Here is a 131,135-nt window from a genome sequence, read left to right as displayed (position 1 = left end):
AACTTAGAAGTAAAAGAAAACACATATGTCTCCACTACACAAGCAGCATTTCTAAAAACATTCGCACAACAAAAGTAAATTTATTGACCTTTTAGGTAAAAAAGACCACCTTCTTTTTACGCATGCTGTAACTGGTTGCGACACTACGTCAGCCCTGTATGGAAAGGGCAAGAAATCGGCTTTAAAAGTACTTGAAGCCAACAAAGATTTGCGAAATTTAGTGTCGGTTTTTAATTCTTATAATCAGTCGCACGACGATATAGCCACAGCTGGAGAAAAGTTTCTAGTTTCATTGTACGGCGGTCAAAAGACAGAAACCCTAGACTTCTGTAGATATTACTCATATAATCGGTCTGTGTCACGATTGGCTCTAAAATTGGCATTCGAACTGGCAAAATTACCCCCAACAAGTGCAGCGACAAGGCAACATTCCTATAGGGTTTATCTCCCTTACTCCAAGTACAAAAATGGAAAGGTGTTGGCTTAAACGCGGAAGAATGGAGATGGCAACGGAATTCAAACGGTGATTTAAGCCCATTACTAACTACACTCCCACCAGCACCAGATAACCTTTTAGAGCTTGTTAGCTGCGCTTGCAAAGTTTCATGCAAATGGAAATGCGAGTGCGAAAAAGCTGGACTCGTATGCACTGCCATGTGTGCGCGCTGTCGAGGAAACAGCTGTGATAATGCGAGCTCAATTTCCTTAAATGCCGAAGATGAAGATAATTTTTAAAACTTGTGTTCGAACCCTTAAATTAATTATGTTAAATGTTCAAAAAAGTGTTTAATCAAATTTTTAACCTACGTTTTGTAAACATGTCTTAAATAAAAAAATGGCTTCATTATGTATTAGGTAAAATTTGGTTATCAATATATTTATTAGTCGGCGGCCATCTTGGAAAATGGTGACGATAGGTGCGCGTTATTGTTTTCTTAAGACAGTTCCTCATAAGAATATATTTGTCGCCAGTTCTTTTATTTTATCGATTTCCGTTGCAAAGATATGATTTTTTGAAAATTTGTAGCAAACGGCTGCCATCTTGGAAAATGGCGGTGATAGGTGACAGCTTTATTCTTTTCTTGATAGAGTTCTTTATAAGAATATATTTTCCGTTTGAATTTTTATTTTATCGATTTCCGTTACAGATATATAATTTTTTTTTTAAAGTATAGTAAACGGCGTCCATCTTGGAAAATGGCGGCGATAGGCGCGCGTATTTTTTTTTTTTGACAGAGTTTCTTATAGGAATATATTGGCCGTTTGAATTTTTATTTTATCGGTTTCCGTTACAGAGATATAATTTTTATTAAGTTTATGGTATACAGCGGCCATCTTGGAAAATGGCGACGACGCAAGCGTCCTAGACTTCGGGACTTTAGTATATTTTTTTCACGTTAAAAACTACCTATGGACCCATTTTCAGCTTGTCTCTCAAATGTTCGGTATTCAAACCTAAAGTGCCTGTACTACTGATTAATCAGGTGGACGAGCGGACTGAATTTGTCCATCCTTGGTCTGCAATAATACGCAAAAACTAATAATTTTAATAAACTATATTTTCACAGAAACCTTTACAAAATTTGCACGCAATAGTACACTCTATGTTAGTACAGTCGATCTACGAAAAAATACATTGGTACCTCAAACACATTGCAAGATAATTTTATTTTTTTATTCTAAATGGAAAAAAATGCCCTGATTTCATAAAAAAAGAGTTTACACCTCTACCCCATTTCTTTCTCCCTGCTCCCCGCCCCCTTTCGTTTATTTTCATCGTTATTTAGAAATCATTCCTTTGAAATTACTACATGTACTTTCATTTTTAAATCGAACGAAACTGGAATACCTGGAGCTCTTATTTTTCGTTGTTCGTGAACTTGATCTTTCGTTGTTGGTCCAAAGTCGTAACCGTCAAAAACCACAATACACGAGCTGTTTGGTTTTTTTTTTTCAAATAGGCAACGTGCAATAATATTCAGTGGCGTAGCTAGACCATTTGCCGCTCGGGGCGGTCCCTTAGTTAGAGAATGACAAGAGTTTTCTAAATTACCATATATGTGACATATAATCTAAGCTACGAGCATGGCCAACTTCGATCGCGCTTTAGCCGCCCCGTCAATCGCCTGAATTTAACGTGTATATATTTTCCCGCCAGGATTCCGCTAAGACCAAAATTTAACGTTAGTCACATTTAATTAAACCGAATGTTGGTTTAATATTTAAGTAATAGTATAATTTTTACCTATCCGAGGGGACTTTGTCTGTGGGTGGGTCTGTATGTCTGTGGGTCTGTCTGTCAGGCCTGCGAACGCGTTCGCATTTTCGGGGCAAAAGGTAATCACTGCGTACCCAGTTTCTTAGAATCAGGGACGACAGGTGAGCGTTCTACCGCAGAACCACGGATACAGTTACGCTTCACTGAAAATTAAAAACTCTTCCGAGGAGAGGTATATTTTGGCTTGCCAACTTGTTTTTTTAAAGATTCTAATTTTTTAACGGTGTTTATAAATTATAAAAGAGTTAAACAGAAACCAAGGACTTCCTCTAGATGCTGCCAGCCACATAGTATTATTGCGTAATACTTGAAACACAAGTAAATAAATAAAACAAAAAGTGAAAAGAAGATTCACTGTAACTTCAGGGTAAATATATTATTTTAACATTTTAAATTAAATAATATTAAGCTAAACTATATTATAAGCGCAATAAATTATAATTTTAGGTTTAAACAAGTTTTAAGCTTTCGTCTTTTTAAACCTAGAATAATATTGTCTATTTAGTAAGGGCCGGTTTGTAATTTTATCTGACTGAAAATGTTTTCCATAATAAAAATTGAATCATTATCCTCGAAGTGCAGGCTGCAGACCTGTGTATCTTTTGGTACAAAATCATCACGACCAATGGTTTTTTAACCATAAACTTCTAAGGCTTTCTTCGCTAGGAATCTCGTGAAAAGATATGTCTTTCCTATGTACATGGTTTGATGTACACTGTTTAAAAAGTTTTCGACAGGTGAAATTTTTGCCCTCTTTTTAATTCTGCTAGAAAACTATAATAGATAGATCGATGAAACCAATTGCAACTATTATTTATTTTCCAACATCTTTCGTTGTTTATCGGTTTCGTCCACCAAAAATTAATAGTTTTGGCAGCTACCGTCAAAACTCATTTTTGACCACTTTTTAAATATTGGTTCTACGGCACACAATGGTTGGTTCATATTTAGAAAGTGGAAAAATTATCCCTCTAAAACCAACGGTTGAGAAGTTATCGCGTTTGCAAACTTTCGTCGAAACTAGGAAACACCTAAAATACATCAAGTGATTATTAAAACGCAACTTCGACAGCGATCCAACAATATATATTTACTTAAAGGCTGGTTTAAAATTGTGGTAACAATTATTATAAACAATTTATAACGCAAATAGCTTTTTAAAAGCTTTAGCGTATAAAAAAAGGATATTCTTAAAACCACTTGCCAAGTTGTCCTAGGAATTTGGTTTTTTTTTAAACCGGCCTTTAATTAAATATATTTTCAATGTTGTTGGATCAGGTGTTTCCTAGTTTTGACGAAAGTTTTCAAACGCGATAACTTCTCAATCGTTGGTTGTAGAAGTAAAACTGTGAAGTATAGGCAGTGTCACACTTATGTCACAACATTATATACTTATGCTAATAATGTATTTTACCAGCGTATCGCCCCTCCCCCCCCCCCCATTTACAATCTGCCATGTGGCAGCCACCACGGCCGTACTACCTATGCCTCCATTATTGAATTTTTTTTGCCCTAATGGGTCCCCTCGGACCCCTTCCGTTAAAGAATCTATACGTACGACGTTAGATTAAGCTTGGGAGCCTGGGAGGGCCTTGTGTTACTGCGTAAGCAAATTTTTCCAATATTGGAACAAGTAACATGATTAAGCTAGTAAAAAAATAAAAGAGCGGGGGTCACTGGTCCCAAGGACCACTTAAATAATTGTGAATTTAGGAGTCCGAAGGTCACAAGGGCCAGTTTTAAAAAAAAACTTATTTCCAAGCGTGGTCACTGCGCACGACTCGTAACCATGGCGACAATGTTTAATGTGATTGTCAGATGGCGCGGATAGCCCGATTCCACCCTAATGGCAGCCTTCTAGCTTACCCGTTTCCTTTACCAAGGAGGATAGGAAGGGAGGCGAAGTAGGAGGGATGAACGCGCCAGCATCCTTGTAAGAAGCTTAGCGCTAAGCGCGCGCTCGGCGGGAAAATTTCGGAAAAATGGCGGCCAGATTGCGGCCGCTACGCTACGTGTTGCCGCCATTTTTTCGATATTTTCGCACCGAGCGCGCGCTTAACTTCTTACAAGGATGCTGGCGCGTTCATCCCTCCTACTTCGCCTCCCTTCCTATCCTCCTTGCCTTTACAATTGGCGGTAAGAGCAGTGGTTCTAGCAAGGAGGATAGGAAGGGAGGCGAAGTAGGAGGGATGAACTTTTAAGAAGTTAGGGCACGCTCGGCGGGAAAATTTCGGCAAAATGGCGGCAGGATTGTGGCCGCTACGCTACGTGTTGCCGCCATTTTCCCGAAATTTTATAGCCAAGTTCGCGCTAAACTTCTTACAAGGATGCTTTCGGAGGCCCGGACCCGGGGTTCTTTTGACCCGCTTAACCCCCCCTAACACCGGCCCTGGGTATAAGTTTTGTTATGACCATTGAGATGGGAATAAATAGAGGTACACTCAGTTTCAAAAGTCTTGACCTGTTATAATTTCAAAATTAAAGTTGGTCTTACTCAATTTCTGCAAGAGCTAGAATTAAGCGATGTTGTAGGCTTATCATACATTTCAATTTCGCATCAGATTCACGAAAAAATTCAATTTCAATATAGTTGCCACCACTAGAGACAGATGCCGCCACGGTAGAACGATAAAGTTGATAAAGTCTCCTCATTGAACAAAATTGGTCCCGCGCCAGCCAGATTTAGTTGTACACTCAGTTTCAAAAGTCTTGACCTGTTATAATTTCAAAATTAAAGTTGGTCTTACTCAATTTCTGCAAGAGCTAGAAGCGATGTTGTAGGCTTATCAGAAAGATAAGAGTAAGCCCCACAATATGCACCTATCAATTTCTCGAAATAATAAAGGTCTGATCTCTAATTCACCAAAAACCTTCATTTCTGATTTAGTAAACTTCTTTGAAAATGGGTTAATCAATATTTTTATTGGATTTTCGTAATCTGTGGGGTCGATTTAAATAGAAAATCTGTAACCATATTTAAATTCCGACCAATAGTTAAAATGTTACAACCGTTTAAAGAATTGGTCGAAACACGGCTTCAACTAGATCCATAAATAAGAGAGTCTAGCATAATTAGTTGTAGGGTCTAAATGTGCGACACCTTAATTAGTTAGTTTATTATAACGCATAAATCATACCGTATAAGACTAAACAAATATAAAACGAAAAGTCATAAATCTAATGTGGCGTTTTGAACTGGTTAACTCATTTTCTATGGAATAGGAATTTGATCAGAGGAGCTCCGGGAAGAAACAATGGCCATTCCACCGTGTAAGAAGAAAGCTTTTTCTTTCAAATTACGAAAAAGGTAATTTCGCGCTTAGTTAACGTAAAATGGACATTTGCGGTATGGCGAGGTGTTGCAAACCGAAGGTTTTCAAAAGATCGATGTAGGGGCGAACTGCATTGCCTTATAAAGTGAAAGTTCCCTTCCTCGTCGTCTGCTATATCGTCTTCTCTACTACTTTCTTAGTATTAATGAAACCCGACGGAACTGAGACGTGAAGATGGAATTTCGAAACATTACTTGTTTGGAATCGACCTTAAGTATTCAGAGGAAATATAAACCGCGCAGCGCTGCACCGTATACCGCGGTCAATTAGCAGCTCTCAAATATGTAAAAGGGATACATCTAAACGAAATGAAATTGCATGAAGTAATTGGAAACTAACGTTGTTTTCGTTTCCTCAGCCCTTATATAACTAGAGTAGCGGCGTCCGTTACTTCTGGAAAAAAAGTATTGGCCTCACTTTCGCAATTTTCCCATTTATATGTGCTATATGGAATTATTCAATGGCTACAAACAGACGAAATTAACCAATTACTATTGACTTTCGGAATTGACCTATTGGTTATTCTGTCTACAGCTTTGCGATTTGTACAAAATGATTATACGTGAAGGCAAAAATTACGCATTTTTGCTTTGAAGGACCACTGCCATTATTGTTTAACTGTCTTAAAGGATCTTTAAACCTTTGAACTTCTGTTTTATGTGATAGCTAATCCACTCTTATTAAACAAAAATTAAGATAATTTAAAAATTACGGAATACAGTAAGGCGTACGGCGACTGTCGCGCAGCCCGAAGCTCTCCCTTTCCATTCCCGCAACCAAAATGCTATTACGATAGTCACTCCTTAATAAAGTTTTGAAATAATTATAATTGTTTTAATTAGTATTTTGGCGTAGAATTTTGAAAACACTATTATTAGCTTCAAAAGCAGACGCTGTTGTTCTAATGAAGTTATTAACGGCGGCTTAAAATAGACGTAGGAATAAGCTATTTTACTCTAAATAAGTATTTTACAAGAAAGTCATAATTTTATGTATTGTTTAAAAATTTATTTAAGTAATTTTTTCAAATTTAATAGTTAGTCGCATCACCTCTCCTTCGAACACATTCCAGTAATCTTCGTCGAAATGAATTTGTTAGTTTTCTCACGTAGTCTACAGGAATTTGTTGATGAGCCCGACGCACCATATCTGCGAGATCGTCTTGCGACTGGGGGATACGTTTTTCCATTAATTTTGTCATTAGCGCCCAGTAGTTTTCCATGGGATTTAAATCGGGAGAGATTGCCGCCCAATCTAGCACTTCTATGCCTTCATTTTCTAAATGCGCCGTTACGATTCTAGCTTTATGACTGGGACAATTGTCGAGCATAAAAATGAATCTGAAATTTTCAATCAAACGGTTAATTAAAAATGATTCATTTAAAATTTTTTATATCATTTATTAACCTTCCCCCGTTCAGAACTCCATATATAGCGGCAGCGGATGGGATCATTGCTTCGTCAAGGATCCTTATATAATTTCGGACCGTCAGTCTTCTCTCGATGCGGTGTAGAATTCCAGATTTACCATCGCCAATGCACCCCCAAACATTCACCGAAAAGCGACCACTAGTCTTTGTGCGATGAATCATTTCGGATGCCGATCTAGTTACTGTCCTTCTGGTTACCCACACAGTCGGCGAACTAGAAGAACTCTGAAAGGTCTTTATGTATTGATATTAATGTAATGCCGAGATAAAAACCACTTGCAAAATGTCCTTACTTTCTCATCTGAGAATAGTATGAAGCGAGCAAGATTTTCCCTGGGCCAACGAAGAAGGTCCTGACACATATCAAGGCGCATCTGTCGGTGTTGCCTTGTGAGAATCGGTTTGCACAAAGAGCGATACCTTCTTAATCCAGCAGTTTTTAATCGTCTCCACACGGATGTCGTGGAAATTCCTATACCATAATTGGCTCTCCAACGTTGTTTTAAAGTTCTTAGAGGCAAGTATTTGTTAGTTACCGCGTCTCTACCAATAACACGATTATCTCGATCGTTAGTTAACCTGAGTCGACCACTCCGTGGTAGATCCTATAAAAACATTAATTTTCTAAGCTATGCGTAAAGTTAAATAAAGTAAACCTCTTGTTTAAAAGGCAAATTTAAACCTGAAAGGCAATACCTTTAGAGTTCCATGAGTTCGCAACCTTTTTACTGTTCTCATCGCTCCTCTAACAGAACAACCGACTTCATTACCAATATTGGCCCATGTTTCACCTTGATCTCTAAGCGCAATCACCCGTATTCTTTGTTGTTCGGTTATACGGCCAGGCATCCTAGAGTACTGTAAAACTCGCGAATGACGGCAAATCCATAACCGTTACATATATTTATAGAGATCCCGAGAGTGTTCTATAGTATCAACGTCATCGCTCTAAAATGTCCCGTTACTCCGTCGACATAGGTGATAAACAAACGAATATTGGGAAGCGGAAAAAGTGCAACCGTGCAATGTGAAACGCAGCACGGTCTATAATTACACTAAATGTAGAGAGAAAGCACAACTATTACCCCGATTTGGCTGTCCCTGACCTTCACAACGTATATAAATTATTTTAAGAAACGTGTTGTCCCATTTTAAAATAAAAATTGACGTTCTTGACCTTAATTTAAAGAAAGGCAATGTTATGATGACCTAAGGAAAATGTATCGCCAATTCATAGAATATCAAAAATTATATTCCCTGACTTCAGTAATTTACCAATTTGTTTAATTTATCTCTTACTTTTAAAGTTCAATTGCAACCACATTGCCTTGATTTTTCCAGACATAATTTAAATTTACTGTTTCAGTGTTTAATTTATAATGACCAAATAATACATATCAAAGTATAAAACAATACTTTTTTGCGTAATTGGTTACTTTCGTCTGTTTGTGGCCATTGAATAATTCCATATAGCACATATAAATGGGAAGATTGCGAAAGTGAGGCCAATACTTTTTTTCCAGAAGTAACGGACGCCGCTAATCTAGTTATATATGGGCTGAGGAAACGAAAACAACGTTAGTTTCCAATTGCTTCATGCAATTTCATTTCGTTTAGATGTATCCCTTTTACATATTTGAGAGCTGCTAATTGACCGCGGTATACGGTGCAGCGCTGCGCGGTTTATATTTCCTCTGAATACTTAAGGTCGATTCCAAACAAGTAATGTTTCGAAATTCCATCTTCACGTCTCAGTTCCGTCGGGTTTCATTAATACTAAGAAAGTAGTAGAGAAGACGATGGAGCAGACGACGAGGAAGGGAACTTTCACTTTATAAGGCAATGCAATTCGCCCCTACATGTAACCAATTGTGGAATCGATCTTTTGAAAACCTTCGGTTTGCAACACCTCGCCATACCGCAAATGTCCATTTTACGTTAACTAAGCGCGAAATTACCTTTTTCGTAATTTGAAAGAAAAAGCTTTCTTCTTACACGGTGGAATGGCCATTGTTTCTTCCCGGAGCTCCTCTGATCAAATTCCTATTCCATAGAAAATGAGTTAACCAGTTCAAAACGCCACATTATATTTATGACTTTTCGTTTTATATTTGTTTAGTCTTATACGGTATGATTTATGCGTTATAATAAACTAACTAATTAAGGTGTCGCACATTTAGACCCTACAACTAATTATGCTAGACTCTCTTATTTATGGATCTAGTTGAAGCCGTGTTTCGACCAATTCTTTAAACGGTTGTAACATTTTAACTATTGGTCGGAATTTAAATATGGTTACAGATTTTCTATTTAAATTGACCCCACAGATTACGAAAATCCAATAAAAATATTGATTAACCCATTTTCAAAGAAGTTTACTAAATCAGAAATGAAGGTTTTTGGTGAATTAGAGATCAGACCTTTATTATTTCGAGAAATTGATATGTGCATATTGTGGGGCTTACTCTTATCTTTCTGATAAGCCTACAACATCGCTTCTAGCTCTTGCAGAAATTGAGTAAGACCAACTTTAATTTTGAAATTATAACAGGTCAAGACTTTTGAAACTGAGTGTACAACTAAATCTGGCTGGCGCGGGACCAATTTTGTTCAATGAGGAGACTTTATCAACTTTATCGTTCTACCGTGCCGGCATCTGTCTCTAGTGGTGGCAACTATATTGAAATTGAATTTTTTCGCGAATCTGATGCGAAATTGAAATGTATGATTATTCGTAAGAAACAAACCTTTGAAGTTGTTTAAAAATAATTTTATTCTGTCAACACGATCCTTTTTAACTCAAGTTACGGTGATTTAGCTAATAATTATTTATTTTTATCCATATAACTTTACAAAATATAGATGGTGCTACAGCCTAATTATAAAGATGAATTTCGTACAGTCTTATCAGAACAGGTTCCGCGTAACCATGGCAACCGAAATCGTAATTGTAATTCTAGCAGTATTAAACCCAATTCAATGGTTATGACAATGAACCGTTATAAAATGTTATTAAATTCACTTTAATTAAATTTTTTCTATCCTGCTCTTTTTTATAAGATTTTCTTCATAATACGTCGTCATTTTAAATTTCGCGGTTTTCCCACGCATGCTTGTCACCCACTGCATGCGCCCACTCATTTGCATGTTTTGAACGCGTTTGAAATAACAGTCGGAGTTCATTTTTGTCGGTTGTAAAAGTTTCGCGCCTTAAAAAGAAACAGCATACACTTTAATTAGGGAATTATATATTTAATATATATATCGTATTACTAATAATTTAATTATATAAATCCATAATTATATCTACATTAGGTTATAATAAATTTTGTGGGTAATGGCTAACCAGTCGACAGAAATTGAAGAAACCTCTGGCTTGGGCTGTGCCTATGATAACTTTCAAGAATATGAAGAAGTAACCACTTTGATTGAGAATCTGAGGAGTATTTATGACAATGAACGTCTTAGTGAGAAAGCGTACGAGAGATTTAACTATCTCCTCAGTTTGTATCAAGAACAACCTCATCTAATCGATCCTTATTTGGAAAGAATTTTGAACCAACTACTGGCGTACATCAGAAATACATCCAACCCCAAGAAATTGCAAAATAAGGCTTTTAAGTTCATGCATCTTATCACAAAAACAAGAGGTCCCAAAGTGGTTGTTCGACATATGCCTCATGAAGTTGGAGATTTGCAACTTATATTAATCCTTATTGCTGAACAAAATCCGATGGATATTGAAACATGGGAGACGTGTTACATGCTGCTTATTTGGTTGTCTATCGTTGTCATGATTCCGATAGACCTTAATAGATTAGATGGAGGAATGAGTGAAGAAACTGGAACTTCAACACCAGAAAGAATCACACATATTATCAAAACCTATCTAGTTGTGAAAGATAGATCAGCCGCTGCTGCTCCGTTACTAGCTGGAAGGTTCTTAACCAGGCCTGATGCAAAAGCTACCCAGCTACCAGTTTTCATTGACTGGTGTCTCAATGTAAGCCAATTCTAGGTTTTTCTAGCGACCCGTTTGCTAAAGCTAATGAATATCAGTTGCATCAGTTGTGAGATTTCTTGGTTAAAGAAACTTTTTTTAATTGCATCAGTTATTTTCACATGATGCGACTGATATTAAAAATTAAGTACTTAAATCAGTAAACATTAAATATTTACTTTTAAATATGAAAGCTATGTATATATTCCACACATACTAATTGACGTACTTAATTTTTTTTCAAGCTAATGTAAGTTCCCATAGTATTCCCCCGAATATCTCGGACCACAGAAATTTTAATCCAAAATTTGAATTTGGTATTTGTCAGTTAATATTTACTATGCCTAGATTGATGAAAACCTTTCATTATTTGAGTCTGTGATTATATTACCAGTAACAACTATTTATTTTTGACTTGACAGTGTTTTTTCTTCTAGATGCTGGCCACTGAACATGCGTTTGTTGATGCAGTAAATATCAAACTAATGATACTAACATCTCTGGTACAGCTTTTGAAGTTGGGAAAAAGAGAGGACATGATTATGTACGCTCCAAAAATTCTTCAACATCTTTTACGGCTGAAATGTGTGGAAGATTGTCATTCCACCGTTAGAAAGTTATCTTTAAAGGTCATCCAGAGGATAGGCCTTACTTTCCTTAAAGTAAAAGTGGCTCCCTGGAGATATCAGAGAGGAAGCAGGACCCTAGTTACAAATTTAGACACAGTCACCAATATTGCGAATAGACCTTCAGAATCATTGGTCGATGATGTTGAGGAATATGATATCCCTGATGAAATTGAAGAAATAATTGAAGTGTTACTGAAAGGGCTTCAAGATGAAAATGGCCTGATGAGGTGGAGTGCCGCTAAAGGAATTGGCCGGATTACAGAGCGTTTACCTAAAGAGCTAGCAGATGATGTCATATCGTCCCTAATTGATATTTTTTACGTTAAAGAAGGAGATGAAGGGTGGCACGGTGGTTGTTTGGCATTAGCAGAAATGGGTAAGAAAACGTATCTTCAAGTAGTATAATTAATTTTAAATAATTTTACTATAATTACATTTTTTTCTTTTAGGACGAAGAGGTTTATTGTTACCTGTTCATCTTACCACCATAGTTCCTCTCATTATGAAAGGGCTAATATACGACAAATTGAAAGGAAACTGCTCAGTTGGTTCAGCAGTCCGAGATGCAGCCTGCTACGTGTGTTGGGCTTTTGCTAGAGCTTATAACCCAGATATTTTGAAACCATTTGTTCAAAAAATAGCGGAAGGTTTACTGATAACTGCAGTATTTGATAGGGAAGTAAACTGCAGAAGAGCTGCTGCGGCTGCTTTTCAAGAGAATGTAGGAAGGCAAGGAACTTACCCTTACGGAATAGAAATTTTGACAACAGTTGACTTCTTTACAGTCAGCTTAAGATCTCATTCATATCTTGAACTTAGTGTATTTGTTGCCCAGTACCAAGAATATACCATACCGTTAATAGACCATCTTGTGGAATGTAAAGTCAACCATTGGGATATTGATGTTAGAAAGTTAGCTTCTCAGGCCCTGTACAATCTCACACCAAAAGCTAGCGGCTACATGATTGAGAAAGTATTACCGATATTAATACCTTTAGCTACAGGATATGACATGAATGCGAGACACGGAGCTATTCTTTCTATCTCGGAAATTGTAGAAGCATTGGCCAAAATCAAGGAAGGGCAAAGTCCAATGGAATACGCTGGAAAAGACAATGTTGAAGGGATTAAAAACATCGCCATTATGCTGCACAAAAAGAAAGCTTTCCGTGGATTAGGAGAAGAAATGCTAAGGAATGCTATTTGCTCTTTCATCTATAAACTGGCTAAATCTAAACTTCTTTCAAGCAACGAATGGGCTCTCCTTGGTAAGCTTTTACTATTTTTAGGTATAAATTGCAATTTTGTGATTATTTTTTAAAATTTCAGAAATTTTGAAAGAAATTTTGTACGAATGTTTGGGAAAAAGATATGAAAATCTCCAAGACCAAGCTGCATTGGCTTTTTCAGAAGTCTCGAAATGTTATTATTCTGCAGATCAAAATCGCTATTTAGGCATTGTTAAATTTTGTTTGGAGAATTTATCAAGCACGAAACAAGAAACCAGATGTGGTTTTGCAAAAGCATTGGGTGCCTTACCAAAAGCAATTGTAGAGTCGAGTTTCAATGATATTATCCTGAAGCTCATCGAACAAACTAAGATGGACAAGAAGCTGGAAATAACTTGGGTCGAGTCGCGTAGTTCTTCAATCGAAGCCTTAACCAAAATAACGCAAACTGTTGGAATTAAATCTATGTCTAATAACATTGTTGCTGATCTCTTCACGTGCTTTTTGGAATCAACCAATGACTATACGACTGATAGAAGGGGTGATATTGGCTCCTTCGTACGTAAAGCCTCTCTAATTGCCCTTAGGTCCTTCACGCTTTTAGTTTCTCAGTTCAATGCCTCCCTTTTGGAGAAAGAAATAGTTCGGAAGATTATTTGCATTTGTATAAGAGAAGCACTGGGGAAAATTGAGAAAGTTAGAGAAGTGGCCAACCAAACCTTGTTGGAGCTGTTAAATAGGTAATAGCTGAAGCGCACTAAATATCTCTTATGAGAGAAGTATTGATATAGATGAAAAAATGAAGCGTGTACATTCGCAGGCTTGAATCAATACGGGATATTTTCTGGCCAAACTGAAAAAGTGTACACCATCATCAGGGGGTTAAAATTTACCTTGTGAATTACTCCATTATCTATAATGTAAAAATGTTACTCCAAGATGTATTTGTTTATTTATAAACTATACTTCATCTGTAAAATAATTTTACCAAATCAGTATAATTATGTTATAAATTTCTCCTACACAATTTTTTCTTCTGAAACAATTATTTGAAAAATTAGTGACAGCCTGCAAAATGTACACGTTACATTAGTATTATAGGAAGATCCATACTACTCCTTAAGAGAGATATTTTGCTGTTTTGTTAATTTATGAAACATTTTCATACGTATGGAACAAATGTCATTACAGCAAGCCCGAAGTTCCTTTTCTACCACACAAAGAAAGATTGTGTGAAGTTTTTAATGCTGAGAATTGCGCAGATGTCATTTGGAAAAATTATGAAGAAACATTCCCTTTTTACGTTAATTTACTTAACGAAGAAATATTTACTTATGATTTGTTACTTGGATTTAGTATTTCAATTGGAAGTCATATTGTTTATTTGGTACGAATATTTTGGGAATTTTATATTTATAATGGCTAATGCTTTGTCATAATTTATTGCAGATGAAATACTCCCAATCTTGTGTATTAGGATATTTAACTTCAATTAAAACCAACAGAGAGAAATTGTCAAAAATTGAAAATTCGTTCCTGAAAATTTTGCAAGATAATCTTCAAAATGTTCGCACTATTGAGCCTTTGTTGTTGACGGCGGATTTTCTGCTTAATTCTGGAATATTTGATCAAACAGAACCTGACAAATTTCCTTTGCAATTATTGGAACTTTCTTGGAATGCTGGAGGCTTGTCTAAGACTCTCAGTAAAGTTTTAGCGGTGATTGAAGTGCTCTCGAGTCTTATTAATTTTGAAGGGAAATGTCGGAATATGGCTTTGACATATTTGTCTATGCTATTATGTCACCATTACCCGAGAGTGCGAAACACAGCTGCCCAGAAAATGTATGAAGCCATTGTAGGAGGAGTTGACATAGTTCCTGATGAGAATTTGGAAGATGTATTGGCTATTTTAAGTGATACAGAATGGACAGAAGTGAAGGATAAAACGGAGTTTAGGCCTTTAAGAAATAAAGTATGCCAGCTAATTGGAATTCCCCCAATGAAGAAAATTAATTAAGAAAGAACTCGCTTGGCAATTATTAACCCATGGGCTAAATGAACTATACTAATAATGCTTATGCAACAAATCTGTGTGCCTAAATGAAATTTATTTGTTATAAACTGCGATACTAATTTATTAAGGTTATGTTTATAGTTTTTGTGTATTGTGTATAACGCAAGCTTTAATTTCTTTTTAAATAAATATGTATTATCTATCTTTTTATAAATTTTAATTTTGTAGTAAGAATAAAAAATCATTTAATTTACTAGTGTTAGTTTCCTATACTGTACCTAGATGTCGCCATTTAAGTAGCATAAGGGGTTAGTCAACTGGATTACAGCGGTATTTTTGAAAGCAGCGTTGGATAGCTAGATCAGAAGTATATAAATATCTTAAAGATATAAGGATCGATTTTACACTACATTTGGCTCGCCCAAATAGTGCAAGAAAATATCGTTACTAAAGTGAGTTTCTAATTCGGCGTGAGTATTTCGCTCGCATTGGTACTTCTTTTTAAATTGCCCAGATGGGTGCTTTTCTCTTAAAACGTACTACTGTACAGTTCAAAACTTGTAAACATGAAATAAATTGTGTGAACTCTTCGAATGTTATTATGCAAATTGTGATTTAAAGGGGACATATTACGGTTTCTTTTTACTAGGATTATCCCAAAAAAAATCCTGTTGGTTGAGATCATTTTAGTTTCATTATAGTAACAAGAATTGATTTATTTATAGAATGTTTATATTCCGTCAGTCGCGACCCATCATGAACCAGGGGAGTCACCTAAAGGGGGGCGAAAATGTAAAAGGAGGCGTTCTTATTTAACGCGTCACTCACATTACGTCAATCGCGTCAAGAGGACGTAATATTTAGGGAGCCAATAATGAGCCCCCTGGAATTGATTGAATTGCAAGGGGAGGGGCCAGGTTCTTATCCTAGAGCTGCAACGGGTGCGAAGGTAGAAATCGACGGAATATTAACATTCTCTCTATATATAAATAGATCAATTCTTGTAGTAACTATATAGTGCCTCATTGTATTCGTAAAAGAAACGCGTTTTTAGCAATCTGAGGTACTGTCAGCTATATCATTTCCACCTTTATTATGATAAGTCCCTTGCAATTAAAGATGGCTATGAATCTAACCGATTCTGCGAAAAAAACGACTTTAATGCAGCGTGGTGCCATCTATTAATAGAAAAAGAAGCTAAACTTCACAATAGCTAAGCGATATCGTCGTCAGAGTATTAAAATTAAACAACTTAGCTATACTCTACTTAGTGGACTAGAACCTAAATTATATATCCCATATAAAATATATATTTTTAAAAATTACTTTACTAATTAATTTAAGTTTATGTCAAATTTACAAACGAGCCAATGAAGGCGAGAGGTACTTTTATGTCCCGCCTTTTGGATCAAATTGTATCTGAAATATTTTGTTTTGATATCATGTTTTGATTTCGATGCTAGCGACATATGTTGAAAAAAGAGCTACTTCACGTCGAGCCAACACTTGCTTTAAATATTAATCTCTAACAAGGGGTCGGCAAAATTATTTTCCACAATTGGGAACTGCTTTATTAAAAAAAACATCTAATTTAAAATCATTTACTATGCCTAATGCATAGAGATTTAAGTTATACCACAATATTTTAAAATGCAACTACTAGTTATATCATAAATAATAATATCAAAAGTCAATAAAAAATATTTCTGCCATTTTTAGGTGTTGGACAACTTTCGGGTCAAATACTTAATAAAGGAATGAATAGATTTCCGTTGATAAGTAAGCAAAAGGTGTGTTGGTTACTAGCCGACTAATATGATTTCGAACGTTCGCGCTGTTATTTTGTAAGTTTTTTTTTAAACAATGTTATTACACCTCTCACAATCTATCGATTGGTGTCTGAGAGTTTCGTCTTTTCCTCTCCTTAGATTTGTATTTTCTATGGCTAGAAAAATCCATTTAAAATGAAAAAGACACAAAAACCAAATAGATTTTTTGGCCCCCGATTCTAACACGATCGGCTCGTAAGAGAAAACCTTCGATTGAAAACCAAGGAAATAAAAACCGTTTTATTTTATTAAACAGTCAGAATCTGTTGCTGGAAGGAGAGACAAATCCCAACAATAGGGGTTAAAACTCGCTGTCACGACGCGTGCGCGGAACCACCGAGTTCGTACGTATTCCGCAGGTGACTGTAATATAACTGCCTAATAAAGCGCGGATCCGCGAGCGCGCAGCCGCCCACTAGTCCGCACTATCACCATGTCGGTTTCATCCTTTTTGGGATGAAGCCGTAGTTAAGGGGAGGGGCGGAAGAGAGTGGGACGACGTATTATTCACCCCCCGGCCTGTCCGCCCCCCCGCTCATCTCGCTCCCATCACCTCGAAGGAGGAAAGCCAGCTCTCAGCATCTCTCGATCCGCAAAATCGCGAGCCGGCCGCCTGCAATCGGCGCCGTTTCCGAAACAAATCGACGCGGAATTTCTTCTTTTTTTATTAATATTTTCTATCCGCTTTTTCTCTCTCTTTCTATTTCACTTTCGCGTCGACCGGATTTTCGGCTTTAGGTCGTAGAAAGATGTCGGGGGTCAACGGGATCCGTCGTAGAGGACTCTTTAATCTGACGACGGGAATAATCCGTTCGTAGAGTATATTCTCACTATAGACGTAGGAACTCGACGTAGTTGTTTTCGGTGAAGTAAATCGGGAGGAAAGCTAGAACGAGGAGGAGTTGTAGTAGCGACGTTCGTTGTCTCGGAATCGGCGCTCGCTCGTCGGTAGAGGCGACCGGCCTTCTTCGCGCTATAAATGCAGTCCGTAGTATGGTCGCAGCCCATCGCTCGTCGCAAACTTCGCCGATGTCACTCTCGGCCAGAGACCCCCAGCACTTTCGCCGGAAAGACTGTCTTAGGCGTCGGAATCTCGCTGACCATGACCGGCGGTTTACTGGCCGTTCTCGGGTTGACCGGCTACTTCGTTCGAGGCGGTAACAAGTACTTTCTCGGGTTCGGCGTGGTAGTGGGAGTGGCTAGTTTACTGACCGGTCTGACCGGAACGCGCTCGGTCAGCCGTCGCACCAAGACGAAAAAGTACATTTACACGTTCATCTTCTTCGGAGTGCTGTGTCTGGGCACGGCCATCGCCATGATCGTCATGGGCATCTTAGTCCTCTACAGCCAACCGACCGTCTTGTTGACCTCGGTCATCGCGGCTTCGGAAACCACAATCGCCGTGCTGGTCACGCTGTTGGCCTCGTGCGGCTCGACGGTGGCTTGCAAAGCCAGGGACGAACTGACCAATCCTTCGATAAGCCACGGGTCCGGCGAACACGGTCGGGAAGGCGCCCCGGCGGCGGCGACGGCGGCGTCGGCCACCGACAGGTACCGACTGACTCTGCCATCGTCCGACCATAACTCCCCGGAAACAGCTATTGCCCTCGTCTCCGACGGAGAACAGGTCTGAGGACGCACCACCGTCATCTTGTTACCAGAGGTACCGTGCCACCCTCCGTTCAATATACCCTCCGCATTACTACCCAATCAATCAGAATCACTCCCTTACTCCTCTTTGTTGAATGTTATTGCAAATACCGCCCGTGACTTATCGATTCCAACCAGCACGGAATAAATATCACTATAAATAACAATTCGCGTGTACTGCAAATAAAGACTACTTTCGCGTAAAGTGCTTAAGCGTATTAACCTCCATTGTATATATCATGTGTACATTGATGTATTAAGTATGTACTATAGTTTCCCAATATTAAGTCGCTCTGTAATATAAAAGGGGAATTCCTAGACAATCCGATTTTAACACTGTTGACCCACCTGTACCGTAATTGGCGTTCTTTTTTATGGCGGTTTTATACTAGTTTTTTTCGACCCGCGGTAAAAAAGAAAGTCCATTTCGCGTGAGGCTTTTGCAGCTTTTTTATTTTCATTCTGCCCTTTATTCATCGTTCGTTTTTTTCCGCGGCGCGTGTGTTGCTTTCATCCATCGGGAGGAGGAGAGGAAGAAAAAAGGATGGAAACTGCGACTTGGGTTTCTTTAGGCCTCTTTTATATCAATTTCCTGTGCCACCGAATTTCCCGAAAAAGGCTATTTTTCTACGTGAACAGAATCGGTATTCGTACGAGGCTTAGCCATTCTACGAACGTATAAGCTTCAACATTTACCACCATCCTATTCTATTAATTTGCGCATCTTCCCCAACCTTAGAGTTTCCTAGGTAACGATTTATTCGTCCCCCTCACTATGCTATATTTCGGAATCTGTCCTAAATTTGATTAAATTTAAATGTAGGAAAGGCTTAGTGCTGTGTGGAATAGCAATCAATATTATCAAACTTATTGTATTCATTTTAGTCCATTACATTCACTCTTTCTTAGGTTACCACATTTATATATATATATATATATATATATATATATATATACATATATATATATATATATATATATATATATATATATATATATATATATATACAGGGAGTATATTTTTGTAGGTTACGATTAACTCATTTTGATCAAATCGAAAAAAAATTTCGAAGGAAGGTTGAAAATAAAGACATTTTGTACAACAATTAGAATTAATTTGAATGGTAAGTTAGAGTTTACCACAGTGGCGTAATATAAAATTCTGGGCCCGCCTGCAGCCTGAGACAATGGACCCCCTTCAGTGTTTTTTATTAAGAGCCTTAGAGACGGCCAAGTAAATAGTAAAATTAAAAATTTAAAAGACCATCTTTTAGGACGGGCCCGTCATTATACCACTGATTTACCAAGTTCGCCCAGGGAACTTTGTTCTAGACTATTCTGTATTCGGTTTAATATTTTACTATTTTTAAGTAAAACGAACAGTGATTTCAATTACTTTTTTTGACAAATATGCAAACTATTTGGCTATTTGAAAACCAAATACGTCGAATAATTTGATATTCGAAATACTATTTGGTATTTGATCAGTTAACTGGTCTAAATTTTTGCCCTAAAAATATTCGACCAAATTATTTGACGTTATAAATATTCGTTTTGGTATTTGCCGTGCTTTGAAAAAAATATTTGATATTCGATTCGATCCCCAAAAAATGGTATTTGCACACCTCTAACAATTTCAGAAAAATCGTGAAATTGTTCACGATTTTAGAAGTGTTAGGTTTTGAACGCTACGTGGTAGTACCAGCTTGTTTGTTTTTCATGACCAATTATTTCCGTGAAGAAATGTCCGATTTCCACCATACCAACTCTATTAAAGGTTTTCGAGTATGCTCTACAACTTACTCATTGAAACTTTTCGTCTACCACCTAGCGTCCAAAAACTGCAATTTCTAAAACCGTGAAAATTTTCACGATTTTTCTGAAATTTTCAAATAGGAACTATCTCCCCTAAGAGAGTATATACTGAAAATTTCAAATTTCTAGAAAGTCTAGTTTTTGAGAACAATGCCTGGGCCGATCAAATGAAGACACCGTGTATATATATATATATATATATTTCTAAAGGTCTCTAATTGAGGTAATTGATTTTATTTGATAGAATTATGAAGTAAAATTACACTGCACTCCTACCTTTGACATTGATATCAAATTGGTTCACTGGATAAACTTAAATTTGATTTATATTTAAATCAATAATATCAAACTTTTTTATTTTACTAAATTTAGTTAATTCCACCCACTTTGTTTCTTAGATGCTTTTAAATTTGAATTATTGTGGAAGGCGTCATTTTGTTTCAAACTTTGTCAAGGTCAGCCGCGAGGGGCTAACCACTTCCTTAAATTCTGTACACCGATTACAGCGAGTACAGCCTTTGGTAGCGCTAAATCTGTAATTGATGACGTAATCACTTAAGTACAGTCAAAGCTACGCGCTTGTACACCAATTACGGATAGTGGTCAGCCCCTCGGTTAGCCGATTTTTGTCATCGACATAAGAAAAAGTCCAATAAAATGTATAGATATAAAATCCGAAAATTTATTGGAGAATTTTAAACAATAAAGACATAATGCTTTAGAAAGAAGATTTTCTATATATAATCATAATAATAAAGATGCGGAAGGAGGCTAGAGCCGTATTTTAAGTGGCATTAGTTACGGTGGAGGGTCATCGATTTTTTGAATGGTGCGTCGCCGCGAATGTCTTGGATAGCTACAATTTCTCATTCCGATAATGTTTCAAAATCAATAGCTCGCAGCTGCTGGGCCTTCTCAGATTCCCAGCCGACCGTTCCAGTCAAAATGTTCCGGCATTCTCATCCTTCTTCCACTCCTCGCGACGGGCCATCAAATTGCCGCTTATATTATAGCTTTGGTTTTTGATGGCTTCATACCCCTAATACAATATCAGGACCGACGTATTTCCATAATAACCCGCGAGATGCCTCAGATACAGGGAGTGATAGGGTCAGGTAGATGATGATGTCTCGTCAAATCCGTCTATATCTGTTAAATTAGGGTCCATGGAGGTAAGTGTTATTAAAATAATTTTGTTGGGAGTTTACTTGAAATTACTCCTAAACTAAAATTAGCACCCTCTTAAAGGGGAACGGCCAAGCTTTTCCAAATATGGCCTTATTTCCGTATCAAAAGATTAACAAGACGTTCAATATACTAACATATACTTTTTTTTGTCTTGAAAAAATAGCTTTTGGCCCAAAAAGTTGAAACGAAAAATAACGCCAGGTGTTTGGGTTTGAATTTTCACCGCCATCTTAGGGGCTGCTGCCAGCGCCCCTAACCCCGTACGAGCGATTTGCGAACTAGCGTAACTTTTGAAATCGCTCAATTTAGGCTTAGGTCTCTTATAACTGGAAAGCGCCGCGCGTGCAAATTAAAAAAATCTTTCGCATCTACAGCAGCGCGAGCTTTTTTTTTAATCAATTTTAATCGAGCCGGAAGTGTCTCACCGGTTTCCAACCAGGTGTCGCGGCGGACGCGCGCTTTTAGATTTCCCGAAATTTCTTTATTTTATTAAAAATTAACCACTCAATATTTTTGGATGCGGTTTTCGCCATAAATTTCAGTTTTTAATGGGCTATAGGGCTATCTAACTGGTTAAAGCTTGACCGTTCCACTTTAAGTGCGATCAAAATATTTTTGTTTTGGAGTTTACTTGAAATTACTGCTAAATTAAAAATAGCACCCTCTTAAGAATTGGTACTATTAATATGACCACTTTATCCCACACAACTACGCAATCAAATTTAATATCAAATAAATAGTTATTTAAATATTAATTATTTAATTTAACTCTGTTACTGATCACACTTACCCGAAAAATGCGGGGCAAGTGTGATAGGGGGGTGGGGTAATTATGATCACGTTAAATCCTTGACCAATCACAATGAAATTACATACAGAGGTTAAATATGTTGTCCCAATAAAGATATATTTTTTTCGTAGCTATAAAGTAATATCTTTTTAAACTCATGTACCCATATGCTTATATAGCTAGTTAAAGGCCTAGTATTTCTTCTGCCTGTTTTCCTTTAAGTTTTCTTCCCGCCGCGCAAATATCCTGGTGGTAGGCCAACCGCAGAACACTTTGGCCTACCACCAGGATATTTGCGCGGCGGGAAGAAAACTTAAAGGAAAACCGGCAGAAGAAATACTAGGCCTTTAAAGCTTAACGTTTCCTTTTTTAGTAAGTTTACGTCAAGAAAATTATAAAATTATAACCATAAATTATTTTACCAAAATTTAACATTGATTAACTGATCACACTTACCCCACACTGCATATTTAGAAAGAGTTTTTCTAGATTAAATTTTAAAAAACCTCAAATTATTAGCAAAAATTCAAAATTTTCCCAGCAGGTAAAAAGATAAGCAGACTACAAAATACCAAAATATGAATCCGGTTTGCCAGTTAGGAAAAAAGTTACAGAACCTTTTTTTTGGGCATAAAATATCTAAACACAAGTAGAAGAACATAACGTTTTTTCAACTAAAAGATTTAAAAACTAAATTTAATTTAAATTAATATTGAAAATATACAAAATATGTTATGATTATGTTGCGACAATCGCCGGGCAGGTTGAACGCCTTTCCCCCATCTCGCGCGGGGGGAAAGACAAAACGTCACCGGCGTTTGATTACCATCGCGTTAGGTGACGTAAATTTTAAGTAGCCAATGAAATACCGGGACTATTCGTTTTATTTTAAGCGGAGGAGCGTACTGGGGGGACCAACGGGTGGATTGAGAGAAAGGCTAAAAACCGTCTCGACATAGACATTCTCCCTAGGTATAAATAAATACATTCTTGGTATAATTAAGTATATTTCAATATCCATTCATCAAATATTTTACTATATTAGGGAAATAATAGGGGGTGATCATACTTACCCCCTTATCAAACTTACCTCCATTGACCATATATATATATTAATAAAATTGCAGTCGGTAAAAGTAGGCTTACCCCTGTAGAAATGTTCCAACCGCCGCACGCCGGTGATCAGGGAGAAGTCACCCACACTTATATACTCACAAAGGAGACTACCCGAGGTGGTTATCTCCGATTTTGTTGAAACTCAGGGGTTAGGTTGACCTTATGTTAATATGAAAATTGCCAAAGGGAAAAGTTGCAATGGGCTTTAGTTTTCCCATGGCAACCGAAAATGTTTTTGACCTCTAAAAACAAAAAAATCTCCATTCAAAAAGCATTTTAAAAACTTACCAAAAAAGATGAATTTGACCTATTTTGGGTAAAATTGATCAAGGATTTTGGGTAAAATTGATCAAGGATTTTGGGTAAAATTGATCAAGGATTTTGGGTAAAATTTATCAATTTTGGTTAAATTTTAACAAGATTTGGATAACCGAGAAAATCCCATGCTTTTTTAAATGGAGAGATCAAAAACATTTTCGGTTGCCATAGGAAAACTAAAGCCCATTGCAACTTTTCCCTTTGGCAATTTTCATACTACCATAAGGTCTACCTAACCCCCGAGTTTCAACAAAATCGGTGATAACCACCTCGGGTAGTCTCCTTGTCAGTTGGGCAATTTTGAAACGCCATTTCTGAATAAATAATTCTTCCTAACGATAATGTTCTTTAATAAAAAACCGGTGAAAAAATATTTACCAACTGCATTACCAAGTTACCAATATAATGTCAAAGTATATATAAAAAATACCGAAAAACGAATTAAACCAAAATTTAAAAATAATATGGCGGAAAGTTCAAAAATCACGAAAATAAAATTACCTCTTAAAAGGGGAAGCGGTACTCGCGAAGTGTATCACCAGACTCTTCAGTCAGAGGTGGGAATGGGGTACATTTTATAGGAACTCGCGTTTGCCTGAATTATCGAGTGAAAAAGCATCTAGTCAGCGAGCTTAGCGCTCGCCTTTTGAACTAGGCGCTTTGCAGGTTGTAAGCCAAAACGGAAAAGCAATAGGTAGCTTAATGTTCTTATCGTTAACACGGGGGGGGGGGGTTGGCAATGAGAGGGGGAGAACGAGCAGGAGGAGGACCTCTGTATAGCATTTTTCTCTCCGTAATCGCGGTACAGTGGTTCCAGATTCTTGAACCTCTTTCATCTCTTCTGACTTCCTCCCCTCTTCCCCCCTCGGAATTTCTCCTCTTCGGGTTGTCCCTGATAACTTAAAGGCTTTAGCAGCGTTGCCAACTTTGGATGTCTTTTACAGGCGTTAGAAACGTCATTAGATTTAACAACTGTTCTCCCAGTCCGATTATCCTGGCGCAGATGGAATGGTTTAAGAGGAAGGCCACTCTAATATCTCCGCAAGATGCGACTGCTGTTCATACTTATAGAAAACCTCGATGGCCACTTTTATTAGTTTAAGATATTTAATTTGTAACTGTGGATTTATGGAATAGTTGCTAAATGTGGATTAATATAAGATAAGATTTAAATTGGATTATATGAAACAGATATTTACAGAACGTATTACAACAATATCAGTGGGTACAGAATTATCGGTAAGGGGGAACGTAACTCGATAAGATTCCGTCAAGAACATCCACCGCGCAGTTCAATTCTGATATCTCAGAGACATTTACAGTATCAGAGCTTGTCGCAACTGAATCCAAGACAACTGGAAGTGGAACAAAAATGTGTTGGAAAGGTCTTCTGGGTGTGCAATTTTGAGCCGAAGAGGTGCCAGAAGTGGAAGAGTTACTGCCTGGTGTCGAAGAGGTGCCGGAACTTGAAGAGGTACTGTCTGGTGTCGAAGAGGTGCCGGAACTTGAAGAGGTACTGTCTGGTGTCGAAGAGGTGCCGGAACTTGAAGAGGTACTGTCTGGTGTCGAAGAGGTGCCGGAAGTGGAAGAGTCTCGGGAAGAGTTACTGTCTAGTATCGAATAGGTACGGGAAGTGAAAGAGTTACTGTCTGATGTAGAAGAGGCGTTGGAAGTAGAAGAAGCAGAAGGTAGCTGATCTGAGGATGATGGGTCTGAAATGGAAGAGAGATCTGAAATGGAAGAGGTGTTTGAAGTTGAAGTGGTAGAGCTACTAATATGCTTACTAGGAATTTGATGTAAAGATGAGCTGGATTCTGCAAGCGCTGTCTTCGCATCTTCATGATTTATAGTAGTAGCGTTTTCAGAGTGGTTTGCCTGGAAGATTTCCCTTAAATTATTGCCACTCCCGTCTTCGTTTACAAACGTTCTCCAACCGACACAATCTACAGCCGACCTGAAGCTGTTTGAAAAAGAACCGCATCTCGGATGATCATTTACCGAAGGGTGGTCCTGATCAGTCAATTCTTTCCTCAATGTTTCTAGTTCTGTATTGAGTATCGCAATACGGCGTTTCAACTCCTCGATGCAATTGTGATCTTTCAGTTTGTATTCAGGAATTAAAATATTGCAGTCTTTCGTGCATATGATCATTTTCAATTCGGGTTTCTCCTGAGCTTCTAGTAGAGGTACTTTTTCGCGAGCCGCAATTTCAAATAGACATTGTTTTACGTGATTGGTATAGCCACTCAAAATGAACTTTTCCTTACATCCGTGGTCTTTATTTGGGCATTTTAAGGTTAATCTAGAAACCATGTTGCTAATTACCATTACTCTCTCCAATTCGAAGGAATAAGATCGTTTTCTGCAAATTGGGCAACTTTTCCCCCTTTTTAACCACGTGACGATGCAGTGCCGGCAAAAAACGTGTCTGCATTGACATTCAACCTATACAAATATAATAAAGACCAGGCTGAGAAATAAGGAATTTTTCTAAATTGGACCTGTGGCCAGTAGAGCCTAGGTCAGGGTTCATACAATATTTCCAAAACCATTTTCCCTGATATTTCCAGGTTTTCCAGAGTAGTTTTGAATATTTTCCAGGTGTACTTTTTAAAACAATAGGGGTCTCTAAAATGTAAAAGCTTTACTGTTACACTTTCTAATATAATATAGTCAAGATTGAACGTATGAATTCAATACTAAGAAATAATTTCAGTAATACTAAAACAAATTGCACATAATTTGGAGTTCTCATAATTATTTTCCCTGATTTCCCGGATTTTTCAGGAAAATTTTCATTTTCCCTGATATTTCCCTGACTTTTTTGCTTTAAATAAATTTCACTGATATTTCCAGGTTTTCACTGATTTCCATGTTTGTATGAACCCTGCTAGGTAGTTTAATTAAAAAACTGGCCACTGGCCACTTACCATTTTTAACCTTCAAAATCACGCTTTCATAATTTATGGTCAAATTATCTACTCTTGACAATATGTGCTAGGGCATAGGCTTAGTAGGTTAGAGAGAATGTTAATATTTCTTTTTGCTAACTGCTAAATTTGCTTCTTCAATACTGTGTGTGGAGTGTAGAGTAGACCGACTCACGTAACACAGTCACCCACCCTAACACACAATTGACACAAGGTCAAGCACACAGCATAGAAGCAAGGACCAAACAATTTTAGTGGATTAATATAGGATTTTTTAATGAACTAAAATCTTGAAGGGAAAAAACTTTCAATTAATTAAGTGGTCACCAGGGCCACTAACACCCCAAGTATTTAATTTTTAAACTGGCGATTGGCCTGTGATAGTGCCTTATTTCTCACACTGATAAAGACTCTTTAATGGCAAGAAAAGAATGCGTAGGAGGGAGGTGGAAAGCGAGCCAACACTAACTAACCTCAACAATCGTTTTTATCTTATTTCGTTTTCGGGGTCTATGAAAATCGATAATTAAGGGTTAGATCTAGTTTTTGGGCCGTTTTGATTAATTTAGGTTGGGTTGGGTTAGTTTAGGTTAAGATTAGGTTTGATTTAAGTTAAGTAAAGGTTAGTTTTAAGTTACGTTAGGGTTAGTTTTAAGTGACGTTAGGGTTAGGGTTAAGTTAAGTTAGGGTTAAGTTAAGTTAGGATTAGGGTTAAGTTAGGTTAAGGTTAGATTTAAGTTAAGTGAAGGTTAGATTTAAGTTAAGGTTAAGTTAAGATAAAGTTTGATTAAGATAAATTAATGTTACGTGAATATTAGATTTGCTTTAAGTTAACATTAGGTAAGGTTCGGTTACGACTAGACTAGGTTAGGTTAGGTTAGAGATAGGTTAAATTACGTTTCTGTATGAATACCAAGGTCTTGATTACCAAATTACTTTAGGGTGCTAGAGGATTTTTAACTAATTAAATTTGGGAACCATTTCTACGGTTAGTCACACGTTAATTCATCATTTTCTTACTGGATCATTGAAGACGCATTTACATACTCCGCAAATCAATTCTTCGTCGGGTTTAGGGTCGAAATTTTCAATATTGTACATATCATTTAGTTTTTCTGACATTTTCTAAGCGATAACTTTGTAACGACCAGAAAAAAAACGCTTTTTAAATTCAAAACACGTGACACGCGCACGCGAATTTAAACACAATTTTTGTGTAATCACCGCCAACTTTGATCTTTCGCGCTACAGCGGCCATCTCATTCGTTGACGTTTCTGTGTTAACCTATGAGCAAAAGATGTGTATGACGTGAGCGCCCCTAGCGGATTATTATTTTTAGAATAGTTTTTACATTGAAGTCAATACAACAACCGAGCGTGGCGCTGAACTCCTACACGTTATAGTACAGTTTATAGGGGGAAAATCCTTGCTCGCGGAATTTCGACGAATGTGTTGGCCGCTGTAGCGCGAACAGCGCGTGATCAAAGTTGGCCGTGGTGTAATGGAGCGTAGAAAATAAAGAAGAGGAATAGAAAATGTTGCTTTGATAATGATTTTAAACAGGGTTACCCAAATTTGGCAATCTGGAATAATAGTGATCTGAAAAATATACTAAAATATAATAATAAAAAATAAAGATCATTTCGACATTCAAAATGGCGGTCTTTCAAATTTTATATTTAGGCAACCGTGCTTTAAAATGTCCTAGTGCATTGCACGGGGTACTTCCGGTTAGTATATTATTTACATTACCGGAAATTGATAGGCAAAATGTACCCCGAGACGATAAATAGACGTTAGATGGATTTTGTATTATCTTCGTTTATCTTGTTTTAATATAAAGAATATGATTGATATAAAATGTGGGTTTAAATATAGGTTTTTTAGATGAAATCAAAGCAACAGCAAAGTTTATTATTTTTACTAAAGTACCATTTCCTTTTTACTATATAATTTAGACCTAAAATTGCGTACAAGTTAATTAATTTCAACGAGATCGTGTCTTATATTAATTCTGACTACCTCAATTTATCTTCAAAATTAAGTTCCCTTGAGGTTTTAATATCTCTTCATTTATGAACCAAATACGCAGATTAAATCTTTGCTATATATTATACCGTGTTCGCCAAATACGCAGATTAAATCTTTGCTATATTAAATCTATATTAAATCTATATTAAATCTATATTAAATCTATATTAAATCTATATTAAATCTATATTAAATCTATATTAAATCTATATTAAATCTATATTAAATCTATATTAAATCTATATTAAATCTATATTAAATCTATATTAAATCTATATTAAATCTATATTAAATCTATATTAAATCTATATTAAATCTATATTAAATCTATATTAAATCTATATTAAATCTATATTAAATCTATATTAAATCTATATTAAATCTATATTAAATCTATATTAAATCTATATTAAATCTATATTAAATCTATATTAAATCTATATTAAATCTATATTAAATCTATATTAAATCTATATTAAATCTATATTAAATCTTTGCTCACACGTACTCTTGGAAAAGTTTTGCCTCGTTTCGATCTCGCTGCGGTTCGTAGCGTTTGGAAATCGTTTTGTTCACACGTTTGATTTCCAGTGAGTTTTGAAGAACATTGGGCACGCGTAGTATAGAAATATAATTAGAAGTTCGTCCACTCACGCATTTGAGGGACGTTTCAAAACATTCGAATTAAAAAATGAATGCACCCAGAAGAAATTAGTTGTATTTTTTAAAGAAATAGACAAAAAGTTGCGAGACATTTTCTTCTAAAAAAGGCATACAAAGCGGTCTAAAACGCTGGCACGCGCAACGCACAGTGTTTCGAAATCGACTTTTTAGTGACAAAATTAAAAATCAACTTAATATAATAAAAGTATATATATTTTAAAATTTTGTTTTAAGTTGTATCCGAAAATATAAATTATATTTCGCTACCTGCCACCAGAGGGCCAAACGTTCCCTACATGGAATTCCATAGAATTTGTTTTTGCAAAGCGTGTATAGAATTGTGTTATACATAAAATTAAAATTTGGTAAAATTCGGTTGAACAGATCTTCAGTAAAATGCAATCAAAGGGCCAATTTTGACCAAAATACGGCTTTTTCTAAAGGCTTTTGGTTGCATTTTACAGAAGATCTGTTCAACCGAATTTTACCAAATTTTAAATTTATGTATAACACAATTCTATACACGCTTTGCAAAAACAAATTCTATGGAATTCCATGTAGGGAACGTTTAGCCCTCTGGTTTCAGGTAGCGAAATATAATTTATATTTTCGGATACATCTTAAAACAAAATTTTAAAATATATATACTTTTATTATATTAAGTTGATTTTTAATTTTGTCACTAAAAAGTCGATTTCGAAACACTGTGCAACGGTCACTGTTCACACGGCGGGATACAAACGTTGCGGGACCACTCGCAACGTTTGTGAACGCGGCTTGAGATGTCACAAAAAATTTAAATTCTTTAATCGAAAGTTTATTTATTTAATGTCCGAAAATATCCTTTCTTGGTGATGTACGACCGTATACGGCTATAGCGGGTTACTTTTTGGTTACTTTTTGTTGATGGGTCTGTTTAAAAAATAAATAAAAAGTGAGTTCGCTATATCATTCCTGACCCCGAGGTGGAAATTTCCAATGCTCGTAAAAAGCATTGATTGAAAAGGCAAAGCCGGGCTAGCCAGCCTCGGGGTCCTGCTTTTACGTTACTTAAACAGTGTAAGCCCTCCTACCTTTTCATCAGAGGTCAAAGAGAAATCTAATCAATATCCGCGAAGGCTTAAGACTCCGCTGCCAGTTTACCTAGGAATGGGCCGCTAACCTGGCGTTTAATCTTCGAGAAAGGAGGCAGCCTTTACTTTTGATCTATACCGCTAACACTCTTTTCCATAAATAGGTTCTCCCTGAAAGAACGGCTTTCCACCTACCGCCTTTAGAGCCACGTTCACACTTACCCCTAGAATCGCTTCGTTTAGATAACTAGTTTTCAAAACCAGCGTGAGAAATCGCTTCGTGTTGGTTCGGGAAGCAACTCGTCCAAGTCGGTTCGCTTAGAATCGCTTTCAGAACGATAAAGCGGTCAAGTAAAATTGCTCGTAATTTCCGAAATAATGGGGATAAAATTCTAAATAATGTCAAATAATATTACAGTATGTATAGTAAACATGATTAACTAATTGGTTTGGGATACATTTTAGTATTTTCAAAATTCTAGTCATAATTTGAAATGGCGTTAAGCCTTGGCTATAAGCGAACCGGGGCGAAGCGATTTTGCACGTGTGAACCAAGAATTATCGTAGGCGGTCAAAACTGGCATTCAAACTGACCTAAACTGGGTTTTAGTCTCTAGTGTGAACGTGGCTTAGTTCTCCTCTGACCAGCTCGAGATGTAAATAAACAGGGTAAAGGAGTTCTTTTCCCCAAAAATCGATACGCCCTGAACTTCATTACAATATACGAATATCTAAGGGCTTGATTAAGTCGACTGACTTGATTCTGAATAAAAAAACCTTTGTACACTTTCAAATAAATTAACATGGTGTTGTTCGGGTTTGTAGTTGCCATCTTAAAAAAAAACATTGGAAATCATCGAATAATTGTGATACAGCACCGAATATTTGTGAGAAATAATCGGAAAGCACAAAAAAATTGCGATAATTTCCCGGAAAAGCACCTAAAATTTAAAGAAATTACTGGAAAAGCACTGAATATTTATGATAAATCATCGGAAAAGGACAAATTCGAGAAATTTACCGACGGAACCGAAAATTTGTTATAAGTAACTCCAAAATCACCGAAAACTCTTGCTAAATTTTCGCTTAGTTACCGTAACTTAAAGGGTAGGGTGGCGGAGTGGTTAGCACTTTCGCCTCGCAGCAAGAAGAGCAGGACTCAATCCCAACTTGTGTGAAAACTCGGAACAAGTCCTTCCGCATTGAGTTTTCAAGTTCTCGCCCCGAGCTCTTCGGTTATCTCCCCATTGTTATGAGGGATTTCCATAAAACCTTGTAAAGTCTAACGGTAATAGTTAGTGTGGGGAGCTGTTGGCTCGCGTGGCATCAATAGCTTGCCACCATTACCACCACTCACCCTCCTACGCATTGTAACCCGGCCACCGGAGTTAATGGCTTTAAAAGTCGCTTGATGTCTTAGGCCTAAGGTGGTGCCTTGGGTATTAGCCTAGCCATAAGTCTATAATATTATTATATAAGTTTGTCACTTTGGGGAATATTCTACTGAGAGCTAGCAATGGAGTGACGTCATCGCAAGAAGAAAATCTCCCCCTGCCGAGGCGCTGTCAAAGACTACGTGTGACGCGTTAGCAAGCGGACGCAAAACGGCGACGAAGCCCGTAATGCAGTCTGTCTCGTGAATAGCTCTCAGTAAAACTTTTGCATGAGAGGAATAGGAAGTGTCACACTTATGTAACAATATTATACACTTACGGCCTAGCTGATTATGATTAGTTTTCGTTCATTGAACGGTAATAGTTAGTGTTGGGAGCTGTTGGCTCGCGTGGCATGAAGGGCTTGCCACCACCCTCCTACGCATTGTAACCCGGCCACCTGTTTAAAGGCATTATAAGTCGCTAGATGACTTGGGCCTAAGGTGGTGCCTTGGGTATTAGCCTAGCTGATTATTATTTATGTATTTATTTTATTTAATATCTAATACTATTTTCCAGTGGCTAAAATATTTTATCTACCAGCGTACGTATTGCAAATATTTACTTGTAACACCGCGAGTAAATGAATAGATCAACGTTAGTACGAATGATTTGAACGTAAATATAACGCCACGTGTGTGTTCGGAAAGGGACTCTTTTGATGGAAAAGTTGTAAAAGGCCGAAAAGATCTCGCAGCTTCTTTCGAAACTGAGATTTTATTTCGTCCATATTGGCATTTTACGTCCGTTTTTTACCCTCGCCACATTTTTGCAGAGTAAACGATATCCGGATGGCAGTTTTTATACCCTATCCGACAACTTGGGCATGCTTTTTAAGGGTCGTAGCTCCTCAGCTTTTCACCCGATTTTTCCCTTCTCCATAGTGTCCGTCTGGCTTTTTTTTTCAGTTTTGTAGCAACGTGATCGTTTCGTGATCGTTTCGTGATCGTTTCGTGATCGTTTCGTGATCGTTCAGATATCGATTGGCCATGGCCTCCTTATCACGGCTCATTGACTTTTCAAGAGTCGTTTCGATTCGTGTATCGATGTATCGAGCACCCGTTAATTTCGCCCCATTTAATCCAGAGCGATTGTTAAATTTTTAATACTTCGTAAATATATTGAGTTTGAAGCGGACCAAAAATAACAAATATTTGGATCAATACGGCTTTAAAGTCGTAGGCGGATGTATCGTAGGACGGATGGTAAATCAGAGTGTTTGAAAAACAAATGAGGCGCCGGTAACACGATCCATCAGGATTCAAAGCTTTTCAATAGGACACGAACTAGCGCCGCTACGGAGATAGCCCGTTCTCTAAATGGTCAAAGCCAAAAATGTCACCCATGCCGTGGGCCACTGTAACGAGGAAGAATGGCAAAAAGAATGGGCGAGTAAAGGCTTGAGGATGAAAAATATGGCCTTTTAGTGGTTGCTTTATGAAGAGGAAAAAAAGCCGGCTCTGAAATGTAGCCCAACAGTCAATCGATAGATCCAAGTTTCCTACGCTTCCATCTTCCCAGCGTTTCTCCATCCTCCAATGTTGTCTTTTCTTCTCGAGACTGCGATGGGGACTACGCCGTTTGCCCTTGAAGATGGAAAGCGAATTCTCTCTCGTCTTTCGCGATTCCTTCAAAGTTATTTTTACCTTCGTAAGAAATACTTCGACCGTAAATTGTTCGTAAATTTTATAAGCTAGTCAAATACCACTAAATAATTCATATTCAAAATTTATTTCGCTAATATCGAATACCCAATAGTCAATAATTTCCATCGTTACCGTAAAATATTTTTTCCTCGCGTTCTGTTTCCACCCACGACCTTTTTCTTTTACTATCAGAAGTAAATCATATATTTCTTACGAGAGAAGTATACTTGTGGTTCGTAAAAGTGAAACGTTGTAATTGGTTTTATAACGTATCACGGCTGAAAATGTAATTGGCTGTTGATTACGTCATCTTGTTTCTTTTTTAGTGTCTATGAAAACCGTTAATTGATAGTTTTTTTTGCTGTTTTCATATATTTAGGTTAGGTTTAGATTAAAGTCAGGTTAAATTAGTGTACTATATGAATAATTACTATGTGTTGTTAGAGAAAATTTGGAGAATTTCGTACCAATTGATACAGGCGCCATCTAACTCGTTCGCTTTTCTCTACCTTATTTCCAAAACCAGGTAACTCTAAAAATTCGGTTTGTCTAAAAACTAATTTTAATCTAAGACAACGTGTTCGCGTTTCGCTACCATATTTCCAAAACCAGGTACCTCGAAAAATTATTTTTCGATAAAATTCCTCTATAGAGTGCTAGCAGTTGATGCGTTTTTAAAAGTTAGTGACGTCACAGCCGTAGCTTCCGTAGTGGTTGTCATGAAAACTCGCGTTTTTTCTCAATAGACGTTTAACATTGATCAGTGGCGTAGCTAAGACTCGCGAGGCCCCCCCGCAAAACAATATTCGGAATTTTATCCGGTATCTAGTATATACTTTGATATGAAATTAGGGGGCCCCTAAAGCTCCGGGGCCCCCCCGCACTGCGGGGTCTGCGGGGGGCCTTATCTACGCCACTGACATTGATGACGTCGCAGGGTTTCAAGCTGCTGGTTAAGTTAATGTACAAGATGATTGAAAATATATTCAAATTTAAAATTAAAATATAGTTAATACATCGGGGGGATTGTGTATACTTTCAGGAGGCGCGTGTGAAATTGAACGATTACTTCTATAATTCGCGACAGAAAACTATCGCCACGCCCCCTTTGGTTCGCCATTGAAAGCTAGATACGTAGCGGCTAAAGCAGACACTATTAGTTTTTCCTCATCACTATTGGTCAATTTGACTTTATGAATAATGATACTGGGATTTTAATATAATTTTTTTCATCGTTTACTTATATTTTGATAAGTTTATTTAAGAAAAAAACGTTCTTATGACTTTTTAATTTGTCTGTAGCAGACGCTAGATCATAGGAGCTATCTCGGACAAGCTAGCGCCGTTACGCCACCTAGGTTCGTTTCGGTCGCGAATTAAACTATAACGCTTTTACAAGTATGTCCTGGCTCTCTGTAATACTACTTCTAGGCAAATCGCTGAACAGGTTTTATTTAGGCGTCTATTTAACGTTTTTATCAACGCGAAGAACCGTTCAAATCTTAAGCTTGTTTTAAACTAGCGCGCGTCATAATGTTATTTTCTTTACGTTTGAACGTTTCAAAGCTGAGAAACGCGTCGTTACGCGCGCCAGTGGAAAACAAGCTTTAGGCGCGTTTTCCGGAACAATACAAATTAGGTCGTTAAATTATTTGAAATAAACTGTCTGGCATTAACCCAGTTAAGATTTCTTGATTATTCAAATTAGTCTCTATCCGCGGAGTGCTAGTGAAACACCCCTTACCGTTAATTACGTAGTCAAAAATACGCCCGAAGTCGTAATTTATTTGTTGTAAATCGCGTTAGCTTTCTCTACGACCATATGAAACGCTTAAATTGTTCTCTATTTGAGCCGTATTGTGCTTGTGGACCATTAAAATGGGATGTCTGCGTTTTTGGGAGCGTAACTTTGTATCGAAAGGCGTGATATAATAGTGGAACACGCGATCTTGGGACGCTGCCCACCGTTGAAACTTTAAACATTTCATTTTGACATACGATCCTAGTGGATTTGTGTGTATAAGTTTCTTGAACTGTGTCCGCCGCCGCCGCCGCCGCCGCCGGTGTTCGCGCGATTTCTCGCGGTACGTTAAAGGTACAAAGGCATATGATACGTCAATCGATTGGAAATGTCATACCATCGCCGGCATTGCTAATATTTGTGAGATCGGGACCCCGGAAGTGGGGCATTAGTCCATTTTAGTAGTTGTTTTGGAAATTTTTGCCTTAAAATCTCCATCCCTTTTTATAGTAAGACCGACTTGGTTGAATATTATATTTTTAGTTAGTACTGAGCATTTCTGAACTACGTTTTCGGTTGTATGAGGAAATATTAATTTTAAGTGAGATTTCTGGCCAATTCGTGGGACCCCACAACCCACGTACGCACTATTCGCGACCGAAAACTATCGCTACGCTCCTTGGGTTTGCCATCGAAACCTAGATAGGTAGGGGCTAAAGCTATTAGTTTATTACTCGAAGATCTATTTGATCCGAGTTTCGCGTTTTTTGCTCGAAGACCTATTGGTACGAGTTATTAGTAAGTTTTTTTTAATTTCTTCAAATTTGTTTAGGATTTAGCTATATTATCCCTTTTAATTATGGACTAATCTACTTTTTCGCGTATTTTATCAGGGGCTAAAGCAAATTCGCTATTAGTTTTTCCTCATGGTATTTCGTAAATTTGACTTTTAAATAATTATAATTGCGTTTCAATTTAATTTTTTCATCCTTTGCTTATATTTTGATAAGTTTATTTAAGAAAAAACGTTCTTATGACTTTTTAATTTGTCTGTAGCAGACGCTAGATCATAGGTACAAGTTTTTGCAACAACGGAGAAGCTACTAGCTAGCGCCGTTACGTCACCTAGAGTCGTTTCAGTCGAGAATTTTCATACATTTCGTGCCAATTGTTACAGGCGCCATCTAACTCGTTCGCGTTTCGCTACCTTATTTCCAAAAGTAGGTAACTCGAAATATTCGTTTTATTTAAAAACTAATTAAAATTAAGGTATTCGCGTTTCGCTACCATATTTCCAAAACTAAGTAACTCGAAAAATTCGATAAAATATCTTTTTGATTTGTTAAAGGGGAACGGTCAAGCTTTAACCAGTTAGATAGCCGTATAGCCCAGTAAAAACTAAAATTTATGGCGGAAACCGCGTAAAAAAATATTGAGTGGTTAATTTTTAGTAAAATAAAGAAATTTCGGGAAATCGAAAAGCGCGCGTCCGCCGTGACACCTGGTGAGAAGTCGGTGAGACGGAAAAACAACGTAAAAGCGCGCGCTGCCGAAGACGCGAAAAATTTGTTTCGCACGCGCGGCGCGTTCCAGTTTTAAAAGACCTAAGCCTAAATTGCGTGATTTTAAAAGTTAGGATAGTTCGCAAATCGCTCATACGGGGTTAGGGGCGCTGGCGGCAGCCCCTAAGATGGCGGCGAAAATTCAAACCCAAACACCTGGCGTAATTTTTCGTTTCAACTTTTTTGGCCAAAAGCTATTTTTTCAAGACAAAAAAAGGTACGTGTTAGTATATTGAACGTCTTGTTAATCTTTTGATACGGAAATAAGGCCATATTTGAAAAAGCTTGGCCGTTCCCCTTTAAGTTAGATGATTATAAATTTGTTCAAATTTAAATTTAATATTTTAAATATAGGTAATACATCGGGGGGGGGGGGGGGATTGTGTGTACTTAAATGTCCGTGACATCTTGTTATATTTGCTTTAAGTTCGTTCTCTACAAAACTATGTCATTCTGAAAACTATAAAAAATGATGTATTTATTCATACTTACTATGGAGAATGACTTTGTTGGTCGAATTTTTATCTGCCACTAGAGGGAGCCAGGAAAAACGTCATCGGCGTTGGCTCGAATCCCCCGTCTCAAGATGTCAGTTTTAGGGAACCAATGAGGTACCGGTTCTGATGTGAGTTGTTTAAGGGAATGGAGAGGGATTGGAACCAACGCCAAAAATCGGCTCTGTATAATCATTATCCCTTAAAGGTCGAAGTTTTCTTCTGCCTGTCACCCTTTAAATTTACTTTCCTTCCAAACAAATACCCTAGTGGTAGGCCAACGTGTTCTGCTGTTGGCCTACCACTAGGGTATTTGTTTGGAAGGAAAGTAAATTTAAAGGGTGACAGGCAGAAGAAAACCTAGGCCTTTAAGGCTGGTTCACACCGGCAGTGTTTTCCTGGTTTTCTCTATTTTCGCGTTTTACCGCCTTTTCCCGTTGTTTTGTCGCACTGGAAAACGACTGTACACACGGACAAAATTTGCCGGATTTTACCGCTGCCGGTAAACGAGAAAACGGAGGAAAGAATTCTAAAATATCTCTACTTTTTTCCCCTTTTTTTTAAGCACTTTGAGCTCGACCAATCAGCGAGCGTTACGCTGTCACGTGATATAAGGAGCGATTTTGAAAGTCTTTAAAAGTAGGCTTACGAATTTTTGCGTCCATCGGTCGTTACCTGTAAGCATCGTTTGAGGTTTTACTACTTCCAATTCGCGTTCTACTCTGATGTTAGGTAAATTTTGTGTATATAAATCTTAAGAAAGGAAATAAAGAATGAACTCATTTTGAATTTTCCATATACATATGTTAGAAATAATTTTTTTTTAAGATTTTCAAACCTCACTTCTATTAGCGCAATGTTTGGTGTTCTAGATAGTTCGCTTTTACATAACTTGTAATTTATAATTATAAAAAAATTCGATTATAAATTGTCTTTTAAAAAGTAGGTGTTTTCTGTATAGCTAATTCTATTTTATATCAATATTACTTGATTTTGCTCGTATGATTTGCACGTGACGACATAACGCTTGCTGATTTGTTGAGCCACGGCCAACTTTGACACTCGCGCAATAGCGTCCAACCCATTCGTAGAAGTTTCTATATTAGAATAGTTTTTGCATTGAAGCCAATATAAAAACGAGCGTGGTGCTGAACGCCGATAGTTTATAGCATGGTTTATAGCGGGAAAATCCTTGTTCATGGTATTTCGGCGAATGGGTTGGCCGCTATTGCGCGAGTGTCAAAGGTGGCCGTGGTTGAGCCCAACGTACCTCAAAAAAAGGTCCGCCATTTTCTCGTTTACGGCAGCGCTCGCGGCGGTAAAATCCGGCAAATTATGTCCGTCTGTACCGCGTTTTACCGTGTGCAAGAACAACGGGAAAAGTTGGTAAAACTAGAAAAAAGAGAAAACTAGGAAAACACTGCCCCTGTAGCAAATTAGAGTCGGGCCGACGTCGGCAAAAGGTACTAAATACAAAAGTCGCCCAACGGTCGCCCGACCTTTGGATTTAGAGTCGAAATGTCCTAGGGGACTCTTTACCGCCTTTTAATAGACCTAAGAGCCAACTCCGAATCGACGTCGGGCCGACTTTATATTAATGCTTATTTCCGACCCAAAACTGATCTAATTATTAGATGCCGCGTTTTTCGAGTACAAATAAGTTAGAATAAAAAATAAAAGTGAATAAAAAATTATCTCAGAAAATCATCAAATAGTCAGAAAATAATTGAAATATCCCCTTTTCCTAAATAAATATGGTCTGTTTCATAAAGTTAATGTCGAATCCAATAATTAAATGTAAGGTCTATTTTAAGGCAGATAATGGTCGGCATACCGACCAAAAATAGTCCCAAAAAGGATTTACGGTTTTAGTGTGGAAAAACGTTCGGACGTTTTTAGGTCGGCATTTGGTCGTCGACTATAAAGCGACTTTTCGACCGTACCCCGACCCTAAAACGAGTACATGTGCTACACGAGTGCTCGTGTGAGCCAGTCTTAAGTATAAATAAATATCTTCTTTTGAGAAACTGTCTTAGAAAGGAAGACGTTAGAGAAATTCCTTTGCTGGAATGGCTTTGGAAAGGGCTGTTGTAGGTGACAGACGTAACAATGGAAAGACGGGGTGTGGCGTAACCGCGAGTAATGAAGCCTCCTCCTCTTTGTCTTCTCGTCTGTGTTTCAATGCCAACTAATTTGTACGGCCAAGGGCACGAGAAAGGCTATCGTTTCTTGTACATTATTATATCAAGCTAACGACGTCTTAACCGAGGGTTTCTAATTAATAACCTTCATTGTGAAGCCGGAAGTGTATTTATAATTAATGATCCTTAATTAATAGGCTTTATTCCAATTATCACGGACGTAAATGTGAGCGGTTGACATTTTAAATACGTTGTCCTCCCATTTGCGGACTCGTCAATTTTCGTGGCATTTGAGAATTGTATGTTATTGGTAAATTTTAAAATAATTTTTAATTTAAAATTTTAAAACTTTAATCAAAAGGTGTTAAAATTGTACAGGTTAGGTAGGGTTTGGTTAGGTTGGGTTTGGTTGTGTTAGGTTGAGTTGGATAGGTTGGGTTAGGTTGAGTTGAGTTAGGTTCGGCTGGGTTAGGTTAGGTTCGGTTAGCTTAGGTTAGGTTAGGTTATGTTTGGTTAGGTTAGGTTAGGTTATGTTTGGTTAGGTTAGGTTAGGTAAGGTTGGCATGAGTTAAGTTGGGTTAGGTTAGGTAAGGTTGGCTTGAGTTAAGTTGGGTTGGGTTAGGTTAGATTCGTTTAGGTTAGGTTGAGTTGGATAGGTCAGGTTAGGTTTGCATTGGCTTGAGTTGGTTAGGTCAGGTTAGGTTTGCATTGGCTTGGGTTAGGTTCGTTTTGGTTAGGTTAGGTTAATTTGCAAAAAAAAACTATCAAAAAGGGCAAAAAAATTTAAAAAAACAATTTTTATTTAACAATTCGTTTATTTACAAAAGTATTTGTCAGCTAATGGGACGAAAATTGACGTGTCCGCACTAGCTCGTAATTTCGTAAATACTATCCGATTTGTTGGCAATTTTAAGAGACCTTGAACTATACTAGAACTACACTTTTAATATTTGATTTTTGACCTGGGATTATTGAGGTAACAGATTATACTGAATAAGACTACCAGCTTTTAAAAAATAATGGTACTTCACACTTAGAGAAATTTAATACAAGTTTGTTATTCACGACCGAAAACTATCGCAACTCCCCCTTCGGTTCGCCCTTGAAACCTAGATAGGTAGAGGCTAATGCAGACGCTATTAGTTTCTCCGAAACTTTATTCGTAAATTTGACTTTATAAATAATCATACTTGCATTTTAATATAATTTTGGCACTGTTTACTTATATTTCGATAAGTTTAATTAAGAAAAATCGTTCTTATGACTTTAAAAGTGGTCTGTAGCAGCTAGGAGCAACAAACACAAGCAGAACGCAGCTAGCCTTTAAACACGCTAACGCAGTGTTGTGTACAAATTTCATTGGACGAACCTTTATGCTGAGCATTTTACGGAAAGGGGGAAGACAATTTCCGAATTTTCCCCTTCCGACGGCAGTGGGTGCTAAAGCGTCTAACCAATGAAAAATGTACGCAAGAAAATGCATGGCTTTTGACGGGTTGCGTTCTCCGTGGGGTGCTGTGTTGGTTGCTCCTGGTAGCAGACACTAGATCTTAGGCGCAACCTCGGAGAAGCTAGACTCGTTTCGGTCGCGATAATTTAGTTATTGGTGGCAGATAAGGTTTGAAAAAGCAACGAAAATAATCAACTGTTTATATTTTTTCATAATTGGGATCGGTTGCCATTAGTTTCGTTTTTGTTGCTAAGATAGCGCCATGGTTATTGGTTGTTTTTTTACCCTACACGACCAACTGATTTAAATTGCAACGCTTCAATTTGGGATGTTAATGTCAAATATAGAAAAATTTCTAAGCAGATTAAACAACCAACAGTAAATATATTTATTTCAATTTTTTAGTTTTATTGTTGCGAAGCAGATGTCTTTTCACTGGAGAAAAGCATGAACACTGGATTTTCCAAGCATAAATATATTAAATCTTTATGTTTTAAATATATTCCAGTATATATATTTCGATATTTTGGTTCTACAATTATCCAATAATATTGGAATTTTAGTACTATTATTATCCTATAATTTTGGAATTTTTGTCCTATAGTTATCCAATAATATTGGAATTTTAGTACTATTGTTATCCTATAATTTTGGAATTTTTGTCCTATAGTTATCCAATAATATTGGAATTTTAGTACTATTGTTATCCTATAATTTTGGAATTTTTGTCCTATAGTTATCCAATAATATTGGAATTTTAGTACTATTGTTATCCTATAATTTTGGAATTTTTGTCCTATAGTTATCGAATAATATTGGAATTTTAGTACTATTATTATCCTATAATTTTGGAATTTTTGTCCTATAGTTATCCAATAATATTGGAATTTTAGTACTATTGTTATCCTATAATTTTGGAATTTTTGTCCTATAGTTATCCAATAATATTGGAATTTTAGTACTATTGTTATCCTATAATTTTGGAATTTTTGTCCTATAGTTATCGAATAATATTGGAATTTTAGTACTATTATTATCCTATAATTTTGGAATTTTTGTCCTATAGTTATCCAATAATATTGGAATTTTAGTACTATTGTTATCCTATAATTTTGGAATTTTTGTCCTATAGTTATCGAATAATATTGGAATTTTAGTACTATTATTATCCTATAATTTTGGAATTTTTGTCCTATAGTTATCCAATAATATTGGAATTTTAGTACTATTGTTATCCTATAATTTTTGAATTTTTGACCTATAGTTATCGAATAATATTGGAATTTTAGTACTATTATTATCCTATAATTTTGGAATTTTTGTCCTATAGTTATCCAATAATATTGGAATTTTAGTACTATTGTTATCCTATAATTTTGGAATTTTTGTCCTATAGTTATCCAATAATATTGGAATTTTAGTACTATTGTTATCCTATATTTTTTGAATTTTTGTCCTATAGTTATCTAATTAGTACTATTATTATCCAATAATATTGGAATTTTTGTCCTATAATTATCGAAAAATATTGTAATTTTTGTCATATAATTGCCCTATAATTTTGGAATTTTGTTCCTGTAATTATCCTATAATATTGGAATTTTTGTCCCATAATTATCCAATAACATTGTCATTTTTGTCCTATAATTTTGAAATTTGGTCCTATAACTATCATATAATATAGTCCTATATTATATGATAGTTATATGCAAATCTATAATATTGGAATTTTTGTCCTATCCTTGCCTAGATCGGTGCATTAGGTATTAGCCTAGCTGATTATTATTATTATTATTAATTATCCTATAGTTTTGGGATTTTTGTCGTGTAATTTTCCTTTAATATAGGAATAATTGTCCTATCATTGGGACGTTTTTATCCAATCATTGGGACGTTTTTATCCAATCATTGCTACATATCTTATCTGACTATCAATCGCGAGCTCTGCAGCAAGTGGCTAATGACTCCCCTTAATCGGTGTACAACCCTGTATTGAGTAGTTTCAGTTCGTAGCTTTGGCTATGGCTGCCATTTTGTGCGGGATTTTTTCTCTATGGGAAAAAGCATAGGTGACGTCGTGTCACGTGATACTGAAATCACTGTATACTATACTAAAGTGCTTACGTTACGTAATTTACGTAACAGACAACAAATTTGCCATTACCAATTATTCTTCAAGAAAATAGTTAATGGAACCGATCCTGATAGTTTGCTTCACTTCAGTATCCCTCCACTAGAACTATAGTTTTCGTTAATCGTAAATTATCCCCTGGCATCGTCGAAATTTGTATATTGCGTTTTCCAATATTACTGACAGATGGCGGTAGTGTTTCTATATTAGTTCATTTCCCTATACTGTTCGTCACGCTTTCCAATTTCAATATATTACATTTTTAAATAAAAACTACGTGACGTCACCCAGACTTTTTTCTGTAGAGAATCCACTTAAAAAATGCGCGATTAATGACATTGCTATTGAATCAGCGATATTTAAACTTTTCGTAACCGAAAGTTACGCTTATTTCCGAAATTTTTTAGAAGTTAAAAAAAATTAGTCAGAAAATATTGAATAAAACCGTTTTAAGTTATTAAGAGAAGAAGGTATTTATACTTAGGAAGCATATTTAGCAAGGTGTTCCCAATCCAAATCGTGCTCTAACCGTAAGCCCCTCCCCCTAAAGGAAATAAATCAGCCCTGTTTTCCATAAAACTGACGAGCTTGAAGTGACGTCCCCCCCCTCTCATGGTGGGGTAAATTAATTTAAAATATGCGAAAAGGTAGAAACGTCCATAGTAAAAAGGGGGCAAAAAGGCTAATCTCTAACAAATTTAAAGTAATAATAAAACTTACGAAATACACGACCAATAAGTCTTCGAGGATAAAATTAAAACGCGAAACTTGGACCAAATATGTCTTCGACTCAAAATTAAATTAAACCAACATAATCATTCTACCTAAGTATAATTATTGCTTTTAGTCAAGTGGTCAAACATTCAGAAACAAAGTACAGGATTTACCAATCCAGTGAATTTTTACGTGCATTAAATTCACGGATTTGTAATTTTTTGCTTAATTTTTGGATTTTGTAGTAAATATTATGGATTTTTCGCCGGATTTTGGAGATTTGTTAAAAAATCTAAATTATTTTAAAAAATGCAAAATCATTTCCGGATTTTTTTTTGTAGATTTTGGATTTTTCGGTGAATGTACGAGATTTTGATAAATTTCCGACTCCACGTTTTTAGCAAAATAATTTGAATTGAATTAAACGAGTTTTAGCACCCTTTTTCCGCTATTGCATAAATTTTTACGTTTTCATAACTTAAGTTGTATAACTCCATCACACCCGGAAAAAAAGACCAACCGGTATTTCCAAAAAATTGCGAAGATAATTTCTAACAATAGAAAGTAATTTGAGCAGCACCCTTTTTTATCGTAATACGGAGTCACGTTTGCTCAGATTCGACCCAATTTGCCAAAATTAGGATCTTTATTTTTGCGTGGAAACTAACGGCGGAGATAACGCCCTGACATCCCCACCCCGGGGCTAATCTTGGATATCAGTTAGCTTATCAAAACAATACGAAAAAGTGGATAAATATTCGAGTATTAAAATAACATTTTTCTCTCGAGGTTTTTTGGCAAAAGGAAGTTTTTCCGGAAATTCATTGGACCACCATTTTTAACCGCGTGTTTTAACTAACAAAGGCTTAGCAATGAAATCATCATCGTGATTACAGAGTAAGAAACGATGCGATTTTGCGTATAAAAGTCGTAACACGAAGTTCACTAGGTTTCCAAAGAATTTATTTCGTTATCTTAAAAGTTGATGGTTTACAGGCCGAAATTCTGCGTTGAAAAAAAGTAAAGGCATTGTGCGTTAGGTTCTCTTTTTCTTAATGATGATGTCGGCTCTTTCTTTCGGCCGGGTAATTGACTCCCCAGTACAAGTACTTGAACCGTTACGAGCTACTGTTCAATTTATAATGTAGGCTATCTAACGAAAACCCTCGCATTAACAATATAATAAAGGCATCTTTATGTCAGAGTTGCCGCCTGTATTGTCTATCGTATATGAACAGTCTACCTTTTTTATGATTTATTTTAGATTTCTCTAGTAAAGGATCTTCTAAGGGAACAGCAATTTATAACCTACGTTAAAATTAAAACGACTTACTTGTACAAGTTTTTTTGAAATTTGTATTAGTATCCAAAGTTCAGGGCAGGTGATATATTTTTTTAATATTATTTTATTATATTTTCTATTCCCCTCACCCAGCAATGTTATTTCGAACTGTCATTATTCCAAGTAACCGATTTGATATGATCTGCTAAAAGTCAGGGAATTTGAAAGTAGACCTAAAATACCAGGGAATTTTAAGAATTTTTGGAAAAATCCACGAATTTGAACTATAACGTAGACTAAAATAAAAGCTTTAAAATCTAATAAAATTAAAATATAAAGTTCCAAAATAACCAATTTTGACCTTAAAAAAGGTCAGGGAAAAGTCAAGGAATTTGAACTAAAATTTTTGTGGCAACCCCGTGAACAGTTATCTGACTTAAAGGTTTAGTATATAATCTTTTGAAAAGCAAATCAAATTAAACATTAATTAAAATTTCGACCGATATGTAAAATGTATATCTGTAATCTGCTCACTTTCTGTCGGTTTACGATTAATTTAGATTAATAATGGATAGATAGATTCGTTTCGAGTTTTAATTATCACTAATATCTGTGCGTAAATGCGGATAATATGATACTAATCTAATCAGCTAGGCTAATACCCTTGGCACCACCTTAGGCCCAAGTCATCTAGCGACTTTTAATGCCTTTAAATAGGTGACCGGGTTACAATGCGTAGGAGGGTGGTGGCAAGCCCTTCTGATCGGTAGTAATTATTTCCACGGTTTAGATAACGCCACTGTCATTTGAGAATCGGTTGAAAGCACTAGCAAAAGATAAGTCTATCAATTTATATATTAAGATAAAAAAGAGTAAAACTACTTTAGTTACACAGTAAAAACTTTTAATAAAATTTTAAAAATTTTAACGCTACAAAGAGCGAACGACTAGTTTCGCCATCGCATACGGAGAGAGACCTGATGATGCCTCCGTATGCGATGGCGAAACTAGTCGTTCGCTCTTTGTAGCGTTAAAATTTTTAAAATTTTATTAAAAGTTTTTACTGTGTAACTAAAGTAGTTTTACTCTTTTTTATCTTACATCATACACAGGTGTCGTTTGTTAATTTTAAACTTTCTTTAGTTTAATTAACCCTCTTATATAATTTATATATTACTAAAATTTCAACCTTTTACAAACACATAAACAAGGTTCATATAGACCTGAATCAGGGAAATATATTGTAGACGGAAAAGTAAAGGAAAAATCAAGGCCTTGGCCCATTCCCATTTTTTTGGAAATTATATTCTGAAAGTTTGCTCTAGAGAGTACAAATTTACACCAATAGCTTATTCTGGTTAAAGATTTGACTTTATTATGTGTAATATCAATTAGTAAATGAGTAACCCTAAGGATATACTTCATGAAAAGATTGGTTTGAGCTTGTACCTCGAAAAATCCGGGAAATATTACTAAGAAAACCTGGAAATATTAGGGAAATCGGTTCGCCAACAGCTGTATGAACCCTGCAGTGTGAACAGGCTGCGAATTAAAAATAGTTTTCGTTTATACTTGTAATTGTTAATTTTGCAGAAAACCGTATCTTTATTTTGTTCAAATTCTTTCATTTCGTCAGTAGAATGGATAATTTGATAAATGGATTCCTTTTATCTTGGTTTGGAATAATTTATCGGTGTTTGGGAAAAATCTATAATTTTAACTGCAATAAAATGTTTAAATTAAATATAACTTATGCGCGACTGTCGTTTTATAATAAGTTTTTGGTTTTAGGTTTAAGAAACGTACTATTTAAAGCCGGCACTTTCTTGGAGGGGCAAATCACTTCGAACAAAATGTACATAAGTTTTCTGATTACCAAATAATTCTGATATTTCTACTGTATTTCTCTAATTTTTAAATTTCCAATATTTCCTGAGATTTCTTAAAATATCTCCAATATTTCCTGAGATTTCTTAGAATATTTCCATTATTTCCCGAGATTTATAATATTTCCGTTATTTCCCGAGATTTAGAATATCTCCAATATTTCCTGAGATTTCTTAAAATATCTCCAATATTTCCTGAGATTTCTTAGAATATTTCCATTATTTCCCGAGATTTATAATATTTCCGTTATTTCCCGAGATTTAGAATATCTCCAATATTTCCTGAGATTTCTTAAAATATCTCCAATATTTCCTGAGATTTCTTAGAATATTTCCAATATTTCCCGAGATTTATAATATTTCCGTTATTTCCCGTGATTTAGAATATCTCCAATATTTCCTGAGATTTCCTAAAATATCTCCAATATTTCCTGAGATTTCCTAAAATATCTCCAATATTTCCTGAGATTTCTTAGAATATTTCCATTATTTCCTGAGATTTATAATATTTCCGTTATTTCCCGAGATTTAGAATATCTCCAATATTTCCTGAGATTTCTTAAAATATCTCCAATATTTCCTGAGATTTCTTAGAATATTTCCATTATTTCCCGAGATTTATAATATTTCCGTTATTTCCCGAGATTTAGAATATCTCCAATATTTCCTGAGATTTCTTAAAATATCCCCAATATTTCATGAGATTTCTAAGAATATTTCCATTATATCCTGAGATTTATAATATTTCCGTTATTTCCCGAGATTTAGAATATCTCCAATATTTCCTGAGACTTCTTAAAATATCTCCAATATTTCCTGAGATTTCTTAAAATATCTCCAATATTTCCTGAGATTTCTTAGAATATTTCCGTTATTTCCCGAGATTTATAATATTTCCGTTATTTCCCGAGATTTAGAATATCTCCAATATTTCCTGAGATTTCTTAAAATATTTCCTGAGATTTCTTAGAATATTTCCATTATTTCCTGAGATTAATAATATTTCCGTTATTTCCCGAGATTTAGAATATCTCCAATATTTCCTGAGATTTCTTAAAATATCTCCAATATTTCCTGAGATTTCTTAGAATATTTCAATTTTTTCCTGAGATTTATAATATTTCCGTTATTTCCCGAGATTTAGAATATCTCCAATATTTCCTGAGATTTCTTAAAATATCTCCAATATTTCCTGAGATTTCTTAGAATATTTCCATTATTTCCCGAGATTTATAATATTTCCGTTATTTCCCGAGATTTAGAATATCTCCAATATTTCCTGAGATTTCTTAAAATATCTCCAATATTTCCTGAGATTTCTTAGAATATTTCCAATATTTCCCGAGATTTATAATATTTCCGTTATTTCCCGTGATTTAGAATATCTCCAATATTTCCTGAGATTTCCTAAAATATCTCCAATATTTCCTGAGATTTCCTAAAATATCTCCAATATTTCCTGAGATTTCTTAGAATATTTCCATTATTTCCTGAGATTTATAATATTTCCGTTATTTCCCGAGATTTAGAATATCTCCAATATTTCCTGAGATTTATTAAAATATCTCCAATATTTCCTGAGATTTCTTAGAATATTTCCATTATTTCCCGAGATTTATAATATTTCCGTTATTTCCCGAGATTTAGAATATCTCCAATATTTCCTGAGATTTCTTAAAATATCCCCAATATTTCATGAGATTTCTTAGAATATTTCCATTATATCCTGAGATTTATAATATTTCCGTTATTTCCCGAGATTTAGAATATCTCCAATATTTCCTGAGACTTCTTAAAATATCTCCAATATTTCCTGAGATTTCTTAAAATATCTCCAATATTTCCTGAGATTTCTTAGAATATTTCCGTTATTTCCCGAGATTTATAATATTTCCGTTATTTCCCGAGATTTAGAATATCTCCAATATTTCCTGAGATTTCTTAAAATATTTCCTGAGATTTCTTAGAATATTTCCATTATTTCCTGAGATTAATAATATTTCCGTTATTTCCCGAGATTTAGAATATCTCCAATATTTCCTGAGATTTCTTAAAATATCTCCAATATTTCCTGAGATTTCTTAGAATATTTCCATTTTTTCCTGAGATTTATAATATTTCCGTTATTTCCCGAGATTTAGAATATCTCCAATATTTCCTGAGATTTCTTAAAATATCTCCAATATTTCCTGAGATTTCTTAGAATATTTCCATTATTTCCCGAGATTTATAATATTTCCGTTATTTCCCGAGATTTAGAATATCTCCAATATTTCCTGAGATTTCTTAAAATATCTCCAATATTTCCTGAGATTTCTTAGAATATTTCCAATATTTCCCGAGATTTATAATATTTCCGTTATTTCCCGTGATTTAGAATATCTCCAATATTTCCTGAGATTTCCTAAAATATCTCCAATATTTCCTGAGATTTCCTAAAATATCTCCAATATTTCCTGAGATTTCTTAGAATATTTCCATTATTTCCTGAGATTTATAATATTTCCGTTATTTCCCGAGATTTAGAATATCTCCAATATTTCCTGAGATTTCTTAAAATATCTCCAATATTTCCTGAGATTTCTTAGAATATTTCCATTATTTCCCGAGATTTATAATATTTCCGTTATTTCCCGAGATTTAGAATATCTCCAATATTTCCTGAGATTTCTTAAAATATCCCCAATATTTCATGAGATTTCTTAGAATATTTCCATTATATCCTGTGATTTATAATATTTCCGTTATTTCCCGAGATTTAGAATATCTCCAATATTTCCTGAGACTTCTTAAAATATCTCCAATATTTCCTGAGATTTCTTAAAATATCTCCAATATTTCCTGAGATTTCTTAGAATATTTCCGTTATTTCCCGAGATTTATAATATTTCCGTTATTTCCCGAGATTTAGAATATCTCCAATATTTCCTGAGATTTCTTAAAATATTTCCTGAGATTTCTTAGAATATTTCCATTATTTCCCGAGATTTATAATATTTCCGTTATTTCCCGAGATTTAGAATATCTCCAATATTTCCTGAGATTTCTTAAAATATCTCCAATATTTCCTGAGATTTCTTAGAATATTTCCATTATTTCCCGAGATTTATAATATTTCCGTTATTTCCCGAGATTTAGAATATCTCCAATATTTCCTGAGATTTCTTAAAATATCTCCAATATTTCCTGAGATTTCTTAGAATATTTCCATTATTTCCCGAGATTTATAATATTTCCGTTATTTCCCGAGATTTAGAATATCTCCAATATTTCCTGAGATTTCTTAAAATATCTCCAATATTTCCTGAGATTTCTTAGAATATTTCCAATATTTCCCGAGATTTATAATATTTCCGTTATTTCCCGTGATTTAGAATATCTCCAATATTTCCTGAGATTTCCTAAAATATCTCCAATATTTCCTGAGATTTCCTAAAATATCTCCAATATTTCCTGAGATTTCTTAGAATATTTCCATTATTTCCTGAGATTTATAATATTTCCGTTATTTCCCGAGATTTAGAATATCTCCAATATTTCCTGAGATTTCTTAAAATATCTCCAATATTTCCTGAGATTTCTTAGAATATTTCCATTATTTCCCGAGATTTATAATATTTCCGTTATTTCCCGAGATTTAGAATATCTCCAATATTTCCTGAGATTTCTTAAAATATCCCCAATATTTCATGAGATTTCTTAGAATATTTCCATTATATCCTGAGATTTATAATATTTCCGTTATTTCCCGAGATTTAGAATATCTCCAATATTTCCTGAGATTTCTTAAAATATCTCCAATATTTCCTGAGATTTCTTAAAATATCTCCAATATTTCCTGAGATTTCTTAGAATATTTCCATTATTTCCCGAGATTTATAATATTTCCGTTATTTCCCGAGATTTAGAATATCTCCAATATTTCCTGAGATTTCTTAAAATATCTCCAATATTTCCTGAGATTTCTTAGAATATTTCCATTATTTCCCGAGATTTATAATATTTCCGTTATTTCCCGAGATTTAGAATATCTCCAATATTTCCTGAGATTTCTTAAAATATCTCCAATATTTCCTGAGATTTCTTAGAATATTTCCAATATTTCCCGAGATTTATAATATTTCCGTTATTTCCCGTGATTTAGAATATCTCCAATATTTCCTGAGATTTCCTAAAATATCTCCAATATTTCCTGAGATTTCCTAAAATATCTCCAATATTTCCTGAGATTTCTTAGAATATTTCCATTATTTCCTGAGATTTATAATATTTCCGTTATTTCCCGAGATTTAGAATATCTCCAATATTTCCTGAGATTTCTTAAAATATCTCCAATATTTCCTGAGATTTCTTAAAATATCTCCAATATTTCCTGAGATTTCTTAGAATATTTCCATTATTTCCCGAGATTTATAATATTTCCGTTATTTCCCGAGATTTAGAATATCTCCAATATTTCCTGAGATTTCTTAAAATATCCCCAATATTTCATGAGATTTCTTAGAATATTTCCATTATATCCTGTGATTTATAATATTTCCGTTATTTCCCGAGATTTAGAATATCTCCAATATTTCCTGAGACTTCTTAAAATATCTCCAATATTTCCTGAGATTTCTTAAAATATCTCCAATATTTCCTGAGATTTCTTAGAATATTTCCGTTATTTCCCGAGATTTATAATATTTCCGTTATTTCCCGAGATTTAGAATATCTCCAATATTTCCTGAGATTTCTTAAAATATTTCCTGAGATTTCTTAGAATATTTCCATTATTTCCTGAGATTTATAATATTTCCGTTATTTCCCGAGATTTAGAATATCTCCAATATTTCCTGAGATTTCTTAAAATATCTCCAATATTTCCTGAGATTTCTTAGAATATTTCCATTATTTCCCGAGATTTATAATATTTCCGTTATTTCCCGAGATTTAGAATATCTCCAATATTTCCTGAGATTTCTTAAAATATCTCCAATATTTCCTGAGATTTCTTAGAATATTTCCATTATTTCCCGAGATTTATAATATTTCCGTTATTTCCCGAGATTTAGAATATCTCCAATATTTCCTGAGATTTCTTAAAATATCTCCAATATTTCCTGAGATTTCTTAGAATATTTCCAATATTTCCCGAGATTTATAATATTTCCGTTATTTCCCGTGATTTAGAATATCTCCAATATTTCCTGAGATTTCCTAAAATATCTCCAATATTTCCTGAGATTTCCTAAAATATCTCCAATATTTCCTGAGATTTCTTAGAATATTTCCATTATTTCCTGAGATTTATAATATTTCCGTTATTTCCCGAGATTTAGAATATCTCCAATATTTCCTGAGATTTCTTAAAATATCTCCAATATTTCCTGAGATTTCTTAGAATATTTCCATTATTTCCCGAGATTTATAATATTTCCGTTATTTCCCGAGATTTAGAATATCTCCAATATTTCCTGAGATTTCTTAAAATATCCCCAATATTTCATGAGATTTCTTAGAATATTTCCATTATATCCTGAGATTTATAATATTTCCGTTATTTCCCGAGATTTAGAATATCTCCAATATTTCCTGAGACTTCTTAAAATATCTCCAATATTTCCTGAGATTTCTTAAAATATCTCCAATATTTCCTGAGATTTCTTAGAATATTTCCGTTATTTCCCGAGATTTATAATATTTCCGTTATTTCCCGAGATTTAGAATATCTCCAATATTTCCTGAGATTTCTTAAAATATTTCCTGAGATTTCTTAGAATATTTCCGTTATTTCCCGAGATTTATAATATTTCCGTTATTTCCCGAGATTTAGAATATCTCCAATATTTCCTGAGATTTCTTAAAATATTTCCTGAGATTTCTTAGAATATTTCCATTATTTCCTGAGATTAATAATATTTCCGTTATTTCCCGAGATTTAGAATATCTCCAATATTTCCTGAGATTTCTTAAAATATCTCCAATATTTCCTGAGATTTCTTAGAATATTTCCATTTTTTCCTGAGATTTATAATATTTCCGTTATTTCCCGAGATTTAGAATATCTCCAATATTTCCTGAGATTTCTTAAAATATCTCCAATATTTCCTGAGATTTCTTAGAATATTTCCATTATTTCCCGAGATTTATAATATTTCCGTTATTTCCCGAGATTTAGAATATCTCCAATATTTCCTGAGATTTCTTAAAATATCTCCAATATTTCCTGAGATTTCTTAGAATATTTCCAATATTTCCCGAGATTTATAATATTTCCGTTATTTCCCGTGATTTAGAATATCTCCAATATTTCCTGAGATTTCCTAAAATATCTCCAATATTTCCTGAGATTTCCTAAAATATCTCCAATATTTCCTGAGGTTTCTTAGAATATTTCCATTATTTCCTGAGATTTATAATATTTCCGTTATTTCCCGAGATTTAGAATATCTCCAATATTTCCTGAGATTTCTTAAAATATCTCCAATATTTCCTGAGATTTCTTAGAATATTTCCATTATTTCCCGAGATTTATAATATTTCCGTTATTTCCCGAGATTTAGAATATCTCCAATATTTCCTGAGATTTCTTAAAATATCCCCAATATTTCATGAGATTTCTTAGAATATTTCCATTATATCCTGAGATTTATAATATTTCCGTTATTTCCCGAGATTTAGAATATCTCCAATATTTCCTGAGACTTCTTAAAATATCTCCAATATTTCCTGAGATTTCTTAAAATATCTCCAATATTTCCTGAGATTTCTTAGAATATTTCCGTTATTTCCCGAGATTTATAATATTTCCGTTATTTCCCGAGATTTAGAATATCTCCAATATTTCCTGAGATTTCTTAAAATATTTCCTGAGATTTCTTAGAATATTTCCATTATTTCCTGAGATTAATAATATTTCCGTTATTTCCCGAGATTTAGAATATCTCCAATATTTCCTGAGATTTCTTAAAATATCTCCAATATTTCCTGAGATTTCTTAGAATATTTCCATTTTTTCCTGAGATTTATAATATTTCCGTTATTTCCCGAGATTTAGAATATCTCCAATATTTCCTGAGATTTCTTAAAATATCTCCAATATTTCCTGAGATTTCTTAGAATATTTCCATTATTTCCCGAGATTTATAATATTTCCGTTATTTCCCGAGATTTAGAATATCTCCAATATTTCCTGAGATTTCTTAAAATATCTCCAATATTTCCTGAGATTTCTTAGAATATTTCCAATATTTCCCGAGATTTATAATATTTCCGTTATTTCCCGTGATTTAGAATATCTCCAATATTTCCTGAGATTTCCTAAAATATCTCCAATATTTCCTGAGATTTCCTAAAATATCTCCAATATTTCCTGAGATTTCTTAGAATATTTCCATTATTTCCTGAGATTTATAATATTTCCGTTATTTCCCGAGATTTAGAATATCTCCAATATTTCCTGAGATTTCTTAGAATATTTCCATTATATCCTGTGATTTATAATATTTCCGTTATTTCCCGAGATTTAGAATATCTCCAATATTTCCTGAGACTTCTTAAAATATCTCCAATATTTCCTGAGATTTCTTAAAATATCTCCAATATTTCCTGAGATTTCTTAGAATATTTCCGTTATTTCCCGAGATTTATAATATTTCCGTTATTTCCCGAGATTTAGAATATCTCCAATATTTCCTGAGATTTCTTAAAATATTTCCTGAGATTTCTTAGAATATTTCCATTATTTCCTGAGATTTATAATATTTCCGTTATTTCCCGAGATTTAGAATATCTCCAATATTTCCTGAGATTTCTTAAAATATCTCCAATATTTCCTGAGATTTCTTAGAATATTTCCATTATTTCCCGAGATTTATAATATTTCCGTTATTTCCCGAGATTTAGAATATCTCCAATATTTCCTGAGATTTCTTAAAATATCTCCAATATTTCCTGAGATTTCTTAGAATATTTCCATTATTTCCCGAGATTTATAATATTTCCGTTATTTCCCGAGATTTAGAATATCTCCAATATTTCCTGAGATTTCTTAAAATATCTCCAATATTTCCTGAGATTTCTTAGAATATTTCCATTATTTCCGATGTTTCGTAATATTTAAAATATTTCTTCTTTTTCTCTATATTTCCAACATAAAATTTCTCGAGATTTTAAATATTTCGAAAATATTCAAGTTTTTAAACTTCCAGAAATAATCATTTCAAATTATCTCTCTCTCTCTCTCTGTAGCTTAAGTGGTGCAGAACTTAAACTATATTAGCCATAAGTATTAAAATATTTAAAGGGCTCCCTCACTCACAACAGGGGAAGGCATAGGGGTCACAAAAAACTGGTTTTGAAGCACACTGCAAGTCTGGATTTTATGTTAACCCTCTGCCTCCCCCTGTTGTGAGTGATGGACCCCTTTAAGGTCTATGGCAGTGAGATAATTAAACTATTTAAAAGTAGAAGCGCATGGATTGTTAAATTAAAATTGATATTAGAATCCCGAGTGGAATCAGATCGACCAAGACCTTACAATGCCGAAAGCTCTTACCAACCCGGAAATATACACTTTTTCTTTCAAAGTACTGAATTAACTCTATTGGTCGCGAACTAACTTCGCCTTTGATTTAATTATTTGTAAGGTCAAAAATGTGCAGCTCAGATCGCGAAGGAAGTCGTAAATTTCGTGTAATGGTCTATTTTTGTAAGAGCGGCGAGGCTAAGATTTATCCACCTTGATAAACTGACACGGTTATTATAACAGAGGACGCGGCAGGCGCGCTATGGCAACAGTTGTTGAAAGATGATTTCCTGTACATCTAGTATACAGCACCTCACTACATCTTGGCAAGGTTTACAAGTTGCGTCCAAAAACCGTAATACTTCTTCGCGTGCAATTTCATTCAACACGTGGCTGCTATCCAAGTGTTCTTATAATTTTCATTGTGCCGGGAGTCTTTTTTTTTCTTTAACAAATTCATGGTATAGACCTCTAAATTGGCAAGCACTTCACTTCTGTTCTCCGTGTGACACTGATGATTTAGCGTTCCTTTGTAGATTAGTTACAGCGCGTCTTTTTTGACTCGAAATACCGGAGGAAAAGGTCTATTCTGTATTTTTTTCGACCCAAGACCTATTTTAGAGTCATCCCAAAATTAGAAAGAATATCTTGATGATAAATCTCTTCTAATTAAATTAGCAGGTTAATAAGGGTAGCCTTCGTGGCTCAATGACAAAGCGTTCTGCCTTTAGACCAGATTCGCAAATTGTGTCCGGGAAAATCAAGATTTAGTGGGAAGTCTTTTGAGGTTTGTGGTTCGTGGTTTTATTATACCAATTTAAACTTTTTTGAAGGGTAGATGGGTAAATAATCAACTTCTAGCACTATTTAAAGCAACGTTTTATGTTACAACTGTACAATATTGCCATTCAAAGAAACAAACTAGTGTTGTTAATTTTCCGGAAAAATAAATCGCGGAAAATTTTCCGCAAATAGGAAAAATAAAAAATTGAAACATAAATTACTTTTTAAGGGTTTTTAATGTTTTTAACTTTTAATCGATATAAAATGTCTAATATCAGTAAACATACTACAAAAGTAACAAAACATTAATAGTGTTAAGTTAGTAGAAACCACCTATGGACTGTGAGAAGGATGATAAAATACGCGAAAAAGTAGATTAGTCCATAATTAAAAGGGATAATATAGCTAAATCCTAAACAAATTTGAAGAAATTAAAAAAACTTACTAATAACTCGTACCAATAGGTTATTAGTAAGTTTTTTTAATTTCTTCAAATTTGTTTAGGATTTAGCTATATTATCCCTTTTAATTATGGACTAATCTACTTTTTCGCGTATTTTATTAATAGTGTTACATTGTTAATCAGTTTAAACTAGGCCAGAGGTTAAGTTTTACTTTTAGATTTTAAAAAATGAGGAGAAAATGCCGCTTTAGTTCAATTTGCAAACAATATATTAGACTAACCATGGAATGAAAACATATTTTATTTTTTGCGGAAAAATACGGAAAATTTTCCGGAAAAAGGCCTCGGTCATTTTCCGACTTACAACACTAAAACAAAAACTTAATTTTTTTTGTAGTTTTTAGTTAATTTGAAATTTCTACCTTTCAGACTGTTGGCGCAATCTCATAGAAATCTCATCGAAATTCACCTATTCTAAATTCAACCCTTAATGTCTTTACCCCAGTTAAAAAATCTTCGCACTTATCATGATTGTTACCTAGACTTAGAGGCATTAATAATACTTAAAAACTCATTAATTCTTCGTATTTTTCTATTGGTAAATTTCGACTTTTATTATTATTTATCGCGAAATAAAACATTTTTCATAGACGTTTAAATTCTTTCTGATCGCCCTCTCTCGAATATAAATTGAATTGAATGCGACGGAATTTGACACTTCGTATTCGACACTGATTTGGTTGCGATCTAGAACATTCTACGTATATAAGACGACATTTTTAGCGCTGAAGATTTTTAACGGTGATTTGAGAAACTCAATGAAAAAATGTCGTTATACTTTCTAAAAACGCAGACTGCGAACACGAATTAGTGGCCAGTGGACCTTTACTCATTACGCACTTTTATGTTTATTTTAAACAGTTATTGAAATAAATTTGTACCCGGTACTGAACAACCGCGCGTCGATTTCCTCATATAATTATGTGAAGCAATCGTAATGTCCTTGGAACGCGTCATCCTTGACTTTGACTCGTTATCTACTTTCGTATCCCGTTTATTATTCAACGCAGATACTCCCATCCCTTTAACATTTCACAACATTTTACCAAGAATTTATTTATTCTTATCGAGAATTTGTTGAGACGATTTTTTGCCCCAATCCATGATTGTCTCAATCCACCTCATGGTAGCAATAAACCTCATTATCCCAATCCTCCTCATAGTCCCAATCCACCTCATTGTCCCGATCCTCCTCATGGTCCCAATCCACCTCATTGTCCCGATCCTCCTCATGGTCCCAATCCACCTCATTATCCCGATCCTCCTCATGGTCCCAATCCACCTCATTGTCCCAACCCACTTCGTTGACCCCATCCACATCATTGTCCCAACCCACCTCATTGACCCCATCCACCTCATTCTCCCAATCCACCTCATTTTCCCAATCCACCTCATTCTCCCAATCCACCTCATTGTCCCAATCCTCCTAATTTCCCCAATCCTCCTAATTTCCCCAATCCTCCTCATTTTCCCAATACAACTCATTATTCCAACCCACCTCATTGACCCCATCCACATCATTGTCCCAATCCACCTCATTGTCCCAACCCACCTCATTGTCCCAATCCACCTCATTCTCCCAATCCACCTCATTGTCCTAATCCTCCTAATTTCCCCAATCCTCCTCATTTTCCCAATACAACTCATTCTCCCAATCCACCTCATTGTCCCAATCCTCCTAATTTCCCCAATCCTCCTCATTTTCCCAATACAACTCATTATTCCAACCCACCTCATTGACCCCATCCACATCATTGTCCCAATCCACCTCATTGTCCCAACCCACCTCATTGTCCCAATCCACCTCATTCTCCCAATCCACCTCATTGTCCTAATCCTCCTAATTTCCCCAATCCTCCTCATTTTCCCAATACAACTCATTCTCCCAATCCACCTCATTGTCCCAATCCACCTCATTCTCCCAATCCAGCTCATTGTCCCAATCCACCTCATTGTCCCAATCCTCCTACTTTCCCCAATCCTCCTCATTTTCCCAATACAACTCATTATCCCAACCCACCTCATTGACCCCATCCACATCATTGTCCCAATCCACCTCATTGTCCCAACCCACCTTATTGTCCCAATCCACCTCATTCTCCCAATCCACCTCATTCTCCCAATCCACCTCATTGTCCCAATCCACCTCATTCTCCCAATCCAGCTCATTGTCCCAATCCACCTCATTGTCCCAATCCTCCTACTTTCCCCAATCCTCCTCATTTTCCCAATACAACTCATTATCCCAACCCACCTCATTGACCCCATCCACCTCATGGTCCCAATCCACCTCATTTTCCCAATCCACCTCATTCTCCCAATCCACCTCATTTTCCAAATCCACCTCATTGTCCCAATCCACCTCATTGTCCCAATCCACCTCATTGTCCCAATCCACCTCATTGTCCCAATCCACCGCATTATCAAAATCCACCTCATTGTCCAAATCCACCTCCTTTTCCCAATACAACTCATTCTCAAAAGCCACCTCATTGTTACAAACCACATCATTGTCCCAATCTACCTCATTATCTCAATCCACCTCATTATCCCAATCCACCTCATAGTCCCAAACCACCGCATTGTCGCAATCCACCGCATTGTCCCAATCCACCTCATTATCCCAATCCACCTCATTATCCCAATCCACCTCATTGTCCCAATCCACCTCATTGTTCCAATCCACCTCAGGATCAAAATCGTCGAGGTTTCTCATTGGTTCCTTAAAACTCACGTCTTCCGACGCGATTGTATCACACGCCTATGACGTTGTTTCTTGAAACTGAACCACGGTGCCTATCTGAACGTAGTTATTCTCCCCAATTATAAATACATTCTGGATTCTATTTAATTATGAAAGAAAGCTTAAATAGTTTTTTGTTGCTCTTGGGCCTTGGTCATGGAGAAGAAGTAAGGAGTCGTGCTGTTAAACAATTATAGCCCTTTACCGTTAGGCTAGTGGTAAACTGCGTAAAAAGGTGTTAAGCACCGGGGTTTTTGGGCGAGGGTGTGAGCGTTATCAGGGCCATACAGAGACATTTCGGGTCCCGTGTAAGTTATGTACCGACCCACTAAAAACCACGCTTCTGAGCCCTTTTCCACCCATCCCTGGGGATTTGGCTCCCTCTGCACGGCCCTGAGCGTCATGACGTCAAAGAGAAAGCTCTAGTAGGAGAATCTGTGTCTTTGACGTCAGCGCGACGCTTCACAGACCTCTGTCAACCCATTTTGTCAGTCCATATTCTTTTTATGGTATCATGATGACGCTTAAAAATTGTCTAACAGTACGACTCCTTAGCTTTTCTCCGTGGCTTTGAGGACCTTTTACCACTAGATAAATCTAGTTTTTAATAAATCTTTAAGCATATTAGAAACGTTTCAGTTGTAATAACTTTTTGACATTTTTCTTAATGAGTTTATTTAGTCGTTAATGCAAACTGCGCTAAAGTTCGAAAGCAATTAAGCCCAATGCAGAAAGCATCTCTTAAACACTTACGTTTACATTAACATAATTTTTTTAAGGTTAATTAATTTCTACCCTCGACAAGTAGAACTGCAAATAGCAAATATTTCCCCGAAATTAAATCCTTTCTAGACGTTTTCCCACTACTACGCGTCTGGTTTTCAATTAGATGCTTTTTACCATATTAAGATGGAACGTAGCGTTTCTAAAAGACAAAATCCTGCGAGAAACGGTCTTATTTAATAGCGGGGGATGGTAAAATCATTCCCGAGGGGGAGTTAAAATGTACTTAAGTGTTTCCGGTGCCCGAGAACTGCCATGACTCGTATAAAGCCACAGTTTGACGCTGTGTATAAAAACTGAAAACGCTCGAAAAGCTGAGGGGGGTCTATTCAGCGGCACCAGACCGAGGCGTTTTTTTTTCTTTTACTGGTTTTGATATTCGCGTGTCCTCAAAAGCAGGTGAAACTTTGTATAGTCACGGAATTTATCGTAAGGTTTTTGGCTTGATTTTCCACGTTGATGACTATATGCCAACCCGCATCTCATCCGCAGTCCGTGTTTGAATCCTTCAATGGTATTATATTCCAGTTCGGGACATTTTCCGAAACAATAATAGAAACACACCCCCCTTAAGGGTGACCCACACGTACGCCCGCTAAATTTATACAATTTAATTCCCTCCCCGTGATATCGCCATATTTTTGATATGGAAAAAAATTTTCGTGCCCCCCCAATTCCTTTTCTGACGTATGTTAGTCGGCCGACTGGATTTTTCGGGTAGCAGAGGTAAAAGGAAAAAACGCACCAGTTCGTCGAAGTGTCTCTATGTTGGTGGTCGTTGGTGCAGCGCGTTGGTCGCTCCCGCGATGATGCCGCTGATGATAAAACAATTGGTCGACTAAAATGCGAGCGTTTTTAGGCCGTGGTTCTCATCCAACCTTTCAGTGATTATGGTTTCGTGAATTTTAAAGATTACAGTAAGTGTTGACGCGCCGGAAATGTGATATTTTATACCGCGTTGTTGCGTATCTACTGCCGTGATTTTATCATGGATAGGAACTTAATGTTGGATTAATTCTTGTTGCCAAAAGGTTTGATTTGACGTTTAATTGGTTTTAAGAAACTTTGATGGTTGTGATGGTATTTAAATTGTTACCAAGCTACGTAGGTTCGTTTCCTAATTTCACTTTTCGGTCACCAGGTTGAACAGAAGCTTAGATTAATTTGCATTAGTTACGTTAACTAAAAGTCGAAGCGCGTGTTTAGCACATTTTTCGATTTAGTTAATTATTTCTTTAATTATACCTAAAATAAAACTGGTTTGTCATTTTCGCCTATATTATTTGTAAGCTTGTCACTATAATTTAAATACTATTTCATATGTTAAAAATATAATCATAAACCATCAAAGTTATTCCAGTTCTAGCATAAGTAACATAATATCAATAAGAATGACACTTCGTATTGTTTTAATGCTAATCTCCTGACCGAACCTTTTTTCGACACTGACATTCTCGAACTAAGTAGCATGATATCGTCTTTTTAGACACCTGGGTTTTCTGTGCTGAAAACTATACTTAGATAGCGCGATAGCTCTGAAAATTAGTTCGGTGATCATGTTTCCTAATTGGAATACTTATTGTTATTATGTTACCTATGGTTTTAGTTGTAAAAATTCCAACCAGTTACTAAAAATGATGACATAAAGATGTTGATTTTAAAAATTAACTTGAATACGATTGTGATAAAATGCTAGTTTAGAAGTGAAATGGTTGTTTAGTTTTTAATAATAATCATCATCATCAGCTAGGCTAATACCCAAGGTGGTGCCATCTAGGGACTAATTAATTCAGGTGGCCGGGTTACAATACGCTATGACAGTAGCGACGGTAATTTCCATTGGTAGTGTAGTTCAGTACCTTTATATTAAAAAAACTAAGATGTTGATGAAACACGAACTTTAAAAAGACAATTTTCGTTTAAAGGGAATATAACATCTAGCATTTTGGTCATCACCAAAAAGGATTCCAATATTGGCCTCTCCCTTCTATGACTTTTGACCTTTTGGGTCCTGCTTAGCGCTTTGTTGCGTGGGTAATCACCAAAATGGTTTGGGTCATCCTTAAAGAAGGCCTGGAGGTTATATTCCCTTTAAAGTGGGCTTCGAAGATCTCGAGATGAACTATATGTACGTAAGCATAATGTAAACGCCAATTAACGTAATGAAAAACCAATCTAAAGTCCATTAAATTTAATTGGTGGAAGACCGTTTTCGGAAATTTTCTTTTGGGAATAAAAACGTCGAAATTTAATATTGTTTGACAATCCATTAAGAGCGCTTCCTTATAAACGAGATACTTAACTGTAATTTTGATCAGCATACATGTACGAATTCTATAGCCCCATTTCTTTGCAATATTTACTTAAACCGGGCTACCACGTGTAAGTTTAACCTGTCAACTTCATCCTTATTGGAACCCGCAGACTTGACCCCTTTACTCTCTTTGATTTCTATTTCCAAAGTAAGCTACGATTTATTTTGCCTCCTTAACGAAGTATAGCTGATTGATCTGGGAATCCTTTTAACTTTATTAGATTACTATCCCCGATTGCCCAATAGAGAGGTTAAGAGCGCAAAGTACGTCTAGGAGAACGTCGAGAATATCAGTTTTTGGCCTAGCTTACCGACTTATAAATCTACACGTGATAGGCTATATATTTTCCACGTACTGTCTAGACGTATTTTATATTCTTAACCTTTTATTTCCCTTTTCGGATCAAAGTTTTTTCCCAAATTTTATTTTTTTCCTTTTAGATTGAGAATCTGGTATTCCTTACCTGTTTGACCCACAGATAAAAAATAAAAAAGGCATATAATTTATGAGACTAAACACTTGTATCCCGAACTCTGAGAAAAATTTCGATTCGAATAAATGTGGGTTAATAAAACTTAGCCTCGAGCTCGAAGTTGTTAATTTATAATGTCAAAAAGCTCTAGGTTTGAAATTTAATATTTATTGTTCTAAATGAAATAACTTCTTGGTACGCGAAACAGCCATAAAATAATATTGCCTTGAAATACTTCATAGTTCCCACTCCCTTTAAAAACGTCCATCACTTTGAAGATACGGGCCACTGGTAAAAAGGATTGTTTTGTGTATTATAAACGCAAATTTTGTAGGCTGTATTTACTTGGAAACGGTAAAATGGTTTTTGAGTACCGTAACTTCGACCCGAATAATCTTCCGATGGAGAGTTCGTACATAAACTTAAATTTTAGATAATAAAAACACTTTTATATCCGTCTCACGATTCAATAGTAAAAGTGAATTTAGCACAAATTTGTAAGTGTAGCGACCCCTGTGTTATAAAAGGCGTTATCCTTGATAATTTATTTTTAATTTTAAGGACTTAACTGACGTTGAACGATTTAAATCCACGTGAGAGATTTGCGGTTATTGGCAGTAAAATATGACCTTTGATTTATTATATTTAAAAAACTTGTAAATCGTTACGCGGTATTTTTAATCTCATGGTAAAATACTTTTAAGTCGTCGATCATATTTTATAAATTAATTTAACCCTGATAAAAGAGTCGATTTAAAAATATTTCGTGATACAGTTATAGATAAACTTTTAAAAATGTACAATATATTTTTAATTATTTATATTGTCAAGATGTGGTCGGTTGAAAATAGCATGTTAATTAAATATTAACATATTGTCTTCATTCATGATTACTTTTTCAATTAAAATATTTAAAAATTTTTTAATTTATAGGTCAATAACAAAATTAATAATAATGAGGCAAATAAAATTTCAATATATTTTTAATTATTTATATTGTCAAGATATCGTAGGTTAAAAATACCATTATAATTAAATATTGGAAATCTCCTTCTTTCATGACTAATTTTTTGTTTAAATTATATAAACATAATTAATTTATACGAAAATAATAGAATTAGTAAGTTTAAATAATGAGGCAAATAAAATTTCAACATTTTCAAGAGATAGTATTTTGAAATTTATATTAAATATTATAATATTTCATTCATCCATGATTACCTTTCCAATTAAATTATATAAATAATCAATATTAATAATTTTAAATAATTAACCGAATAAAATTTCAATAAATTTTTAAATCAGGAAATACCATTTTAATTAAATATAAAATGTTTCTTTTATTCGTGATTATTTTTAATTAAACTATTTAACAATAATAGTAAGGCAATATTAAAATTAAGAATTTCAAATCACTAGCCGAATTAAATTTCAAAATATTTAATAGTTTAGGTTTAAAATACCAATTTAATTAAATATTGAAATATTTCAATCATTGTTGATTATTTTTTAAGAAATTATAATATAATAATATAATTGTAATAAAATAATATAATTGTAATAAAATAATATAATTGTAATAAAATAATATAATTGTTATAAACTAATATAATTGTAATAAAATAATATAATTGTTATAAAATAATATAATTGTAATAAACTAATATAATTGTAATAAAATAATATAATTGTAATAAAATAATATAATTATAATATAATATAATACAATTAATAAGTTCAAATAACGACCCGAATAAAATTTCGATACATTTTTATTTTTAAGTTAAAGGAAAAATGTATTCAACAGATATAGTCATACCTAACAAATGATAATATTTAAAACTTTTTCCCTAATCACGCGTTATCGGTCGCTTAATTGCTTCGCAGTTGCGCGATTTAGACAAAAATTAACGAAATAATACGCTAGTGACCCACTTCATCCTTTCTTCTTTCGACAAGAGCATCATCTGTTTTTCAACTCACCATAGTTTTATCGAAAAAATCCAGTTCTTTTCCTACTTTATAAAATAATAATCTACGACTCGCGCGTCAAAGAGTTGAAGCAAACTTCTGTACGTCCGCGAAGCCCCGTGAAACCCTAGACGATCGCGTTCGTAACGTCAGACGCTTAAGCCCCTTTAATAAATGTATAAAAAAGGTAACATTTTCGTTCCCCTTTATTCCATTTTTTTCCGTGTATCGCGATAAAGCTTTCTTAAAAATGTCTTCGTTCTTATTTCTCGGGTTTCACTATCGAACCGATAAATCTCGTGTCATTTCCTTGGATTTTCAATGATGACTCGCCGAGAAAAATAATGATATAAAACAGTAGAAAAAATAAATGGTCTTCTCGAGGCTCAAGACCCAGTTGTTCTAATTCGGACCGTTGACGGACAATGGGCACGCTGGGGAATTGGGTAATTAGCGCCTACTTTATTCAGAAAACATTGACCCATTTCGCCGTTGCATCCATTTCTTAATTTGGCCCCCTCCCGTCGAGACCAAATTACATTCTGTGTTTACGTTCGATGGTCACGTTATCTTGGATCATCTACGGAATGGTTTTCAACTTTTTAATGTATTTCGGCGTTTTAAAACAATGCGTATCGGTTATATCGATGTATGTTATTGGGTTATTATTGCATTTTATTATTTTTATTAACATATAAGACGTAACGTCATGTAATTGCAAATTATACCATGACAACTTAATTTGAAATTTATTAGGGTTAGCATCATTGGTTCTTTTTTTATTGAAAATCAAATCAATCATTTTTAATTATGTATTTTTTTATATAAATCGATTTTATTCTATTTTATTGAATATGCTATGCTATGCTATACTATACTATAATATAGTATAATGTAGAGGTCGGGGATGGTTAACTTTTATTCAATAGATAAATCTCTTAAAATTATTCGTAAAATGTTATGATCGAGTAATTTATATTTATGTATTATCCGATTAATTTTTTGATAAATTTGTAAAATTAATCGGAAAAACGACGTTTTTTTCGATAAAAAGCTCAAATTTTCCGAATCATACATGTTTTTTATTCATTTTCCAAAATATTAACCGGTAAATTTCTTTGTTTACATTTTTTCCCCAAAAAAATCAATTTAAACATGGATAATGATTAACCGTCCCCGACCTTACTATAATGTAATATACAGTTATTTCAGTATCACATGACACGACGTCACCTATGCTTTTTCCCATAGAGAAAAAATCCCGCACAAAATGGCGGTCATAGCCAAAGCTACAAACTGAAACTAATCTCTAATATTAATATATAATTAGAGATAAGTTTTCACTTGAAATATTTAACTTCGTGGTCTCCAGATAATTTTTTGAAATATGTTTCTAATAGGAATACGAATTTACCGTAATTTTAGAAATCGGTAAATTACGCGGTAATTTAAAATTTATTTCCAAATGTTTATAATCTCGTTTTGTCACAAGCTTTTGTGGCAAGGTCGAAATATTTCAAAAGATAAAAAAAGGATAATGAAGCTGATATTTTTATTAGGAAACCAAAAGAAATACAAAAAATACATTTATTTTTATCTTTTTAAATGAAATCACCGATTTAATCTGGTTTTCAACGTAGATTTTATCATATTTTAGGCTTTTATTCAGTTCATTTTCTTTACAACAGGAAAAAATTTATGTATCAGTATTCAGTAAATTACTCCGGTAAAATACCCTGTTAATTACTGTGGTAATTACCATTTTCGTATTTGTTTACAAAAAAAATCGTAATTTACCGTTACCCTGGTAAATTACCAATTCGTATCCCTAGTTTCTAAGAATATGCTTGTCAGTTTTTGGGAATCACTGGGGTACTGAATTGATTTTATTTAAATTCACGTAAGTTTAACAATGCTAAAAATTGTCTCACGATATTAATTCTACCGACAGTATCAATAAACACATTGCATTGCAATATACCTACTAAGATACATGTTTAATTTTTGTAGCTAAGATATCCAGATATTTTATGTCTGAACTAGCGCTCGGCATTCGATTAATTTTTATCCATGAATAAAATAAGCTCAGCGATATTTAAATAATATTTATTTAAATAACCAATAGTTGAATAAAAATGGTAAAATGTTTCAATAATCGAAAGTGAATAAGCCTATTATTTAAATAAAACAAACAATTATTTAAATAAATACCACTTTTATTCAAATAAATGCTTGGTTGCGTAAAAACATAATTAAATAAGTTAAAATTATATTCTTTTTACCAACGTCTTTTAAATAAATCGGAAAATTTGTGGATAATGAATAAACAATTCCGAGCACTAGTCTGAACGTTAAAGTGTCCGTTTTCACCAGAACTTTTTTTTTACGAATTTACCCTAACACGTATAAAAAGCATTCTGGAAGCCTAATTAATAGCAAATGCGCTGGTCGAACCGTTGGAAAATTGCTCGATTGTGTTGAACAGCTGCGCTTGGTCATGTGGGCAGCTGTAAGCAGCCGTATAACATTCCAGTTGAACGCATGGCTTATTGCCGGTTGCATAGTTGTCATGGCGATAAGCAGTGGGCCATCCCATTCTATTCGCTAGCGAAACGGGTATAGGTGGCGCTGCCGTCGCTACCCCTGCAGCTTGGTTTTCCAGCGTATAGTGGTGATCCAAATCAAAACAAATCCAAGAAATATGGCGGTTCACATTAACGCTAGAGGTGGGAGAAGTTGTGCGGTCCCTTTTTGCAATAATACTGCGCTTAAAAAACGTAAAACTGAAGAAAATAGTTAAGAACCAAAGCCAGGATTATCATTTCATAAATTCCCAAGTTGTAAGAAACTTTTAAATGTATGGTTAACAAAGATAAAGTCGGGGAAAAGGCCTAGTAAGTGGGCTCAGATTTGTAGCGCCCATTTTACAGCTGATGACTTCTTGGAAAGAAATGGTGAGATGCAAATAATATTAATTTTTTTAAAATAAATTAATCGAAAAACTCGTAGATCTGTAAGAAGACGTTTGAAATGTAACGCCATTCCCTCCCAAAAATTGCCATGTAAGCCAATTAAAGAATCAACCGAAGTTAGATTAAAAGAACGAGCTCAACGTTACGTAAAGCGTTCTAAAGGTATTCTTATTTTATGGTAAACTTTTGTGAAATAATAAATAGAATAATAACACAAATTTAATTTTAAATCAAGCAGTTCTATGTTCAACATCACCAATAACAGATTCCATTGCTCCAAAAGTTGTTGAAAGCGCAAGTGAACCAGCTCCGGATGATAAAGTTTTTGTCATTATCAAACTTAGCTATGCTATCTGAAGTAACAACTGAAGCTCAAGGAAAGGACCAATCTCACAAACCATCTAGAGTAATAAATGCGTCTATTGGTGTTCAAGTTTATTTGGACCATGGAAAGTATTTTGCTGGGTCAAGAGTTGGAATTTCAAGCAATGGAATGAAAAATGCTGATTTTGTGTCTCTTACTGGCATTGGGAAAGAACTATTTGAAAGCCTTTCAAGTGAGGTTTTAGGGCTTGAAAACCAGAGCAAGCTCTAATTTTCTAATGCTTGTAAAATATAGGGTGCTGTTAACCCTAATGAAACTTAAGTCAAATTTGACATTTGACGCTGTGGCTTCATTATTTGTCATTTCGAATCGAACAGTTTCAACATATTTCAAAAGAACCCTTTGTGCCCTTGCTGAAGTTTTGAAGAAATTTATCTTTTGGCCGGATATGGAAAATATCAGAAGTAACTTTCCTAAATGTTTTAAAGAGTTTAATAATACTCGCATTGTGTTGGACTGCTCAGAAGTACCTATGATGAAGCCCAACACATTTCACGACAGAGTGGCAACCTACATCCATTATAAAGGAACTCACACAATAAAAATTCTCATTGGAATTTCACCTTCTGGCATGATCACGCTCGTTAGCGACCCCTGGGGTGGAAAAGTAAGCGACAAGGAAGTCACCATTGAGAGTGGGGTCATAAATCTTTGTGAACAATTTATTGATGGAATTATGGTTGACAAAGGTATGCATAAAAGTGTAATATGCTAAAAAAATATTTTAAAACTCATTCAACTTAAATTTAGGCTTCCTTATTGAAGATGAATGTGCGGCCAATGGCATAGCTCTACACATCCCTCCATTTTTGAGAAAAATAACAGTTTAGTAAGGAAGAAAGTGTAAAAAATCAAAAATTGCATCAGCTCGTGTTCACGTGGAGATAGCCATTCAAAGAATCAAATTATTTAAAATTTTAAATGATAAATTTGACCTTGATTTAGTTCCCTACTGTGACGAAATTCTGAAGGTCATATGTGGATTAGTAAATTTACTAAAACCAATTCTAGCAGATGATAAATTTGATGACTAAGTTTAAATCTTATTTAATGACGATGATGATTATTTTATTAATTTTTATCAAATAAGTTTAAAAATCTTTTATTATAAATAAGACCAAGTAAAAATTCATTTATAACATTAATTGATCAAATTCATTTTACTTTTCTTATATAATACTAATTGGCACAGTACAAAATAGGAACTTTTTTGTTTTAAAAATCACTTACTCTTGACTAGTAATGGTAAATATAATTTGAAATAAAAATTGCACAATTTGACTATGTTTTGTTTCAAATAATCTTCGTCTCTTTGAATATCAATTAAAAGATAGCCCTTGGGAGAATACAAGAAAAATGAGCATGTTTTTATGTTTAACACAAAGGCCAAGCTGAATTTGTGCATAGTAGCTTCTACAATCGTTAGTTGGTAAATAAATTCCGTCTTTTCCAATTTTCAAGAAGTTAAATTTGTTTTGAGCGACAGCATCTTCAATTGATATTTTCTTCTTAATCTCGAGTAATTTTATCTCTCCATTTTCCATGTATAATCCATCTGAACTAAAAGCTAGAAATGGATTATTTAAGTTAATTAAGAGGCCATATTCCAATACTTGTACTTTTTTAAGCCACGGAAATTTGGCCCGAGCAACTTTCTCCATTTTGTTCCCATTTTGATCCTTTTGGGCTTTCTCTAAACATCCGTTCTCCTTCTTCTAAGGCTCTTGGCTTTTCCCCAATGTATTTCCAAATTTCAACCATGGTGAGATTCATTATTATGGAATAAATAAAGGTTAAAATAGGATAATATAATAGAATACCAATTAAATGTTAGCATACCTTTTTGAGATGTCATCTTTTATTTGAACAATATTGCTCCAAGGCCTATTCTAACAATGTTTTAAGTAAATCCAAAAGGACTTCAAATCTTAATGACAGTATATAATTAGAACCAAACATTATGTCTTTAAACTTGACATTCAATCCTACTTACCAAGAAAACACTAATTCGCTGTTAAAACGTATATAATACCATCTCATCAGTAGCACACCACTATTTGCTGAATGCTGATCACCACTATACAGTTACACGCAGTGTGGATAGGGGGCGCTGCCGGAGTTTTCGTTAGCGAATTGCAAGGGTTGTTTGATTTAAATACATTTCATTTAAAGGACTTTTTTTAAATATTGATTTTAAACCATGCTCGTTTACGAAAATGACAAAAAATATAAATTCTAATTCAAAGGAAATCAAATTACGGGTAGTATATAAATGTTTTAAAGATTTATTGGAAACAAGGTATAAGTTACAATTTCAATTTATAACCATGGACAGTAAATTAAGAGGACAGGTTTTCGATACCCTTCCACAGTGCATTTTATTTCTCCCCTCGTATCAATCAGCTCGAGAGACTCCGAGGGAGTCTTGCAAGGTCGTTTGTACCACGTGATCTTAAAATTTCAAAATGTCAATCTAATGCGGTTGATATTGTTACGTAATTTTTTGCGCTTTATATTTTATTAATTTTTAATTTTGGTTTTTTAATTCAATAGAAACTATCAACTGATATTTAGTATATCATATTTAATCTATAAAAACGTGAAAAAATACCTTTTGGCGTAAAAATGTACTTCGTGTTTATCTTTTTTATTTTTTCGAACAGTATCGTCCACTCTTAGCGATACTTGTTTTTTTCAAATAACCTTGGCCGACTCCCTTAGTGTGAATGGTTTACGGGGGCTAAAAACCAGGCTTTTTACCGATCCTCTAAAATCTACTATCCATGTTATAACTCACACAAATACATGCGTAACGGATACATTATGTTTTTTAAATGAGTTAAATAAAATATATAATACATAACTTGGAAAAACTAATAATATTATAATAAAAATATTATTATTATTATTAATACTAATATAATTCGCTTGAAACTTATAATTGTTTAGTTATTTATAGAAAGATACAACATGCCATTGAAATATTTATATTCTTTAAATTATTAATCGATTAATAATGAAGTATATTATTATTTCAATGCCATGTTGTAGCTGTAATTTAATAACTAGACAATTATACCATGAGCACTATTTTTTCAATTTATCAGGGTTAGCATCTTTGGTTTTTATAATAAAAACCAAATTATTCTTTTTATTTTTCTCTAGATCTATGACAAATTCTGTAATTATTATTTAGTTCCTAGAAAGTTTTCCTATTTTATTAAACGTTGCAATAACTTCTGTACTGAAATATAAGTTGATTTAAATTTATTAACTTCTGATAAAAGTGAAGTATAAAGTTAAAAATTGTCTAATATTGGCCTTAAAAAGTCAGGGAAATTTCTTAAAATATCCGTGGAAAACAGAGAATTTGAAACTGAAAATATTATGGCAATTCTGTAAAAGGTACTTATAGTTAGGGTCCCCCCATCCCTTGATCTATTTCCGAAAGGGCTGAGGTTAGAACCCCTAAGACCCTACCTAAATTCGCCCTTGCCGATATGAATTCTTCCCTCTTAAGAGATATAATGTTTACTTCTGGTAAAATCAATGAATATAAAAATTATCAATTTACTAAATCACCAATATTGATACCTTATCTATAATACGGTAAGTCAAATAGCCGGTAAGTTAAATAGTTTAAACCAGGAATTATAATGTAATATCTTTAAGAAGAATACAATACGTGGAAAAAATAAATGTTATCTTAATTTATAGATTGAACCCACTAATTTTGAATTAGAGGTCGGCGATGGTTAACTTTTATTCAATAGATAAAGCTGTCAAAATTATTCGTAAAACGTTTTGATCAAGTAATTTATATTTCTGTATTATCCGATTAATTTTTTGATAAATTTGTAAAATTAATCGGAAAAACGACGTTCTTTTCGATAAAAAGATCTAATTTTCCGAATAATACATGTTTTTTAATCATTTTCCGAAATATTAAGCGGTAAATTTCTTTGTTTACATTTTTTTCCCGAAAAAAATCAATTTAATCATGGATAATGATTAACCGTCCCCGACCTCTATTTTGAATTATGTCTATCATAGGCACTTGTGTTTCATAATAAAAAGGAAGGTCCAACCCTATAATTGGTAATAAACTTTAAAACAATACGGTTATAAAATAATAATATCAACGTCAATAATGGCGTAGAGTGTTTGAAATGGTGGTGGGCGTTTGTAGAAAATGATCGTTAACATCTGGCATCGTTTAACGCCATTAACCGAGCTGCTTATATAAAAATAATTCGTAACAGTCACCGAAACCGAGAAAGATTCGATCGAAAGTTATCCGTATCAAATGTCGTTTTACACTTAATTTAGATCACGAACGGAGAGCTTGAGACACTCTAAAAATAGTTCTCGCGGAATCGACTTGAAAAAGATTTCTCCATCAAGCGAAAGGCGGACACTTATTCGCGCATCATTTGTTGAAAATTTTACTCTCTATAAAATGATATTTTAGAGGGTACTTTCGGAGACTCGTACAATCGAAATAAATTTGGCGCTAATGCGTTTATTTTAATCCATTAGTCCGCAGCATTTTCTCCGTAAAATCCACCCACGTTGAATGGCTATAAATAGTTTATATTAAACCCACGTTAGATGGCTATAAATCGAGTTATAAATAGTTTATTTTATTCCCAGAAATTGAGGGTTTACGAAAATCGTTCTAATTAAGATGATTATTTTATGACCTTAAATCGTATCGTTAATTTAAACAGATTGGTATATCTGGAATAACAATGTCGATTTTATTTTCATTTTTTCTCTCCGTGTCAAAAATTATCACAAGGACTAAATTTAAAAAGGGGTCGGTGTCACGAAACAATAAAATTGGGAGAGGGGCAAAAATCTGTATATTGACCTTCGTTTTTTTTACCACTCAACTGTATCTTCTTTATTATCATTACCGGTTTTCTTCAAAGTATACCACTTCATTTCAGTTATTGCCTCGCAACCATCCCCGAAATTGTCATAAGCGACTTAATTAGCCGTAACTAATTAGAATAATTTAACAATTTGCGAAATATCGATATGATATTTTTCCCCGATACTCTCGGTTCGAGGAATGTCAAGAAACTCGAATTTCCACTCAGTTCTTGTGTCATGTATTTGCTAAATTACCAAAAAATAATTTATTTTAAGCGAGTTAAGGAAATGTGTACCCTGTTCTGTTATAGATACACCTTTATCTTCAAATATACGCGTTAAGGCTCGTGACGCTCGTCCAATGAAATTCGTACACAACCCTTCGTTAGCGTGTTTAAAGGCTAGCTGCCTTCTCCTTGTGTTTGTTGCTCCTATGTTAAAGAATGTCACTAGCTTGTATAAATGCTAATAAAACCGGTTTAAAGAAATAGATTTTTAATATTCACTTTTTATAATAATAATATTAATTCTACGAAATAAATTTGACAGTTTGCGGTCTGCAGGATTTAAGGTATAGCTATTCAGATCAACGGTTTTTTGGCGTGAAAGTTTTTAGCCCATGGTGATATATCCGACTGGGAAATTTTAATAAGCATACGTCACGATGTAGGACACCAAATGAGTGTCAACTTGTCGCGGGGCGTATTTACACCTTTAATTCTATATTATTTACAATGATATAAGGATCGCGAAAGGACTATAATGTTATAGAAACAGACGGATATTTCATTATCGAAATCAGTTCATCTCTAGTTTTCGAAATCACGACAGCCTCGATTCTTAATTGCGTTTAAAATTATTTTCCATTTCCTCTTATTCATTTAAACAGCCGAGCCTCGTTTTACGAAAGCCGGTACAACGACTTTCCAAAAACCTTTGAAGTGTACCTATCCGTACAATTTTTCGAAAAAAATTTATCATTACGGTCAAAGGCGGGGTTAAGGTAAAGTCTGCCCGGGCTGAATCCTATTCAATCGCGATTCGATGACCCATTAAATTATAACGTTCACCTTTTTGGGGGCGTCGAGCCGCGCGGAAGTTATTTGCGGGATTACATTATAACAGGCGGACTGTTTCGCGGGTGGCACCTCAATAAATTTTCGTTCATTTTTCAAAACACTATAAAGCGGTCCTTTTACGAAGTGCGCGGGTTAGATGTTTCGGGGTGCTTGGCCTTTTCGGCCAATGTGTTTTAGGCCCATCTTTTATGGGAAGTTATCGGACTGGATCGTCTTGGGTTATGCCCTGTTGGCGTTTCAGGCGACTTCAAAGACTCGACTGTATTTCACATTCGCGGGTTTTTTTTGCAAGAAACACGCTTGACCAAGTAAACTCGGACCCAGAGGCCCCGTAAATACTAGTATCAATGGGTCAAACTTGTAAGAACTCAAAACCGGCCACCTTATGAAACATTTAGTTAAAGATTATATAGAAAATAAAACTAGAATGTAGTAAAATTTTCTATTGGAACGAGCTAGTATGTATGGTCCAATTAATATTAATTATCTAGACTAATACCCTACGCAATACCTTAGGCCCAAGTTATTCAGCGACTTTTAATTGAAGTAGCCGGGTTAGGATGCGTAGGCGGGTGGTGGCAAGCCCTTCATTCCACGCGAGCAAACAACTACCTACACTAACTTTTACCGTTAAGGGGGAAGACTACAGTGCACATTGTCTACTTTCGCGCTATTCAAGCTGAACTCTTTTAATTTTCTATTTTAAATAATAAAGTTAATATTTCAGTGTAGAACAACCTCTTGTTTAGTGCCTAAAATAATTTTGACAATTTTAAATTTAAAAGTAATTAAGTTATTACGTTTTAATTCGGACCCCCAGAGCTAAACAAGTTGGGCAAGTGCCCAAACTACCCTCTAGTTAGGACCTTATATCTCGTTAACTATTAATATTAGAATTATCAAAATTATTTTAAGCACTAGAAGAAGATTCAGCCTAATAATAAAAATATAATTCAATTATGTAATTGTTAAAACAGAAACGTCCAGCTTGAACGAAAAAGAGGCTTTTACTGTATTCTTCCCCCTTAACCTCTACATTTTTTTATTAATATAGGATACGAAAAGATATTATAAAAACTATAAAGAAGCCAATTAGTAGATTAACAAAAATTATTTGAACAAAATTAAATATTTTAGAAGTGGTTTTCTACACATTTATGTTCTATTTCAGTTTTCCAAAAAGTATGTTACAGAATAACACAAAAAAAACCCATACAGCAAAGATAATGCTTCCAGCGGCCAACGGATCAGGTTATTCAGCTCGTTTTTTCAGATATCTGATTTTAATCAGTTAGTCATACTAGGTTATTTATTACATTCCCCTCAGCCATCAATATTTTTCAAATTGGATCCGATTCATTATCTCAAGTAACCGATCTCAACTGATCTACCGTTCAAGATTTGGAACTGATTTTCTATCGTATTTCGGATTTTCAAGTCGATTTCACGATTTCTAAAATCATTTTCTCTAGAGTGTACAGAAAATTTACGAATGTCAATCCCCTCGGGTTATTCAGGTCATAATTCCAGATGCGTGAAGGTAATCAGTTAGTCACATTACGTTAATATGTTCTATTATACTTACAAGGAGAGTACCCGAGCTGTTTATTGCCGATTTAGTTCAAAGTCGGCCGTAATGTAGACCTATATGAGATACGAAATTTCCCAAAAGGAGACGTTGCACTACCCATTCGATTTGCCATGGCAACCGATAATGTTTTTGACCACTTGCAACCAAAATAAGATTTTTTGCTTATTTTAACCAAAATTTGTTACAAATTTACACTAAAAATGTTTCAATTTACCCAAACTTGATGAAATTTACCTAAATGTGGTCCAAATTACACATTTCGTGATTTTCAAAAATTTTCAAAATTTTCGTAGTGAAACCGAGAAAATCCCATGCTTTTTTAAATGGAGATTTTATTTTTTTAAGTTATCAAAAACACTTTCGGTTGCCATAGCAAATCGAATGGGTATTGCAACGTCTCCTTTTGGGAAATTTCATATTTCACATAGGTCTACATTACGCCCGACTTTGAACAAAATCGGCAATAAACACCTCGGGTACTCTCCTTGTAAGTCCTCACCGTACGATTTAGTTTCAAATTGTATTATTTATCTCAAGTAACTGATTTGATCTGATCTGCTATAACTAATCTCATCAGACTTAGTTAGTTGAACAGTTATCTGATTTCTGTGTTTACTATATATATTAGTACAATATTCTGTAAATAAAATCGATGTAAATTTCGAAAGGAATTTGTAAAATGTTTAACTGTGACATCTGAAATCTGCTCACCACCAATCTTTCGATTAGTTTCGAGTTTAAATTATTTAGTTTGTATTTTGACTCAAAGCAACTGATCTGATAATATTTGAGCATAAATGCTGTTAATCTGATATCTGATCTATCGCAATTAGATAAATGTATCTTTAGCTATCGCGTCACACAAAACCATTTTTTAGTACAAATCAGCGAAATCAGGGAAATTTATGAGGATCAGGAAGTTTGCCCTAAAGAGTACTAATTTACATCAATAAATTTTTCTTAATAAAGGATTTGATTTTATTACTTGTCTCATATATAATTTAGTTTAATTTTTAATCCAAAAATGAGCAACTCTATACTAATGAAAAGATTGGTAAGTGTTTACGACATAATAAAATAAAACTTAAGTTTTATTAATCAGTGAAATATTAGGGGAAAGACCTAGAAAATAAAGAAAATCGGTTTACCAATAGCTGTATGAAACCAAGGTGTAATTTTCGATTTTGTAGCATTTGTCCGAATTTCATTCGTCCGAATAGAGGCACATTTGTCCGAATACTCATTTGTCCGAGCTCTAAATATCTGGCTCAGATGGCCGAATTACGGTTTCATTTGTCCGAAAATTATTTTGTATAATTTGTTGGCAATTTAACCGTTCTATCCGTTTGTCAAATGTCCGAAATGTCATTAGTCCCAACGTTATACATTGGCTTTAGTCAAATTCGAAAGAATCACATTTAACCGAATCCGTAAAAAATAGAGTTTCAAACGTGCGGTTTTTTTATCTTAACATGAATAGTTGTGGAACTTCAATGTAACCTAAATTCCAATGATAACAGACACCTAACCTAACCTAACCTAACCTATTTAACCTATCCTAATCTAACGGAATCAAAGCCAACTCTGAATTAACACCAAACCCAGCCAATTTTTGGTTAAAATAAAACAATTTCGTGATTCAATTATATTTATAATATTGAAAAATTACATTAATTACTTTTCACCGATTGCGGTGCCAGTTTCATTGGATATCGAACATAATGCATATACGAAAAAATGCTACTACCCCGTAATTTTATCATATAGGAAGCTCTTTTTCAATTGATTTTTCATACGTTACATAATTGTTTTGTTTTATTATGATGACTAAATTATAGACAATTTTATTTCGTAGAAGCTTCAATTATTGATAATAAATGTGTGAAATTCCAATTAAATATTTAGTTGAATAAATATTATTTTTCAAGGTTAGGCTGAAATTTAGAGGTTATTTTTAAAAGCGGAACGGTTGTTCTAACTTTAAGGCGCGGATAATCGATAGCTGCTGTAAAAATCTTGGCACGACGCTACCATGGCAACCACCATCCTAAATTTAGGGGCTTTCGATTGGTTTCAAATCTATAATGTACAGAAAACGGAACAATTATACGTATATAAATCTTGACCTCGATTGGAGACTTCTTCGTTTAGCGTGATGAATACTATTTTAATTGGGTTAAAACTAAAAAGATTATCCCGGGAAATTGGCCCTTAACGTTGTTTCTTTTAGTTCCCCCGAATTTCTACGAGGCGGCCTTGTCCCGGCCTATTTTAATTGGGCTTGCAACTTAGGTGGCTCATCAAAGTTTTCCCACCTTTCGCGACAAAAAAAAATGCGAACATCCGGAAATATAAATTTTTATCTTTAATCTTTACACTGTCGCGAAGAAATTCTAAAATATACCTTCAATCTAATTTTCTTTCGCTAATGGCGTTTGAAACTTCCCTCGTTTATCGAACACTCCATCTGTCAATTCGTGTAAAATCGATCTGGGAACGCGTTCACTTTACCAAATTACACTTACAGTTGGAAGTTGAGTTGATGGTCATTTCGATAGGGTTATATAGCGTTGACCTTTTCACCTTTACAACTTTTTGGTCAATCGATAGGTAATTAGCTTATTTTCGTTCCGTCGAAACCGGTATTACGTCAGAAAAAACATGTAATTAAATAAGCGAATCCGTCTATACGAACTCTATACGTATTTGGGAACCACTTATAGTCTATTAATTATCAAGTTAACCGGACGGTAGTTACGCGAATTGACGTTAATTTTTTCCTTTTACGCGACAGCTTTAAAAGCTACGGCGTTTTTAATCCAGCTTCCCTAATTTATAAGATTTTGAAAAGGCGAAGTCAAACTCGAATTATAAAACGCCTTCAGGCCAGCGAACTCGCGGAATTCCACAGCAGTCCGTGTTGCGAACTTTTGCCGCGTGTCTCCTGGCTATGAAGGTGTGCTTGTTTTTCTTGTTGCGCTTAAACTTCCACTATTTTCATTTCATTATTTTCTTTCCACCGGAAAGTATCGGTGTAATTTTGATATAATGCATTGGGGTCAGATATATACCGTACCTAGGGTTTCTTAGTCATTTCTAGATAATGCGGTTGTGTGTATTTATTTTCGAGGTAAGAACTCATACAGAGATAAATTCATTTTTTAGTATTTTTGTAAAACCTATAAACATATGAAGTATGCAATGTGTTATTTTTATTGTATAATATGTTATTTAAAAAATATAACAAAATATATTGTATGTAATATATAATATGCAATCATAATATATAATCAAATTATATACATAATATGAATGTGTTATTTTTAATATATATTATGTTTTTAAAATATATAACAAAAATATTGTATATAATATATAATAAACAATATATAATATATAATAAATGATAAACAATATAAAATATATAATAAACAATATATAATATATAATAAACAAAAATATAATATATAATAAAATTTTATACATAATGTTAAGTGCGCAATGTGTTATTTTTAAAATATAATATTTTATTTAAAATATATAAAAAAATATTGTATATAATATATAATATGTAATATAAATATATAATATATAATCAAAATATATACATAATATGAAGTATGCAATATATTATTTTTAATAAATATGTTATTTAAAATATATATCGAAATATATTGTATATAATATATAATAAACAAAATATAATATATAATACATCATAAGCAATATATAATATATAATATTTAATAAACAATATATAATAAACAATACATAATATATAATTAACAATATATAATATATAATATATAATATATAATAAAATTAAATACATAATATGAAGTATGCAATGTATTATTTTTAATATATAATATGTTATTTAAAATATATATCGAAATTTATTGTATATAATATATAATAAACAATGTATAATTTATAATCAAAATATATACATAATATGAAGTATGCAATATATTATTTTTAATATATATGTTATTTAAAATACATATCGAAATATATTGTTTATAATATATAATAAACAATATATAATATACAATATATAATATTTTATTAGGTATTATTATTATACTGAAGGAAAATTCCTAAAGTATGAATGGATGCATTTTCCTCAAGCCACATTATTGTTTCAGCGGAAAAGTTCGAGTAGGAGAAATCCTAGTATTTGGCTTCTCCCTGTACGAGGATGTAGTGGGCGTCAAACACACTTACAGGGGCTTCTTACGCATTCGAATTGCGTTTCGGTCCTCGTGACTTTATAGAAACTTGATTATTCATTGTCATAGGAACAAGAAGCGCTTTCGTTCTACAACAGGCGCGCCTCGTCGACGCTCGTGACCTTTGCAATTTATTCCGAGTAACTTCTGTTTGAAGAGCCGAACAAACTAGTTTATGTATTTTAACCGACGTTTAACTTTGCAGTGAATAAGAAATTCCATGGATACGTTTATAATTCTAAGTACATAAGCTCGTTATATTGACATTACTATTAAAACGCGTGAATTTCAATGATCTTTAGAAATTTCGCTCCGGGCGAATTGAGAACTTTTCGAATCCACCTATAGGCTGATCTTCAATATTAATCGGACTTTGAATTTAACTCAATAATTGAAAACCAGTTGAGAGCATTTTTTTTGGAAAGGGACGAATGCTCAGGTGGGCTATCTTTATACGGTTGTTTTGACTTATTTCTCTGAGTCGTTGCTAGGAGACCATCGGAGGAGGGGGGGGGGGGGTGGATCTCCGTGAATTGAAAACCAAACGAAGTCACGCAAATTGCCATGGATGGCGGGAGAAGGAATATTAAATCGAGGGGGGTCATGCGCCAGTCGACTCTTGAGCTTCCTTTCTCCATCCTCAGCATCCCAACAGCGCGTCTGGAAACAAAAGAACCGGCGAGGAAGATGGTGGCCGTGGCTCGAAGAGGTTGATAGTAGAGAAGCGAGATCGGCACTTGGCGGTCGCTGGTGGTGAAATAAATAACTAAAAATGGACGGGCATTTCTTCCTTCGCTAACAATCAATAATTGGGATATTATCAATTTATTTTTTAAGTTATAATAATTAACTAAATAATTTTTTTAAAATCAACGGTATTTGTGTATTGTCCCCCTCGAGATGGCCTAACAAGCCGAAACTATAGTCGGGTTCAGGCGCGTAGGAACGTGTTAGATTAAGGGGGGTACAGCTGTGATGCTAAATTTGGCGCCCCCCCCTCATTGACAGGCTTTTTGAGGCCCCTCTTAAACCAATTTGGCGCCTTTTTCACACCAATTTAGCGCCCCTTTCCAATTTTAAGGGGGTACATTGTACCCCTGTACCCCCCCGTTCCTACGCCACTGGTCAGGTTGTTAAATTTTAAATACAGTGCACAATAAATATCGTTGATTTTAAAAAAAATTAGTTTCTTTGTTTATAAGTAATTTAGTTATTATTAGAATTAATTTTTAATTTAACCTTTTTTTAACAAACTTGTAAGTAATGTCATAATCTTAGAGAGGCAGAATTTCTAATGTTGCCTTAATTTGGGAAAAAATTAAATAAACTAAGTATTATCAGAAATACATAGTATATATTTTTACGAGAGAAGTACCTATATACCTATCCTGCTATTGTTCACATTAGAAATATACTGTCCAATCCCCCGCATGATCTATTAGCAAAAGTAGCATCAGACCCAAAAGTGTGTCAGAACGGTATAGTAGTTAATGAGAGTTTGTCGCAAAGTAAAAAAGGGAAACGAAGGGGGTCGGAAAATACGTCATCAAAATCGAGGTACTCCAGCGCCGCCGAGTGAGGCGTTTTAGAACGTATGTCTACGGGCGAGTAAATCGCCAGACTATAGACTAAATATAAAGTTGCTAGTACTATTCCAACTAGTAGGTTATGTAGTCTATAGAGTGCTAGTAGTTGATGCGTTTTTAGAATTTAGTGACGTCACAGCCGTAGCTTCCGTAGTGGTTGTCATGAAAACTCGCGTTATTTCTCAATAGACGTTTAACATTGGTGACGTCGTAGGGTTTCAAGCTGCTGGCACTCTATAGTGTGACTGGGTCTCACTAGAAATTTTAATAGGCGCGAAGGTACAGCTGACACACTTTTGGGTCTTATGCTACTTTTGCTAATAGTAAGCTCCGGCCCTAAATCAAGTCAAATCAGACCGGTATCTCACAGTGGCGTAGCTAGAGGGAGGGGGTGACCCATCCAGGGTGCCACCCTTTTGGGCGTGATTTGGGGGTGACACCCGACCGTGAAAAAAATAAAAACTTACACCAACTAGAGACTAGTAAGTAAGAAATCCAACAAGAAATTTTGAAATCCAGGGTGAAATCCCGTACACATATAATAATAATAATAATAATAATAATAATAATAATAATAATAATAATAATAATAATAATAATAATCAGCTATAGGCTAATACCCAAGGCACCACCTTAGGCCTAAGTCATCAAGCGACTTTTGAAGCCATTAATTCAGGTGACCGGGTGAATGTCCGACCCCTCGGAATATATATTAGTGTTGTAAGTCGGAAAATTTTCCGGAAAATGACCGAGACCTTTTTTTCGGAAACTATAAAAATATTCATTTCGGAACAAGCGGATAGTTTATGGGGCGGAGTAATTATCATCCCCGGAACAGGCGAATAATACGTTTTAGGGTAAAAAGAGTAACTTTTAGTCCGAGAACACGTGAAAATAAACCACCTTATGCCATATTTTAACCAATGTATTGCAAGGTTCTTAAACGCACTCTCGCAAGCTCAAAATTTGTGTTAGCGTTGAGTTCGGGACTACTTATTTTCTTTCAATTTTTTCCATTCGATAGTAGCGGCAATGAGAGTAGCGGAGGTTTCTCTAACTATGCCGTACAGCCAAAGGTAGCAGAGAGAGGATTTTCAGCCACCTGGAGTGACTGATTTCTAACTCTTTGAGCTAGGAGCAACAAGCACAAGGAGAACGCAGCTAGCCTTAAAACACGCTAACGAAGGGTTGTGTACAAATTTCATTGGACGAACCTTTAAGCAGAACGTTTTACGGAAAGGGGGAAGACATTTTCCGAATTTTCCCCTTCCGACGGCAGCAGGCGCTAAAGCGTCTAGCCAATGAAAAACGTACGCAAGAAAATCCACGACTTTTGACCGGTTGCGTTCTCCTTGTCTGCCGTTCAGTCACCGCTGACACCGGTGTTTTACTGAACGGCATTTTAATTTCGGGCATTGACGTCACGATAGTCATCGGTGAGACACCGAAGTCACCGAAAGATATAGTAAAACTACTATTAATGCTACGCTATTTTAAAAAACACCGATGACTGAATAAAAGCGTTCAGCAACTTACGACGTCATTATGACGAAAAAGCTCATCGGTGGAAAATATCAAATCCATCGGGTTTTTTTTCGTTGACTGTTTCTGAACGTACCCCTGGTGTGGGGTGTTGTGTTTGTTGCTCCTAGGTTTAAGTGACGTCATCGTCTCAAAAATAAGTATTTTCCTAATTACCGAAATTAAATGTTCCTTTTTGCGCGAGGTTTCGTGGACGCTCACGCTCTAATTTGAGTAATGTAATAAATTGGAGCTTACTTTATGGCGGTAATAATGAGGAATCCGGGCTAAAAGTCTCGTTTTGAGGGTGAATGCATCTGTCGGGATCCGTCGTATACTATTTATCTTTGGGCGCTGCATCAAGCCAGTCCACTTCGGCGCGGTATGGGCGACATACGCCCCATAATACGCTAAGCCAGCCGTTGCCCTCCATAAACAGGCGATGTGACCAGCATAATAAGGGACTCTTCCCTAGGCCATCTCCGCCACGCTGCAGTGTCACGTCGATCTCGTTTCCGTCGTAATTATGCTTCTCTCACCAAACGACGACAAGCCGAGTGTTTTTTCTTAATTGATATGACTTAATTACCAAGAAAACGCCATCTTTCTTTCATTTAGGATATACCTCGCTCAGGGCCGGACTTAGAGATCCTTGGCCCATAGGCAGATAAGGAGTCTGGGCCCCCTTTTCACGCGCTGCATTTACTCTTTTCCCTGGAACTAGGCTATGCCTGAATTTCCCTGATTCATCGTAGAAGTCTGAGCTCTACGGTTATATTACTTAATAAAAGCTCTTAACAATCGTCGACTAAATATGCGATAATTACGCAACATTGCGATTTAAGGCTGCGTCCGTAAACTGCCAGGCACAAATTTTTGTGAATTTTAAAACAAAATCTTCTACCTAGGAATTTCTATAATATAAATTACGATTGATATTATAGTTTTATGCCTTCGAATACAGTAATTACGGTCACTGGAAAGCCTCTTCCAAGGGTGGGCCCCTAGGACACGGTCTAGGTTGGCCTAGGCGGAAATACGGCACTGATCTCGCTATAGAATGCATCCATGAAATGGCGGAGTGTGAGAATGGTTTTAATACAAGTACTTCGGTTTCCCCTTTACTTAAACTCTGCCCTACGTTTCAGAATCGCATTATCGACCATTTTTGACTTTTTGAGTTTAAATGCTCCTCATTCTAATTTTAGGGCGCTGATTCTAAATTTGGAGTCCGTTTTTTTCTATCTGGTCTAGCGTCAGAGGTGTGAAAATTCAAAAACGAAAAGTTTCGAAAATACTCCGCAGAAACGCATTATGTCGTTATTATAATTCGAAGTTTCATTTAAATCAAGGATTACCCGTGTATTGTTCCATACCAGAGGGACTGAGAAAAATCATATCACCTCGGGTAGGAATCGAACCTACGACCTTTGGGTTACCGTCCCAACGCCACTACCATTGGACTACCGAGGCCACGAATAATCAGGCCTCGAATTATAATAATTCCTGCGTAATTATAAAAAATAAATTATCAATGTCGTTATTAACCAATAAGAGTCTTAATTTCGTATAATTTCGTCTGCTCTAATTTCTTCAGCCGCATTCTCAGGGTAACATTCACAATGGCCGTTACTCAGTATTATTATAACACTGTTTACCACAAAATGCGTTTCTGCCAAGAGTTTAAGCCAAATATAAACGTACAAAACGCATTATTTCGAATTATTCTGAGATTTACTTAATTTTGGTGATAGTCGTTGAGTGGTTAGCACTTTCGCCTCGCCGCAAGAGGAGCCTGGTTCGATCCCAGCTTGTGGCACTGGTTGAAAACTCGGAACCACTCCTTCCCCGTTGAGTTTGCAAGTTCTCTCCCCACTGGTTTAAGGGGTTTTCCTCCGAGCTCTTCGGTTTCCCCTTCCATAGAAACTTGTCTAGGTTAACGGTAATAGTTAGTGTAGGGAGCTGTTGGGTCGATCACGTGGCATGCAGGGCTTGCCACCACCCTCCTACGCAATGTAACCCGGCCACCTGAATTAAAGGCTTCAAAAGTCGCTTGATGACTTAGGCCTAAGGTGGTTCCTTGGGTATTAGCCTAGCTGATTATTATTTATTTATTTTATTTAATATCTAATACGAAAATAATAATACCACTCTCGAAGGTTTTAACCACCCAACTGAAATGGCTAGACGCAACTTTACCACGCGGTTTAAATTTCCCGGTTATAATGGCCACAGCTTAATATAGCTTATTATTATTATTAGCATAAGTGAAAATATAATTATAAGTATGACATTTACTTTCTGTAAATTTTGTAGAAATTGAAATGAGGACTTAGACTCGCAACTGAACTGAGTAGTTTAGTATATTTCTTTTTGGGCTTATTTTAGACACTACGGGGTTCTGTGCCGAATGAAACCTGGATTGCGCAATAACTGCGAAAATCAGTTCGGTGATAATCCAAACTATTTGTCATACTTATAGTTATTATGTTACTTATGCTGTCAGGTTAGTTAAATGGTGATCGATACGAGTCAAAATGTGTTTTGGTTGGAAATTAGAAAAATAATTCCTACAGAAGCGAATGAGATGTTTATAATAATCAATTGTATGCTCCGGTTCAATAATTTATCATTATTTGGACAAATTAATCGTTATTTTCACTGTAGAAAGAGTTTCAATTTTCACTAGGCCTTGGTTGATCTTTCAAATAGGATGTCGGCGTCCAATTCTTGGGTACGGTTACCTGACACTTTCAAAGACTAGAAACAGGTCGGGGAGAGTTGTTGGTTCACGTAATGTTTTCTATGACCATTGTGTGATAAGAAAATTTGTGTCGATCGAAAAGTGTCATACCATAAGCCTATCATACGATCCCCATAAGTAAAGATCGAGCATAGAGCCCCATGTTTACGGCATTCTCCATGCGAGGAGAAAATTAACGTACGAATATACGGCAGTAGCGACATCTTTTTTTAAATTTCTACATCTAAAGTATAATCATAAGCCTATCAACCCTAAGTTTGAAACGCGCATAGCGCCCTTCGTACCACCACTGGACGGGCGAAAAAGAAGAAATCAGGCGATAGTATCGGCACCTGGTAGAGATAAATTGAAGCTTCTTCCTTCCCCCTTTCTCTCTCTACGCCCCCTCTCTCTTACCAAAGCAGCTGGCATCATGCATTGCGGGACGCGTAACGTTTCTCTTTTCCGCCACCGGGTGGATTTAGCGCTGTACTTTCGACAGTCGTTAGCTTGAACCAACACTGCCTTTCGATTCAAACTTTGGGTTGATAGGCTTATGGTATTATCTTACTTGGTAGAGCAGCCCCGCTCGGGTTGATAAATGCCACACAAAACGCGTCTAAATCTCACATTTGAAAAATAAATACCTTCAGAAACCCCACTCTTATTTCTAATAGCCAGTTTCAGGTTCTGAAAATCATTTGGCAAAGATAAATGTTAATTTTAAGTTTTAAAGCGATAAAATTGCGTCTAAGCCTTGGCTACGGTGCTAAGGGCTCGCGGCGGAGATTTATCCCGCGTGGTTCTAAGTTTAAAAACGTTCGCGCACGGCTTGCGCGCATTCATCATGCATTTCGCGAAATTTATTTCAGAAATGCATAGTTGAGGACGTAGCCACTAGGAGGTGCAGATTTTGAATACCTACCTCTTAATAACGGGTATGTGACCGTCAAAAATTTGGCCTAGACCTTTGCTTATGGGGACCTTATAATAGGCTTATGATGTGACCTATGTTATTAGGTTATCATAAGAAGCAATTTTTGAGATACATAAAAAATTGGTCCCTAAAAAGTATTTCTACTAAATTGGTAGAAATTTATTCGCGTACACGTAGACGTTTTTCGATGCTTCCCTAATCCCTTTAATCATTAGTCGTTAACATTCCTCACACCTTTATAATTATGTATTTTAAAGATCCTTTATGGTTATTTGAATTTTTACATTCTTTGGTTATTCGCCGCACCCCTGAACCAACGCATTTATGATTAGCTGGGGTTTTGCTTTGGAAGATGGAACTCCAAGAATTCTTATATTACCTTTCTGCGTTCTATTTTCTCGCAAAAATGTGACTTTTATGACTGCGCCCCGATAGATTCATCTTCTACGGATCTCGGACTATAGGCCACTTTCTCCGTGCATCCCCTGAGCGCCGCCATGACGATACGATCCTTTACGTTGACTCTGCTTTCGCAATATGGCCGCCTCCGCAGACCTCGAAAGAACCTACCAAAACACAGACTGCGTAACATTATTTATACGATTTAGTCAAGCCTAGCCGCGCCACATTTCTCGGTCGAGCAGTTTTTTTTACAAATAACCAGAGACTATCTTGCAGCAGTCTGAGCTGATATTGCATTACGCAACCCCATTTTTTCCGCTCTCATTTTTATAGTCCGTGATATCAGAAGTATATAAGATATATCTTACGATAGAAGTATCCAGCACGTGTTATTTTTTAAAAAGTTGCACCTTAACATTTTCACGCAAATTTTTGGAAATGCGTTTAGAACGATCAGTGTTCTGAAGTGGCAAATGTCAGGTGTCAAATAATGTGGCAAAAAGCGACAAATACCGACATGGCCAATAATACTTTTACTGGCTAATATGCCAAATAGTGGCAAATAATAAATTTTATTAAAAATAAAAAAACATACCAAAGAAAAAATATATTTGTGCTATTTTAGACAAATATACTGGATTAGTTGCCAGGTATTGGGCTAGAAACTCAATTATAGCCCAATCTAGTTATTTCTTTTGGCTATTTTTCAATGATTTTTCCTGAGTTTGAATTCGTCTGCTATATATCTTTAAGGTGTTTTTAATGGTTCTTTTGTGATAAACTAAAAAATTATCTCACATGTAAGTGATGCTCATAGATATAAGAAATGTATATAAAGGTCTAGATAAATTTCGGGGCGTCTAAGCCTAACATAAAATACGGAATTGACGCCTAGCAGACACCGAGGAAGCACGTGACCAAGAGCGCGAGCTCCTAGCATTTTAGTACTAAGTGCTTGACCTTTCCGCAGGCCGTAGTCTTTAGACACCATCTGTTGGTGACCTTTAGTATAATTTTTAAGCAGGAGACAATGGCTCTAGCGATGATAGCACGAGCTTTCTTACCGATAGATAGCGCCTTATAAGGATAGCCTGCAGAAATTACGCGTTTCTGCTAGCTGTCACCTCCGTATTCACTCCCTTTGAAATATTTTATCTAGACCTTTATATACGTTTCCTATATCTATGGTGATGCTACATATCTGATAGATATTATTTAAATCTTTTAAATACATTTACTGATTATTAGTAACTATTTGTTACTTTTTGCCATATTTACCATTTTTTGCCACTGACATGGACTTTATTCTAAAAAAGTGACATTTAGGTAACACCAAGAATGTATTGAAGTTACTAAGAATATTAATAATAATAATAATAATAATCAGCTAGGCTAATACCCAAGGCACCACCTTAGGCCTAGCATAGCATTAACCCCTGGTACCATCCACACAGTTTTTGTGGAGAAAGTTCGTCTGCATTTAAGGGGCATTCAAAGTCATACCATATAGAAAACTTGAATGGGAAAGCAGACGAATTTAAGCTACAAAGGCTGCGAGGATGGGAATCAGAATCCTGTAGTCCATTATTCTTAGTAACTTCAATACATTCTTGATCATACCATATAGCAAACTTGAATGGGAAAGCAGACGAATTTAAGCTACAAAGGCTGCGAGGATGGGAATCAGAATCCTGTAGTCCAATATTCTTTGTCACTTCAATACATTCTTGGTAACACTGAGAACGATATAGTGTGGGGTGACATACGTCTTTAAGGATTATTGCAATATGGTGCGAATGGCTGAATTTCCACCTCGGCCGAAAGGGGGGAAAGAAAAACGCCTCAAGCGTGCGCTTCACAAGCGTCGGAAAACATAAGTTTTAAGGAACCAATGAGATAAGGGGTAATAGTGAGTGTAGGGAGCTGTCAGCTTTTCACCACCCTCCTACGCATTGTAACCCGGCCACCTGTTTAAGGCATTAAAAGTCGCTAGATGACTTGGGCCTAAGCTGGTGCCTTGGGTATTAACCTAGCTGATTATTATTATAATTATTAAAGAGCTTACTTCAGTGAATGAAGGCGAATTAGAACAACGCTAATAATCGTCCCAACATGTCATTCTCCAGAAGTAAAATTAATGACATTCTTGATATAAATAAATATTTATAAAAAGTGTAATTTTTATATTTCACATTGTTATACGAATAGGGACTTAACTTTGCAACGATTGCTGCGTATTACGTTATCTTGTCTCTTTTCTGGGGTCTATGAAATTGGCGAAATGATGGTTAGGTCTAGTTTTTGTACTGTGTTGATTAATTTAGGTTAGGTTAGGTTAATTTTAGGCTAGATTAGGTTAAGATTAAGTTAGGTTTAAGTTAGGGTAAGTTTACGTTTTAGTTAAGGTAAGGTTAGGTTTAAGTTAATATAAGGTTAAGTTTAAGTTAAGGTATTAGTTAGGTTTAAGTTAAGGTAGAGGCTAGGTTAAGTTAAAGTATAGGTTAGGTTTAAGTTAAGATATAAGTTAGGCTTAAGTTAAGGTATAGGCTAGGTTTAAGTTAAGGTATAGGTTAGGTTTAAGTAAAGGTAAGGTTGGGTTTAAGTTAAGGTATAGGTTTAAGTTAAGGTATAGGTTTAAGTTAAGGTATAGGTTAGGTTTAAGTTAAGGTAAGGTTAGTTTTAAGTTAAGGTATAGGTTAAGTTTAAGTTAAGGTATATGTTAAGTTTAAGGTAATATAAGGATAAGTTTAAGGTAGTTAAAGTTAGTTTAGGTTAAGATAAGGTTGTTTTTCTGTTTCGGTTAATTTAGGGAAGGTTAAATTGCTAGAAATTAGGATTAGGTTAGGTTAAATTAGGTTACTGCTTATTTCTTTCTTTGGTTTTAGTTATTATTTGGGTGGCGAGAGGATTTTTGACTAGTGAAACGTTAAGTTTAGTCATTCGTATTAGGCAGAGTAATACACGCGCTAAAGTTTTGAGCCGTGATGCGGTGTACTCATCCGCTATAGGTTGATACTTCTCTCGCAAGATAAATATTATTTACTCCTGATGAAGTGTCCTTTTTTGTCTCCGAATAAAAGCCTTTTTTCGAATATACATATCCAGATTCACAATGGTTTTTATACCACCGCCGCGTCGGTTCGAAATTGCTTCGTGTCGTAATAGTACGAGTAACGTTACAATTCTCTGGAATAACCCAGTTTTCATTATGAATATTTCGGATGTTCATTCTTATAAATTTAAAAGAGCTTATGTAACCACGCGATTAACATTGCGACATCGTGATGCTTAATTTATAATTATTATAGTAAAATTACAACGTAGGGAAGACTTATTCTGTAATGATTGTTTGGGAAGTGAATTAAAATATCCTTCAGTTATTTTTTGGAGTTGACAACAGACGATAGAAATATTTTCTGGCGAGTGTTTTCCCGCAAAACCTTTTCCAGTTTCGTCATTTTAATCGTAAGATCAAGAATTATTTAAGGTTGTTAAGAATATGTGCGCTAACATTAGCTTCTGTTAACACGCTCACATATTTCATAATGAAAGTTAGCCCGCTTTCTAATAATAAAACGTAAACACAGATGGCGACAGTCTGTGCGAAAGAGCGTCATTAGAAATCGAAAACAGACGAACATTCGCAACGAATCTTCGAAGTCCAATGTTCTTAGACTTCCTTGTTAGAGGTCGGCGGAACAGATAAATTACCCGCTAAATTTTCGATTATTCATAAAAATTTCGAGACGAATAAAATTTTCGCGCAATGAAAAAAGACGCGTTTTTTCGGTCGCTGGGGAAGCGGTTCTCACTTTAGCACAAAAATTTAAAAACGCTGAAAACAACTCGTGCGGGTTTTTAGTAATGTTTTAGACCTAACATAATGAACCAAATGGTTGTTCCTGTTGATACTTTCAATAAATATATTCGTGAGATAATTACCTTTACTTCAGTATCTTGGTCAAGTTGGCTGAGTTGCTTTTCTAAAGACCTAGGCTTAATAAGTGAAGGACGGCAGCAGAAGAGGTCGAGGGAACGCGTTTTCTGATTGGCTGAAGCTTTTTATCGCCAAGGTGTGACGTCAAAAAATAGAACATTCGCTAGATACCGCGGAGACGCGACTTTAGCGGCGAATTTATGGATATTATTCGCGGTTATAATACGATTTAATACGCAAAAGTTTTAATTCGGAAAATATTTGGTTGTGTATAAAAATAAAAACAAAGAGCTCTAATTCTGGGTAATAGCCATAACAACGATAGAAAAGCTTCAAAATTAGTCATTTCTTCAGTAGAAATTTAATCTGTTCTCATTTTGCGTGAAAAACGCTGGTTGGAATTTTGAAGTTAAATTTTGTTGTTCAAATTGAATTTTATGACAATGCGTTAACAACAATTTTTTTATGACGCAGGAAAGCGAGAGAGGGAGAAGTGGTCATGGAAGAAATCTACGTCATAAAACTGCGTGGGCTTCCTCCAGCACCTGGGACGCCGTCGTCGTCCAGTCATTCGGACACCCGGGACCTGTTGCTAGACGCCATTCTCGGCTTAGGAGTCATGCATCTGGTCCTGGGCGCAGTGTCCCTCCTTCTGGGAATCCTCGGTCTGGTGGTGGAGTACGACAGCACGCGCACGGGCGCCGGAGTGTGGTGCGGTCTCATCTTCCTCAGCGCCGGCGTGTCCGCCATGACGGCCGCCAGAAACAGGTGCTGCGCGCGCTCCAAAACCAAAATGAAAGTCTGTTTCTACTGCAACGTCGCGTCCACCGTCATGGCCGCCGTGTACCTGGTCATCAGCTGCCTGGGCGTCTCCTACTTCCACTTGAGTCGCGACGACCCGGCCCAGATGTCCCGGGTGGGCGGCAACACCATCGTGACGGCCTTCGTCGAACTGATCGTGTCTACGCTGACCGTCTTCGTGGCGGCTAGGACGATATGGCCTTGTTTTTGGCTGTCGTTGCGGTGCGCGGACCATCACACAACGACCAAACACAAAGTGATCGTTTCGGCCGACGTGTTGGGCACGCCCGGGGCCGGGGCCAATCAGGCTCTGGAGGCCGTCCGACACATCAGCCCCAATTGCGTCATATCCTTCAAACAAATGGCTGATCCCGAGAAACTGGAGAACGTGAAACGCGTCGAGGAGTACGTGCGAAACGGGTGCACCTGGAACGAGCGAGAGGACGTGGACGACGAGTCGGACTACAGCTCCAATAGCAGCTTCCAGGAAGAGGACAACTGCGTCGATTACGTCAGTAACGAAAACTGGAAGAACGAAACGGTGGAGGTACGAACCGGTCCCGGCCAAAATCAACTCATCCCTTACTACCCCAAAGACTACAACACCACCGGATGCTAGAATTACCGACGAGAGTCGAACGAATTGGAAAGGTCGCGGCCACGGTCGGATCCCTAATATGGTCCACGTTTTAATTTTTGTTAGGAAATAAATCCATTTCCTAGAATAGCTAGATAATATGATCACCAGTCGGTTGTCACACCGGCCAACCTTCCAATTAAACAATTATTGTTTTAGAAATGACGTCATTGTAGTGTTTTCGAAATAAGCGTTTTATTTTATTTAACTTATATAAGTGCCGCTTCTCTCATTAATTAATTATCCTGATTTCCTTGGTACACGTCTGAGAAAGAGAGAGCAGATGGCGCTACATACCGATAAAGTATTCCACAAATAAGGGCACAAAGAAATGGACGCTAAGTTTGTATAATTGTATCGTACCACTTGAAAACAATTTCCTCCTATTATTTTTCGTACCAAAATAAAAAAAAACGAAAAATAAAATTTCAATAAAAATCCGCGCTTGTTCCTTTATCATTGAATAAATTTCCGAGGCGAAGTTATGTTTGGAATTCCCTGTTTTTCAGGACTGTAATTCTTGTATTACGTTCAAATTAAGTTTCCCTGATGAGAAAAAGGGGGGCAAACGGGGGAAAGAATAAAAATAATATAAGATACTCCATTTTTACTGGAATTAATATTTTATAAAATGGCATAGGTCTATTTTTCGACGATTTCGGGTTCTGGTTCCAAGATCTATAGAACTTTCACAAATAACACACGTAGACACAAAAAATATATATAAAATGCGACGCTAGAAGGCAGTTTATATCGTGTAGAATGAGAATTTAAAATCGCTAGACCATGGGTTTTTGAAATATAAATTCCTATATTTACAAAACTGGAATTCATATAAATGAAATATTAAAGCTGATTAAATTTACGAAAATAAAAAGATTAAAAAAAATCAAGAAAGAAATGTACATTAGTCAAATAAAAGGTTTTTTTCGATTTTATTATTTTTGGTTTGTCTCGCTAAGCTATTGATTTGAGGTAATTTCACCGATGAGAATATACAACGTTTAAAGGCCAATTAATTTGGCCCCCGAATTGGTCCAACTAATTGGCAGTTAATTAAGCAATGTGAACAGAAAACGTTGGTACAATTTTTGGAAGACCAAAATTCAACTGGTTTCATGTAGGTGTCCGATTTCTGGGTGTACAATTTGACTGAGATACGCAACTATTTGAAATCCAACCCATGAAATCGACGACTCCGATGTGGCCACTTTGAAACCTTTGACCCGTCGTCTAATATTGCTATTATTGAAATTGCAGACAAACAATTTTAACAGACCAAATCTAATTTCTAAATTTCTTACAGGAAGCAGTATAGCAGACGATAATATAATCCCATTGGAGGAACCAAAATCTTTATCCCTCGTGTGGACAATTGTCGTACTATTAATAAATAATATTAGCCCAGTAAAAATAAATTCAAAAAGGGGTTTGTCTCAACAATTTTCGGAAAAAGATGTATATATTCCGATATATTGTAGTTAATTTTATATTTAATCTAACTTTAATTTTTTTAATTTCTTTTATATTAATTAGTTTAAGGGGTATCTAATTTTGGTTTCTTTTTTGTTTTTAATGAGGAATACATTTTTGGCGTAATTTACAATGCATTCCCACCTATTGTTGATACGTTAACTTGCATTATTTTACAAGCTATAATTTAATCGATTACGCGATGTCTATTTTGTTTGTGGGACTTGCGCTTCCTCCGTTAGACGGCATAAGATATCAAAATGGCTGCCTATAAATTATCGACGTCTAACTCGAAAAGTAGAAGTCCAATTTAATGAGGGGCCGTTTTATGCTATGCGTTAAACCGAATTGATTTTTTATGAACGGAACGTTGTATCACCTCGTTCAAAAGCGCACATAAATAAGTGAAACAAATTACGAACTCAAGTTAACGTTATTTAAATGTGTTTCATATAACAGTAATTTTTAAATCGAAAAAATACCGTAATTATAATTAGTTTTAGACTTCGTTATCGTCTATTATTAAGTCATCTTGCTCAAGATATTCGATGTTTTCAGAATCGTTTCCTCGGCAATGTCCACACATAGCTGTGCAAAAGAGACCGGACTTCTTACATTCACAATTACTAACGCCTCTTTTTTTACACCCGCAACTAATGAGCTTAAGGAGGTGGTCAGGCGCTGGAGGAAGTAACGTTGGTTAAATTAATTAAAATTAATTTAATGGATTAAATTTCCATTACTATTCGTTTTTCAACCCCAGTCGTCCGGGGGTAAATCGCTCCCTCTCCACTGCTGTATTTGATGGTACACTCTAAATGAGTGTTGTTTTGCGGATTCTGATGTAGGAGGTAGTTTAGCCAAATCAAATGTAGATTTATCAGCTAGCTTGTTGAAGGTGTAATATCGACAGCTATCCGATGATTCGTTTTTTTTCGTCCGTAATATAAAGTAAGGAAGTGTTCACCAGCACCAGCTATTTCTTCATGTGAACTGTTTGCCTCGTTGAATTTTGATACAGACTTCATCAACGCCTTGTTCCCTTGTAGGAGTTTAAGTGCTGTTTTCTTGCCCTTTCCAAATAGGGCCGATGTAGTGTCGCACCCGGTAACTGCGTGAACGAAGAGAAAATTTTGACAAACATCTCGCAAATGTTTTTCAAAAAGGTCTATTTTAATTAGCTTGCTGTTGGTGTTTTTAGAGCCTGGTTTATAAAAATACAGGTTCGAGTTTCCCCTTGCTAATACTATCAAAAGCACTAAGACGTCTGTGTCCTCGGAAACAACCGCAATGTTTATGTTCTTAGCTACACTCTTAAAACAAAAGGTGTATTTTCTTGTCCCATATTTAACACCTTAACAGGTTTATAAAGGATGTTATTCTACACATTAAAAAGCAGTTTTCGTGCTAGGGTGTTTATTTACACTGTTTGGGATGCTTAGGTCCTCCGTTTTGGTTACTTTGTTATACAGTTTGTGGTATAAACCTATTCCCTTCAGGGTACAAGACTACTCCTTTTAGGGTACCAAACGACTCCCTTCAGGGTGCTACAATACTCCCTTTAAAGTGTTAAGATACTCCTTTTAGGGTACTAAACTACTGCCTTAAGGGAGCTACACCCTTACGAGGTGTTAAATCACTCAATTTACGGGGTAATATAACACCCTTTATACACCTTTTCAAGTTTTTAATTTGGGACAATAAAAATCCCTTTAGATCGTTTAAATTAACATTAAAGAGTGTTTTTTTACAGATATTACACCCTTAATATACCATTAAAACACCTTTTTTTAAGAGTGTAGATCAATGGCGGTTGTAACTAGGCTTGAGCCTCGTAACTCTTAATTCCTGATTTTTCAAGGTTCCCACGAAGTAAATTTATTAGTTGTTTTTGCTATTGGAGTTATTTAAGAAATTGGCGTGGTTTGTTGAAACGAAGAAGTTTTCTTTTACTTCTACATCCGTGGATATGTTTTTGGAAGACCTCCTTAAATGTTCCATCGATTTCGTAGAGCTTACGTTATTATATCCGTCATAAACAACTGTAACACTTGAGACGTATAGTGTTTTAATAAATTAGTTACGTAAGCACTAATGATATCTTTGTATGTAGCCGTCTTAGGCCATATAACTTTATGGGTATTGTAATGTCGTTTTCGCTCGATGTTAGATCGACTAGTGCGGACATTAGCGTTGCTTTGTTACCCTTCCTCGTGGAATAATCATCAAAAAGCGAAGGTGGTCGAGGTGCTAGTTCGGAAGGTATGTAATCGCGAAGCTCTTCGTTAGATCCCATGACGCGAGTTATTCGATTGAACAATTGTTGCGAATTAACAACAATAATGTCATCTCGAACTTTGATCGCATTGTTCATAGACGCCAGAGGTTTCACTTTGTCTTTGTGTTTCAATTTCACGTCAGCAAAATTGGTTCCTATCATACCCTTCATAGATTTCAGGCCAACTTCTTTAGCTAGGTGACATTTTATAGTTTCATCACCAACCATACCAGACGCGAATGATATTAAACTTTTGTTCGGCTTTTTGAAGGGGTTGCGATCTCGGAACCACGCTAATAGCCTTTCGACGTCTTCCTTATCTCTGCACTGACGACTGTCTCGTAATTCGACATGTTGATCTCCAGAGCCGCTAGCGACACCGCAAAATTGTTCAAGAGCGTCACTTATTTGTATACATACTGGAGCTGCATTAATCCAAGTAGAAAGTGTGCTGTCGGTTGTACCCCGACCGTGGGTTAGACCTCCTCTTGTCTTCATGGACTTCATTAGTATTGGCTCAATTGTCATATCGGTCTAAATATCAGCCCAGTAGCGTTTAGAGCGACGAACGGTAAAATATCCATCTTCGACAATTTTTTTGAGATCTGCTTTGGGTATTTTTTAGGTCTTCCATTTGTTGAATATATATTTGAGATGCTTTAGCGTAGGGTAAATGTGAAAATATGGCAGCATTTCTTTAATGCATTGTACGTGAAGATTCCAGTCACCAGTGCGTTTCGCATGAATAAACTGTCGAATTAAGGCTACTTGTTCAAAATATTGTATCCATAACATTGAAGTCAAGTTCTCTTCCTTGTTTTTTAAGATTATTTTTTTCAGTTTCTCTTGCAGCGACAAGAGGGTACGTGAACTTTCTACGTATTCAAGAGTTACCTTGTTTTCGATGAAACTATTGAACATCTGGCGTATTTCTTCAATATCATCGTCTGCGATGTCAACGTCTTCGATTAACAAAGAGCTAGTTGAGTCAACGAATGTGCTCGAAGGGTTCTAGCGTAAGCATGACCCTTAAGCATACGATCAACTGAAGACTTTGCATACACTATACACCACACCTCTTCAAGTCCACTCCCTGCCATAATAGTACCAATGGCACCCATAAATGACATCAATAAATGGAACCACCCAAGTCGAGGGATAACTTTCGATAGTGGACTACTTTTTTCGGCTGCAGAAACCATTTCTACAGCTCTAATGTACAAGGGCGGTTCGAATGACACAAAACAGTGGTTTTGTTTTTGTGCTTCGTTAATAGCATATGTTAGAGCCGTGTAAATTGTAGTCAAGTTACCTGGATCCATATTTATAAAAGGAACGGGTATAACTTTTGTTGTTTCAAAGTTTGTTTGTCTTCTAAATGGCCGAGGCTCGGTTCGATCCTTGGTGCCATCTAGGAGCAACAAACACAAGGAGAACGCAGCTAGCCTTTAAACACGCTAACGAAGGGTTGTGTACGAATTTCATTGGACGAGCGTCACGAGCCTTTACGCTGAACGTTTTACGGGCGGGGGGAAGATAATTTCCAAATTTTCCCCTTCCGACGGCAGCAGGCGCTAAAGCTTCTAGCCAATGAAAAAAGTACACAAGAAAATCCACGACTTTTGACGGGTTGCGTTCTCCTTGTGTGGGGTGTTGTTTTTGTTGCTCCTAGGTGCCATGACTGAGTTAAAAAATCCCCTAAACACTTATTTTCAATTTTCAACTTATGGTAATTTTTGTTTTATGAGATCTACCATTGTGCCATTTTTATATCTTATGCCCTCTAATGGAGGAAGCACAAGTCCCACATTTTTGAATTCTTCTACTCGATATTAAATATCTGCCAATTTTTACCTTTCAGAAATATTTTGAGGTCTATGTCTAATTCCATTAAAGAAACGTTACAAAAATGGCGACCACCGTCCAAGATGGCGGAAAATATACCCGTTTTTGGTCTCGTGACAGACCACCCTGCCTTCCCTATTTATTAAATAAAAAACAAACAAAATAGATATCGCGTAATCGATGAAATTACAGCTTGTACAATAATGCAAGTTCACGTATCAACGATAGGTGGGAATACATTGTAAATTACGCCAAAAATGTACTCCTCATTAAAAAAAGGAAACCAAAATTAGATACCCCTTAAACTTATTAATATAAAAGAAATTTAAAAAAATTAAAGTTAGATTAAATATAAAACTAACTACAATATATCGGAATTAAAGGCGGTGGGGGTGAAATCAAACCACTGCTTTTCCCCAGTTAACGCCACTGCATTAAAGAAAAAAATTAAAATAATTACGCTAAACATACCCTTTAAATTGTGGTTGAGTTTTTGATTTTAGGCTAAGTAGTTTAACAGAAATAAAATAAAAACTAGAAACGGCCATTTTGAACTACGACGCCCCCTAGCGGTAGACGCACGCGTCCCAGACTTTGGGACTTTTAGTATATATTTTTTTCTCGTTAAAGACTACCCATATACAAATTTTCATCTTTTTCGGAAAATTGTTGAGGTTTAAGTCTAATTTTACTGGACCCATAAAAATTTCATACAAACCGTATCAAAAGTCGAAATTTCAGCCAGAGATAATAATAATAATCAGATAGGCTATTACCCAACAGTAAGCCGGTTTCAGCCTTTTAGGCTCCGATATCATTAAAACCATAAGTAACATAATATCAATAAGTATGACACTTCCTATTGCTTTAATGCTAATTTTCTAACCGAACATTTTTTCAGCACTGATACTCTCTTCAAGCTGTGACTTGGACTGGCGACTAACCGTTTCGGATGACTCCTTTTTGGTAAAAATTAAGCCTAATATCGGAGAGCACGTTCTGGAGTCGCGAGGGGCTTTGGTTTTGTTTTGAAGCCCACCGGCGAATCACGCGTGATAAAAAACACGAGCTCGTGGCGCCGAGAAAAACTTTTTTAATTTTTATCATTTTAGCCTAATATTCCGCCTATCTATCGGAAACCAGATATTTCGGCTTAGCGGAAGTCTCGCGTATTTAAGACACTAGAGGGCTCTGCGCTGAGAAAACATCTTGATTACGCAATAACTATGAAAATCAGTTTGGTTGTAAATCTCGTTAATTGTCATACTTATTGTTATTATGTTACTTATGTTAAAGCTATTATACTTCCAGGGTGCCCTGTATGTGAGCAGTCCATTGCAATTTTAGTGAAATTCTTCACCAATTATTGCATGGTGGTCGCTATACAGCAGACATCTTTTACGTTCGTTGAAATCCAACGTTAAGATAATAGGTGATTATGAAAAAGAATTGCGCGCAGAGGCTCACGGGAGTTGGTTATTTTTTTGACAAAGCGTCGGCTGCTTAAATTCGTCTGCACCTACCGAGGCTCGCGGTCGTCTGCGTTTTTAAAAAGCACCAACCATGGATTGATTGTTTGAAAAGTTAGTATTTTTCTAAAATTCGAGGGGCTAACCACTCTTAGAAAGTCTGTACACCGGATTACGCTTAGATTAGCACTGCCAAAGGCAGGGACTTCAAAGATTACGCGTAATCCCATTAGTACAGTCAAAGGTACGGCTCTGTACACCGATTACGCGGAGTGATCTGCCCCTCGCTAAAATTATTAAAAATACATAAAGTTAACAAATTTATTATATATTTTTTTATTTCTTATAGTTCTAGACCAAGTATTGATAAAGAAACAAGCACAATTTTAGTTGACATTTTAAAGGCTGTAAAATAAATGACCACACTTATAATTAGGATTTAAATCTAGTATTATATTGTACGAACGGTTTAAACGTCTTTAAACAAGAACTGGTACTAATGCCTATGGTTGAAAGGAATTAAACCTGAAAATGAATTAAAATCAATTTGGGTAGAATTTTAATATATTTCATTTAATAAATCAATTACCCTAATTTAACGACTTTGCAAACTTCTCTCAAAACGAAAAACGAAAAATCCTTTCGATTGAACAATGAAATTAGAGAAATCTCGCTAACCCTTGCCCAACTAGCCAGACGAATTTACAAAAAGGGCCAATTTTGATACTTTCAACTTGGTAGTATTTAACCAAATCACGTGACCACCGATATTTTTCATAATCACCTATTATATCAAAAGTTGAAATTGCACCATGGATGTTTATTATTCATATAAACCCATTATTGGTGGAATAGTACCACGGATATGAACCACTAATTCGCCACCAATTGCAGTCTGAACTATACTTGACTCTGCTGACGAAGCTGTAAGGTTTAACAATTTAAAATTGTATCTGGATTACTAATTGCAAAAGTGACATAATTACCAAAAGTGTGACAATCCCTGTACTTTCGTATGCTAAAGGTTCAATGAATGCTCGACTCGAGATCGACCACATAAAAGACTATTTATTGTCGCCTTTCTGAATATTTGTTTAGTCTATGGTATTATATCGTAGGTAGATGGCGATAGCATCTCCACAGAACGACGAAAAATTAAAAAATACACTAACTTTGACCAGTGCTACTTAGTTCCTCCGTTCCTCACAACGAGGCGTTAATTGTTGGTTTTAACTTCCTTCCCTCCCCTAGGCATACTTTCCCTTCTCCCCTCCCAACTTGTATTTCGCTAGTAACATTCATTATGAAATAGGTCCGATTGACACACTTTTGGTAATTATGTCACTTTTGCTAATTGCCAATGTACTTCGTGGTTCAATTCCTAACATTTGAAAGTCTATATGAAAATTGACACACATAAAGTTTTGAACCCAACAGCAAATATACTCTAGAGCGTAACGACATCTAGGAAAATGGCCTTCCTTTGTAGTACCCACCATTTGGTCTAAAAGTATTGCTATTTACCAGCTTTTCATAATTATTTGAAGCCCTTAAAACCATCGTAGAAAACAAAAGGTTTTCCAGGCGACCATTTTCCAATATGGCTGCCAAATAATGATTACAGATAAATTAATAATTTAGTATAGTTTTCATAACCTTCTAAACGCACTATCTTTTTGAAGACTTTCCAGGAAAATACAAGTTTTTAGTTTCGACCATTTTCCAAGATGGCGGTCAGATACTGATCGCAGACATGACACATTTTTTATAGTTCTCGCAACGTCAAGCAATAATATAAACTAAATTTTGATAATTTTTGGACATTCTCTTGTATATTACAAAGGAAGGCGTGGATGACAGCCATTTTACAAGATGGCGATCAAATTGATAATCACAGACTTGAAAGATTTTAGTATAGTGTTCATAGCAACGAGCTATGTACTAATTTTAATACTTTTTTTGTACCATCGTGGATCCTACAGAGGAGGGCGTTGTTGGTGGCCATTTTTCAAGATGTCGACTAGAGCTCACGCTTTAAAGGTGACTTTTGGTATATTTTCTCAAAACTATCTGTTTTTATATATTATCCTTACTTCTTTTCTTTTATTTTCTTTATAATATAATTTTAATCTAGTTTTCCTTTAAATTTAGTATCCCAATTTATGTTTTGTACTTAAATAGTATTTTTTAAGGTCTCTTTTACGACATTAATCACTATCGGTACTATTTTGAGGTTAAATCGTTGTTCATATAAATCCTATTCAAAAAGCGCGCCAAAACCTCGTTGATGCTGTTTCAAATAATGTCTAATAGATGGCGATATCATCTAGGGCCCTATTGCCGTATAAAAAGTTTATATTTTCTGAATGTAGATGGCAGTCGTGCATCACGTTTTCGTTTCGAAATTTAATGTTGTTAATTATTGTAGATTGTGTTTATTACTAAATATTTATTTTTATTTTTTTAAGATTAACAAAAGCACGTAATTGAAAGTAAAAAATACAAACATTTTTAGTACAATCATACGTTTAGGAGGGCACGTGCCCTTGTGCGCCCCCCGACTACGCCACTGAAATAGTTCTGAGAGAACAGACTGAGTCTTTATTTCGGCACTGTAATTACATCTCCCGTAAAACCTTTGAACACGTCAAAGTTATGATTATAATCATGTTTTTATCAAATTAAATTTAAAATTTAAAAATTTTGCGTGAATTTCCGACCATAACATGTAAACATATTTACAAACGAAAATTATTTATAAAATCCACCAATTAAAAGTTAAAAAAATTGCGCCAGATTATAATTATAATAAACATAATAATAAAATAAAGGTAAAATATGGAAATGGACTTTTAATATGTTTTTCAGTAGATTAACTATTTATAAAATTATATTATTAAATATTAATTTAAATTGAGAAATCGCGGGAGGTTCTCGTCGGGTGAAAATATCAAATATTTCGCGCTGCTCTAACGATAGGAGGCGTTACTGTACGGGGTATTTTGGTGTAATTCGGATTTTTTTTTCTTTGGAGCTGCCCCTGTCCAGGCTTGGAAATAAGCGGTGGTCACTGGGTCAAAAACCAGTTTATTAATTGCTCGGACCAGTTTTTTTATTCAAAAGCTAGGGGTCCAGGGTCCAGTTTATTAATTCAAAATTATCTACAGTTATATTAACCAACTGGTCTACGTGACCACTTAAATAATTCAAGAGTTGGGATTCACTGTCCAAATAGACCAGTTTAGAATTAAACCTTATTTCCAAGCCTGCCCCTGTCTTGCTTCCAGTGGAAAAATTGTTCGCGGCTGACTTGGTAGATGGCGCCAGGTCTTCAAAAATCGATTCGATTGCTTGTACCGTGCCAAAGTAGGCTTGCCGTAGGGTTGACCCCATAGAACTAGAAATAAGACTAGAACCACTGCGCTTTCCGCCAATCCCAAAGGAAACGGGCAAGCTAGAAGGCTGCCATTAGGGTGGAATCGGGCTATCCGCGCCATCTGACAAGCGCATTAAACATTGTCGCCATGGTTACGGCGGAAATTTTGTGCACAGTGACGGTACTTATGTGTTTGCGTTTTTCGCGTCTATAAGCTTAACCGCGGAAAATTAAAAAAGGTACAAAATTGCGTTATTTATGTAATATTATAGGAATTATTTTATACTAATCTCGGGATATAGCCCAGGTAGCAAAATAACGTTTGTAAAATGGTCAATATTTGGTTTTTGGTCAAAATAACGTTTAATGGTTACTATCCCACTAATTATAAACGTTTATATTTAGTAAAATATTGACCTCTTTTAGAACTCATGTTTTCATCAAAATAGTTAGGTTGAAAAAACCACATTATTTACATTATATTTATCACATTCAAAAATGTCACTTTTAATGTGGATATTAAGGTTAAAATATCGTAATATTATTTAACTTTTTAAGGATATATCTTTTGACAAACATGAGACGTTGTTATGTTTTTTGCTATCAACTAATATTTTAATCTAACTAATAATAAAAGTTTATATTTAGTTAAATATTAACCACTTCTTAAACATGTTTTAATAAAAATATTCTAATTAAAACATGTTATAGAAGTGGTTAATATTTAACTAAATATAAACTGTTGGTTTGTCCGCTATAGGAATCTACAGTTTTCAACTTAGGTCGACCAAATTTGGTATACTATCTCATGGTACCTACACACGGAAAACGATTAAAGTATAGTAATGTTTTTTAAAAGCCTTCTTCTATAGACACTAGGCCTTATCATAAAAGGAAAATTATTGTGTTATCAACGTATAATTGTTTAAATTTGCATAACTCAGTTGGTTATATGGGGTACGGTGCCATGCGTGGAGAGAGTTACGGCACCGTTTAATAGTTTATTAACATTTCACATTGACGTTTAATAGACGTTAATCAAATAACGTTTATACTTGGGTTTCTGTTAGTATTAAAAGACTTAATATCAACCGTTTTATAAACCGTCTATTTTGGTGACATCGTCAACCATTTCACAACGTTTATCTCTCAACATAGTTTCAACGATTCACAAACGGTTTATCAACGAGATTTTGCTACCTGGGAGGTGATTTTCTTTTGGCGAATTATGTTATATGTCTAAGGTGGCCTGATTAAAATTTCTAGCGACAAAAACTTGGAAATGAAAGGGAAAAACATTAGACTTAAGCTTTCGAAGCCTATTTTATTTCAAGGTCAGTAAATTTAAAACGTTTACAAAATTGTAATTTACGTTAATGTAATAATGTAGATTCTTGTTAACGTAATGATTTTCATAGTTGTTTAAATAACTTATATAATGTTGTTGAAATAATAAATCTGTCTTTTTTACCACTCTACAATGTCGAAAACCGATCGAGAACATTAAGCAAACACAACATTGCATACGACGTTATGCCACGTGATCCTATTTAGTTTCAATTTCTTTACTAGATGGCGAGGATATGCCCGATTCCACTCTAACGGCGGCCTTCTAGCTGGTACATTTACATTTTCTGCCTATTTTGGAGTAAAACAAATTTGGGGGGGGGGGGGGGCAAGGCCTGAAAACGCTTACCTGCGGCCCGAAAATCCTAGCGCCGGCACTGGGTACATCTCCCCCCAATCCGATCGTGGTAACTTCTACTCTCATTTCTATTTCTATGGTTGACCCAATGAGGTCGAATATGAACTAGAGTTACACACAAATCTGGGATTCGAGGGACCCGTTTTATTTGAGTAGGAGAATTAGGCTGAAGTTTCAACTTTATCCAATCGTTATGCCGCCATCTGTTTCTATAAGCAGACACTTTTGAAAAATATATTAAGGTTTAGTTTTCCAATAACATGATAGATGGTACCAACACGATTTGATATAGCTCATTTATTTATTTATTTATTTGAATACATAATAGACTGCTAAGCTATAGTAAGCTTTTATGCAATCTTAAAGGTTGTGTTTTATGGAGATATGACAATAATATGATATAGAAGAAGAAAAAAAATACGTTAAACATGAGAAAAAAGAAAAAGTGTGAAGGCAATAGTACAAACAGGGGATAAATGGGAACATTGAAGGGTTACTGAGAGTCTATGAGAAGGTTTCTAATGTTGCGTCGGGCCATCGGGCGTAAAGTGCAGTGGAGTACATCGCTGAGTAATTTATTCCACAAGGTAATTGTACGGACGGAAAAGTGCCATTGACGGGTAGTAGTACGGACATGTGGTTTGACTATCTTGGCATTATGACTTCTCGTTTTTCGAAGAGTGGCGAAGTCGAAGAAAGTATCTGCCTTTAAGGCAGAGCTACTTGTCCAGATATTACACAGTTGGAGAAGGTCGTTGATAGTATGTCGCAATAGTGGCGCGTCAATGGCAAGTTTAGAGTTCCGCATCTCAGGCGTATCGGTTTCAAGCCCTTTCGTTAGCCTGGTGAATCGGTTGTGGGCTTTGGTCAGTTGGTCTCTATCTCCAGCCATCTGCAGGCTCCAAACCTCCGAGGCATAATTCATTTGAAGAAGCACTAGTGACATGCCGTTCATGGTATAGTTGAAGCGCAGATTTTTGCTACCTAGGTGGTTTACTCCGCTCTTCGGGACATTGTAGGTCATACCGTGGTCCCTTGCCCATGCACTCACAGCGTCGAGATCCTCTTGGAGGGATAGTTGGTCTTGTGACGTAGCTACAGGGTGGGCGAGTTTGGTATCGTCAGCAAAGAGGTACGACTGGGAATGAAGGACGACTGTGGGCAATGAGTTTAAGAAAATGGAAAAGAGAATGGGTCCAAGTACGCATCCAGCATCCTTGTGGGACACCACTTGTCGGTGTAAGCGGTGCGGAAGTACAGCCCTTAAGGACAACAGCATGATGGCGACCTGTGATGAAACCGCACAGCCATTTTAAGGCATTGCCCTGCACACCAGCTTCTTCGAGTGACTCAATTAGGCCAGAGGGGGGATAGTGTCAAAAGCCTTGCTGAGGTCCAAGTAGATGACATCTACTGGGGACCTAAAAATGGTGTATTTTTCTCAACGGACCTTGGGCCTAACTCTACAACTCAACAAATACTATCCAGCGAAACGGTAGGTCATGGAAGGCGGATTTGGATCTCTATTTATTCTATCTCATTGTGTTGACCCGTATCGCAGCGTTGCCAGATGTACGATTCGGATACTATTTGTACGATAATTTAGGAAGGAAAATAGATAAAATAGTAAAGTAATATATATTATTGAAGTGAATTTAATGCTCTACAACCCTATGGGCGGAATTTACTTTTTGGGTGCATCGTTGAAGGGTTATCCGGTCAAAAAGAGCAAAAAATGTGAGGCAAAAATGTTTTTTTTTCCAAAATTACAGACTTTCAAGAGCGGATATCTCGAAAACTATGCAAGATATCAAAAACCGTGACTGAGTAAGACCTGTAGCAAATTTAATCAGCTTTCATTGTGTATGGAAAGACCATGTCGCTAGGACGCATAGTTTCCGAGATATAAGCGAAACACCGAAAAATGGGACCTTCAAACCCCCTCCTCCCCCCCGGCTCAAGGGCTACGGGCGGGGACTTTTGATATGTTCACCTCCTAACTAGTCCAAACAAAGTTACCAAGTCAAAAATTGTGTTCCCAACATTTCCCTCTATACCTTTTCGTTGCCTGGACTATTAGAGCGGAAACCTTTATATACCTTTAAATACTGCGGTGACCACTGATCTTTAGCAAAGGTTATCTCCCAGATTCCAGACTCAACAGTGTAGGCCATGTTGTAACCAGTCCGGATTTAACCACCTGGATTAAACCGGTTTAATTGATGTAGAAAAAAATCCCCAAAAATTGAGATTTTGCAAAAATTCTATAACACTCCAAAAAACTATAAAAACAAGAAATTAAACAGGAAACCTTTCTTTAATCAGCAAAATGTTTGCTTTACATAACCTATAAATCGTTAGACTTTTAAGTTTAGAGGTTTATCTTCATATTATTGATTACTCTAATCAGTAAAATATCTATAATATATTTAAGTTGATAGGTACTTCTAAGTTCTTCAATTTCTTCTTGGTATTATTATTTATTAAGAAACCTATTTATCTTTACTAGTTTCTCAGCGTTTTGAAATAGTTAGATAACATAGTAGCAGACACTACAGACGACTTACGCGCTTAAAGGGCTAGAAAAAGGCAGTAAAGTAGGACAAAAATAAATATTTAAAAAAATCAGGATAATACCATATAAATTCGGTTTTATCTGTCAAAAAGGTCAGCTTTTGAGTTGAATTTACTGGTTTTCAGCCACACGATCCTTCTTAATCTAGTACGATCCAATTCACCAGTTTTAAGAACGCGCTGTGTTATTTAATGGTGAATTTTGGAAACCGATAGATGGCGGTAATGTTATTGAAGCTGGCAAATTCAAAACTCTTTACGATAATCCTGCACTTGGAATCTGGCAACCCTGCCCTATCGGTACGGGTCGGGCTGGGGGTTTTTTTTTTGTCTAACCCTTAATTGTATAATAAAGACGAATTCGGAAAAATTGTTATTTCAAAAATCGAAAACCTGGGTAAGAAACAAGAATATTTTTTAATAAAATGTGGCGACAAAAATAACCCGGGATAAAAGCTGGCAACTCCCCTAAAATCATCTGACAGGTAGATAAACTTGGACAACTTTTATAGCGTTTTCCATTTGATTGCTCGAGATTCGCTCCGAATCTGTCTCTGAAGTCATAGATCTCGCCCCAAATTGACTAGAGTTTAGAGATTAGCATATTCCCGCGCTTTGTGGTTTTCGCGTCTTGGTCTGCCATTTTGCCAAAAATTCTAAAAGGAACACGCAAAAATTGGCTCCGATCTCGATCTTGATACGTTGATCTGTCGAAATCGGCAGATTGGTTTTTGGGTGATCTCGGAGCATACGAGAGCGGGAAATGGAACACGCGAAACTTCGTCGGAGCAGTTCCGAGCACACAAAAGGAACATAAAACGATCAAGAGCGCTCGAGAGCAGTCAAATGGAAAACGGTTTTAGATGTTTGAATTTAAGGCTTATCTAGATCAGCGGTTCCCAAAAGGTGTTCCGCGAACCCTAGGGTTCCGTGGAAGGATCACAGGGGTTCCGAGAATTCGCAGCGCGGCCATCTTTGTTTGTGTCAAGAGTCTTTTAAGATAAGTAAAAAAATTAGTTGGGGTTCCACCAGAATTAGGTGGATAATTTAGGGTTCCATAGCAAAATAAATTTGGGAACCGCTGATCTAGATAGTAGACGATATTAGAAGAACCGTCTGCTTATACCCCTTATTTCGTTAAGCACCAGTGCCCCACCTCATTTTATCCAGAAACATTCCAAGAGCCTCATTGTGGCTAGCCGGAATCCACACCACGAACTTGGAATGCTTATCCTCCCCAATTTCCGTCTCGATGTTGGAGACCACTGACATCAGTCACATCATACTGACAAGGAGACGACCCGAGGTGATAATCACCGATTTTGTTCAAAGTCGGGTATAATGTACACCTCTATGTAACTTGAAAAACCTGCAAGGGGAAAGTTGCGACGGGCTTTCGTTTTGCCATGGCAACCGAAAACGTTTTTGACAACATGATTTGAAATTATTTCCATTGAAAATAACATGGAAATCTGAAGGATTTTAAGGGTCCCCAACTGACCAAATTGCATTTAAACTTGATTAAATTTAATTTTGAAAATCAATTAAAATTTTTTTTTAACCTTTTTGAAATTTTCCAAATTTTTCATTTTTTAGAAGGTTTCATAGGGGGGGATCCTTAAAATCCTTCAGATTCCTATGTTATTTTCAATGGAAAAATCCCAAATCATGATATCAAAAACGTTTTCGGTTGCCATGGCAAAACGAAAGACCGTCGCAACTTTTAAATTCCAGGTTTTTTAAGGTACATGGAGGTGAACACTATACCCGAGTTTGAACAAAATCGGTGATTATCACCTCGGGTCGTCTCCTTGTAAGTTCATTATTTTACGCGTTTTATCGACTTCCAAATCTACTACTCTAAATTTCCAAGAACCCCATATTTTCTGTCGGCTACTATTTTTCAAGTCAGACTCGGCACTTATTTTTAGAAAATGTAAGCGACACCGCAAAACGATAGCTGCAGAACGGGAGGCTCTCCGGGCTGAAACCACCAAAAGTGGAGAAACGCGCGCAAGAATTGATCTTTTTCTCTTCTAGGCTCCGACCACCGTTTCCCCGAGATCTTACCATAGGGGATATGGCGGGATTAACATTCCAAGTCAGCGGTATGGAATCCTGCACGTTTGGACATTGCTCACTGTCTAACAGCAAATAAGCCCTGCAAAAGGCTCTTCAACTCTCCCTTAAGTACTGTCCAACCACATCGTTGTTAAAATTTTGTGCCGGTTTTACCCTTAAAGGCCAAGGTTTTCTTCTGCCTGTCACCCTTTAAATGTACTTTCCTTCCAAACAAATACCCTGGTGGTAGGCCAACAGCAGAAAACGTTGGCCTACCACCAGGGTATTTGTTTGGAAGGAAAGTAAATTTAAAGGGTGACAGGCAGAAGAAAACCTAGGCTTTTAACGTTTGTCGGGTTTCGGGTTGGGCTCGGATTGAGACTTTTATTATTGGGTCGGGATCTGGTTAGAACCATTTCGAGTCGGGTCGGGTTCGGGTTTCTTGAAACCCGACACGACGGCAAGCCTATTCCAAAGTTGATAATAAACCCTTCAGAAAGCAGTTTAATTCCCATAGAGCCGGTATTATTTTGATGAAGCATCATTTTACGACAGTCGACATTTCAAGGACAGTCGTCACTTTCTCATATTATCATAAGGTAAAACAGAGGTATGCATCTTTCTTAACTGTTTATGTTATACGAAACATGTTTCTTCGAAGGCTCCCTCTGATTTTTCTAAATTCGTTTTGGAAGAATAAAATACATTTTACAATACAATTATAAAATTATTACAAACTGAAATATGCTTTATAAATAAATACATATACCCAAGAAATATAATTTGTATATTTTAAAAATTTTACATGAAAAAATAAAGACGAATGATGCTGTGTACTCATACGTGGTGTAACAAATAATTAATTAATTCATAAATTAAATAATCCCCTTTAAATATTTTAAATTTTGGTAAATCGTTATACATCAGTGTTAGGCTTAATTTTCTATATATATTCCTTTGTATAAAAACGAACGTGTCGGGAAAAAGAAAATTCAATGGCTGGTTTTCCCCTAAGCGCTGGTTCCCCAAAAACACCGGAAATCACTTTCGGAAATTTGCGACGCGCATCTTCCGAAACATTCCAGGTTTGGCCCTGACGTCTTTTGGGTTTTCCAAGAACTTACGGGACGCCTCTGTCGATCCTATAAAAAGGGGTAGCTCCCCTTTGTTAAAAAAAGAACAGTGCCTGAAACCAGAGATGCTAACGCTTTAGAATATCAAGCTCATAGTGGTGCACCTTCGTGGTGAAGTTTTTCGCGAGCTGAGAAATGTCCAGTCGCGGGTCACAAAACAATACGCGCTACTAGGTCAACTGACCAGCCGCTGTGCCGTAGCTGCCGTTGTCCTCACCGTCCGGCCCAAACATCGTAAAGCCGAAGCCAGCGTTGGATCTGTGTGAATGTGGTACCGTAAGACAATTTATTTTTAAAATGGGGAACCAGCCAAACGCTTTAAATATTATATACTCTCCGCGTAGCTTTAATTGTTTTGTTTAATTTTTAGTTGTAAGTTAGCTTACGTATTGTTAGATTTAATAATATTGTATTGCTGTTAAGGTTATAGTAGTGCCCAATAAATGATTTACCATTGCCAGTTCCGTCTATTTGTTTCTCTTTTAATGCTGACACTTATTATTTAATTATATTCCAAATTCATCCCCTAGACAACGATATGATTTTTAACTTTATCTTCCCCTAATCATTTTAATTAAATTCAACATTACAAATTTAAATAGTTATTATTATGTTTTAAAGAAGTGTCGCATTTTGGGGGTCCTTGTCCGGGATCAAATGAACCGAACTGGCAAAAATATTTCCCCTTTAATTTCAACCCCCATAGTGCTTCTAGTTAACTATTATTGTGAAAACCATTTTGTAATTTACTTTTGATGTCAAATTTGTTTCGAAATTCGTTGTGCTAAACGACTTATTTTTGTTGTCTATCGACGTCGATTTGTGTTTTAAAGTTTTTATTTGGCCAATGTGTAACTTGTATAATCTTTTAAAATTGAGGATCCTCTTGTACATAAAACTGTTTCGTTTCGTAATATTCAATTTTCAATTGTTATTAACCATTAATCCTGACGAATTTATTCCAATATTTTTTTTTTGGCAATGGAACCTATATTATATATATATTTTTCTTTGTTCTCGTACTTGTCTCGCGAGGACGCTCGAATTTTCGCGTGGGGGAGTTTGTAACAAATAATTAATTAATTCATAAATTAAATAATCCCCTTTAAATATTTTAAATTTTGGTAAATCGTTATACATCAGTGTTAGGCTTAATTTTCTATATATATTCCGTTGTATAAAAACGAACGTGTCGGGAAAAAGAAAATTCAATGGCTGGTTTTCCCCTAAGCGCTGGTTCCCCAAAAACACCGGAAATCACTTTCGGAAATTTGCGACGCGCATCTTCCGAAACATTCCAGGTTTGGCCCTGACGTCTTTTGGGTTTTCCAAGAACTTACGGGACGCCTCTGTCGATCCTATAAAAAGGGGTAGCTCCCCTTTGTTAAAAAAAGAACAGTGCCTGAAACCAGAGATGCTAACGCTTTAGAATATCAAGCTCATAGTGGTGCACCTTCGTGGTGAAGTTTTTCGCGAGCTGAGAAATGTCCAGTCGCGGGTCACAAAACAATACGCGCTACTAGGTCAACTGACCAGCCGCTGTGCCGTAGCTGCCGTTGTCCTCACCGTCCGGCCCAAACATCGTAAAGCCGAAGCCAGCGTTGGATCTGTGTGAATGTGGTACCGTAAGACAATTTATTTTTAAAATGGGGAACCAGCCAAACGCTTTAAATATTATATACTCTCCGCGTAGCTTTAATTGTTTTGTTTAATTTTTAGTTGTAAGTTAGCTTACGTATTGTTAGATTTAATAATATTGTATTGCTGTTAAGGTTATAGTAGTGCCCAATAAATGATTTACCATTGCCAGTTCCGTCTATTTGTTTCTCTTTTAATGCTGACACTTATTATTTAATTATATTCCAAATTCATCCCCTAGACAACGATATGATTTTTAACTTTATCTTCCCCTAATCATTTTAATTAAATTCAACATTACAAATTTAAATAGTTATTATTATGTTTTAAAGAAGTGTCGCAGTGGTTTGGTAGGAAATTTGCTCACATTGAAAACTGCCTGCGAAGATACGTTTCACTTTAATGGCGTAGGTGGATACCTCCAGCGTGAAAGTAAATGTATACTTTAAGCGAGGGGCTAACCACACTTAGAAATTCTGTACACGATTACACCAGATTACGCTTAGGTTAGCACTGCCAAAAGCAGGGACTTCAAAGATTACGCGTAATCCCATTAGTACTGTCAAAGGTACGGCTCTGTACACCGATTACGCGGAGTGATCAGCCCCTCGACCCCAAGCCGGGTACATTAAGTTGGCCCGCGACTTCATCGAATCTAGTAGTTAAATACCCTATCATGTTGCACCCATATTGCACCATTTTGCACCGTTAATGCCGAATTTTGCACCGCAACAGTTTAGTAGCAATTAAAATAATTAAGTTTCGCGGGTCAAGTTAATGCAACCCGCGAGTTTTTGGTTATTACACATTGAACGAGCCTATCTTATTGCACCCAAAATGCACTAAAATGCACCACCAACGTTTTAATTTTGCACCATGTGGTTCTCGGGATATTTAAATTTCAATTATCGCGGGCCAAGTTAATGCAGCCCGCGACTTCTGGTTTTTTTAATTTTTCACTAACCTATCATGTTGCACCCATAATGCACCATAAGGCACCACAAAAATTTTAATTTTGCACCATACGGTTCTCGAGATATTAAAATTTTAAAATTTTGGGAAATTTGAAATTTAATAGCTCGCGGGCAAGTTAATGCAGCCCGCGACTTCTGGATTTTTAATGTTTCACTAACCTATCATGTTGCACCCATAATGCACCATAAGGCACCACAAAAATTTTAATTTTGCACCATACGGTTCTCGAGTTATTCAAATTTTATTAAAAAACAATTTTATAACATTAAGGACTTAATTTAGTATAAAATAAATTTTATAATCTTAAAAAAACTCGACGTTTTAAATATCTAAATTCTAAAACCATGGATTGTAGGTTTCATCATCAATATGAAATAAGATACAGTTTAACTATGAATAAAAAAGAAGCATTTACTCTATAACTGAAAATTATACATCATTATATGCTAACAAACCTCCAATTGTAAGTTATGTTGTTTAATGTGTACGTTATCCTAGGAATGGATAATATATATGATTAAAAATTGGGGACAACGAAAAATTACACAAGAAAAATATTTATTTTTTAAAACTTATCAAGGTATATAAGTTTTTTTTTATAAATATATAGTATCTTCAATATGGATTATATATAGATAAAATATATCCTGCAATATTTAATATTTAAAAATATATATTATAAGTAAACAAAAAATAAAAATAAAACTTTCTGAATGAACGCTATAGTTATAATCTCAATATTATATATACCTAATTGTTTGTGAATGTACGAATGACGTTTATGCAGATATTTTATTGGTCGCTGAGTATAGCTAGGTCGCGGATTATATTAAAAATTATATGGAATAGTAGAAGAGTTGGGCAGTAATGTTTTCTCGACCACTGTAATTTTATCTTTTACTTTTAAGTCATCGTGTAGCTCCCACTTATCATTTATCGTATCAAATTATTATATGCCAATAACACTTGCAATTGTAACTTATAATGATAAATGTGTACGTTCGCTTAAGCTAATATATTTGATTAAAAATTGGGGAAAACGAAGTATAAAAGTAAAGAAGAAAAATATTTATTTTTATATGAACTACTAAATACCGCTAAATATGTGGTTTTTTGAAAATACATATTATTTTGTTAATTTTTTAGCGAAATATAAAACATTTCTTAAAATTAGTTTTTCAACAATTTAATTCGACCAATATTACAGTAGAATGCGTTATTTCATTGTTAAACAAGGAAGGTTTAATTTTATTGTACAGCTGATCTTCGAACCCGGCCACCTGAATTAAAAGGCTTCAAAAGTCGCTTGATGACTTAGGCCTATGGTGGTGCCTTGGGTATTAGCCTAGCTGATTTAAGTGAAGTCCGTTCTATGTTATTGCAGCTTTAAGCACAAAACCAATTAACCAATTTAGGAATATATGTGCTGAAATTCCTTAGCCCAGATAAAGTAACGTTTTGAAAATAGAGGAGCGCATCGAAGCCTTTTAGCGCCCCGGTGATAATTACCAGCTATCCATTCCCGCCTAGTGAGTAGTGCCATTTGCGACTGTAGGGGGATTTCATTTTTCCGTGGATGTTGCCTTTGCCCTATACTAAAAGATTTTGGCGTAGAGAACCAAAGATATGTTTATAGATAATCGATAAATTCAATGTAATTAAATAAAAAAGAAGCCGAGCAGAACTTATAGGTATCTATATAAGTTCGAACTGTCTCTAACACTCTATAGCTAAATGATACGGAGGGCAACCTATAGAGGGCAAAGCCGATGCAGATGTTGAGAAACGTAGAAATAGTAAACCCAAATTAATATTTATGTCGGGAAATAACTTCGATTTAAAATTGGATAAAATACAAAACGTTTAATGACCAAATGGAGCATACATCTGTCTGTCTCGACAGTCAAACCACTACTAACAAAAAATACAGAATATTATTGAGTCTTCTGCGCGACTCTAAAAACAAAAAAGTTCTCACGCCTAGAGTCGGGGGGGGGGGGTTAAAGTTCAAATTTCCAAAACAGGGGATAGCTCTAAAAAATCAAAGGTCCGAAGTCGGTGAAGCGATTCCGTTTGGAGGTCCGCAAAACAAAATACGAGTTTAAAAGAAAAATATAACATAACTAGCCAAGAAGCCCGCCCTACGGGCAGGCCTTCAGCTAGTTGTTTTTTTCTATGTGCATTAATTAATCATATAAAGTTATTTGTGGTATTGGTCAAGAACTCGTATCTTCCTCGTCCCAAAATCTATAGTAGAACCACCCCAACAAGCCTCTCCCCCCTTTTCCCACGCGATAATTTCCGTGGTACCCTTTTTCACCCCCGCAAGACCCCCTACCCCTTTAAGCCCCTGTATCCAATGGCTGATTTGTCCCTCTCCCCAAACGCCAGAATAAGAGGGGAAAATAAAGTAACCTATCGAGAGAAAGGATATACCCTAAAAAAATAAACGTGTACCAATTAAAATATAAGTGCCTTCATATAAGAAGCGCCATGAACCTTGATGAACCTCTTTAAACCACATTTAAAAATGTTTAGTTGCGGATCCTTACAGCTTGCCCGTACACCCACGTAAATCCATTTAAAAAAAAATAATAATTAAGGTAACCGAGAAACCACCTTGAACTTTATACCGTGCGGTCTTCGTTTGCCCAATGATTCTTTATTTTTAGAAGGATGAGAAGTGATGGCGCTTTCGCGCCGGGAAGAAAAGCTCCACGCTCTTCCAGCCAGGCCGTTTATACAGGGTTAGGTTAGCTACTTTTGCTCGTTAGCACGGAGTCGGTTAGCGCCGTTTTCGGGTGACTTTGCGACCTCCCTGGAGACCTCCCTGGTGAAACTGGGTGGCTGGTGTCCCTAGATGTTGAGTAAAGGCTCGGCAAATAAATGTCTGCCGACGCACTGAATGTTGGTAAAACTGGGTTGCTGGTGCTTTAGCCGCTTTTGCTCGTTAGCAAGGAGACGATTTGCGTCGTTTTCGGGTGACTTTGCGTCCTCCCCACTTCTTTTCTTTTCTGCATATCCAAGCCACTTTCGCTCGTTGTAACGGAAACGTTTTGCATCATGTGCGCGAACCTTTTCGTTCTCCTCTCTCTGAGCGTTAGCAGGGAGCCCCTGAAAGTGGGCCGACTCTCCAGGCTAACGAATACGTTTCGTTTCTTCGTTGATAGTACCCAAACTATGTTGCATGGCTGTACCGTGCGCGTTGCAAATTGTTTTCCGATGTTTTAACGGAAATTTCCCGCTTCTCGCTTCTTCGTCGATAGCACCCGGATGTTGTGGCACGTGGTCGCCACCCCCCTTCTTTAACACTTATTTGTGGTGTCCCTCCGTTCTTTAAGCGGTATGGACTTTGTGCCGGTTGGGGTAGAAAAATCAGAGACAGAAAGAGAACGGGATATGGTTGTCCGCAAATCCCCAGTCCGATCCGCAGACCGCACCGTCAGCGGCGCCTTGCGATTCAGGGGCGAGGGAGAAAATTGAAGGGCGAAAAGGCCTATGTGATACGAAAAGAGAACGGAATATGGTTGTCCGCAAATCCCCAGTCCGATCCGCAGACCGCACCGTCAGCGGGGCCTCGCTTTTCAGGGGCGAGGGAGAAAACCACCGGGCGAAACGAAAAGGCCTTAGAGTTTTATTATATAGATATTTATTTTTGGTTTTTACCTCTCCGAGGGGTTATACAACGACCGTGTCTGTCTGTGGGTCTGTGGGTGGGTCTGTCTGTCTGTCAGGCCTGCGAACGCGTTCGCATTTTCGGTGCAAAGTGTAATCACTGCGTACGCAGTTTCTCAAAGGGTTGGCAAAACCACCGTGTGACGGTGAGCGTTAACGGATGCATTTGCGGTTTGGTTTGGATGGTGTTTTTTCGCTCACCGTCGTGACGGTTTGGTGTATTACGTTTTTGTAATGTTTATGCGTAGGTTGTGAGTGTTGAATTTGTTGTGTTTGTGTTCTGATGGTTGTGCATGTTGAGTCTGTGGTGTTTATATGGGCGTTTTCTCTCCAACTTCTTCTTAATGACTTTGGGACGGACCGAGTGCTGAGTGTAATGCTACCTCTCAACGTCCAATGGCAGGGTTTCCAGCAGTTGTACACGGTATTCGTCTTAGTATCAATTTGCGATCGCATCGGGCGGGATTTGAACCCGAGACCTCCTGATTGACAGGCGGACGTTCTACCACAGAACCACCGACACTTGTTACGCCTTATTGAAAATTAGACCTTCAGCTTTATCGGAAGCGTATTTAATAGAGTACGAAATTTTGGTTTAATTGAAATAGAATTGAAATTGAAATTATTGCATCGAAGAAATTCTAATTTAGCGTTTCTCTATTGATTAAATGCAAATGCGCCACCCAGGTTTCGAACCCAGACCATTCGGCTTGGCAGTCGAGCGCTCTACCACAGAACCACCGATAGCTGCTTAGATTCACTGAAATTAAGACAGGCATCGTAAGCATAATAGGTAATAAAGTCTTTTTTTATTAATGAATTTATGAAGGCCTAATCTGGTATTTTTTAAAGGTTAAATCTTGTTTTAGCGCAGTCAGCCGAGATTAGAGGGTTAAAGGGTAGACCCTGTGGGTGGTCCACTTTCTTAACGACCTATATATAGTTCTGTTAATTCTAAGGAGATAATTTAACGTTAATTGCTTTAAGAGCTGGCGGTTAGTCAAGTGGCTCTCTGTGCTTTGTTGATGGTAAGGTTTTTGCTTCTTGTAAATACATTTGGTGTGGATATTTGGATATCTACGATTTCTAACGCAGTCAATGATTTCTTGGGTGTGCGAGTCATTATATGATATTGGAAATTGGACGGCATTGGTCTTTTTCATGTGGTATGCGTCACAACGTCAACAGGAAGTGAACGAGTCGTCCACTACCAGATATCTACGGTATCTTCATCAAGGGCGAGTGTTGAAATAAAATGAGCGTTAAAGATGCGGCAAGTATTTCGTAAGCGAGTAATTCCAAAAAGCCTCTGTAGATATTTCTTTCATTAAAATTTGCTTCGTATTATATTTAACTGATAAACTGGTTCTGTAAAAGGGTTTAATTCAATTGTGCATTGTTATAGTACGTCTAACTTACTGTTGTAACTACTTAACTTATGATTAGTAGAAATTATGTTTAATTCAGAGAAAACGGCATGGTGCGTGGCTAAGGGCGATATGAATAACGGAATTTCAAAACATATTTGGTCTACGTTAAACCACTCTATTAAATGGGATGATTACAAAATTTTAAAACGGGAAACCAATTGGTACAAAAGAAAATTCTATGAAGGATTGTATATTCGTAAACTAGGTAATTTAAATTTAGATAAAGGATGTCAAGAAGTAACTAATTGGGGTAATATTGTGATTTAAAATTTTATTTTATTTTATATTTATATTTTAATAATTCACACTGACTTACATATACTTTGGATTTATCGGTTACATTGATTCTATTACACACGTAAATTGTTAAAATCAGTAAAACTTTTGTTTATTTTTTAACACGCTGACCTTCTGCTCGCGTGATATTAGAACTTGAATATGGCGCGTGGTAAAATTTTAAATCAAATTAAAACTAACGAACGACTGAAGAAGAGCCTCGGCTCGAAACGTCTTGTATAAAATAAATTTTATCTTCTAATACCATGCCGTTTTCTCTGAATTAAACATAATTTCTACTAATATTCACCATGGTAAATAATAAGTTTAATATATATTAACTTATGATATTCTGAATAAATTAAAATTGGTCGTTTCGTCTCAATTATTTTAATTATAATTAAAATTTTATACCGGGCGGGATAGAAATGGGTTAATATTTTTAACAAATAACTCTAAATTGCGGAGATATATCTTTTAGGGTTATCTCGAGAAATTAATACCACTAGGGACAATTCTTCCGAGGAGAGGTATATTTTGGCTTGCCAACTTGTTTAATTTCCAACAATAACAAAAACAAAATAAAAATAGATTTTAGCGGGTTGGTGTCAACAAAGGGACGAAAGGTCGTCGGATTACAAGACTACGATCTTAAACGAGGGGGAAACACGAAGGGTAAATTTTCAAAGCAAACTGCTACAGTTTTCCTACGTACAGAGCAATTATAGACTTAAATTTTGAGGAACGACTATGGCGTTCTTTTACACGAAGGGGGTGTGGAATATTTCGAACCTTATTGAGTTTCAAAGGTCGTCACGAGGCTCGTAATGCTGTGGTCACTTTTTAGCCATTCGGAACTGTGTATTTGTTGAAATCACTCGCTTCTCTATATGGGTAGTCGCGAATGTTGGAATTAGGATAACCATAAGGTTAGCAAATATGGCGGGTAGGAGACAAAAAAATATTGAGCTTATTGAACGGCTAAAGATATCCTTAAAAGAGCATAAAAATGATATTTATTATCGTAACTTTGTAACCGGTAAATCTTTCAAAATTTGGAAAGAAATAAGCGGAGAGTTGGAAGGTGCGTTTTCATCAGGTGCGCTTTATACAATTGTAAAAAAAAACCGGTACAATGTGTGGGATATGCTTGATATTTCGAATTCTAGAGGTGGTTCGGATCCTGAAATTGATTCGGATAAAAGTGATGAAGATAAAGGTGGTGATGAAACTGAAGACTCATCCAAAATGTCAACTGGTGGCTCCACGGGAAATGAGGTAAATGATGATACCCGTTTTAGTCAATTCAAGATAACTTTATCTCCGGAGGAGTACGCGAAAATGACCCCCGAAATTGTTACTTACGGCAAAACACAAAAAAAACCAAAGAAACATTTTCAAGCCAGGTTCTTGGTCAAATATAATATATGGACGCTTTTACGAACATACTCGCCTAGGTTGCACTTTAGTTTTTAAACGCGCAACTATTGCCAAAAGGGCGAATTATTATTCAAAAATTAGAGGTACCTGCAAAGAATGTGCCTCAGTTTTTACCGGAGTCATTGAAACCGAACCGTGCGCTAACGCGGAGGTTGAAATAATTTGCGAATATACTTATATACCTTATACTGAACCCCATAAGCGTGGCTTAAAAAGAAATCTTTCCGGCGAAGCCAGGTCGGATTTAGTAAAACGTATGGTGGACACTGGTATGGCGCCGAGCATGGTGCGAAAACTTCAGGCGCAAAAACAAATGGAATTCGGAGATCCAGAGCCCAGCAACTTGTTTTCACCTAATGTTTTAAGAGTCGCGAAACATCAAGAATTAAGAGGAAAACAATTGCATTCTAATCCCGTGGAGGCCATTTTGAAAATGATGGTCAAACACCCATTCCGCGACGTGATAAGACATATTGCTCATTTTAAATTCCGGGTCTTTTATTGGTCGTCATCCCAAATCCATTTATACCGAGCGTATTTAAAAAACAACTCGGGCAATGCCAAAGTATCCATCGACGCAACAGGAGGATTGGTGAAGAGATTAATAAGACCGTGGGGAGAAAAAAGCGGTCATATTTTTCTCTACGAAATTACCGTTTTAGAGTCATCTTCCAGTTCACAGTACCCTGTGTGCCACATGCTTTCCGAGAGCCACGATTCAGAATCCATTTACTGTTGGCTTTCTGCTTGGCTGAGAACAGGTGCAGTGGCTCCCAATGAAGTAGTCACCGACATGTCTTTCGCCTTGTTAAATCACAACAGTTCCCCTTACATATTAATTTAATATTAATGTGTAATTAATTTGGGTTTTTTTTTGTTTAAACATTTAATTCAATTCGTTTTCTTGTACGGCAATATTTCAAACACCTTGTATATTTTCCGTTCTTTTTATCGGCAATATTCTCCAAGGTCGTTTTACTTTGTCATTGTAGGAATTTTCTCACTCCCTAGATGGTGGAATGTAACCCCATTTTTTCCCACCGTCTTATGCACTTTAGCCCGCTTTCGCTGGTCAATCCGTTCTTGGAAAACCTAACCAGCCCCCCCCCCTCCCCATTTTACATCCTTTGTAACGGTCGTTCTCGGGCACTACCTTCTTTTTTGTTTAGTAAAGAAAAAATAGATCTTTTTCTCACTTCCAACGGGTCACACGCGCCCAATTTTCCTTCCCGCGATTTTGGAGAATAAATAGTACATTTAAGTTACCAGTCGCGGCGAAATTTAGTAAGATTATTGTAATTTTGTAAGTATTGCCCTCCTGTTTATTAAAGTTATTGTTTTAAAATAAATCCGTTTCGATTTCAATACGCGTTACTACGATATACGATCCCACTCGATAGGACCTTTAGAAATTCAGTAAAACCAAATTTCCATCCCCTCCGTCCTAGCGGATTGGCATCACACGCCTTACTTTACGCTGTGACGAAAGCCTTCGCGAAGGAGTTTTCATTAAACGAGTACCTCGTTAAATGTTGGAAGATTCTGTTCCCCGTTGCGTCGTCGGATGTTCCAGAAAAGCCGCCGTGTTACATTAGATGTGACGTGGCTCATGTAATAAAATAAATGACTCAATTTCCAAGTCTTAAAAACGTCATCCGAAGAACAGGGCAATTTTACTTGCGAGCGCTGGGACAGGCCTTGCAATGTGAAAGCGTGCGAGACTTGGAACATATATTAAAGGCTATAATCACCGTTTGTCTTAGTGAAACAGAGGGAAATAACGCGGCTTCCACTAGGCCAACTATATGTGAAATTCGTAAACATTGGTTAATTCGCCGTATAGCCACTGGCTTAAATGAGAAGTCTTGGGAGGACATGTTGGAAAATGAAGAACCATTGGAATCGGAGTATTACTCAAGAGCTATAGATGAGCCCGACTTACTGTCGCCATTTCAAGGATGGATAAGAAGGATAGTAAGCGATTGTGTAGCCGAACTGGAGCGTTCAGATCAAGTTGGTGATCGAGGAAACCAACAAGTTCTGCCAAATCTAGTCAAAGATATAAAAAAATTATCTCGCCAAATTCCTTTGTGGACGGCAATTATGAAACCACATTTCCCATCAGCCTCTAATATAGGGAGTAGCGTGGCCGTTGAAAGCAGTTTCAATGATGTAAAAAATAGGGTGTTTGCCCATCGCAAATTACCATTAAGAATAGACGATTTCATAGAAACACACATTTTGGCAAACGAGGGGCAATCCAAATTAATTGCAGCCGAAACAAATCTTACAGGTAAATATTTTAAATTTTTATTTTGATACTATAGTTACTTTATTCTGAGGCATTTTAATCTGTCGTTACAGCCACACCAAGTACTGAGAATACAACGTTAACACCTAAAAAAAAATATCAAATCAAATCTTAGTGGTAAATATTATTGTTTCCGGTTATGATACTATAGTTAATTTATTATGGGGCATTGTATTTATCGTTATAGCTAAACTTAGTACAGATAATACAACGTTAACCCCTAGCTCAACTGCTATTTGTTTCTATTGTGAGGTAAAAAAAAATTAAAACTTATTTTCTCTTCTTTACGATTTTAGTGATTATTAATTATTTCAAAGTTGATCGCATTGAAGGGGGGGGGGGAATTTTCAAATTTAACCGCCACGTAGTAAACAAGATGCCGCGACATTTTGTTGCGCACAGTGGCCCCTTAAAGGCCTAGGTTTTCTTCTGCCTGTCCCCCTTTAAAATAACTTGCCTGAAAAGCAAATACCCTAGTGGTGGGCCAACATGTTCAGCGGTTGGCCTACCACCAGGGTATTTGCTTTTCAGGCACGTTAATTTAAGGGGAACAGGCAGAAGCAAACCTAGGCCTTTAAGCAACATTTTATTAATTTTATCGATTCTGTGTGTCGTATAGGTAGCTGTACATATAATTGAAGGCTGCAGTTACCCCTTGGAGGGCGAAGAAGAGGGTTTTGGAGAAAAGAGAATTTGCAAACTATGCGCAAAAAAGTCCAAATGGGATCAAAATAATTTGTCAGAACAATCAGAAAAAGAAAACTGGAGGAAACAGGGAATCTCGCCACCTAATAAACGTCCCAGGTCTTCATACTTAGAACCTCACAGTGAACTGAGTAGAACGGATTGGAGCAAATCTGCGGGAGCCCTAATTCCGATAGGACTTCTGAAGAACAGCAGTAGGCACGACTTGCAATCAGTTAAAATAAAAAAAAAGAAATCATTTCTATCAGCAACACTTCCGCTTACGATAGTTTGGCCCAATTGATTTGCGTAGCCTTTTGCGATAGCGATGTCATTAAACAATGTATAGAGAATTCCGATATTCCATTTTTAAAGTTTGCAAAAACAATGGTACAAAAAAGAATATCTTCACATGTGTACAAACAAAGAGCCTCCATCCTACGAGACGTGTATGAGGTGAATGTAGTCAAGCCCTACGATAGGTTTACAATGGTTAAATTATCTTGCGAGATATCCGCGTCCGAGTTAACAAAAATACTTCTACGAAACTAAAGTTGTTTTTCAGATGAAAATATTTGTACGAATGCGGATTGTTCAACAAAGGAACTGTACAAAAATAGACAAGTTTTAACTGTAGAGTGTTCTACTTCAAACATATCTAAAATATCTACGATTATAGAGGAAACATTTAATGACAGTTCTTTAGTCGAATGTCTTCATTGCAAAACGGTTCGAAAGATTAATTTAAGTAGACCAAGTAACCATTTCTTCGTAGAGCCGACCAATTTTTCTGCACGATTAAATTGCGAAACGGATATGCAAATAAATTTAAAGGACATACCTACAAACCTAAGAATTTTTGAGAAACAATTTAACCTTCGCGGAGTAATTGGTTTTGTAGGCCCTAATGAAAACAAGATAGTAGGGCATTATATGTGCTACGCATTCAGAATGAACGATAAATGGGAGCTATACGATGACTTAAAAAAGAAAAAAGAAAATTGCAGTGGTCGAGAAAACATTACTGCCCAACTCTTCTACTATTCCATATAATTTTTAATATAACCCGCGACCTAGCTATACTCAGCGACCAATAAAATATCTGCATAAACGTCATTCGTACATTCACAAACAATTAGGTATATATAATGTTGAGATTATAACTATAGCGTTCATTCAGAAAGTTTTATTTTTATTTTTTGTTTACTTATAATATATATTTTTAAATATTAAATATTACAGGATATATTTTATCTATATATAATCCATATTGAAGTTACTATATATTTATAAAAAAAACTTATATACCTTGATAAGTTTTAAAAAATAAATATTTTTCTTGTGTAATTTTTCGTTGTCCCCAATTTTTAATCATATATATTATCCATTCCTAGGATAACGTACACATTAAACAACATAACTTACAATTGGAGGTTTGTTAGCATATAATGATTTATAATTTTCAGTTATAGAGTAAATGCTTCTTTATTATTCATAGTTAAACTGTATCTTATTTCATATTGATGGTTTTAGAATTTAGATAATTAAAACGTCGAGTTTTTTTTAAGATTATAAAATTTATTTTATACTAAATTAAGTCCTTAATGTCATAAAAATTTTATTTAATAAAATTTGAATAACTCGAGAACCGTATGGTGCAAAATTAAAATTTTTGTGGTGCCTTATGGTGCATTATGGGTGCAACATGATAGGTTAGTGAAACATTAAAAATGCAGAAGTCGCGGGCTGCATTAACTTGGCCCGCGAGCTATTAAATTTCAAATTTCCCAAAAATTTAAAATTTTAATATCTCGAGAACCGTATGGTGCAAAATTAAAATTTTTGTGGTGCCTTATGGTGCATTATGGGTGCAACTTGATAGGTTAGTGAAACATTAAAAATGCAGAAGTCGTGGGCTGCATTAACTTGGCCCGCGAGCTATTAAATTTAAAATTTCCCAAAATTTTAAAATTTTAATATCTCGAGAACCGTATGGTGCAAAATTAAAATTTTTGTGGTGCCTTATGGTGCATTATGGGTGCAACATGATAGGTTAGTGAAAAATTAAAAAAACCAGAAGTCGCGGGCTGCATTAACTTGGCCCGCGATAATTGAAATTTAAATATCCCGAGAACCACATGGTGCAAAATTAAAACGTTGGTTGTGCATTTTAGTGCATTTTGGGTGCAATAAGATAGGCTCGTTCAATGTGTAATAACCAAAAACTCGCGGGTTGCATTAACTTGACCCGCGAAACTTAATTATTTTAATTGCTACTAAACTGTTGCGGTGCAAAATTCGACATTAACGGTGCAAAATGGTGCAATATGGGTGCAACATGATAGGGTATTTAACTACTAGATTCGATGAAGTCGCGGGCCTTAGTTTTTATAAATGAATTCAAAAAATTGATTGTTAAGGAAAAAGGTTTGTTTTATTCCTAAAATAAACACTTTAGGTGTACAAATCAGCTGTGAAATCACTTGAAATCACGTAAACTTACTAGCTTTAATAACTTTAATCAATTAAATATTGAAATTACTTGAAATCTGAAATCAGATGTACAAAATTTCTAACATTGGAATGATTGGATAACCCCTCGCTTCATACGCGAGCAGTAGCGGAGAAAACATTTGAAAAATGCAGACGATTCGTTACATTTTAGATCGAAGAATCATGGATTATCCATGGTAGAATTCCCGTAGGATTTTGGTGGGGATTTTAAATTTTGAGAGACTCGCCTCGTTTTGATTGAAATTGGTAATTTCTACATTTTAAAGGTAATAAATGTTAAAACTATTATTTGCTATCATAAATATACATACTAATGAACAATAATCGTGATTCTGAAGGTGATATCTCCGTATAAATTTCTCAATACGCTTTGAAAAACCTTAAGAATTGCCCGCCTTTCGCGTTTAAAGTTTTAAACCAAAGATGATCTATACCTACGTTTCAGGTCTGCCAACCAACGTTTTGGAGAGCAAACAACTTTTTCGCTACAAAGACTAAATATTAAAATAGCTCTTTCTATAAAATAATTAATACGCATACATGTATAAGAAGTGTTTTTTTTGGAGCGCGCGCTTCCTAATATTTCCGTGTAGAGGATCTCGTGCGTTTTCGCGCGAGCTCAATAAAAACTAAAATATGCGCGCGCTTTCTAACTCTAACTGCACGATGAATCTAACGTAATCACGTGACCTCTCGTATTTTATATAAAGAGCTATTCTCTTACAGTTGTTTTAAGAAGTTAATATTTAAAATTTTTGTATTAGTTTCGTTTCATAACGAAATACAGCTCTTCAAAATAATTTTCTCAGCTGCTTTCGCATTCAACGCTGTTAAATATTCACTAGTGTTGCCTTGAGTTATTTACCTTGCCTTTGTAGAATTGCCTTTAAATTGAATTTTGAAGACTATGCGAAGACAAGTTTTACAAATTTACCATTAGTTCGGTGTTTGTAAGGACATCCTCAACAATTATTTCCCATTCAAGTTTTGAAATGCAAATTTCAATCGAACCTCTTTAAGTTAACTTAACTTCTTGAAAAAGTATCTTTTAAAAGTGTCAAACTTTTTTTACTTAAGTAGAACCATGGACGTCTTAATGCCATCTAGGAGCAACAAACACCCACGCAAGGAGAACGCAACACCTCAAAAGTAGTTTTACTATTTATTTCGGTGACTTCGGTGTCTCACCGATGACTATCGTGACGTCAATGCCCGAAATTAAAATTCCGTTCAGTAAAACACCGGTGTCAGCGATGACTGAACGGCAGACAAGGAGAACGCAACCGGTCAAAAGTCGTGGATTTTCTTGTGTACATTTTTCATTGGTTAGACACCTTTTTTTTGAGATACACAAACATCGGTGTCGAACCGAGGCCTTAGACACCAGCACACACACAATAACTGATTAATCAGGGTGAGATATATGTAACGGCCACGCCAACGGGGGGATACGTGGGGACAGGGGTGGGGACACTCGTGGCGGAAGTATCCCGACCACCCGTTGGGGGATTGGTAGTCGTCCTCACACGGCCTTCCACAAACTCTGCCTCCCGGACGCCTGGGATTACAGGAGTGAGCCACTACTCGCGGCTTTGGTTAGACGCCTTAGCCGTCGGAAGGGGAAAATTCGGAAAGGTCTTCCCCCCCACCCGTAAAATGTTCAGTGTAAAGGTTCGTCCAATGAAATTTGTACACAACACTGCGTTAGCGTGTTTAAAGGCTAGAGCTGCGTTCTCCTTTGTTTGTTGCTCCTAGATGTCATGGCGGACCTAAACGCGTTACCATGGGAACAAGCTTTGGCCACACCCACAAGCAAACGCAGGATAAGCCGAAGTAAAATACTTCTACCGAACTTATAAGCTTCTGATATTTCTTATTTTAATCATGAAGTATGTAATTAATAGGCACTTGACAGCACGACGAACATTATACATCACCCAGGCTTTTTCCAATTGAAAAACAATGAATACCCGTATGGCGGCCATAGCCAAAGGTCATACAGCCAAGTCCCTATCTAGGGGCTAGTCACTCCGCGTAATCGGTGTACAAGCCCAGTGGCGTAGCAACCAGGGGGACAAGGGGAACATGTCCCCTCCTAAATTCTCTACTAGAGGACAACACCTGTGTTTGTCCCCAACACTGAAATATAGTGAATTTGTTTTAACAACAATTATGAAAAAGATAAATTTGTCGTTTAAAACTTTTAACAAAAAAGTAAGAGCGAATTCAAATTCAACTTTCGGTTTTTGGTCAAATTGAAATAAAATTTCCAAATATTTGTCCACTTTTAGAATTTCATATACTAAGATGAATGAATCCTTGTATATATCAGAGATATATATTACATATTACTTAAGTTAATGTGGTACAATTAAGTCTATAATACCTATTATGAACAGAAATTTGATTTATTAACTGGAGTTTTCTATTTGATAAATAATAAGAATAAAAGTTTTGGTTGTTGGTGAGCACAGTGTACGACTCTGAACGTTTCTGTTTTAACAATTACATAATTGAATTATATTTTTCTTATTAGGCTGAACCTTCCTCTAGTGCTTAAAATAATTTTGATAATTCTAATATTAATAGTTATAAGGTCCTAACTAAAGGGTAGTTTGGGTGCTTGCCCAACTTGTTTAGCTCCGGGGGTCTGACGTAATAACTTAATTACTTTTAATTTTAAAATTTTCAAAATTATTTTAGTCACTAAACAATTAGAGGCTGTTCTACACTTAAATATTAATTTTATAAGTTAAATTACAAAATTATAAGAGTACAGCTTGAAATAGCGCGAAAGTAGACAATGGCCACTGTAGTCTTCCCCTTTAATATTATCTTTTGGTTTTGTTCAATAGAAAAGATTTGATCAAAAATTATTAAGATTTCAATATTTGGACCTTAGCCTTGGTCACAAATAATAATAATAATAATAATAATGATAATTATAATCAGCTATAGGCTAATACCCAAGGCACCACCTTCGGCCTAAGTCATATCGGCCGTTCTTTAAAACCAGGCGAACAAAAGCTTTTCTGTGGCCAACACGTTGTGGAGCAACTCTATTCGCGACCTACGTTGGCCAAAAGGTATTTCAAAATTGTTGACTCATGTGAATAAGCCTTACAAAGTATCCAGGCAACGTTGGTCGTCTAAAAATAGCGTGATATTCGTAACGAGTTCACGGTGAACTGACCTTTTGGGGAGGCCATTATTGGGAATATCCCTAGCCTCAATCAAGGGTCTGCTTGTGCTGAGCCATTTATAGCCATTTTGTGGAAAGGATCCTTTTGATCATCAAGAGTAGCCCGCTCCCTTCTCCCCCTTGTGATGTAATAAGGAGAAAGCAGACTGTGCAGTGTCCAGGAAACGAATTAATACCTTATTCAGATACGCAATCAAGAAGAATAGCTCTCAATTTGGTTCGTCATTTGATTACTTTCATCAAAAGTGACATAATTACCAAAAGTGTGACAAACCCTGTACTTTCGTACTCGAGATCGACCACATAAAAGACTATTTATTGTCGCCTTTCTGAATATTTGTTTAGTCTACGGTATTATATCGTAGGTAGATGGCGAAAGCATCTCCACAGAACGACGAAAAATTAAAAATACACTAACTTTGACCAGTGCTACTTAGTTCCTCCGTTCCTCACTACGAGGCGTTAATTGTTGGTTTTTACTTCCTTCTATCGACAAGGCATACTTTCCCTTCTCCCCTCCAAACTTGTATTTCGCTATAAGTGAGTTGCAGGCTAAGAAAGACAAAATATATAGTACAGTCGGCGCAAGGATACCTCAGACCATTTCCGGCCAGTCGACCGCGCGTAATTTAAATTTGACCACTTTACAGTCAATTTCAAATTTCGTGAGTTTCATCGTTTTTTCGCGCCATCTAGGAACCGAAATTGGAATCTATTTTTTAATTTCATGTTGTCATGAGTTTAATTACTGAATGCGCCGGGAGTAGTGGCTCACTCCTGTAATCCCAGGCGTCCGGGAGGCAGAGTTTGTGGAAGGCCGTGTGAGGACGACCACTAATCCCCCATCGGGTGGTTGTCATACTTCCGCCACGGGTGTCCCAACCCTATCCCCAAGTATCCCCCCGTTGGCGTGGCCGTAACACATATCTCGCACCTGATTAATCAAGTGGACGAGCGGACTGTATTGTCCCACCCGTCACAATGGCTCATAACGAGCAAAAAAAAAAAATTACTGAATGCAGCTAAAGAAGGTTCGATAATTGAAGCTCCAAATATTTTAAATAGCCCAAGAGCTTACTATAAAAAGCATGATAAAGGTTTATTGTTAACAAGTAAAGAGAAAAATATAATTTTAAACGTCTATAGCTCATTAAGACAACGTTACCCCCAAGAAAGCCTTTTAACTATTTTAAAAGAAACTGCTGATTTAACTGGTAAGACGTAGAAATAAATTTACAAAAATAAATAAGTATACATACTATTTTAAATTTAAGAATGATAGGAATGCCTTATCTTTTAAATTTGCTCGCCACCACAATTATGAAATTAAAAAATAAAGATTCCAATTTCGGTCTCTAGATGGCGCTAAAAGACGACAAAAAGAGCAAAATTCGAATTTGACCGTAAAATGGTCAAATTCAAATTTCGCGCGGTGGAATGACCGGAAACGATCTGAGGCATCCTTGCGCCGATTGTGCTATATATTTTGTCTTTCTTAGCCTGCAACTCACTATAGTAACATTCATTATGAAATAGGTCCGATTGACACACTTTTGGTAATTATGTCACTTTTGCTCTCATCCAATACTTTTTGATACTGAGGAATCTGACGCATAGCGACGGGATTAACCGTTTTCTAACGTGTTTCTAACCTGTTAATTTTTAATTTGAAGGAATATTAACGAATTAAAAAATGATATAGTAATTTTTACGAAAGCGCTTTTGAAATCAGAAATCAGAAACTGATTTTTTCATGGTAATTTCTGATTTTTAGACTGATTTCGAGATTTTCAAGTTTATTTCACGATTTCTAAAATCATATTTCTCTAGAGTGTACGGGATATAAACGAATGTTAGACCCCACAGGTTATTCAGGTCGTAACTTTAAGATATACCTGAAATTGACCCGAGGTGTTACACACCGATTTCGTTCAAACTCGGGGGATTGGTAGACCTTCATGTAACTTGAAAAATCCTAAAGGGAATTTATTCAATGGGTAACGGTTTTGCCATGGAAACGAAAAATGTTTTTGACAACATAAAATTGAAATTTTTCCTATTTAAGCCATATCGGTTCATTTTCACCCATTTGGTTCAAATTGATCAAAATGTGATCAATTTTGATTTTTTTCGTCAATTTTTAATTTGTTTTTTATAATTTTGGTATTTTAAAAGTTTTCAATTTTTTAAAATCTTTCACAGGGGGGACCCTTGGAATCGATCCAAATCCCATGTTATTTTCAAGGAGAAAATTTCTATTTTATGTTGTCAAAAACATTTTTCGTTGCCATGGCAAAAACGTTGCCCATTGAATAAATTCCCTTTAGGATTTTTCAAGTTACATGAAGGTCTACCAATCCCCCGAGTTTGAACAAAATCGGTGTGTAACACCTAGGGTCGTCTCCTTGTAAGTGAAAACGCGGATAACATGATATCTGAACCATCTTAATTATTTCCCTGGTTCAAATAAAGCAACTGTTATCTGATATTCGTGCATGGATATGGCTCTGAAAAATTACTTAACTATGGCAATCAAAA

At 35.8% G+C, this 131,135-nt stretch overlaps 4 protein-coding genes and 1 non-coding gene across 8 annotated transcripts; 3 read left to right on the top strand and 2 right to left on the bottom strand.

Annotated features, from left to right (window-relative positions):
* The first annotated feature begins 10,172 nt into the window (after positions 1–10,172).
* Positions 10,173–15,326, top strand: Tbcd (tubulin folding cofactor D). Its single transcript, XM_090158586.1, has 6 exons — positions 10,173–11,043; positions 11,478–12,045; positions 12,119–12,937; positions 12,999–13,638; positions 14,090–14,285; positions 14,348–15,326. The coding sequence occupies exons 1-6, from the start codon at positions 10,378–10,380 to the stop codon at positions 14,915–14,917; spliced, it is 3,459 nt and encodes a 1,152-aa protein (XP_090014712.1). The 5' UTR covers positions 10,173–10,377; the 3' UTR covers positions 14,918–15,326.
* A 2,995-nt stretch (positions 15,327–18,321) lies between these two features.
* LOC149927412 (uncharacterized) lies at positions 18,322–93,453 on the top strand. Its single transcript, XM_090159001.1, has 2 exons — positions 18,322–18,406; positions 91,575–93,453. Exon 2 carries the CDS (start codon positions 91,600–91,602, stop codon positions 92,518–92,520), a length of 921 nt encoding a protein of 306 aa, XP_090015127.1. The 5' UTR covers positions 18,322–18,406; positions 91,575–91,599; the 3' UTR covers positions 92,521–93,453.
* On the bottom strand, positions 24,745–27,685 carry LOC149927415 (uncharacterized). 3 transcript variants are annotated; one of them, XM_090158753.1, is made up of 4 exons: positions 27,571–27,685; positions 25,619–26,065; positions 25,405–25,495; positions 24,745–25,350 (listed from the first exon to the last, which is right to left on the bottom strand). In XM_090158753.1, the coding sequence occupies exons 1-4, from the start codon at positions 27,670–27,672 to the stop codon at positions 24,854–24,856; spliced, it is 1,137 nt and encodes a 378-aa protein (XP_090014879.1). In that variant the 5' UTR covers positions 27,673–27,685; the 3' UTR covers positions 24,745–24,853. The 3 variants fall into 3 exon arrangements, with proteins under 3 accessions (XP_090014879.1, XP_090014877.1, XP_090014878.1); XM_090158751.1 differs by having other exon boundaries at positions 25,405–26,065; XM_090158752.1 differs by having other exon boundaries at positions 24,745–25,332; positions 25,405–26,065.
* Positions 67,445–69,258, top strand: LOC149927414 (uncharacterized). 2 transcript variants are annotated; one of them, XM_090158829.1, is made up of 5 exons: positions 67,445–67,791; positions 67,847–67,971; positions 68,048–68,366; positions 68,512–68,883; positions 68,945–69,258. In XM_090158829.1, the coding sequence occupies exons 3-5, from the start codon at positions 68,123–68,125 to the stop codon at positions 69,022–69,024; spliced, it is 696 nt and encodes a 231-aa protein (XP_090014955.1). In that variant the 5' UTR covers positions 67,445–67,791; positions 67,847–67,971; positions 68,048–68,122; the 3' UTR covers positions 69,025–69,258. The 2 variants fall into 2 exon arrangements, with proteins under 2 accessions (XP_090014955.1, XP_090014954.1); XM_090158828.1 differs by having other exon boundaries at positions 68,045–68,366.
* Positions 84,482–84,554, bottom strand: TRNAT-GGU (transfer RNA threonine (anticodon GGU)). Its single transcript has one exon. It is a non-coding gene; the product is annotated as a tRNA-Thr (tRNA).
* Positions 93,454–131,135: the final 37,682 nt, after the last annotated feature.

Source organism: Leiobunum rupestre, chromosome 9 (genome assembly GCF_980474605.1).
Source record: "Leiobunum rupestre chromosome 9, qqLeiRupe1.1.hap1, whole genome shotgun sequence".
Classification (NCBI taxonomy): Eukaryota; Metazoa; Arthropoda; class Arachnida; order Opiliones; family Sclerosomatidae; genus Leiobunum; species Leiobunum rupestre.
Note: the sequence above shows the minus strand (reverse complement) of the source record. Positions and strands in the feature narration are given on the sequence as shown.

What these genes read in the sequence shown, in the direction of transcription:
- Tbcd (XM_090158586.1), top strand. Translation starts at nt 10,378, where the DNA reads ATGGCTAACCAGTCGACAGAAATTGAAGAAACCTCTGGCTTGGGCTGT. An exon ending in TTGTTGGAGCTGTTAAATAG is followed by an intron (nt 13,639 to 14,089) that starts GTAATAGCTGAA and finishes ATGTCATTACAG; the next exon opens with CAAGCCCGAAGTTCCTTTTC. An exon ending in GAAGTCATATTGTTTATTTG is followed by an intron (nt 14,286 to 14,347) that starts GTACGAATATTT and finishes AATTTATTGCAG; the next exon opens with ATGAAATACTCCCAATCTTG.
- LOC149927415 (XM_090158751.1), bottom strand. Translation starts at nt 27,672, where the DNA reads ATGTCAGAAAAACTAAATGATATGTACAATATTGAAAATTTCGACCCT. An exon ending in AATGCGTCTTCAATGATCCA is followed by an intron (nt 26,066 to 27,570) that starts GTAAGAAAATGA and finishes ATATTTGTATAG; the next exon opens with GTTGAATGTCAATGCAGACA. An exon ending in ATCTTTACATCAAATTCCTA is followed by an intron (nt 25,351 to 25,404) that starts GTAAGCATATTA and finishes CTTCCATTTCAG; the next exon opens with ATCTCTCTTCCATTTCAGAC.
- LOC149927412 (XM_090159001.1), top strand. Translation starts at nt 91,600, where the DNA reads ATGGAAGAAATCTACGTCATAAAACTGCGTGGGCTTCCTCCAGCACCT.
- LOC149927414 (XM_090158829.1), top strand. Translation starts at nt 68,123, where the DNA reads ATGATAAAGTTTTTGTCATTATCAAACTTAGCTATGCTATCTGAAGTA. An exon ending in ACTATTTGAAAGCCTTTCAA is followed by an intron (nt 68,367 to 68,511) that starts GTGAGGTTTTAG and finishes CGAATCGAACAG; the next exon opens with TTTCAACATATTTCAAAAGA. An exon ending in TGGAATTATGGTTGACAAAG is followed by an intron (nt 68,884 to 68,944) that starts GTATGCATAAAA and finishes ACTTAAATTTAG; the next exon opens with GCTTCCTTATTGAAGATGAA.